The sequence below is a fragment of the Thunnus albacares genome, chromosome 7 (genome assembly GCF_914725855.1).
Source record: "Thunnus albacares chromosome 7, fThuAlb1.1, whole genome shotgun sequence".
In the NCBI taxonomy this organism is placed as follows: domain Eukaryota; kingdom Metazoa; phylum Chordata; class Actinopteri; order Scombriformes; family Scombridae; genus Thunnus; species Thunnus albacares.
In genome coordinates, this window is record NC_058112.1 from 22809039 (window position 1) to 22947500 (window position 138462).

The following is a 138462-nucleotide window of genomic DNA, read 5'->3' on the forward strand; positions in this document are numbered from 1 at the left end:
CTAACCTGTTGCAAATGATCCGTCACTTACCACACGATGGATGATTTCCTCCCTGGAGACGTTTTCACACTTGCTGCTCCGACTGAAAGCCGGTCCCGCCCCGTGCTGCACTGAAGTGTCCTGTCTTATACTGTACTGTTGGTGCTGTAGTCCTCAGGGTTGGCTTCACAGCGTATGTATGTGTCTGTATATGTGTGTGTGTGTGTGTGTGTGAGTGTGTGTGTGTGTGTGTGTGTGTATGATGAACACACTGAGCGACAGAGGAGTTATGAGATGGAGATGCCAGGGAGAGCACAGCCCCCTTGCCTCTCTCTCTGCTCTTTACAGTCAGTGTGAGCTGTTCATCCACTGCTCTGCCAGAGTCATTATTGAAACTGAGTCAACACGGCTTCCCACACATGCCCCCCCCCCCCTTTATAACGCACACACACACACACACACACACACACACGCACACACACACACGCAGATAGACTCCACTGTAATAATATCTATATTTACAGTTAGTTTTAAGGACGTAAACAGTAAAGATGTGAATGTTCTGACAAGATAAAGTCACAGAGCATATGAAATGTACAGCGGAATCTGCTTAAAGGGGACAAATCATGCACATTTACAGATTTATATTTTTAATCTGGGGCTCTACTGGACTATCTTCGTATGATTTACAGATTACAAAAACTCCTTATTTATCTCATACTGGCCCTTTATGCAGCCCCTCAGTTCAGCCTTTGTCTGAAACAGGCGGTTTTAGCTCCTGTCTCTTTAATGCCTCCATCCCCCTTAGAAGGTTCCTCTCGCCAGACTTCCGCCGGCTCTGGAGGAAACGTTTAGCAAACTATGCAACAAACCGCGACAAACCATCACAGTGGGATTTCACTACTTTTTCTCGTTCTTTACTCAAGACGTCAATGTCTCAAATACATCCGTACATGTTCGAGATGGAATCTGATCTGAAATTTGCGAGTGGACAACGACACACGGAAAATCTTTAACAACAACCTTAGCAACCAAGACTACAGAACGGCCGTTTACGGGCATGCGCGATGAGCCGACGTCAGCTCATCAGCAAAATTGAAACAAAGAGCAGACTGAAGCCGTGACTTTTGACTTGAAGGGAGCATTTCTATGTACGTTAACCTCAAGTTTTGGAATTTTTACTATGTTCATCCGCAATATCCGACATTATAACAGTATATAAATAACACAAAATTTAAAAAAAAAACATAATATGTGCCCTTTAAGTGCTCGCTCTCTCCCTCTCTCTTTCTCGCACAGACGGATAAACTGCACTGAATCAATATCTATATTTACAGAAACTTATAAGGATGAAAACATTGCAGATATGAATGTTTTAACAGTCTTAACAAACAAGTTCTCACAAGAGAAACTGTCATAAATCCTATAAAATTCACAGTATCAGCTTCTCAGTTGCTCACACACACACACACACACACACACACACACACACACACACACACACACACACACCCACACACACATAAACGTTACACACCCAGCATGACAAAGCATCTTTGGTCTCACCAATGCAAACAAGCAATTACTCCATTTACACACTTCATCCACAAAATCCCTCTGATTTATTTCCCTCCATTGCTCATATCTGAAAGTCTATAATGCTGTGAAAACACCACACAACAGTATTTTTCTTTGGTTTCCCTCATTTACGGCCAGATTAAATGAGCAAAACAAATTGTGCGCAGAGAAAACAGGACTGTAGTTTGGTGTAACTAGCCACAACTTGAAGTATCCCATTATAATCAGAACAACACGGCTTATACAAACTCTGTAACTTCCTCCATGCGTGCAACCGCACAAACTGGGAAATTCCCCCGGCTGTGGGGAAAGGCACGGATGAAACAGTATCCGTATGGTGATGGCAGGTGAGAGGGCACGACTCACAGAGCAGGAATCTCACCCTGCATTCCTCTGGTGTGACAGGAAATGGAATAATTGTGCCTCTGTCTAAGACCAAACACATAGTACACTACTCACAAACGCCCCGGCCCCAGCCCCCGCCAACCAGCACGTGCTTCCTTCCCAGTATCCGCTCCTATATGGTGAGTCAGCTGACCACACAATGAGTCGCTCTCTCTCTTACAGTCATGTCCATCCTGAAGATGCCAAAGAAAGTGGCTGCGAGGTGTCCCATCAACGTTTTCACCCCTCACCCTGATCTCCTCCTCATCATCACTACAACATTGTCCACACTTTGATCCAGTTGTCAATCATCTAACGTCTTCCTACAGCGGTGTGTGCACCTGCCACTCTTTCACTTTCCTCCCAGCTGTGTGTGAATCAGCAGCCGCAACATTGCAAGGAATGCCTCTCTGAATGTCTGCGGTGCCACAGGCATCCTCCACCCGCTTCCCAACATCCTGACCATCCTAATCCTCCCCAGCTGCCGAGGACAACTTGTGTATAAAGACTCTGAGAGTGAAAATATCTCTCCTCACTTCACTCTGATACGCTCTCTCTCTCTGCTTCTCCTCAGTCTTCTGTTTGTGTAACTCTGACAACCAGCTCACAGACATGTGCTATATCTAGACCGTTTGAGTGCAGATTTAGCTGCCATGACCCAGCCTGCTGAACTGTCAAGTGCTCAGTTGTACTTCACAGTCTGCTCCTGACAGAGAGCTACATCAAGATAGCGTGATTGGAGGCTGTTTTTGTTTGTATTTGTCTGGAGAACATGAAGCAGAAGTAAAAGACTCTAAGCATTAATGCAATATTTTGACATTTTGGGAAATACCCTTATTTATTTTCTTGGTGAGAGTTAGATGAGAAGGTTGATACCACTCTTATATCTGTCAGTTAAACATTAAGCTACAGCCAGCAGCTGATTAGCTTGGGTTAGCATAAAGACTGGAAACAGGGGTAAACAGCTAGCCTGGCTCTGTGTGAAGGTGATAAAATCTGAGACTGTCCTCCCAAGAAAAACAACACAATAGGTCGTAGAAACGACATGTAGTTATGTTTGAGTGACAGGTGTCATCTAGTAGCTGTAATAATTATGACTGGGAGCAGTGGTACAGTACAGATGACATCTATATATTTAGATAAATTTCTACATTCAGAGGAGGAGGTGGTGGATGGACGTTATAATGCAGCAGTGGACTGCTGTTTGTTTCCTGATTCCAATGACGAGTCCGGACATTTTTTTAAAAACCGTAGCTACAATCGTCCCCCAGTCTTAACCTTGTGGTTATTATTGTAGCTGTGACAAACAAAGGTCGCCTAACATTAGGGAAGTAGTAACTTTAACCCACACCACATGTTCCTCTAACCTTACAGGTTTTTCAAGTCCGTCTTAAAACAATGGTCAGGGGTCCAAGTGAACATTGAAATATTTTTCCTTGTTGTAATAACTCCTCCTGTTCATAATGACCATTAGAAGATTACTTCATACTGCAGTTACAGTGTAAGTGATGGAGGCCAAAACCCACAGGCCTCCTTCTGTGCAAATATTTAAAATGATCTTTATCTGAAGGTAATATGAAGCTTCAGCCGTCCAAATTAGTCAAATCAAGTAGATATCTTTCAACATTACAGTCTTTTCACTGCCAAAGTCCCTCTTTTTGTTACTTTACTTCCACCGCAGCTCAACAGGGAAACACTTTCTGAGGTAACTTCAGATAAACTTTTTAATGCATTTTTGCACAAAATGACTGTGTGGACACGCTGTGGATTTTGGCCTCCATCACTTTGAAAGGGATCTATTTAACGGCCAGTATGAACAGAAGGAATGATTACAGCAAGGAAAACCTCTTTCAATGTTCATATGGACACCTGACAGTTGTTTTAAGACAGACTTGAAAAAGTGTCAACCCACTCTTTAACAAAGTGATCATTTTTTTACAGTTTTGGAAAGCACAGATAAATTACGATGTCCTGTCGATTACTGCAGATAGAGGCGCCAGATTAAAAAACACTTCTATGAGATGTTCTGGTGTGCACATGTTCAAAAAATTTATTTGGTCGTTTAATCTAGCGGACTTGTTGGAAAATCTGCACGCCAGAACCTCTAAAGCTCACTAATCAATACATTATATCTCATTTTCTTAACTGGTATGAAAACTAAAGTATAAAAAGGACAAGTTGTGGTTTTATTGAGCGTTATGTGCTGGACTGTTTCTTGGCTGCATTGCTAAGCATCAAGTTGAGACTGCAGGAAGTCACTGCACCAGGCCAACAATGTCATAACACCACAGTGTTTTGTTTTTGTACTTGTTTTTACAGTTCACGCACACGTTTTTTCCCCTTGTTTCCTGTCTTAATGCTAAGCTAACCTAACCAGCTGCCGTCTGTAGCTTCATAATTAGCGTACACACATGAGAGTGGTATCAAGATTCTCATCTAACTCTCGGCAAGAAAGTGACTAATCAGTAACGAGTGGTTTTCAGCACATAAAACCCCCTGTAAAACCACAAATTGCTGTTTTTAAACTTTTTGAACAGACTAAGCAAAGGAGATATGATGCGTCATTAGCTTTAGAGGTGCTGGTGGGAAGATTTTGTTACTTTTGTACAGAGCCATGCTAGCTGTTTCTCCCTGTTCCCAATCTTTATGCTAAGCAAAGCCAACCAGCTGCTGGCTGTAGCTTCATGTTGAACTGACAGATATACGAGTGATATCAACCATTAACAGGATGATATTTTATTCAAATATTACTACTTTATGAATAGACTGGAGACACAGCAATTTATGGATGGGGGGCGTGGGGTGGTGGGAGGAACTTGGTTGGGGGGCAGGTGAGGACTGACAGGGTGGGTGAACAATGACTGGATGATTGAACAGGTGGAGATGAGTTGATGACAGAAAGGTGTAAGGAGAGAGAGTATGGGAGGCATCTTTATTCCTACTCCATATGTTTTGAAGAAAAATGGATGTGTTATCTATAATGTATGTTAAAAAAACAACTCAATAAGTAAGTAAGCTGTATGTAAATAAATATAAATATTATAAATATGAAAAATATATATAAATATTATAAATAAATATTAAGTTGCAAAATAAAAAGGTACTGTTGCAAGGTTGCAGCAGTATATTTCTGTATCTATCTGGTTGCATGACTTGGGCCATGTGGGACTGGTAAAGTAATATCCCATCAGACGTCATACTCTCCCTCGAGTTCAGCGGGCAAGGCGACAAGAGAAAACACAAAAAGACAAGCAGCGTTATGTAACAATCCTACTCGAGTAGTCTGCAGGCTTTAGACACGTCCTTGGTAACAATCACTATAGCACCACCAAAGAAAGGACAGGATTGCATAACAAGCAAACTCAATGCCTTTCAAAAGGAGCCAGAGATCTGAACCCTCATACAGTATAACCATAACCCACGTACAGTATATACAGGTGATACTGTGAAGATTTGGGTCTTTATAATGATATATATAACAAAACATTTCAGCAGCAACAGCTCTGATTAATTAAATATACATGAAAACTGTGCAGCTTCACAGTATTGTTTTGTTTGTTTCAGCAAAAAGCCGTATACACAAACCTCCCACGCCAACAGCTAAAGAGATGAATAGTTTCTCTTCAAATGAGCAATGTGTCCTTACATTTGTATGATGTGATTCTGGTGAAGACAATATGTAAACCAGTAGCTTTCATGTGAGCGTAATGTGAGTTATTTTGTGGTATTTCTGACTACTCTGAGTGGCTGCTGAGGTTACAGTCATGGTCTTCTCTCTGTGGGATGAAACTGAAACAAACACACACCCTCATCCTTTTCTGCTGTTTTTATTTTATTTTGCCCTAAAGACACTCTGTTGAACTTACATCTATTCACTCGCTGTACTAACCTTCCCAATCCAAGTACGTGTGTCCTTCAGAGAACTCTACGTATTATAAATGCTACAATTACTTTCTTTTTTTCCTGCTCAACAGGCTTAAACATCTTGCGGAAAGATGTGCACTGCTAACATTTCAAACATAGAAATATCTGAGTGTTTTCACCCCAGATGTACCTATTATGAAACAGCCACTATTTGAGAAAATGTTATTATTCCTCCTGTCCTGATGTGAGCCCTTCCTAACATGACTCCAACGGAAAAGATGGGGAGCAAAATCCAAAGTCCTCATTTTGTGTAAAAATGCATTCTGAAATCCAGACTTCAGAATAACGATATCTTAAATCTAAACAATATCTAATATCTAAAGCAGTTATATAAGAGGAAACAGGTGCACTTCTCCTGCAAATTCGGTCTGGTGGTCTGGTGGTTCGGCCTGCCTTTAAAGAAAGCAGTTTATGTTCTCCAGAACAAAGTCAGGAAAAAAGGCGGCACTGCACAGTAGAGAGAGAATCCCCTCATGTATCGGTCTTTTTGACGAATTTATTGCCAATCAATGGACTGACAAATCCACTGACGTGTTTTGGCATAAAGCCTTCCTCAGAGGTGTTTACTTTGTTTCCTTTTACCCTTTACCCTTCTACCCTTACCTTCATTCATTACTGAGTTTTACTTCCTATGAGGCATTAAAAGCTGCTCTAATCAACATTTCTATATTTACAATAGGTGAAATGACTGCAGGATGTGTAACGTAAAGGAAGTCACATCTAGAATATTATATATAGAGACGACCGACTCTGCAGCTCCCTTCACCTTTAGAAAGCTTTTGAGTGTTTTTCATCTCATTTTTTTGGTTTTACAACCCACAACTTTACTGTTTTGATTCACTCTCAAATCTCTCATAAGTGTTGTTTTCAGCAAAAGAGCCATGATAAACCCGCTGAGCGTTCCCTCTCCAGCAAGTTTGGCAGACAGAGCTTGTTTTACTACTTGTTATGTTGCCCTCAAGTACCTAAATAAATAAACAATTCAATTATTGCTGTTTTAATGTATTTCTTTCACTGGTGATATATTGTTTCTTCCTGGCATGAGGCACAATGTGACTAATATCACAGCTCGCTAGCTACCTGTTTCCACTGTTGCACACTTACTCTACACTACAGTTAGTGTATTTTTGGAGAAGTAGAGAAAAATAGAGCATACAAGGGACAATTTTACCATTTGCATTGTGTTGCAGGATATGTTCAGACGCCATTAGATCAGAAAAAAACAGATCAAACTCACACAAAACCATGTACATGCAGACCAGTGCTATTTTCAAAAGGGTGTTCTCAAATGCAATTACATAATGTTTAACACTCACCACTCTTGTGCATAAAGCCACAGATAAACACTGGTGAGCTGGCTGCTGCTTCCTCTGTGGATAATGAAAGAACTTGACGTCAGGTCTGGTCTGCAGACCACAGCTTCACTTCTGTTTTACACTCCTGGCTTTTCATGTGCAGTTGAGTGGATGAGGCTGTAATGGTAAAACAAACACTTTTAACGTCTGCCTCAATCCATCACTGTCTGTACAAGTCCTCCCTCAAGGCGTGGACATGAAACAAAGCTATTATAATATATGATAATGTAAATTGGATTTGTAAAATGGAGGCTTTGACAAACTACCAAATACAAGTGGTGCAAGGTCAAACTGAACTAGATGACTTCATGTAGGAAGGCTGAAAAAGAGAAGGTGAAATGTTCAGAACTTCCTCTAAAATGTCATATTTTCAGAAGCACAGTATTAAGATTTTCTGGCATTTTAAAATATGTTTCATAAAGTCTCATTGGACGTCTCTCAAACCAAATGATGAGCATATAACCCTTTAATTTAACATGTAAATTGGCAAAACTGAAGCTTTCACCCAGCTCTTTATAGTCTGCAACCACATACATGCAAACGCTCACTTCCTCTTCAAAATATGCAGGAAATGTTGTACCTAAACTCAGACAAACAGACATCACATGTCAACACTCAGCACGCAAGTCCTCCATTTAGCTGCATTGTGGTTTTCACCAAATTTAGGAGCAGAAAGACACTGAAATTGGATACCGTTGATTTTCTACAGACACACACAGACACACGCACAGAGCATCTCAGTAAACTAAACATTCACACCTTTGTGTTGCTGCTGTCAAGACTCCTTACAGGGAAAATGGAAAAAGATCAGCCACTGAACTCGAGGAAAGATGAACAAGGGGCTCTAACAGCAGGGAATCCCATCCTTCCTGTCTAGTGAATTACAGATGAAGTAAAGGTCATGAACAGCAGCCTGGAGCTGCAGGTAGAGGGCCCTCTACTGGTGAATCTCATCTTATCAGTGCTGTGTTTGATGTAGAGCTCCTGCTGTGGCTGGAAAACTGTGTGCTAGACAACGACGGTCAGGGCCCGACATCAAAGAATTACACTTAAAACTGCTCTAAAGGTTCAGCTTAGAGGTACTTGAAGCTGAGTGTGAAGAATAATAAATATTTATCAAATGACTTATGCTGCATTCACATCATATACTGTAGGATGGATGGGAGAGATGATAAAGATTTCCACATCAGTGACTTGTGAGGCAAGTGTTCACATTTTCAAGACAGCTGCATGGTTAGAGGGTTGGAGGATTAAAACACTGTGTATTGACATTGTAACAGCATATCTATTAAATTTGGTTTTAATGACACTGAGTGATGGTTTTTGGCTGATATGAGGCGTCTGTGTTTGTTTAGTTTTCAGGCACTTGCACAGTAAGTGTCCAGTTTGATATATCAAAGCTTCCCAGTCATAATTATTCCTTCGATGTTGATGTGAATGCTATTTACAAGTCGGAAATTTGCAATTACAATAACTCTGATATGACGTCAATGCAGCATCACTCCTACTTACAGCAACGTGTAAAAAGTAACCTTTAAGAATCACATGATTAATCCCATGTATGTTCAGAGGAGGAAGAGCCAACCAGATTTAAATAATCCTTCCATTTTACTGAGTGATGTTATTCTGCAAAAATATATGTGATTTTTTAAAAAAAACTTATCTTCCTGTTCTCTTTACATTCAACCTAATAGATTCATGATTTATAAATAGGGAATTAATATATGAGGATTAAATCAGATTGACAAGTGCAGACAGTAAAGATACAAGGAAAGTTTGTGAAAATAAAATCACAAAGGCAAAAAAAGAAGTTTTGCAACATTCTTGCAAATGTTTAAATGAAATCGAAATAGTAGGCGAAAAACTATTATTCCCCATGACCAATCAATTAAAAAACATAGCTATGAAGGTTTGTGCTCCTCTACTACTCTAAACTACTCCTAACTTACATTTAAGACAATTTTTAGGTCATGAGAAATCTCTGCTGCTACATCAGAAACACTGCTGAGAAATACAGCTTGTGCTTTGCCTGTGTTAACTTTTAAAGAGAGGATAATTTACCTCACTGTACGACGTCACGTTGGTTTTACAAGATGAAACAAATGTTCCAGAAAATCACTAGAATATCCTCTAATGTTCCTACATGTGGAGGCTTTCTGTAACTCATCATTTGCAGCATGACTTGAAAAATTGTGAACCCATCCTTTAATCTGAATCCACTAGAGGGCAGCATTTTTCTCAAATTAAAAAAAAAAAGCAATTATGTGGTTGCACAGCAAAATTTATTGAGTCCCATTTACATTTTTTTTTTTTACATGCACCAGACGTTGAGGAAGACAAGTTGAAAGATGAAAACTCCCTGAAATCATTTATATACAGAACAATAACCTAAAACACACCCGTGTTACTTCACACTCTGCTCATTTAATAGTCACTTCATGCAACTGCACTCTGATAATTAATTTCCATAACTACAAGGCACACATACAAGATCTCATTCACCTGAATTCACACCTAAAGTATGACAAACTTAAACCTTCTGATCTCTTGTTTACATTTCTAAAGACAAGAAAAAGATTTGATCCATCTGTTATTATTGTAGTATTGGCACAATTGGCTTTAACATGATCCCAAGAACCAGATATTGCAACCATGGAGTGTCGCTCTATTTAAAGCTAAAGTAGTTTTGTGACGCCACCATCACACCAGATTACTGGCCGAACACCTGACAGGTCAGTCTGGGGGTAGAAACGCTTCTTCCAGATACATGAAAAGGCTGAAGAAGATTCTATCGTGTCTCCGACTTCTGTAACTCGTCTGTTTGTTGAATTTGGCCATCATCTTCATCATAGCTGACAGATGTTGTCCTCATCAGTGTTATTAACCTCCCGTGATCAATTTATCCTGTAGATGGAGAGATAAAATATTATTATAATGAGTAAAAGTGAGAAATTTAGATTATAAATCATTCTAGATGTTCCAAAAGGAGAGAAAAAAAGAAACTGTTTTCTACGTTGAGTCGTACTTTCTTGGCGTTGTCCACACACTGCATGTAGGCGGAGGCGATACCCGAGCAGGACAGAGTCTTTCCTGTGTTGTCCTTGTAGCATTTTAAGATCTGACTCTGCAAGTCTCCGCACACTGGCTGGATATTGAAACGTCTGAGAGAGACGACATGGGACATACAAAGACAAAATTATGTTGGTTTAATAGTCAATAACTCTCTGAATGTAAAAGTTGTAAAAATGCTTGTACAACATTGAAACCAAAGTACATTTATAGATACAGTATTTATACAAAAAAAACGTGATTTTGACTCACGCAAAACGGTTGTGTGTCTCCTCTTTGCCCTTCTGGAAGCTGTCAGCAGTCACTTTGTAGAACTCAGTACACTGTCAAAGGATTAAAACATCACACATTACTGTCAAATAAAATATCACGGCTGCATCATCAGCACGAGATGTTTTTTGACTCGCAAGGCAATGGTGAGCTGTCTTTGATGTGGCTCACACATTACACAGAGAGAATATAAGAGGTGTGGCTGTACAGGAAATAAAGTGCAAATTTGTTGTACGTGTTAAGAGTACCGAGTCCTTAATACTGTCATTTATAAAGAAATATTGAGGTGAGTTACATGTACAGCAGCTTACTATGGAGAGAAGTTATCTCCAGTAATGCTGACAAATGTGTTTTACATGATCGACAAATAAAAACATTTACAAATGTGTTTAATCATTTGTGGGTAATTTATGTTGTTCACAAATGCATCATCCAGTACACAACCTGAAAATGCTAGCTATATATATTATGACAGCAGAATATTGCATGTAAAAATACTTAATTATTATCTTATCATAACGTGACAACCATGAAAGTGCTGAAAGACAGACGTCTGAGTTTTACACCAGCACTTAAATACAGCATGTTTGTAGATCAGAGAACGTGAAGGGTCTCAAAACTTAACACAAAAATGTAACTCAGTCCACATGTGTCAGGCGAAACATGTTTAACTATCTGTAAATAAATGCAAAAAGAACTTAAAATACTTTTAGATATTTTTATGCACAGGAATATTATAGCAAATTTTATCAGATCTATGAACCTGAATATATATAGTTGCAACGTTTTTATTTGTAAATTGTTTTACATTTGTTCAAATTATTTGGTCTGATCTGTTTGTGGATTGGATGATGCGTTTGTGAACCATAAATTGTCAGACGCATTTGTAAATCTTGTTTTTATTTGTAGATCATGTAACACTTTGAGATTAATTTCTCTCCATGAGTTTCAGTTAATTTAGATTTGTCTCTGTTGTCAAAGTAGACACACTTTTGCTAACTTGTATATCTGTGAGTCTATTTCCTCTTATTTCTGGGTCACAGTGAATGTTTTAGTAGCCAAAAATTGATCAATGCAGCTAAAAAAAAAAAAAAAAGTATCTTTCTTACCTTTGCTTCAAGTTTTGCAATGTGTTCCTTGTAGAGAGCATCTCGTTTCTTCAGCTCCTTCTCTTTCATTTCCAGTTGATGAGCCTGCGTGAGTCCAAAATGTTTATAATTATCAGCAAACCTCTAATAAAAACAGTATTTTTATGACAATACTACATTTTTTTTTAAATTTTTTTTTATTGGTGACACCAACTCCTCACATCCTCAAAGAAAAATGATGAGTAAAACACAGCTGTGCAGCAGCTGGTTAGAGCAGAGTGAAAGTGAAAGATTGAGTCATGCATATATGAATTCTCTCCCGTCTTACCTTCAGCTCCATCCACTGAAACAAGATGGCAGGATAAGAGAGAAAAAGAGTCACAATAAGAGACAGGAACAATTTACACATTTACAAGAGAGATCCTCACACACATTTACAGCTCAGGCATTTCTTCTTGTGCTTACATAAAGCTGCACCATCAGCTTCTCGTCTTCTGTCTTCATGCGCTCCTTCATGATGGAGTCCGTCAGACTCTCCATGTACGCCGCCTTCTCCGCCTCCAGCGTCTTCTTCACCCGCTCGTCCACCTGAGCCTGAGCTGCTGCTCTGGCCTCTTCTAGAGCCTGGGTCCTCATCTCCTCCAGACTTCACGAATGTAGAAACAGATCACATTTTATCCCATGATGCATCATTCATTAAGTTCATACAGTGTTTTCATTCCCCATTCATACTTTATACTTATATGCTTGTAATATTTATAAAACAAGCCGTTTTCAGCTGTGGAATAAGTAACATTGCTGACTTTATCAAACCGTGATGTGATGGCTTTTTGTAGGCGTCATCTACCGACATGTTACTTACAGCTTCATTCAGACATGACTCTCCGCCTTCTCACAATGAATCCTCTAATAAATTTTCAATCAATTTCATTATTTATTAGAGGTTTCTTCGCTGCCTGTTTTGTAATTTTCATCAGAAAACATAAAATGACAAAACATTAAGTTGGGAGTCTTGTTTTTCCGCTGCATGCTGGATATTCACAATTTCATCCGAGATGTCTGCATGAATGAAAATCAAAAGGGAAGAGAGTGCTGCTCTGATTATTAATGTGGTTGTACAAGTTTATTTTTACCTTGACTGAAATAGGGAAAATGTATTTAATAGACTGATCTGATATGTGAAGAATCTTCTCAACAACTTAACACTATGTGAAGTCTTACGGCAGGTCCAACCTGGTGAGACTACTGTTGTAACATAAAAAAGTGTTAATGAAGGTCTCAGTTTTGTTAAATGGTTGATGGACTGTGAAAACATCTGGGACAACAATGGAAATAAGTCCAGGACTTTATCTCTCTACACCTGACAGAGTCTGATATGTTGTATTTTATGATATATCGTAGAGTATCATCAATAAACCTAAAACCTTCACATAAAAGTGGCTCTGGAGCTTCTTCAGACATGAGACTAACATGTTAAATTGTATCACATTTACATTATGAAGTGCATGTCTGAAAGGGGCTTTTTAGCATCCAGTATCATCCACTTTCCTTCATGCATCGCACCATCATTTGTACTGCCCACCTCCCTTTTTTAGCTCCTCTGCTTTTTCTGTTTTCTGTTTGGAATATATTTGTTTTATATTGTTTAAAGAGCATTTTGGTTATAAATCTTTCGTTCGGGTTGATTTGAGTTCTAAAGCTCTTCTTATCAGACACAGACACGCAACAGAGTCAAACTCAGTGATCACAACTTTCACAGTTCTCCGTCCTTACTGTCGCTGCAGCTCCTGCCTCCTCTGGCTGATCTCCTCCTCCAGACTTCTCTGCATCTCCTCTTTGATCTTCTCCCTCAACTCCTCCTCAACCACTTCAGGAGAAACGGGCGAGGCTGTGTGTGAACACAAAACATTTGTGAAAAAGCAGATTTTGCTGAGTCATGAAACACACGTCTTGTTGACGAGGAAACAAAAAGCTCACCTGCTGCGGGTGGAGGCACTGGGGTGACGACAGGCACTTCGTCCTCAACAACAGGGGGCAGAGACGGGATCATGGTGGGCTCCTCAGCAGGTGGAGCTGGATCAGGTGGAGGGGGGGCAAGGGGCTCTACAGGGGGTTCACTTATAGGTGCATCAGCTGGTACGACAGCCAGAGACACAGACTGACAACACGGTATGGAGGGCTCCTCAAACATGGGCTCTGGTGGAGGAGAGGGTGGTGCTGCCACAGGCTCGGGAGGAGGTGGAGGTGGAGCCAGCTCACATGGAGGTGGTGAATCAACAGCTGGAACCACAAGTGGAGGAAGTTCTTCAACTGGAGCAGATGAGACTGCAGGCTCAACAGGAGTCGACTCCACTGGAGGAGGTAAAACTACAGCTTCAACAGGGCAGGGTGGAGTTATTGGGTCAACAGGGGGCGCAGGCTGAATCGTTTCCACAGGTGGAGTCAATTCAAGAGCTTCAACAGGGCAGGGTGGAGTTATTGGGTCAATAGCGGGCGCTGGCTGAACCGTTTCCACAGGTGGAGTCAATTCAAGAGCTTCAACAGGGCAGGGTGGGGTTATGGGGTCAACAGGGGGCGCAGGCTGAACCGTTTCCACAGGTGGGGTTGACAGCACGACAGATTCAAGAGGTTCAACAGATGGAGCAACAGCAGCAGCAGGTTCAATAGTAGTTGGAGGAGTTTGTGTCACGAGTTCAGACGGCAAAGCTGAAGCTAAAGGTTCAGATGGAGCTACAGCTGCTGCGACTGGCTCTACAGGTGGAGGTAGAACGACAGGATCGACGCTGTAGTCTGCTACCGGTGGTGTAGATGGAGTTTCTAGCTCTACATGAGGTGGTGCAAAGGATTCAACAGGAGGCAGGACTATTGGCTCCACAGCAGGAGGAGGAGGTGGAGGAAGAGTTTCAGGCTCCACAGGTGCCTCTAGTTTGGGTGGAGGTGGGGCTGAGACAACAGGCTCCATTAGAGGTGGGATTTTTGGTTCTGCAGGTGGAGGCAAGGCAGCAGACTCCACAGGTGCTTCTAGTTGGGATTGAGATGGAGGTGGAGGTGGAGCTGAGACAGCAGGATCGCTTAGAAGGGGAGTTGTTGGCTCTACAGGTGGAGGCGAAGCTACAGACTCCAAAGGGGCTTCCAGTTTGGGTGGAGGTGGGGCTGAGACAACAGGCTCACTGAGAGGTGGAGATATTGGCTCTACAGGTGGAGGCGAGGCTGCAGGCTCCACAGAGGGAGGAGGAAGGGAGTGAAACTTCACAGGAGGAGGAGGGACGAGTTTTACAGGAGGAGGATCCACTGATGGTGGTGTGGATGGGGCTTCATCAAGAGCAGGAGGTGGAGGTGTCAGGAGAGGTAAAAGGTGTTCAACAGAGGGGGCAGGAACCGGAGTTGGTGTTTCTGTTTCATGTGAGTGAAAGGGACATCCATTCTGAGAGGGACTGGCGACTTTTGAACCTTCTCTCATCCGGTTGATGACTCGGTCCGACAGCTGATCAACCGACAGAAATAAGAGAAACATTTATTGTTAGTTTCATTCTCCTGCTGCTGGAAACAATCAGCTGACTGTTAGTGTGTCTCTCGGGTGCAGCAAGTGCAGCCTCAAGTTGATTTAATTGTGGTTACTGATATGTTTTCAGGAGGTATTTGAACTGCCAGTCCTGTTTTTGCAGCCTCATTTGGTTTGATAGTTTATTGCACGTTTGGTGTCTTCTCTTCTTTTTGTTAAGTTTGTCGTGCCTGTCGTTCCTTCCTGTATTTCTTTTTATTTTGGGTCAATTTTGAATGGTTTATCTGCTCCTCTTTGACTCTGTTTGAATCATCTTATTGACTCCTAACGAATGATCCTTTCTAGATTGTAAACACTTATTAATAAGAAGTATAATACTGCTCTACATTATCATCCCTGAGGAGAATTTGTCTCATAATATTGAAGGTGTTGGCAAAACACAACAACTACAGTGTGATTTTTTTGCAAGACATGACATGAACACACATACAAAACAAAAAAAGTCTTTGACATCATTATGTAGAAGACGAGCTCTCGTTTGGATGAATTAACAGATGAAATAACAGCGTAATGGGTTCATTTTAAAGTGAATTATCTCATCTGAATATTTTAAAAAACAAGCAGTGAGTCTGATTTTTTTCTGCCACATAATCTTGACCAAGAGGCTAATCAGTACCAAAGGTTAATAATTACTTCGCTCTGTGTTGGGATTTCTGACTTTAAAGGCTCTTTCTGGCCCCTCTGACTCTACAAAGAAACAAAAACTACCAAACTGGGAATTTCAGTCTCTCCCACTCAAACATACAGACCATATCGTTTGCTTCCATTGTCTTCTTTCTACAGCTGAGAAAGAATATTTTGCTATTATATAATTTTTAACTTCAGTATTTTAAAGACAACTCACAGTTTAACAGTTCAACATTAGAACTCAAATTATTAATTATTAGTCAGATTTTCTTGGCACTGTGCCCATTTCTTGGACATCATTGTTTTCTACTGAGATCAAGTGTTTTCTCAACATCATTACATATATTTCATGACCTCACTGTGTTTTTGTAATTATACTGTTCATAATTAGTCCATAATCATAACAAATTGGCTTTAACAGTTTCACATGTTAAGATAAATTGATAATTTTGTGTATCAAAATCAAGAAACAACATGAAAGTCTTTTCATCATGTTGAGAATATTTTATCATTTTGTGATTTAATTTTTAGTTTAAAACTTATTGGTAAAAGGAAACGCTGATGTTTTTGGTTATTTGGGTTTTCTTGGTGTTGCATAAAATTGTTGATAAAGGTCATTATTGCCTATAATCACTACAAACTAGTTAATAGCTTTAATTAACAGAATTGTAATAATTAATTTGCTTTTTGCTGTTTGAGAAAAAACTAAACTGTAGTTATAATCATAATATTATTGATTTTTTTTTTCTATATGGTCCATGTGTCTGTGTGATCCCAACAGGCTCTATTTTTAGCTTTAACCCTACAGCTCACCAGGCCTGCAGGTTGAAGCAGGCAAAGAGTCACATACTTCATGCACAGCAACAACAAACATGAGGTCGACTCCATACAAAGTGAATTTAATGAAAAATCTGCCAGAGATGCAAATAAAAAATGAACATTTCTGCGTCGCAGATCTTAATGTTGAATCTCACAATGCATCTCTGCAGTAACAGTCTGCAGAAACATTTACTTTAAATAGTTTCTAGGACCCTTGAGTTCAAATGTTGCCTCTAAAGTTTCCCTGTGCTTTCACTCACCCGAATGCCCTTCACAAAAGTGACTCCTCCGCCTTCTCCATCCTCATGAGAGAAGTGACTCGGGCTGTTTCCCCCCATCTGCACCCGCTGCACAGGTTTCTATCAGGACTCTTACTGAAATTATTTAATCCACAGCGTGGATGTGTGCTCATTGAGATCAGCTCCACACAGCTGCAACAATCTGCCCTTCCCACAGCTGAGACAACAACAGCAGCTGCTATTGGACGAGCAGCAAACGTGGTTCAACAACTCTTCACTGGATTGGTCGGTTCGCCTTAAACACAGTGAGCTGTAAGAGAACATTGTGTCCCAACCTAAAGCACTGATAAAAACAAACTAAAAATCAATTCTACTACAAAAACATGCACTTTTTGTTATGATAAATTAATTAAGATGCATGACTTTGCAGCTATGAACTCTCAATCATCTCTATTTGTAACCATGTTGTCATAAATAAACAGAGCAGTGAGTGTAAAGATTTATTGTACTGAACAAAACACCTGAGACAATCTGACGAGGACACATGAATTTTTAAAAAAATACAACGATACTACATGATAAATTACCTCAGTCGGTATCTCAAAGATCCTGATTGCAGCTGCTCTTTAATCAATGTTTAATGTATGTTTGTCCATTTAACATCACAGTATTGTGTCGTGTGTAATGCTACTGATGTTAAAATGAGAGTTAATATGGAGAAAATCAGTTGTTCACTTCTAAAAAATAAATACTGAAAAGAACAAAAACAAACAAAAGAGAGTTGCACCATGATTCTGCATATATGAATCCTAATGAGGTACTAATGTTAGAGGACAAGGTTGGTGTATATTTATTTTTCTTATTAGAGACAAATCCCATGAAAGGACAAAAAAAACCCTAACGTGGGCTCTGTAGTTTATTTTGAGTCAATGCCACATTATGTCCTGCTGTTGTAAATACTCAGTAGTGCTTTAAATCCGCGGCTGAAAATAAAAAAAACACACACACATAATTTACGACTGTTTGAGTAACATTTGCTAAAAACTACAGTGCTCAGCTGTATTTGCTATTTTTAAGGATTTACATCACAGGCTGGTGAAGTCAGAAAGTCCTGAGAGACGGACTGAAGCACAGCTGTTTTGGTCTTTTCATGGGATTTGTTGATAATAAAAAAATATATCATATGCCAGCTTTATCTCTAACTTGTGTATGTGTGTGTGTTTGTGTGTGTGTGTGAGGGGTCTAATCTAATAATACTATATACGATCAAATATGAGAACTAAAAGACGTGTCAGTATAAAAATCGCTGCATGATAGTCGACCAAAAACAAATCTCTTAAGTCCATGACCGACACAGTGATCTTCTTCCATTCCTGCATCCTTCACTCTGCTTTCTTCTCCTTGTCGTCGGGTCGACGCAGAGCCGCCTGCACGCTGCTCCACACCTCCGTGTACAGCAGCGTGCCCAGGAAGACTACTGCCGTGCCCACCCAGTGCCACGCCGTGAAGGGGTTCCGGAAGTAAAGGATGGAGAAAATGAGGCTGAGGAACTTTCTCAGGGTCACCACCAGAGTGACCGTCAGCGAGGCGCACTCTGTGGTCAGGATGAACACGCCGCGGATGCACACGTACCTGAGGGAGCGGGTTAAAGTCAGCAACAAGACTATGAGAATCTGAAAAAAAAAAGCCCCCCCCAGTATTTTTCAATGAACTTTAACTCCTTGACTGCTGCCAGACGTTATGTTGCTTGGTCTGTTTGTTGATTTCGTCATGTGATGGTTTGTATTTGATGTTTTAAAGAGTAAAGAGATTTACTTTTTAGTGAGTAGTAGGATGTGGCTACATAGAAAATAAATAAATACAATATTGTTCACTTCACATCATAAACAAGTTGGCTCAAGTTGGGTACTGTGTGATATTTTTTCATACTGGTGTCAATATGATACCAGAGTTACATTTTCAATACTAATATATTAGTATGACAGATTATAGTTCCTTTGTTAGAGGTATATAAACATGTTTTTCTATTTGACCCACTTTTTCCTTTAGCTTAAACAAAATATAGGTACTATATTTAACTACATAAACAGTTTAAATGTATTTGTGTTTGAAATCATTTTAATTATTCCTCCTGTTCATGCTGACCATCAGAGGATCCCCTCAGAAAATGCTTATCATGTAAGTGATGAGGGACAAAATCCACAGTCTTTGTTTAAAAGTTTATCTGAAGCTTATATGAGGCTTCAGCCATCTGAGTTTGTCATATAAAGTGAATATCTGCCACGTTTTCATTATCTTTGTGTCTCGACAGTCAGTTTTGCTGCTCAGCTGCAGAGGAAGTACAGTAACAGAAAGAGGGAATTTGGCACAATAAAGACTGTAATGTTGAAACAGACAGCTGAAGCCTTAAATTAGCTTCAAGTAAACTTTTAAATACATTTTTGCACAGGAGGAGGACTGTGGATTTTGTCCCCCATCACTTACAGTCAAAGTGCATTATGAAGGGATCTCTTAATGTATGAACAGGAGGAATGATTACAGCACGAAAAACGTGTGTCAATGTTCGTTTGGCACCGGACTTTCTGTTTCAGGACAGGTTGTGAACCTAACCTTTCACACAAGCAGCTTTGCAAGGACTTTGCCCAAATAAAACACTCAATAAAATACTTAATAATCTTAAAGTATTAGGTCAGTGAATACAGCATCTGATCAAAGAACAAGTAAACAAGACTAACTGTGATTGATGTGAAGCCACTGATACGTGTCTTCAGAACCTGAGCAAGTATTCAATACTAACTTTTGATACTGGATCCTTCAGGCACACTTCAGTTGGTAGTGGTAGTGTAGTAGTGTGATAAAGTGTGTTACAACAAAGCCCTGGGCATAATTATGATGCCCAAACAGCTACAACTCATACTGTCTACTCATTAGAAAAAAGCAAAGATTAGAAAAAATAATGATGGTGTATGAAAAAATAGTTTTTTCTTCTTATTCTCTCAATGATCTTGTGACCCTTTAGATTACCGTATCTTGTGAACCACTGTAAAAAGTTAAAGTACATAGATAAATACAAGTCAGTGATTTGTTTTTTGACAGGATACTGTGTGATGACGTTGATCAGCAGGTAGAGCCACATTATCGGCATGGTCGCTCCGATCACGGGAATGACTACAGGGGCTGCAAAGAGAAGATATTTATTTATCTGTGATTAAAGACACAAAGTCACAAAACATCAACTTTCCAACCACTACCTTTCCTGAGGAGTGTTTATAAAGGAGCCCAAAAACAGAACCAAGATTTGATAAAACCAACTCAGAGCTGATGTGATCAGACAAGATCAGATGTGGTTTAAGACCACAGATCTTAGGTCAGATTTATTAAAAGCTTCTTTTTGACACTGAATCTCCTGAGAAGAAGTTTTTCTTTATGAAACAGCGCTCTGGATGGATGGTTCTGTAACGCTTTTTCACAGCGCACATTTTGACTGTTCATAGCAGGAAAAACACAGTTAAAGCTAATATTGTTTATGATGTTTTTGTTCCTTTTAAACCATCATTAGTGTTATTAATTACACCTGCACCTTTCCAAGTATGACAAAATATCTGCTGTGAATAAAAGTCGGTGGATGAAACTCACCGCTCTGACTGAAGTGGACACAGTGGTTGTAGATGTCTGTGGCGAGCAGCAGGAAGCCCGGCAGAGGCAGGCAGTGCTGTAAAAAACAAGTTATCTGTATTAATCAACTTACATTCGAGGGATATAAAACTTTTAATTGAACAGTTCCCTGAAAAAAAACACAACAGTAGCTGTACGAGCAATGAGTTATTCTCAAGTGAGAACCTTTCATGACTTAAATGAGGCTTGAATTTCCCCAGAAGAGAACTCACATTATAAAAAAGAGCCTCTTTGGAGTGTTTTCCATACTCCTTGTACAGCGTCTCCTGGAAAATACCCATCCTCGCAGACATCAGCAGAGCAAACGTCAACATGGCGATACCTGAACGAACAGAAAACCACATTAAAAAAAAAAAAAAATCAGTTACACAACAGCATGTTTATATTGATGATTGCTCACTTTATCAGGGTAAATCCTACACTGAAGACAGAGAAAAATACACAATAATACATTCTATTGGTAGCACTTTTCAATGTAGTCAAAACACACTTTACATGAGTTAAAATGATCCTAAGAAACAACAACAACAACAAAAAAAAACACGAAACACTAAAGGCAGCAGAATAAAATAAAAATGCTGAATCAAAATGACAACAAGTCATTGTAATTATATGCTATGTTGCTGCTGCAAGAACTAAGTATCTGCTTTTTCTACCATTTTCCTCTTTTTAATATCCGCCTGTCTGTAACTCACCTATAAGCCAGTGCATGAAGGCATAAAAGCCTTGTTCTTCTGATCCTTCGGTGGCCACATTCTGCAGAAACAAAACCACAAATGATTGCGTGACAAAAATATTACAACAACATACTGTTGTAATTGCCTGACAACCAAGAACAATGTGTACAAACTGAAACTCAATCTGCAGACGACTCACCACTTGTCTGGCAGACATGATGGTGCAGATGAAGATGCCGGCTGAAATTAGAGCTATAGACAGATATTTGCTTGCTGAATACCTGCAGGGAGAGAAGGTGAGATGCAAAAAAAACTGCAGTCAAACTGTGACGCTGCAGGCGGGAAAATGTTTGGAGTGACAGAAGGAGGCGTTGTGAGTTTGTGGATACCTTTTCTTCAGGATGATGATGCCCAGGATCATGTTAGCGATTAGTGATCCCTGCAGAGACACAAGAAAGCTGGTCAACCACTGAGGTCAGTGATTACGAGAAACATTCAACGGTGAAGATAAAAAGCATCAGTTCTCACAGATCTGAAGATCATGTGTAGTGGCATGGCGATGTTGAAATTGAGAGCATAGTTGTTGATCACGCTGACAGTGAAGAACATCGTCACCATGATCACATAGTTGCTGGAGAAGAAAAAAAAAAGAGAGATATAAGATGTTGGGTTCAGAATCAGTCCTACTTATCTACTGAAGCAAGAAGTTTTCTCTTTTTTTTACCTTACAGGGATTGCTGGTTTCTTCCTCCCGAAGTTTGTTTCAAAGATGAAGCCTTCCAGTGCGATGAACACAAACTGGGCGAAGGTGACGATGTTGCCACATCCTGGGAACTCTCTGTAGAACAAAACAACAGATGAGAGACATTTACCAGTGTAGATGTGAGCTGTACTGACAGCGAAACTGAAACAATGAAAGGCTTCTCCAGCGTCACCAGTTCATCTTTTCTTTCCTGTCAGAACTCGATCCATCTTGTACTTTATGTTGTTCTGCTTTCTGAGTAAATCTTTTTCAACCTGAATCTTTTCCTTATCATTTCCAAATAAATTTGATTCAGACTTTCAACAAAAAAAAACAGCTAAAAACACTTTTATGATATATTTTAACATATAGAATTAGTAGAATTGCTGATTTTAAAATGTATTAGAGTAAGACAGTTAAAAAGCTATTTAATAACAATAATATGAAATCTAATGGTTGCTTTCCACCAATAAAAACATGTTACAATACACAGTATCACTCAGGGATTAGTTTTAGTGCTACAGTCATAAAAACTAATGCAGGAGGGTCAATAAATCTAAAATAGGTCAGAGTTTAGGTAACTTTTGTGACCATTAACAATGTAAGTTTGTGACTGACCTTACAAGCAGCTCCAGAGACACCACATTACTGCAGCAGCCGACAAAAACCAGAACAATGGCAGCAAAAGGACCCATGTTGGTTTACTGCTGAAGAAAACCTGCTGGGAAACGTGTCACTCCGATAAACGCATTTTGGCAAAAAAAATAATTAGCAGTTTGTGTTCAGTCTGAGGTCTTCAGCTTCAACACAAACTCCTGTTTCAGTTGAACACGTCTGAATCTGAGATCGCACTCCTTCCTGATCACAGGGGCTCATGGGAGTTGTAGTTCACCTCTGACATCACGGAAAAAAGGTACGCAGTGAGGTTAATCTTCTCTATTTCTGTTTCAACATGTTACGTTAAATTCAGATATTGAGTTGTGAATAATACTGAGAATACATATTTGTGAAATACCTAAAAAATGATTATTAGAAAGCCTAAAATAATGAGTTAACGGCGCAATCTCTGCGCAGTAGTGACACGCAAATATATTTAGTTGCGCATGCGCATACATTAGCATCTGAATTTAAAAGTGAAGAGCTCTCACTCTGCCCGGATATCTGTACACCAGGAACTACGCTGAAACAGATAGAGCAGAAAACTGGACCTACACTGCTCACTATGGGCTATACCTCCCAAAAAATTTTGCTATTTTTGTTCCACATTAATAAATAATGCCATTAATAAATTTTTTGGCAACTGTCAAACTCAAATGTTCCATTAATTAATACTTACAATATAAAATAACACAGATATGGATATATACAGCATGTGGCTCCTTCTGAGCAGCAGAGGCCTGTCCTGAAAACTGTTTTAGTGGTTAACAAGTTTTTTATTTTATTTTATTTTTTTTTACATCAGTCCATGTTGCAAATTTGATGGCATTTTACTGTGGTTTTACCAGTTTTCCGGACAACTCAGTGAACTAGCTTCTTCAATAAGGCCCCAGATATTTTAATTACACATGGGAAATTATATACACTGATCACCCTGGGACCTTGAATGACAGAAGTAGGCCAAAAAATAGATGGAGGTTATTTAATGGCATCCAATAACAATGTTTTTAAAGCCATACAGTGTTATTAAATGTATCCATTTACCTTTGACTAGGGCTGCAACCAATGATTATTTTCATTATGGATTAATTGTTTGGTCTATAAAATGTTAGAAAATTGTGAAAAATGACTGTTACAATTTCCAAGAGTCAAAGGTGATGTCTCCAGATGTTTTGTTCTGTCTGACCTACAGTCCAAAACCCAAAGAAATTGAATTTACAATCAAGTAAGACAGAGAAAAGCATTAAATCCTCTCAGCGGTTTCTCTACTACTTTTATCTGACAGCTACAGTTGCTTATTACTTTTCTTGATTAAGGTTTTACATAAGATACAAAACATAAGGTAAGCACATATAAATAAAATACTGCCTGTACTCTAACACATTAGTAATCAATACACAATACTCATAACTTAGAACTAATTATTATTCTAATTATCAATTAATCTGTCTGTTAGTGTCTGTACTGTCCTACATTTACAGATTTGATTTTAAGGAGCAGAAACATCATCACTGGTTGTACCAAAACTGCAAACATAGACGATCTTCGTCAGAGAACGTGTGTGCGTGGCTGCGGAAGACGTGACGTAGCAAACCGCTAGCTTCGTCTTCACCGCTGCGTCTGTTAGTATCAACAGTTTAGTTCAAATCTGTGTGTTTGACTCGTCGGGAGCTTCGTGAGAGAAGATTCCTCCTCCTGCTGCCGCCACAATGATTTCACTCACGGACTCACAAAGTAAGACGCATCCGTGTTTCTCCGCTGTTCTTTTGTCTTTGTGGCGTTTTTGCTGTGAAACCCGGTTTAGCTGAATGTATGAGGTTAGCAGCTCAAACGCCATTGGCTGAGAGCGCCGTGACGTCACGCAGCAGGAGAAAGTGCAAAATTAACGTTAATTTTTTAATATTTTCACATAACGCGTCCTGTCATTAATATATATTTTAAAGCTGCAACTAATTATTATTTTTTATTACAATTGATTTGCTACGGTATCATTTTGTTTTAATTAATGTAATAGTTAATTTAACTTGTATATAAAATGCAGAAAATGCAATCCAAAAATGATGATGCCGCTCACAAGTTATCATGATTATTTTAAACTGTTTTATATAATTAATACCCACTATGTAAGTAAGTGTCAGTATTAGCATTTTTACTAAATGATTGAAACCAGTAATTGATTGAATAAATAAATTATAGCTAATTAAATTGTTTAGTATGGTGGCCCAGAGGTGCAAAACACCACATTTCACTAAACACTGTAATTTAAGGCTGCACCTGATAATTAGTTTTATTATCGATTAAACAATATAATGATTGGTGTATAAACTGTCAAAAGAGAGAGAGAGAAACTGAAAATGAAAGTTTCCAGAGTCCAATATTCAGATTGCCTATTTTGTCCGATCAACAGTCCAAAACCCAAAGATATTTGATTTAACACTTAGTTAAAAGAGAAAAGCATCAAATTCTCACATTTGAGAAGTTGAAAACTTCTAATAGCTTGATTCAGCTATTAATGGATTACCAAAATTGTTAATGATTAGTTTTCTGTCAATCCATTAATTGTACTTGTTTCAGTTTTAAATTTGGTTATTGAGTATTTGACTCATTAACCAGTGAGTCTTTTGTGCTCATATGTTGCACATATACTGAATATTGAAGGTATTTTTCCTCATGTTTTCCTGCTCTTATTTCTTTTTTTTCCCTCATGAAATTGTGAGGAAACTATAATTTTGCCATCCCTTTTTAACACCTTTATCCTGGAACTTTTCTTATTAATATTCTGCAGTGTAAAACTCATTTTTGGGTATATAGATGACCCCAGTATTTTAATCTGTGCTTTCTGTCGTACACTATCAGGGTCTGTAGCTGCCCAGTTTCTTCATGGAAATTAAAGTTTCATCTTAATAATAGTGATGTAGCCACATGGCCAACAATAACATCTCCATTGTTTCCTTAAAATTGACAGAAATCGGCATGGGGCTGACAGGCTTCGGCGTCTTCTTCCTCTTCTTCGGGATGATGCTGTTTTTTGATAAAGCTCTCCTCGCCATTGGAAACGTGAGTTGATCAGTAACGCCGCCACACTGTGTGCCAGTCAAACATTTCTCTCATCCAGTCTCATCACAAAGATGGCAGACTTGTGATTGTTTTTTGTGCGTCTGTGCTTTTTATACAGATTCTGTTCGTCTCGGGTTTGTCCTTCGTCATCGGCTTGGAGCGGACGTTCAGATTCTTCTTCCAGAGACATAAAGCAAAAGCCACCAGCTTCTTCCTGGGAGGAGTGTTTGTGGTTCTGATTGGCTGGCCGATCATAGGAGTTGTTCTGGAGATCTACGGTTTCTTCCTCTTATTCAGGTCAGCTCAAACAGAAAATTATCCCTGTTATTGACATATTGTCACATCTGTTATTATCCTGGATTCATGTAAATTTTTTGGGTCTCACGTCTCGCTCTCTCATCAACAGAGGATTCTTCCCGGTGGCTGTAGGCTTCATCAGACGAGTACCTGTGCTCGGGTCTTTACTCAGCTTACCGGGGATCAGTACCGTAAGTATCATGGCTGCAACTAACGGTTATTCTCATTATCGATTAATCTGTTGATTATTTTCATGATTAATCGCTTAGTTGTTGGAGCTTTAAAATGTCAGAAAATGGTGAAAAATGTTGATCATTGTTTCTCAAAGCCCAAGATGCAACTTCAAATGTCTTGTTCTGTCCCGACCAACAGTCCACAACCCAAAGATATTCAGTTTACTGTCATAGAAAACTAAAGAAACCAGAAAATATTCACATTTAAGAAGCTGGAACCAGATGTTGGAATTGGTTTCTTAAAAAATGATTGACATATTGTTCGACTAATCGTTGCAGCTCTAGATCAATGAACCACAAACTGAACGTCCCTTTAAACTATTGGAGACTTAAACTTGTTTAAGCTTTATTTTTTTCTGTCAACATTTTTATGTTGTGGTAACACACACACACACAGTTTGATACCAACAAGCACTGAATTCCCGAGCTGTTGTCAGAAAGTGAGTGAGCTCTGTTAAGATGGACGTAAGCGAAAGAAAAATGTGGATTGTGACTTGACATTAGCTTTGTACTCCTATAACACTATCGGACTCATGATGGAAAGTTTTAAAAAGGTAAATGCAGATAAACCAGAGATATCATTGTTTTTTACTCCATGCATTCTTCTTCCTTTGTCAAAACCTGGCGCATACATTACCCACAATGCAACTTGACAACCAACAGTTAAGTCAGAGATTTCGGGAGCATTTGTTGCATTCACGTGCTCCTCAGATGGTCCCATTTCCCGAGTTGGGAAGTCAGTGTGACTTCAGTGTGTTTGTGAGCTTTTAAGTCGTAATGTGGAAACAACATGGATGCTACAGAGATGCACCAATACATTCCCTAAAACCAGTAAAATATAGCTTTACCTGACCTATTATCAGGGTTAATGCTAATAAATAACTTCTAACTAATTGACGTCACTCTACGTGGACAGCAACTAACGGACAACCTAATACCATGTTACAAACTACATGTGAGCAAAAAATTGATAAGCAATACGTGGATTAGTGAAAAGTTTCTTTCGTCCGCTCTGTTTCTGTGTATATGACATCAACTTTTGGCAAGTCGTGCACCAAAATTTTCCCCAACTTTCACTTCTGTCTAACTCCAGAGTGCCAGTTGTTTTCATTTTCAAACTCAGTCTTCAGCCTGAACCGCTGTGACATCACTTGAGGCAGTTTATCGGACTTTGTGCGCAGCTCCCTCTGGAGCGACAAAATGCTTTATACACCTTTTTTTCCACACATGCAGGAGTAAACAGATTTTGATGTGTAAAACTGATGTTCAAGCACTTGAAAGCACCAAAAACAGCGATAGAAGGAATACTGTGATAGATTACTGATCGCAAGCAACTTTCAAGTCACTACAAGTTGATCTTGACAAGGTTCTGCTTAGAAAGTAGAAAATAATAATAAAAAAAATATTAATGAGCTTCTGAAAATGGTGGACTGTACTGCAAATAATACAATTTTTGGCTGAATGGCTAAAAAAACCCCACAAATACCTGTGTGGTTCTTGTCCTCGGAAATAGTATTTTGACAAAATAATCAGGGAACTCAACTGTCTTTTTCCAGAGCTTAGAGCGAATCCAGATGGAGATTGCAGCAAACTTGATCTAGTGATAATGCTGCTGAAACTGTGTGTTTAGATAATTTTGTCAAATCAATATGGTCTATTTGGAAAAATAGTCTACAAAAGATGATGAAAACGCTTTTGCTAAAATGTGAAAGCTGACAGTCTTATTGTGCAATGTCTGCACTTTGTCTCGACTAAACACAGAGCCTCTGTTCTACTGAACAAGACCTTGTGGGATTTTGTGCTTGTGTGTCGTCTGTAAAGTCTTTGTCAGTTTCTGAAGACTGTCAGTGTCCGAGATCAGATATCTGAGAGGATTTCCTCCAGTGTAGCACTCTGGTCTTTGTGGTGTACTGTATTAAAGTTATTCAGCACAGTTATAATGAAGTTAAATGATGTTAAATGCATTTAAATGTAATAAATGCGTGTTTTCATCTGATTCATTACAAAATATCAAAGCTGTTCTGTATGAATAACTCTGGATTGTTCTTGTTCTCTTTCAGCTGGTGGATAAAATTGGCGAGAGCAACAACATGGTATAACAGCCGGCTGTTTTTGTATGAGAGGAGGATTTCAGTATTTATCAAAGCTTCTTAATACTGACTGTATCTTTTGGTCATTGCCACTCCAGAACTGTGAATACAAACTTTTTTTTTTCTTTTCTGCACATAAGACACAATCTGTGGACATCAGTTTTGTGTCTGACTGCCACTGGACAACGTCACCACAGAACTTTTTATTTTAAAGGCTTGAGTCTCCCTTTTCGTATCATTCCCGTCTGATATTTATGGACTAATAATAACTTGGGACCACTGGATCAACTCAGCCAAGCAGCAGGAGCCCTTTATACAGCATCCAGTCCTCCAGATTGTGTGCCTGAACAGTCACTGAGAGCTTTTTTTTTTTTTTTTTTTTTCTTTTTTTGGGTTCCTCTATGAAGTGTTACTGGGGTTTTGTACATGGAAAATAAATAAGGTTGAGCTAAATGTTACGTGGGCAAAGAAACCTGAACTGTTGTGGGAAAACGAGGCTTACTGAGCTCGTGATGGAAATACGTTACTGTAACTTTTGTAAGTACATACTTGAAATAAAGTGTGTCTTTTATAAATTTGTTTCATATTTTTTACTGCAGCTAAAACAGTTTTATGTTTGACTGTGGTTCAGGAGTTAGAGTCGGTCGTCCAGTAATTAAAGCCAGTGGTGGGAAGTAACTAAGTACATTTACTCAGATACTATACCTAAAGTACAACTTTGAGGTACTTGTACTTTACTTGAGTATTTCTATTTCATGCTACTTTATACTTCCACTCCACTACATTTCAGATGGAAATATTGTATTTTCTACTCCACTACATTTATTTGACAGCTTTAGTTACTTTTCAGATGAAGATTTGACACAATTGATAATATAACAAGCTGTTAAAAATACAACACATTTTTAAGATGAAACCAGTGGTTTCCAACCTTTTTGCCTTTTGACGTTTTACAAAAAGCAGTGTGTAGTCGGGGTCACATTTCAGATGTCAATGAGTTGTTAACAGCTCCACCAAATAGTGATTTTTCCCTCAAAACTTCTCACATGGTTTCATTTCAATAAATGTTCAAATGATCCAATATTTCACCAAAAATCAAAGATCAGAGAAAAAGTCCAAAAAACTGAAAACAGATTTGTGTCTCAGAACTTTGTTTTTTCTTCTTTCCTCTCCCATTAATCATCTCACGACCCCTCAGATTTATCTGGTGACCCTTTGGAGGGGCCCGACCCCTAGGTTGGGAACCACTGGACTAAACTAGCTAACTGTATATAAAGTAGTTGAAACTATCTCCACCTCCAGCAGCTACAACTGTAACATGCTGCTCTAACACTGATGCTCCAGTACTAATGATCTAATGATGTCATATATAATAAGGGATCAGCCAAAGGGATGAAATTAGTACTTTTATTTCAATACTTTAAGTACATTTTACTGCTAATACTTGTATACTTTTACTTAGGTTGGATTTTTCATGCAAGAGCTTTACTTTTAATGGAGTATTTTTACATTGGTGTACTGGTACTCCACATCGAAGTCTTTGTGGACAAGACACCGATCCCCAAACGTATCCTGATGGTTAGGCCAGGTGTGTGTCTGTGTTTGAATGGGTGAATGAGAGAAACGTTGTAAAGCACTTTGGTCAGAAGAGATATATAATACGCCACCCAAACATGTACAAACACCCATTGCTTTAGGGTATTAGTGACCTATTTATCAAAGGGCGTCTGATTGTCTCAGTTCTTGCCTGGAAATGTCTGAGATGACTGAACGTAACACCTTATTTATACTTGTGTGTTTAGTATGTAGGCTATGCATGTGAATATGTATGTGCATAGGCGTCTGGTTATGTTTTAAAATGCGGGAGCAAACTTGGAAAGACAGAGATACTGTCCTCCGTTGGAAAAAAAAAATTGCAATTTAAAACAAATTTCCGACATTTGTAGACCATCTAACGTCCTGGATTAAGTCAAGAAACCACCTGCATGTCCCAACGTGTTAGTTGGCAGCTCTGGTAATGTGAAGAAATATAACTAGGCCTACTCCATTTAAATATAACTAATTCATAAATCTTATTAATAATTCATTATTCTTATTAATTTCAACTTTATCACTGTCACCACCCATGTGTTAAATGAGGTTACAGCTAGTTAGCTTAGCTTAGCATAAAGAAGGAGAAGGGAACAGTTAGCTTGACTCCAAAGCTTATTAATTAACAAGTTAAACCACATTTGTTTAATTATTACAAGAACTGAAGTGTGAAAATTGTTGTTTGTGATTTTACGTGTCATCATCATGGTGACGTTGCCAGGCAACCATCGAACGCTGAGCAAGAAAGACAATTAGCTTTATTTCACAAAATGTCGAGCAAAAAATAACAACTGACAACAAGTTCACAGTTTGTGTTTTCAATGAACACAAATAAACACCTCCTAGTGTACCGAAAAAGAGGAAAACATATCGTTTATGTAGCTAACTCAGTTTTATAGTCAGGTGCAGCTTTTAATGGAAACTCGTTCACCAACATTGAACTTTACTCAATCACCTGCACAATCTCTGACATGTTGTCGCACCTTCACGTCTTTTTTTTTTTTTTTTTTTTTTTAAACTTTATTGATAACAGTCAAATTCAATCAACAGTAACAAACAAGTTTACAGAACAAAAAGAGGAAACAGTGCCAGGGAATTCAGTTATGACATTAAAAACCATTTGGAAAAGGGATTGTGCAAGAAGCCTTTATATTCACTAAAAGCAAAATAATACATAGGGAAGTAAACAAATAAATCAAGGGGCACAGGTTAATAATTAAGTGATACAGTCAATAATTTTATATGTTTCAAATATTGTTTGGGTCTTTGCTGCTTTTCTATTTGTCATCTTGACTATAGAGTTATAATAGAGGCTAATATCAATTAGAAATAAGGTAAAGCTTGGTTTTCTATTGGTCCATTTCATTTTATGTATGTGGAATTTGCCAAAAATCATAAACAGTTGGATTAAAAAGCTAACATTTTTGTCCATTGAGTTATTTTTAAAATAAATGAAGATATCACTGCCAGAAAGCATTACCATTTGACCTGTTTTTCTAGATAGAAAATTTGGATATCATTCCAAAATATTTTGAAATACATACAATGGAAAAATAAGTGAAAAATTGTTTCTTTGTTTAGACCACAGAAATCACAAGAATAATTAATATTCAGCTTAAACCTTTCCAGAACATGCTTTACAGGATATATTCTATGTAAAATTTTAAATGACACCTCTTTCATTTTATTGGTAATAAAACATTTGTCTGATATTCACCATAAATAGAAGACCAGAACATTTGCATAGGGGGAATATTGTTCTCTACAAGGATATTTGGGATTTCTTTATTACTACATTTTTTCTTAAGGACATCTAAATCCCCAGTGAATATATTCGTTTTCCAGTCTGATGACTGAGTTGTATCATCATGAGAATTTTTCAAAACCTGTAAAGCACCTTTTGGAATAGTGTCAAATACCAATGCATATTCTTTTGGTGTAACAGGTAATTCTTCAGAAATTCACCATAAGACAATAATAACCCATCTTTATTTAAAAGTTGCTGAACTTGAATAATATTGTTCTGAAACCATTTCTGGATAAACAGAGTTTTATGTTTAAACTGAATATCTATGTTGTTCCATATGTAATATCTGTGTGGAGAGAAATTGTGCTTATAGGCCAAGGTCCATGCTAAAAGTGCCTGTTTGTGGAAATTAGCTAGTTTAATAGGTAATGTGTCTACAGAATAGTTACATTTAATCCCTCCAACATCACTGAATAACGCACCTTCACGTCTCATTCATGAAAAACATCACCAGTGACGTCATGTGATGAACCTGTGAAGAGACTCTGCTGCTAATGAGACTCTTCAAAGTTTGATCGTCTCCCTCGTGTGTGTGACTAACGAGCAGTGACGGTTTTAACATCACCTGCCACTCCTGTCAATTGAAACATTACGCGTGACGTAAGTAAATTACCCATCATCCTCCCTGATCACCGAGGCTGTTTAATGATGTGATTATCTTTGAGTTTTTAATATAATGTGACAGCAGTGACAGAGGAGAGCACAAAGCAAACACTGAAACACAAAGCTGCAGACAGCAGGACAACACAAGTACTGGTAAGATATTATTATTGTTATTATTATTATTAATAGTAGTAGTAGTAGTAGTAGTAGTAGTAGTTGTAGTAGTTGTATCTGCATCATTTAACTTTTCTGAAAATATCTGGGGAATCAGAGTTTAATTACATTCTTAATTCCTTTTGAGATTGTATTTGGGTCTGCTATAATTAAAGATTTGATGTATTCAATAAAACTCAATGTATTAAATGTTGGTATATATGCACATGTTTTGAAAACAAATACTTTGGAGAAATGAAGCGGCCACCTTGATTCAGTGGTGGAAGAAGTATTCAGATCCTTTACTAAAGTACAAGTAGGAATATTGTAGTCTAAAAATACTCCAATACAAGTAAAAGTCCTGAAGTCTTGAGTACAGAAGTATAATCAGCAATTTGTACTTAAAGTATCAAAAGTAAAAGTACTCATTATGCAGACTGGCTTCTTTTTGAGTGTTATATTATTACAGCATATTATGTTGTTTGTTTTTATCAGCCACAAATACATATAGGAGTATTTTAATGTTCATCAATGTGGAGCCAAATTTAGATACTTTGGGTAGATTAATAGTAATAGTACTGCATCATATTATATAAGTGTATCATGTTTTTTTTTTAAAATAACAATAATACACTTTATTTATACAGCAATTTAAACACCAGTTAGAATATTAAAATAAATTATTTTATGTAAAACCTTCATCTGAAAAGTAACTAAAGCTGTCAAATACATATAGTGGAAGTATAAAGTTTAAAGTAGAATAAAATGGAAATACTCAAGTAAAGTCCTCAAATCTGTACTTAATTAAACTACTTGAGTAAATATACTTAGTAACATTCCACCACTGCCTTGATTAGACATGACCTCCTCCACCTCTTCACTGTATATTAGCAGATAAAAAGAATAAAATCATGATGATAGACTCTTTTAAAAAAAGGCCTAAAACGTTTATATTCAGGCTTTTTCATCTTAACTTGTATTAGTTTCTTTATTTTGTGTATTTTTAATGCTGTAGCACTGTGAGTTTCACTACAAATGAAGAGCAAGGTACAAATTAAATGTGTTATAATTTCATTGTTTAAAACTAACTGTTAATATTATTATATATACAATATATAGCAAGAAAGACAAGCCCTTTTAGTGTTTATTTATATTTTAATTGTTAATACCCACATCCTCAATACAAAATATGGGAACAAAATCTACTCTGTTTATTAGTAACACTATTAATTCTGGTTGTAATTAAATGTCTTTTCAGAGTTAAAGGACAATGGCTCTGATAGTCATGATGTTTGCTGTGACGCTGGTTTCTCACTGCTGGAGCGCTCCACAGGTGGGTGAAATCCAAACAAAATCACTGCATGTTGAAGTTCACTTTAATTATAGTATTTAGAAATGTAATTGGTGTCTTTGTCGCCACCTTTCAGCGGAGAAACTGGACTCCACAAGCCATCTTATACCTAAAAGGCGCACGTAAGAATCTGCAGAACAAACGTAAACTGTTGAATTCTGAGCTGCTTCGTCAGATTTATAAATAAATGATGTGTAAATGTTGATGTTTTACAGAGAAACATCATTCAGTGCTGGAGCGCAACACCAGAGAAGAAGGAGACACTTTACATATAGGTGAGTGTAACATATGTGATACAGTGCAGACTAATATATAACTATATAATTATAAAATTAATATAAATTCAATGTCTGTCTCACCGTAAGGCAAAAAGTCACTAATTCAAAGACAAATAGTTATGTAGGTAGTGGTGTTGTATTATATTTAGCTCCTAAAAGCAATATATATAAGTTGTAACTAATAACTTTATTATAAATAAACCATTAACTGATGCTTTAAAGATCAATTATAAACCATTATAAGAACAACTTCTGTCTTTTCTGTCTTATTTTTATTCATAATTGCAGATGATTTATTCACTTTTGCTCATGATTTATTGGAAAGTGAAAAACTCATAATTGATTTAACGTGTAATATGTTGCAAATTTGATGGTTTATTACCATATTTAAGGACATTTATAAATGCAGAATTGACTTGATAACTTTTCTTTAATTTGACTTTCAATCCTGTTGTTCGGGTTTCAACTTGAATTTATTAATGACTTCACTATTAATGGCACACCAGCAAGACAGATTTATCACAACATGGTTATTTATGGTTTATAACAGATCTATAAAGTATTTGCACATTATTTGATCATTATTAAAGCCATTAATTACAACTTATATAACCTTTATTTAATCAGGTAATCTAGGAGATCAAGGTCTCTTTTGTGAGAGAAACCAAAACAAGCAAAGAACAAGTGTAACAAAAGTACACACAGCATTAGAAACAATCACATATTAAATACACTCAAGGTTTGAAGTTTAAAATACAAAAATACTGTAATTAATTATATTTATCAGGTGCAAAGTAGTAAAAAAACTCTCTTACAGTTAAAACCTCTTTATAAAACGAGCCTGAGAGCCGTTATGACTCGTAATTTGTCACAAAATGAATGCTTGTAGAGGTGAGTTAGTTTATTCCACCTATAGAGGATCTAATGACTTCCATCTTAGTCCAAAACTAGATAAAAAAGAGAGAAGCATAATTATATGTACATATCTCGTCATGATGCTTCATGTTTGTATTTTGTTTCTTTCTAGTCTTAGTTGTGCAGTTTTGTGTTTTCAAATGTCTTTTCTCTGCTTCTCCGCAGTGACTCACAACCAGAGCAGCGATGGACCCGTAATGTCTTTGGCTTCATCTTTTCTTCTGGAGCTTCTCCAGCGAGCTGTGGAAGAAGGTAAAAAAACCCTGCAACACTCCAGCTGACCAGCATCTGAGCACCTTTAGGATTAATTTTCTGTTTCTGATTCATTTTTGGTTATTTTCTTCCTCAGATAGAGATGATCCAGGTTTTTATCCAGACGAACAAGAGGTGAATTTGACTTATTTGTGATTGTGAACCTGTTTATCAGTCATTTTAATTGTTGTTATTGCATTTTATTATGTTCTTCTATACGTGTTGCTTGTTTATATTTTCATGTAAAGCACACTGAGTTGTGATGCAATGTGCTACAGCTGTGATTGTTTAAATAAACTCTGAGCCATGTGTTCAACTTATTGCTCCAACAGCTGTAAAACTTGTTAAGCGATTAAAAACACAATCTGCTCCAGGCAACAATTTAGTCGTTCACACCACACAGTGATTAACACCATGCTAAACACCATTCAATCATACATCATCACTCTGTCTACACCGGGGTCACTGAGAGGCGGCCCACTGACTCTGATTTGAAATGGCAGCTTGAACCAGTCACGTCTGGGTCGAACAGAGGTCACCAGCAGAGATGTAGAAGAGTCCAGACCTTGATCTGACTCACTTTAGGTGGTGCGGTTTAGTTTCACCCACATTAAAACATGCAGAGCAGGTTTAATCCTGTTTTCTAGACTGACATTTATGATATGGATTACACAATAAATACTACTAAATGCTCCTAAAGTAAGAATTTTCTGTAAAAACAGTTGTATTTCATTGACTAGAGATCACAGATTCATAGTTATGTTGGTTCACTGACCATCAGAAAAGAAACATTAATGTTAATTTCAGCTCATCTGCTACAAATCTGATCGAACATTAAAGGAAAATCCATTGTTACAAAGAATTTACATTATGTCATTTAAATGATCAAATACAGAAAAGACAAGAGCTGGAAATCAGAGCATCAAGACTTGAACTGAGGCTTTCATCAGGAATCTTAACTCAAGATCCACTTACTAGCTTTTTCTGGGGATTTCAACCACTTCTCACAGTCCTCACTTTATCTGCTGGTGTAAATTAATAATTCTCAGAGCTTCTGTTTGAGAAAAATGTTGCGAATCAGAAAATTAAGCTTTTATTGTCTTTGAATTTGTTAAGTTTTCATGATCAGAAACCTGAATAATGTCAGAAACATGTAAACATGATTATGAATGAATGTTTTTTCTATGTTTCATGTAAACATCATAATCTGAATATGATCAAAACCAGAATTAGACTCATCACACTAATGTTCACTTATGTCACTATGAATTATGTTTAGATTAAATCTCTGGTACATTTGTGTCTCTGCTGCTCATCTTGAGCAAAAACTGATGTAAGTTCACATATTTACTATAGTTTTGAAGTGTGTAGATTTTCTTCTTTACCACTGAATAACTGAGCACACAAACTGCCTGTTAAAGCACAAACAAACTTGCTTTATTGCACGCCAAAGCAACACGAGTGACACGGTGAACACAGACTGAACACAGTCGAGGACAAATGAGTCAGTGCAGCATTTCACTCAGCTGATGTCACATTTTGTCTCCAGCAAGCAGAAAAGTACAAACTGACACCTACAGCTACATCTGATGGGATCAACCCTGCCCCCCCCCCCCCAGTATCTACAGAGGGTGGTGGGTTGACGGTGTGGAAGGTGGGAGCTGTCTGGTATTTACTGACTGCAGTGTGATTTTTACTGGAGGCGATGAGCAGCCAGGACGGTGCAGCTACGTTGCCCCCTGCTGGTCATTTAGACATCCTGCAGGTCCTTCTGGATGTCCCACAGTGTGTTGGCACTGGCCTGCAACTGGGCCACCTCTTCATCTGTCAGGGTCATGTTGACGACGCTGGCCACGCCCCCGCTGTTGAGCACACAGGGCAGACTCAGGTAGACCTCGTCACTGATCCCGTACATGCCCTGTGGATCAAACACACCTGTACGGTCAGTATAAGAACATGTAGGTTGAACACGTGCACATCGGTGAAAGAGATTAGTGTCTGCAAAGAGCGAGGATGTAAACTGCAAACATTTTTAAGCTCATATTTGGAAATGAATAATGAAAAAATATTTATTTGCAAGCCAAAATTAGAAATTGAACGCACAGGCTTGAAATTAAATCTGATTATAATTTACTTTAGTTGTCACCTCATGTTTTGTATGTATCACCCAGTGATCACAAGATCCTTGATCCTGACTTTATGTGATATGTTATAGAGCTGCAACGATTAGTAAATTAATTGATCGACAGAGAGTTAATCGGCAATTATTTTGATAATCAAATAATTGCAGAAATGCCAAATATTTGCTGGTTGCAGCTCCTCAAATGTGAGGATTTGATGCTTTTCTGTGTCATACATGATGTCAAACTGAATATCTTGGTTTGAAAATGTCACCATGGAAATAAAATGAGCATATTTCAATATTTCTGACATTCTATAGACAAAACGATTCATCAATTAATTGAAAAAATATTTGGCATATTAATTCATGAAGAAAATAAACATTAGTAATGTTATGTTGATGTCTGTGTAGCTGCAACGCTGCTGCACTGAAAACAAATTCCATCGACTGGTCATGTGGTCATTAAAGTGAAGGTTTGCCAATGAGAGCTCAGTCGGATTTCAGAAAAGGGGGACTGTATAAGTAAAACTACAAGTGGAATTTATATGTAAAATTAAAAAAGTAAGTAAACACATTCACAATTATAGTTAAATCTGATTCAATCATGATCAGTTTCAGATTTTGCCTTACAAATTCAAATGTTGACTTCGACAGCTCAATGAGCATAAAAACTTCTAATTTATGCTTCTTATAAAACATCCTTTCTGGTACTTCTTGCAGTAATTTAAAAAAATAATATCTGTGCTAAAAAGTCATATTAAAGTACTTAAGTTCGCTGTATTAAACTTTTATAGATGATGTTACATGACAACAGATTTCACAGCAAAGTTATCATTTGTTTTATGTATAAACTGGACATGTAGAATGTTTCAGTCTCTGTTTGTGTGTGAAATGGAAATAAAAATGAATCTTTGTGTGTGTAAAGTTCACCTCCACCATGGTGGAAACAGGATGGATCCTGTTCATATTCCTCATGAGGCTCTCTGTCAGATCAGCTACACTCAGACCGATGGCCCAGTTGGTGTAACCCTTCAGTCTGATCACCTCATAGGCACTAAGAGACACAGATACACAACTTATGACAACAACAACAACAACAAAACAAGTTTGATCTGTGGCACCAGCTGTTAGACTGCTTCATGTTTTGAAGTATTCATTTTAATTGATTCGGATGGTTATACAGCAAAGATGTCAGGCGCTAAAAATACACTTATAAAACACAAAAGCACTCTTAGAAGCATATTTTCCCTCATGACTGCTGCTTTTGTTGTCTGCACTGATGAGAGAGACGATAGAAAGAGGGGAGTGACAGTTGAGACGGTCTGAAAGTCAGACGGAGAGAAACAGCGTTGAATGCATAATGACGTTTATGTCTCGTCCTTGAAAATAAGATGACTTCACTTTTTACAGCGTAATTTACATGAAAACATTGTCCTACACAAAACTAGTTTGTGCAGGAGACGACAACATAAATTAAATGAATATGGATGTAATTATTACATTGTCTCAATATTCATATGTGACAATAATTAATCAAAATTACAAATTATTTGTATGTTTTACTGGAGTACAATCCTATAATCTCCACAAAAAAAGATACTGAAAATTATACACATTGAAAATTATAATGTGACAGATTATCGACAAAATTTGACATGAGAATAGTGAAACACAATATCTACTATGTCAGTATTTTGTCGTAATTATTATTGGAGCAGAAAACATCACACCTCAAAACATTTTACTAGTCAGTCAAATTAAAGTTGAGCAAATTTGCAGCAGATCAAGTGAACTCTGACCCACCTGTTAACCACCATCTTGTGAGTCTCCTTCCAGTTCTCATCGTCAGAGTCTGTGCCGATGTCCGGGTTTAATGTCTGCAGGTTGACTCCAGCCACGTTGGTTCCGCTCCACACAGGCACTAAAAACCACACAGTCATCTTCTTGCTCATAAACTTTACATATCACAAACTAACTAGCACATGCCAATAACAGATTGTTGATATTGTCTTTTTCCTCACCGCTGGTGTCTCCGTGTTCTCCCAGGATCCAACCGTTGAAGCTGCTGGGGTGGATCCCCAGTTTGTCGGCCATCAGGAAGCGGAAGCGTGCAGAGTCCAAGTTGGTGCCGCTGCCGATGACGCGGTGCTTGGGAAGGCCGCTCAGTTTCCAGGTTACATAAGTCAGCACATCAACTATTGAAGAGTTTTGTTGGCGTTACTAAAAGATGAAAACTGTGTGTGTGTGACAGAAAAGACAGATCAAAGCCTAGTCAGAGTACCTGGGTTGGACACCACGATGATGATGCAGTCGGGGCTGTATCTGACGATCTGGGGGACGATGTGCTTAAAGATGTTGACGTTTCTCTGGACCAGGTTCAGCCTGCTCTCTCCCTCCTGCTGACGGACTCCAGCGGTCACCACCACAATGCGGGAGTTAGCCGTAATAGAGTAGTCTGAGAGAGACGAGGGAATTATTGTTATAATGGTTGCACAGGCAGAAGCTCTGTCCTCACTTTTTCAGACTCCCATTCAACATGTATCTTAAGATAATCAGTGAATAAAAGCTGAGCTGAGCTGGAAAGAATACAGTTTATGTTTTAATGCTCCAAAAGATTTAAAGTGTTTGTCACTTAGCTGCAGCCTGCAAATACCTGAACTGTGTTTATCAAAACTAAAATTGATTTCTGCTGTTTTCTTGGCACGTCTGGGATACTTGCCTTTGTCTGCAACTATTTTGGGAGTTTTGAGGAAGAGGCTTCCGTGCTGCAGGTCCATCATCTCTCCTTTCAGCTTGTCCTCCATCACGTCCACCAGGGCCAGCTCATCAGCCAGCTCCTGCACACATCGGGGAGGTCAGACCATCCCAACAACACACTGCTTCATCTCACGGTGCACAAAGCACACAAGTTGTTTTTTGCAATCGTGTTAACACTGAAATAACTTAATTAGAGAGACTCTGGCGGTTGTTTGTTCTCAGGAAATTTACCTGACCCACTGTTGCAATATGGCCTCTTACTAGCACTTTAACTGATCATTTTCACTGTTACCACTGATTGAAATAATCGTATTTAACTACTCAAACTCAACTCTGATTAACAAGAAATAATTACACTTGATTACAACCTAACTGCTACACTTACCCACTGTCCAAGCATTGCTCTGCTCTGACAGCATATTGATTACAATGATGTTAATTCACTCATAAAGGGATTTAGTCATTGTCACTCTGTGATATTACTACTATTACTACTGTATGTACTGCTGCCCAGTTTCAGTTAAATGATAGAAACCAGGCTGAACTGCTAGAGTATAAAATGGCAGCAGACAATTAACATTTTCCTGCCATTGTCACAGCACTTTAACAAGGACAGTCGACAGGATAACACCCAGATCAGACACCAAGAGATCAGTAATCCGGTGTCAGTCCTGCACAGAGGTATTACCCCATCCTGAGACACCAGCAGGTGGGATGGTAATCTAAATCGCAGTAAAAAAAAACCCCAGTGGGGCTCTTACCCTGAGCAAGATGCTGACAGCACAGGCCATGCCAACCTGTCCCACACCCACCACTGTCACTTTATTCCTGGGGGGCTCAGGAGGACCGCTGAACAGTGGGGTGATCAGCTTCTGCAGGATTGAGGCCATTTTCAGTGCTGAAGAGTGTAAATGGGAGAAAGAAGGGAAGAAAAGAAAAGAAGAGAAAAGTGGTTCTTGTCAGGAAAATGTTGACAAGTAATAAACATTTTTACAGATTTGAGGGAAACAGTTCTGAATCCAGCGTTCTTCATAAATACTGCATTCAGGACATAGTATGTTATATTCTGAGTGTAGAGGGATTACAAATTAAGCCTGACGTTTATCTCAGCAGCACTAATGGAAGCATGACTTCTTTGACATCTAGATCCATTACAAGAAAAAAAAAAAAAAAAAAAGAAACCACCCTGACTGAGCTGAGTCCCAAACATTTTCCCCTCTGCAGAGTTCACCTTGAAAAAGACACGCAGCCACACACAAAAACAGCAGCAATACTTGCATTGTTTGGCGATGCTCCGAGCTGCGAGGTATAAATACCACCATGTAATCAGCATGGCAAACTGAAGTGATACCTAAGGTGTGTTTCTACAGAGCTACGTGCGCCCTGCATCCACAACACCTCCCACAGTCACTGGTTTATGCAATCCAGTCGAGGCAGGGATCCGGTCAGCTGCAGCGGTAGCACAGAGCACATGTGACTCAGGGCCAGACTGGGGAGCCGTGAGCCGCGCAGAGCTGCTCTCCTCTCCTCTCCTCTCCCTCCACCCTCCTCTCTCCCTTATGGAGGACGGAGCGGTATAATCGGATGCCAAACTTGACTGACTGACTGCAGACTGTTAAAGGAGTTAGTGTAATCCTTTAACGCTGCCTCCATCTGCTGCACCTGCACTACAGATGAACGTTAACCTTGTGTCTAATAGGATGTGTCTAAAGAACAATAACAAATTAACTCTTATTCGCTCTAAGGAATATTTAATAAATGTTAAATAAATTATCTCTGTGACATAAGCACAATATAATTAATTAACCTACAAATTACAGCCATAACATTACCATTGTTAAATAATGATAAGCAGAATTAGAATCTGGATTATTTAGGCTTTAGTAGCCACTGAAGGTTAGGTACATTAAACATTTAGAAATGATTTATATTATATGCTGCACATTGTCAGTACTGTAACACATCAGACACTGAGGCTTATACAAGATTGCAAACATAATAACAGTAAAGCAAGTTACTGTGATCCAAGACATCTGCATAAACTACAGGTCTCTCCCAGACTGTCTAATCTCTAAAGGAGGTATGAGGCACTGAGAATAAATTCCCATTGAAAGTGGTTTAAACTGTCCATTCATTAATCCTGAGTGAAACTGGATTACCAAGAGAAAGCGATGCGCACTTCACACATGTAAACGCAAGCGGTTCATGAGGTATCTTAGTCTGCAAGGTAGTAGTTTTCATGACACTTAATTACACTCAATAAATGCACAGTTTGTACTGGTGTGATCGAGCAACAAAAACATCTTCAGATTATCTCCTTTTTATGCAAACAGCTGTGTAATGACCTGCCAAATGTTTGTAGGTGACTGAGAAAGGTCGAACTTGAACACAGACCATCGTAGTGGACAAATAAAGACATTGAACTGAATGAAATACAGTTTACAGGTAATTATATAAGTGAGGGTAGTATTGCTGGTGTATTTGCTGATGAAGCCGCACATTAAACATTTTAAAACTGTACACATTAAAAAAATATGAAAAGTTGATGTCAGTATGACTGCTATACTACGGGGACAATGTACTTCCTAAAAATGAGAACTTTTGATGGTCATGTATTGAAAACGTAATATCATTTAACTTTTTCTTGTTAATTGTTTGATGAAACACAAAGCTTGCTGCCCCCTCCAGAAAAAAAACAACCTACACATGCTCTATCTGAATAACTATACTATTAATGAATTAATCTTTAATAAACACATTGTTGTTCTTTTAAAAAGGGAAAAAAAAACAATGTGACTTGTCCTGCCAGTGATCCAGATGGTGTTTCTGTCAGTGAACATCCAGTGATGAAAACACTGTAACAGTTGGACAGCATAACTTTCCCTGCAGTTAGACATGTGCACCATAAAGCAGAGAAATCCACATGAGTCTAAACCTGAGAGCCTCCAGCAGATATCTCAAATCTACACAATGTGAAAACAATGGCTGTTCACCTGTTGTCTTGCGGGTCCAACTGCGTTGAGAGTAACTCCTTGTCCTTTCTCCAACTCTACAGTAAGACTCACCCTTGGTTTGCTGTGCTGTGTACCTGCTACTCTTCCTGCTGTGCTGTCAGCCTGCAGCCTTCTGGATTTAATTGACTAAGCCTCTCCATCATCCCCTACAAAGTCTCAGTTTGGCCCTCCAACGGTCACCTCGGTCAGCTGGTACAATGTTCACAACAACACAGATCTCCTGTTCAATAAAAAAAGAACAGAAAGATGCTCCAAAGGACCCACCGACGGCATTAAAATGGTTGAGATACATTGTTCATATTAGGAATATAAATCAAAGTATGAAATTATCTATAATTTATTTAATGTAGTCTAAAAAGCCTCACACTTCATCTAGATCTGCATGTAAATGTAAGCTTCACTGCAGTGGTTGAACTGTCAAATGAAGAGTTTTGAACAGGCTTGTTAAAAGTAGTGAACTGAGCAGTGGTGGAAAGTAACTAAGCACATTTACTCAAGTACTGCACGTAAGTACAATTTTAAGGTGCTTGTACATTACTTCATGCTACTTCATTCTTCCATTCCACTACATTTCAGAGGGAATATTGTACTTTCTACTCCACTACATTTATCTGACAGCTTTAGTTACTTTTCAGATGAAGATTTGACACAATGGATAATAAAACAAGCTGTTAAAAATACAACACATTATTAGAAATGACGCCAGTGGTTTCCAACCTTTTTGGGTTTTGTCGTCTTACAAAAAGCAGTGTGCAGTCGGGGCCACATTTCATTTGTCTATGAGTTGTGAACAGCTCCACTAAATAGTGATTTTTCCCTCAAGACAACATGTCTGGCTGACTAATAGCCAATTATATGTTCAAATACAAGACTGACATCGGTCTTAAATGTGGCTGCCTTGTCCAGGTGAAGGTGCCTGAATCTTGTCTGGTGTCTCCCTGCAGCTGGTTTGTTCTGTGACACTCTGACTTTTTCTCTAATCTTTGATTTTTGGTGAAATATTGGATCATTTGAACATTTATTGAAATGAAACCATGTGAGAAGTTTAGAGGGAAAAATCACTATTTAGTGGAGCTCTTAACAACTCATAGACATCTGAAATGTGACCCTGACTACACACAAAAGCCTTTTGGCTTTTAGGTTGGAATTTTGGTTTTATCTTTAACGTGTTGTATTTTAAAGGACCAGTGTGCAGGATTTAATGGCATCTAGCAATGAGGTTGCAGATTGCAACCAAAGGAAGACACCTCCCCTTCCAAGCGTGTAGGAGAACCACCGGTGCAAGAGCCAGTGTTTGGTTTGTCCAGTCTGGGCATGATATTTGGAGGTAAAGTAGCTTGGTGGGAAAATGTTAATTTAAAACTCTTTTTAAGCATCTTCAACAACTCAAGTAACACTAGCATCAGCTTTCTTCAACGACTGGCCAGCTACCGTTAACGTAACGTTAGCATTTATAACGGTTATATTATTAGCTATCTGCTGGTAACGTTACCAACATTCGTTTTAATGTCTTCTCTTGTAACGTAGAGTTGCATTCAATTAACTTTGATATTGCCAATTTTCGCTTAAGTCATGCTACCAATTTGTTGGCTTTTTACGTCCCAACTGAAAGTGATCCAGTTTGAGAGCCCCACCCTCCAGGACTGTTATGGTAAGTATCTTTACATAAACTACGTTATGGTTTCTTCTTTAATATTTTGTGTCCAGTTATGGTTCACAATTAGCCTTTTGCTACATTTTACCACATTCAAATGTTTTTCCTTCCTGTTGTTGTTTTCTATTCAGTTTATGGTGTTAAAAGAATCAACTTTTTTTGCATGAGACGGGTACGTAATGTCTCACAGTTAACGCTAACATCATGTCCACTTTAATATGTTTCTACAGGATTGCTGCATAAAGATGATTGAACTGATACAAGATGTTCACTATGACAACTACCTGTAAAGCAGGTTATATGTCTTATCATCCTGTTAGTTCATGTAAATCTTTTTGAAAAGTTGGTTAAAGTATGGATCATTGCAAATTGGTAAAAATATGCAGAACCACTGGTGTGGTCCTTTAAAGATACTCAGTCAATGTTAACAGAAGACAAAGAAAAAAATTCTGGTATCAACCAGGTTTATTTTATGATACACTGCCTACATATCATAAATAAACAGATTAAAAATCCTTACCCACATAACCCTTATTGTTTCTGTCCATTGTGGGAGAGCTGCCTGATGATGAATCACTTATGTTAAAATCAGTAAGATTCAGATTAAGATACAGTATCACTTGCATGTATTACATATTGCTTTCAAATGTTACCTTTAAATTTGCTATAAAACACATCACTTTAGAAAAATATCAAAATTGAAACAAAGAAATTTTCCCACCCCCAACATCACCTGCAGTGAAAGCATACTTGCTCCCAGCGGGTAAAGAAACCCCTTTTAGAGAAACCTACAGTGTCTTCAATGTGGTAATTTGCACAGGCAGAAGTTCTGAGGAGAGTAGCTCAAATGGATTAACTGTCCCATTAGGATTTACTTTCTCCGTGCGTCTTCTATGCGGATCTGCCATGTGTGGACACATGCAGTCAATGAGGTGGGCTATGTGGGTGCACTGCAAAAGCCAGTCCTGCACAGAGGACTGAAGGATCAGAAATCTAATAAAAACATAAGACAAAAAAAAAAAAAAAAAAAAAGCACAATAGAGCACTAAAATCCAAAGAATGTAAACTCAAATGGACACACCGGCAGAGCTGGAAAATCAATAATCTATGATCATACGCTGCAATTTTAGCTTCCTCAATGAGTACTTGTCAGATAAATGGTAGATCATCGATACTAAAACAAGCTTTTTCATTTAGAATTTTCTTTGTAAACGATGAAGATATTGATACAAGATGCCAAAAATACAGTAAATTTTTCTTCATCAATCCATGAACAGCGAAAATCATGATTTACAATACTGAGCAAGAGTGACCAGAATCATCATTTTAGCCATAATCAAGCAGCGATCAGCCACTAAAAAAAAAAAGAAAAAGTTTTGTCTTTTTTTTAAACCTAAACATGAATGTTGGCTGGTTTTCTTCATGCAGTGACGTGACCTGATTACACCGAGTGTCTTCCTCCCAGCACAGACCACATTAAAAAAGTTTGAGCTGAATCGACCTGAGCACCATAGAAATTAGGAAATCACTCTACCTACCCTATAGCTACGGAGCAAATTGTGAAAATGATACAGAAACACATGTAGACATTCTGGTATTAATGGTAGTGCTGCTTTGTGCTTTAAAAACGGGAGGGCACTAATCACTAACAGTGTCCAGGCACTTCACCATCAGAAAAACACCTGGCACACGGCGTTAGAAACTACAGTATGACTTTCAAAAACTACAACCATGCTTGGATAAACTGGCCTCTCCATTCTGCACTCGTTTCTACATACGAGGGTTAAATACACACAAAGACAACAAACAAGTCACAGATTAAAATCAACGTTAAAATGAGTCTCTTCTGACTGCCACATTAACAGTATTATCCAGAAGCTACTGTTTGATTATACCTCCCTCTTGTGGCGGGAGGTATAGCTGGAACCTGGAGAGGAGCAAGTTTATCGTTCCTAATTAAATCTGTGTCCTTTGTCCGACCATGTAAGAAAAAAGAAGAGGCGAGCCAAGTTTACTGCTTGAGTTGTGGAGTGCTGTGGCGGCAGGGAGGTGGCTTGGGCATGGCGAGGGACTGCTGAGCGTCTTTACTTGGCGGCGCCCTCGGTAGCACTGCTGCTACTGATGCCCAGGTAGTTGGCTGCGTTGTTCACAACGCCCTGAAGAGGGACGACGACGGTGTCTACGAGGCCTTTAAGGTTGTCGATGTGATTGGCGTCCAGGTTCTGGTAGGCGTAGTAGAGCGAGCCGCACACCACAACAAGGAGCAGGAGCTTGAGCAACACGGACAGGAAGCCTCGTCGGGCCGGCGCTTTGCTCAGAGAGACTGCGCTGCCGCCTCTGGACAAAGACTCGGAGTAAGAACGGTTCTCGGTGTGGATGCTCGGCTGCACGAGGGACTCATCCAGCCAGTATTCACTTGGTTTCACAGGTCGACCAGCCGCCCCTCGGATTGGACGTCTGCAGGTTGCGCTGATCAGAGAAACAACAAAATCTAACTTTTAGGCAAACTTCACAAAAACAATTAAAAAAACCCTTTAAGTCCAATTACTACCTTTTTATAGAGCTTTCTACTGCATCTTATGACCTTCCTCAGTGGATAAAGTTTGCTCAGTTGTCATGGTGAGTCACATCCAACACCAAAGTCCAACCCAGATACTTCACATAGTGGGGAGCGGTGTTGTACTGACACCGATCTTTGGTCTCAGATGTGACAACTGAGCAAACTACATCCACGTGAATTGTGAAGAATGTGAATTGTGGTTGAAAGCTAGTAAATGTACCTTGAGTTAAGATAAGATAAAATAATAAATAAATAAGTGTTGAATTAATATGTCCAAAGTCAAGAACTATTCTGTGTGTGAACATCAACACAATGATAAATATAAGTTCGCAAACTCATGACCAGTCGTTACCTGATGCCTGTCGGTGTGCTGATTTCATTGGCAAGGATATCTTCAACCACACTCTCGCTGGCCTTCTTCGGGGTCTCTTCGGTAACGATTTCCTCGACCACCTGTCAGTGTAATTAAAAAAAAAAAAGAAAGACGTTCATGCAAACGATTTATGTAATACTATCGCTGGGCTTGGAAATGTCAAAAGTACGCCTCACCTTGGTTTGTCGTCTGCTGCTGGTCCTCACGGTGACTGGAGTTTTCCCTCTGCTCCGCACAGGCTTCTCTACCACAGGAACTGGTTCTGGTTCAGGGGCAGCGATCTCCTCTGAAGCAAACAGAAAACACAGGCAGCGTTGAGGTGATATCATTTGAGTTATCAGTGTTTTTCCAATATGACTAGTTTTATGACATACTGATTATTAATTACACTGTTATTTGTCTAAGGCAAGTTGAGTTCAATTTCAAAAGAGCTCACCATCTTCCTTGTCACTGTACTGGTCAGAGTTTGTGTTTCCATTCTGGTTGCTGTCTGCTTTGGGGAGAGTTGTGACGTCTGTAGGAGCTTCAGGTTCAGCAGCAGGCTGATCCAAAAGCTTCTGCAGCTTCTTCTCATACAACTTTCGAGTTGAGGCTAAATAGAGGAGAGAAAGGAGTGAAAAGGTTAAATGACATAAAAAACCAGGTGGTTTCACTTCAGCAGGACTCATACGTTTTACTTGAATATATACAGTTTGATAAAATCTTATTTTAAACAAGACTACTCTGATACATGTGCTGCTGCTTCAGCAAATATTTGCAAATATGTTCTTTTTGTTGTTTTTTTAAATCTAAAAGCTAGTTTGAAGACCCAAACTAGGACCTGACCAGTGTTTACCACATCAAGCACATATGGTGGTCACAACGATTTAAAATTTTTTTAGGGATTATTTTGAAAGATGTGTATTTATGTTATGTATCTATTTAATAATAATCAACATATAAATAAAACTATTTTTTTTATCTATGTCGCTCTCAAAAATACAGTCAGTCGTACTGTAGTTCAAACCACTTTAGAAGCAAAGAAATTGCCAAATATATTACTTCAGTTACAACTGGTTCAAATATGACCAGATATTAGCAGCTTAATTTGATAAACTGGTTGAAATATATGATTTTTTAAATGTGAATTACTTTTTTCTTTGCTTTTGTAAGGTGTACGTGATTTAATAAAGCCAATAAACAATATATTTCTGAACTAATTTTGTATAGCTTTGAATAATTTCATACTTCACTTTGTTGGAAAGCTACGTGACGATATTTTTATCATGGATGTCTGAGACATCAGACTCCAGGAACTTACCCACAATGGGTCCAGAGTCCACACCGTGCTTTGCCAGCTGTTGTTTTAAATCATCATCAGTGAGATCTGTCACCTCTACTTCTTCTGTGCGAGGCTTGTCTGTCTTTTTGGTAGCTTTCTGCAGAAACAATACAATTAAAGATTTTATTTAGTGAGATGAATGAGTCACGGTCATTACACACAAGAAAAACAAGTAATTACATCATACCACACAGTAGCCGCAAGTGAAAACCGATTAAGACTTGTTTCAAGTCCGCCTTAAAACAATAGTCAGGTGCCCAAATGTACATTGAAACATGCATATTAACCATTAGAAGATTTCCTCATAATGCACTTATGATGTAAGTGATGGGGGACAAAATCCACAGTCCTCCTTCTGAGCAAAACTGTATTTAAAAGTTTATCTGAAGCTAATTGGGCTTCAGCCCTCCAAATTAGTCAGATTAAGTAGATAACTTTTAATGTTATGGTCTTTTTGGTGCCAAAGTTCTCCTTTTTATTACGTTACAGCTCAACAGGTAAACATTCTCTGGAAACATTAAGAGTGCATTTTATGATATGACGGTAAATGTGGCAGATATCCACATGTTATGACTAATTCAGACTGCTGAAACCTCACATAAGCTTCAGATAAGCTTTTAAAGAACTGTGGACGCCCTATGGATTTTGCCCCCCATCACTTAAATCGAAAGCACATTTTAAGGGGATATTTTAATAACACATATGAACAGAATGAATGATTACAGTGAGGAAAACCTCTTTATAGTGTTCATATAGACACCTGACTGTTGTTTTAAGACACATTAAAAAAAATTGTGAACCTATTCTTTTAAAGAAGAAAACAAAAACTTACCCTTCCAGATCGACTTTTGTTGGAAACAACGGGAGCAGGTAACTCTTCATCGCTGGAGAAGGTGTCTGTAGGTGGACTCCTCTTGTTGTTCAGTATGGTTAAATTCTTCAGATACAGCTGCACATAAACTTCTTTTTTATGCTCTCCGCTCGGAAGCTGCACATTGTTCGCCGTGAGCTCATTCTTCAGCTTATCTTTCGTGAGAACCGACGGATCTTCGAGAAATTCTGCCATCCTTAACTTTTTTTTCTTCTTCTTCTTTTATTTCACCGTTTCCAGTTAACGGAAACCAGCTCGTTCGCTCAGCAGCTACGAAATAACAACAACACCGGGAAACGTGAGCGAATCGCGCTGTTGTCAGACGGGACTGGCGCCTAACCCGCTGCCGACTGAGCTAGCAGGAGAGAAGCGGTTTACCTGAATAAATGTCCGGTTCTGCCTTTTAGCCTCACCGCCAAAATATTTACACGTAGCTGCGATTTTTCGCCAACAGATAAACGCGTTCGCTGCAAACGTAACCAGAGTAAAAATCTAAATTAACTAGATGTAAATTGACTGAATTAGCTTAGCTTCAAACCGGTCCACTTGCTTCTGTCTGTCCGCGGTCGCGACAGGGACAAAACAATAAGCTGCCTCGTGATGGGACGGAACGCCTCAGTAAGCTGCGCTCTGATTGGCTGGCTATGAATGGCACACTCGCAGGCCGCTGCCACAAAGAAACCGCAGGCTGTGTGTTTTAGATAACGGCTTTACATCCATCCTGCCGACGATATTTACACAATTGTTTCAATTCACAGACGTTATTCGCCGCATTGTTTCATTAAGTAGACAAATGCGAGTTTAAAGGGTTAATTCGAGTCGCGTTAAGTGATCAGAGAACAATTTTAATGGCGATTTAATGGCACTGATTGTCTACCAGCGTTTATAGGCCTCAGTTGCGGTTTCAGCCTCATAAACGTGTTTATCGCATTCATTCAATCTGATGGTTAACAGTTAGCAGTCAGTAGTAATAAACAGTGTCACTGAGGGTTTTCACATTACATAATATCGTAAAGAGACGATTAGATGAAATCTGCCTTGGTAACAGAAGAGGGCAGCATGAGCCACATTATTCAAAATAACCACAGATTAGGATTATTTGAGGTTTCATTTTGTTCAATATCAAGCCAGCAAGCAAACTTAATTTAATGTTGTAAAACAGAGAAGAATCAAAAGTGCTTTACAGGAAGAGGAAAATGGGAAAGAGGAAGGATAAAAGAGACAATGAGGGCAACAGATAAAACAAAGAGAAGTGTAAAAACCCCACATTAAATCAAGAGAAAGACAAAGAAAACAAACGTGTCTTAAAGGATAGGTTCACAATTTTTCAAGTCTGTCTTAAAACAACAGTCAGGTGCCCATATGAACAATGAAAGAGGTTTTCCTTGCTGTAATTATTCCTCCTTTTCATACTGGCTATTTAATGATCCCCTTCAAATATGCTTTCAATGTAAGTGATGGGGGCCAAAATCCACAGTGTGTCCACAGTCATTTAAATGTTTATCTGAAGCTTATATGAGGCTTCAACAGTCTGAGTTAGTCATATCAAGTGGATATCTGCCACATTTACAGTCTTATCATAAAACTCCCTCCTAATGTTTCCTCACACAGTGTTTCCTTGTTGAGCTGTAGTGGAAGTATAGTAACAAAAAAGAGGGACTCTGGCACTAAAAAGACTGTAAGGTTGAAAGATATCTACTTGATTTTGACTAATTTGAAGCTTCATCTCAGCTTCAGATAAACTTTTAAATACATGTTTGCACAGAAGGTGGACTGTGGATTTTGGCGCCCATCACTTACATTTTAAGTGTATTATTAAGGGATCCTCTAATAGCCAGTACAAACAGGAGGAATGATTATGGCAAGAAAAGCTTATTTCAGTGTTCATTTGGCCATCTGACTATTGTTTTAAGACAGCTGAAAAATTGTGAATCCGTCCTTTAACGTTATAAAGCACAGACGTTTCAAAGACTTATAATGCTAATTTTTTTCATTATAAATGATAATAGCAGCTTAACAATTTGAGTGAAAAGTTGAATCTTTGAAAAATGGACATGATTTTCAGAATATCTCAGTATTTGGTATGTCCTCCTTTTGCTTTAATGACAGCCTGCACTCGAGCTGCCATGGACTCCACAAGTTTGTGCAAAACCTGATGACCCCTGTTATCCCAGCATGATCTCACTGTTCCAAAGAACTTCTTGTGATGCCACTAAATAAATGATTGGCTTTCTCAGCCTTCAAGTGTCCCTATAAATGTTCAATGGGGTTGAGGTCAGGTGACCGTGGAGGGAAGTCCTTGACAGTCAGGACTCCTTGGTCTTCTTTGGTCTTCAAGTAGTTCTTGCAAAGCTTTGAGATGTGTTTGGGGTCATTATCCTGCTGCAGTATGAATCCTTCTCCACAAAGATTAAAACCAGAGGGTACAAAATGTCTCTGAAGAATGGAGAAGTACTTCTCCAGAGAAGCCAAAACACCCCCAGACTTGAATATTCCCACCATCATGTTTCACTGTCAGTTTGATACCCTGTGGTATCATCTCTTTCCTGTTCGTCCCCTACATAGACACTTCTGTTACTGCCATACATCTCAAACATGGATTCATTGGTAAATAGGACTTTTTTTTCCAGTCATCCACTATGAAATGCTGGTATCTCTTGGCCTTGCTTCCCCTCTCGAGAAGTGGTTTAGAAAGTGCTACTCCTGCTACAGGCCTTCTTTTGATAGTACTTTTGCTAATTGGAGTCTTGTGTTATTTAGCAAACTCTGTATCTGTGATGAAGTTGATTTTCTATCTCTCAGGGAACTAAGCTTCATATATTGATCTTCTGATGGTGTGGTCATTTTTGGTTTGCCTGATCGTGCTTTAGATGCAACTGATCCAGTTTCTGCAAAGTGTTTTAGAGTTCCATGCACTGCCCTCTTAGAAACCTTTAGTCTAGCCATGATTTGATACTGAAAAAGCCAATCTTTTTTTAGAATAATACTTTGAGATCTGACACTTTCAGATCAGTTCTGATGCCATGTTTTCCACTATCACAATGCTACTAAGTAATCAATGATCTGCTGGAATCTTGAGGCACAGCCATATTTATAACAGGTGAACACTGGCTGCAGGTTGAGTTACTTAACGAGCCTCTGATGAGTAGTTCAAATCCACCTGAGTGTCATTTGAACACTTCAATGGAAGGGACACAACTTGAAGAAATCTGACCTTTTCTACAAAGGAGTTAAGTTGGTTTAGACCACAAATTTGCTTAAATTTGATTGGTGACCTAAGAGTGTAGAATCTTTTCTATTTCTTCTTCATTTTACATGTCATTATGTCTTATGTTTTTACATGTTTCTGAATCCACAAACTTTTTGATTATTTCCAGGTTTATGAGAAAATATGAGAGATTTTCAATGTGGTCTCAAACTTTTGATGGGGATCTAAATAAACAAACAGGAAAGCATAAAAGAAAAATGACAAAAGGTGACACAGTAATCACTTTCTCTCAGTTCCCCATAACACACACACACAGCTGGTTCAGCTTCTCCAATTTGAGGGTTTGCTGCCTTTGATTTTCATTATTATAGTATTATTGGGTTTCGGACTATTGGGCGGACGAAAGAAGACATTTAAAGATGTCAACTTGGGCTGTGGGAAACTGTGATGGATATTTTTCAGTAGCTTGATGATCAGACTAAATTACCAATTCATTTCACCTTAAAGAATTGCTGACCAAATATGAAATATGGGCAGCAATTCAGAGGTCTGGAACCAGGTTAATTTTTCAGTATTTTCCAACATTTTGTAGACTAAACAATTAATTTAAAAAACATTAAACAGATTCATCAGTAATACAGCTCTACACACTCGCACTACACCCTCATACACAGACATGGCAGTGTCTCACCACTGCCTACCTGTCTTGGGTATCTGGGCATGCTGGTTTCTAACTCTGTGGTGAAGGCCTCCCCCTCCTACTGCGGGGACAGTGGTTTGAGGTGGCAGTGTGGCTCCCCACCTGTCCTTCAGACCCGCCCCACGGGGGCTTTCTGGGATGCTGCTGCAGAAACCAAGCAATTGATCCCCACCTCAGCTCCAAACCACACTAAACATGGCACTTGAAGTATAGTTCAGCTTTTCCATAGTGGATTTGCCAATGTAGTGTAAGTGTAAAAAATGTTGAGCCCTTGAGAAACACCTCTTAAGCTTTCTTTGTATGTAATTTATACAGAAAATAAGGCATGGGCCAAGAATCATAGAGTGCGCCTCTTTAAGCATAACAGTCATGGCCTCTGAAAAATGATCAAAGCTCACTCTTTAATCGTCAACATTCACATTTTCAGAACGAGTTCATTTAAAATGGAATCGCTCCGCCTGATGCCTACTAGTCAGTATAATCGACGACACTTCTTGACAGATGATTTGCAAAACAAAACGCAAGAACAAATGAAACATCTGGCAGAAACAATATAAAATATATAAAGTCATGTGTGCAATTACATCAAAAAAGCTGTGTTGATAATTTAATTATTAAAGAGAAAAGAGGGAAAATCTCAAAAGAATACAAACTAAAACAACCATGTGCTAAAAGTGGATTTCTGATCACTTAGAAAAATGTTGAACACAGACTCTTTGGTTCAGTTTATCTTGGATTTTAAGCATTTCTAAATCCCAATTGAGCCAACCACAGGAGTAGCTTAGGAAAAGTCAACCTTTACCACCCAGAGAACGTCTGATCCAATTCCACTGACACAACAAAAGACATACTTGTGAAATTAATCAAAGTTATGAAAATTTCAGCGTATCATCACAGCCCAGTCACCTCATTGGCACACATCTGTTGCTTGGTCCAGGTTTACATAAAAAGCAAAAAGTTTGATGTAAATTCTGTTTCTTTCTGTAAATTACATTCTTTTAAACAAAATGCACATTTAAGAATTTTATCAGAGCCTTTTATATGCGATACAATGCAACACTTTAAAAAAATTAGTACACTTTCCTGCACTAATCTATCACAACAATCTCTAATCCTCCAAGGATGTTATAGCTCACTGCCAAACTAATTAAGATCAAATCCTGTGCAGTTTCCTGTGCAAAAAGGAGGGTAGGATGCGGGCAGTGGGAGCCGTGTATTTCACAGGAGTTGAGATTTGTGTGTCCTGGCCTAGGAACAGCCATCTAGTAGTGCTCACACAGTATATTTTCATCTGTTGACAATCCAAACTCTACTTAAAGGACACACACTTAGTTGTAGACATTTCTGTCAGAAGGAAAAATGAGACTCCCTCTCTGGCCCTTGTTGATGCCCATTTGGCCTTCTGCCTGTTTGTATCATAAGTACTCCTCCATATATTTGCAATACTATTATGATTTGGGCCTTTCCCGTTTTATTTGGCCATTGAATACAGACACACACTTGCTCATGTCCTCACTGAACTTAAAGCAAACATTACTGTGTGTGAACTTTCATGTAGTGAATGAAGAATTCCTATTAAGGCTCCACTGAGGCACCCATGGGACGCCATGTTGGATCATTTGGGGGGAAAACTTAATGTTGGCCATCCATCTCCTCAACATGTAATGCATTGACATGAAAGGATCAACACAAATTTGATCTGTTAGAGCAACTGAAAGTACCTCTTCTGCAGTAGCTGTTAGTGACCACTCCAGATGCCCTGTGAATGAGCTTCACTGCCATTTAGCATTTATAAGCATTATATAAACAGTTTATAAATGGTTTATAATGTTTACACTATAATGTAGCTGTTAGCAGTTATAAGTGTTTATTAATGCATTTGACAGCAACTATAAGTTATCCTGTGGACACCTGAGTGCTTGTATATAAGCAGATAACTGAAAATAAACAGTTATAAATAAACACAGTTGTAATAATAAAATAAAATATGTCTTCACAGGAGAAGTTATGATTGTTGACAAATAGTGTACATTAGTTTTAGTTTTTAACTATATTAGTGTGTTATAAACCATGTATTAAATATTTATATACTGCATACAAATGGGAAATAGTGTCACCTACTTATATGGTTTCTGCTAAAGAGTTAGATCATCTTTATCTGTTAAATATGAGACTAAAGCCAGCAGCCGGTTAGCTTAGCTTAGCATAAAGACTGGAAATGGGGAAACAGTTACCCTTTCCTCTGTCCAGGGGTACCAAAATCCGCCTACCAGCACCTCTAAAGATCACTAATTAACACATTAAACCTTGTATGTTCAATCCATATAAAAGCCAAAATATAAAAATGACAATTTGCTGTTCTAAGGGGTGGTATGTGCCAGGTTTTTTTCTTGGCTATGAGCAACTGACAGTCAACCAGCAGAGACTCCAGGAAATTTTAAAAAAAAGCTCAGTTTCTTGTTATAATAACATACTTTTCCTTGTTATTACTTAATTACTCTGTTTTAACAAGAATCTTTTCTTGTAGTAACAACATACTACTTTATCTTTTTATATTGCAAACATTTCCCATTATCTCACAAAATTAACATATCTCATTAAAACAAACATTTCTCATTATAACATGATAAGTTGGTAAGTTGTTATATCAAGAAACTTCTATACAATATGTTGTTAAAACAAGAAAAAGATCCAGTTAGTACCTAAAAGATGACTTTATATTAGTGAGATACGTTCATTATGTTGCTGTACTAATGCACAGTACTTGAGTAAATTTACTTTGGCTACTGTGCACCAAACACAATCACCAACTCTGCCCAAACAGAAATATATCTGCTGTCCCCAAACACAGACCTGGCTCCCCCATGACAGGGCCTTCAGGAACTCACTGTAACTCTAAACTTCAACAATTACGGGAACTTCTTTCAGCCCACGCAACCAGCAAAGTGACATTTTTCATAGTTTACAGACAATGATGCTATTAAAACATCTTATTTGTGAGATTTCAGACCGCACATTTGACTTTATTCATGGTTCATCACCAGGTAAGACTCTTTTTACATGCCTCTCACAGCTGAAGTGAATGGTCGGTGGCTCGCGACGGACAGAGAGGGCAACCTCACACAGGTGACTGCCAGACTCTTGAGTTAACAGGAAAGAAATATTTCCGTGCTTAACTTGGCCGAAGCTCTCAACAGACCTGCCTCTGCTTAGTCTTTCTGTCCGCATGGCTGAACACTGGTACCGGACCAGTATGGGAAGAGCCAAAGACTTCTCAAAAGCCTCCTGTGATGTGTCGGTTGTGACACCGCCATGCCCCTTAACTGTTTCCTCTCTTCCCCGGATACCTGGGCTCTGAGCTCACAGACCCTTCACTCAAGCAAGTCACCGATTCGGGAGCGTCAGCATTAACTGGACCTAATGAATGAGGAATAGACAATCAACAGAGACTCAGCAGCACTCGTAGGTGCAAGTGCCAGATCAGGGAACATGCCAACAGCTCAGTGCATTCAGCATTTTATTGCAATCGTTGGCAGGACTCAAGCTCAATTTTCAGTTAGGTACCAAAAAAGAAAAGGGAGTGGATTTTATCAAAGCTGACAACAAGAGACCTCTTGGGGGACCTTTGTGTGAGGTGCCTCTGTAGACTGACATGACTGTGTTTGTAATTTCCTTACCGGTCGTTTTGGGGTCTTTCTAGTGTCAAGTTATTTCAAGTAATAGCTCTCAGCTCTGTGCCTACTGCAGCCAGGACACATTCCTAAAAACCTGGTACTTCAGCTGATATGATCTTATTTTTGCACTCCTGGAAATTGAAACTTTTTGGCCTTGTGCTGCCTGAATGGACTTCTCTTGACCTAAATCAGAACTATTTGGTCAGAGGACTAGGAGGTGCACCATGTGGAAAAAGCACTTGTCGTTATGTTTACTGTCCTTCCAGGAGGTAGTCTTGATGGTTCGGCTCTTGTAACAGCTCATAGTTTTGGGTAGTAAAACACCGGGGGCCTATCGATGTTCTGAAGCCTCACAGCGTGGCTCATCCGTGCCAGCGGTAAAGGACAAATGTGCCAAAGTCTGCTGGGTTTGGCTCTTTTCTCACCCCCTGGCTTCCAACACCGATGTATCCAGCTGAGGTACAATAATTTGACACCTCTTAAGCAGCTGGACCCTTTAGCGTGACAACCACTGCTTTGTTTTATATTCCTGCGTATTTTGAACGCAATAAAAAATTACAGTCAGCAACATCTAAACTGTGTTTTTATCCACTTTGGACTTTTGCCCCTCCCAACCCCGTTCAATCTCCTTTATCCCTCCCTTTCCTATGTGGGATTTAACGTACACTTTGTGGTAACCTTGCTAAGTTATCAATTTTTTCTATGTTCTCTCACACTGAATAAAGGCTTGTTTCTCTGCGCCTGCTTGTTAAGACTTCAAGGACAGCTCCCTCCATCTGGCATTAAGTATTCCTGGTGCCAGTGTCGGGTTAACTGACACTCCTGCACTTAAACTAATGGCAGCGAACAGTCATCTCCCATGAGGTGCTCACCTTGGAAAAAATCACCCAGCTCCCTCATCCCCAATCATAGTGGTGCTCTCGCCACCCACTGAATGAAACCATGGGCATGAAAAGAGGGATTGTTTCACTATTCAGGCATATATAAGGGCAAATGAAAACATGTAACACGCATGTCCTGTCTTGGATTTGCCCTCCTCTCGAGTTCAGTGAGACGTTGAGAAGTGGGAAGAGAAGAACAGCATACAAACAGAAAAATACAGAGTCAGCAAAACGCCATTAGGACAGAAACATGCAACCCAGTTTCTAGAGCAAATGAAGCAAAACGCCTTGATTTTAGTAAAATACTTCACCAGATGCTTTAAGAATATGTCTGAGAAACATAGATCTAATATGCTGATAACTAGATACAGCTGGATAAAATTCTGTCTATCTCATTATTAGCTTTTTATTTCTGAATCACTGGTTTCCTTCAACATGAAAGAAGTATTAACTATTCAACATGGGTTGGGGCTGAACTTTTAAAGGGTGTTTGTAAATTCAGTTTGTGGGTTATTTTTCCTCACTCATTCACTGCGAATTGATGATTTTACACAAAAAAGTGCAATTTTTTTCTACCCTTTTCATTATTTTTTTGTGGTTGTTGGTCTGGATTGAGAGTCTTTATGCATGTCGGTCATCGTATTAGGCTTCACATCTTTTTCAGACGACAGAATTAATAGCCAATTTCCATATTAATTAGAAAGGATCTCTAAAGATCAAAAGTTAATTTAAAATTAAAACAAGGTAAAGATTTATGTGCATTGATAAACATGTTAATGTTTTCAAGGGATTTTTCACATACTGTTCATATCACTTGGCAATTGGGTTTCCAAGGAACTGTCTTCTTATTTTAATACATCACCTGGCTGTCCTTTGGAGATAGACTGTTTCCATCCAAGGTAAGCTGTTAACATAAATGTCTGGTACATTACAGGTGAGTCCAGGCCAAAAAGAAGCACCCCTCAGACTACAGGAGTGCAGCATCACCACCCGTCCTCCTCTGAACCCCCTTCTCAATGGAAACCTAAACAGCTTTTTAAGAATGAAGAGGTTTTTCAGTTTGTTGCTAAATATAGGCCAGCCCGGTGGGAGGTGGCAGGTTCCAGAGCCATTTTCAACAAAGATGAGCCCCAGGTCCTGCCCAGGGCCCGGCGGGTGGTGACTGCCGGTGGTCCGCCTTTCTCTTATGCACCGGCTCTTAAGTAAACACTGCAATCCTGCGGTCAGCTACAGCATGGCAACGAGCGAAAGGACTCACTGTGCAGTTGCACACAGCTATGGTGTGTTGTCTCCTCCGGCCCACTCAATCTTCGCCCCTCCCCGTCACAGAGGCCTGGGCAGGGGTCGAGGGCCAGCGACAGACCTTGATGTGTGATCCCAGAACCCTGCTGGGAACTCCTGGTGGGGGCAGTGTTGGACTTCATGCCTAGACCCCTCTGACCAACTATTTTCCACCTGGAAAATATGTCTAAATTAAGAACATTATCATCCTTACAGACGTTATGCTAATTCATTGTTTTTACACCTAATGGATTCTCAAGGTGGGTGAAATCAGGATGGAGGATCTCTTACAATAATCCACGACCCACTTGAAGATCATTTGACCATTATCAGTGAATTGTTTAAAAGATGAAAAGTTAAAATTTTATTAATTAAGGTAAAAAAAGTAAATAAATAATCATTACACTTAAACTACTCTAAAGAGTGAGCATCTTCCATGTTAAAATAACACATTTGTTTGTGCTCATGTATGTATCTGAGTGTATTTCTTTGCAAGGCAAAATGTATCATCTGTATAATTGACATAGGTCAGATTAAAGTGACAACATCGAATATAATGTTTCAATGGTTTGCTCTGCCTAAATGGTTAATCAAACAGAAGAAATCATGTATTTATCACATTCAAAAGTTTAGCATGTTAAGGACTAACAGCCAGAAATATCAAGTTGAGCCTGGAAATATCAGAAACCTGAATGTTTTATCAGAGGGCCAACCTTTCCAGGATAATATGCCATTAATCATCAGGATCATATCCAATAAAGTGCCAGATTAATCAACACAGAGGAAACTGACAGCCGCAGTCCTTATCCACTGAGGAAAATAAGGGGCAACAGGTAGGCCTTTATCCATTGAGCTCTGTTCTTGTGTTGCTCCCCTATACATTGAAATCATAATTTGGGGAGTCTCAGTGGCTACCTGTAAGGACCACAGGGGTGGCAAATAGCAGGGCTGTGGCTTTCTGAGCTTCTTAGTGGTGCGAGCAGAAGGATTTACGGTAACTCTCAGACAAGCGTTCACAGCTTGGACTCTTGGCATGGATTCGATATTGTCCCTGGCCGAGCATCAAACCCACTGAACCTGAGGTCCAAAAGTACCTACACAAAACCCTAGGATGTTTGAATGATAAATCACCGACATTTAGTGGCAGAACAAAAAATACTGGCCTTGCTGGGGATATCAATTTTAATTTTAATTCACAGTGAGAGCGCCTACTGGGTGGCTTGATTGAGCGGGGATCTGCTTCTAGTTTAATTGACATGCTCTTCTCTTTAGGGTGAGGATATGAGTTTTCCTGCTAATTCAGCACAGGTGCAACAGTGGAAAGCAACCCTGCCGTGTAGGAGGTGCAACAATTGCCAGTAGGGGTGATATTGAATATCAACTATGATTTGAAGTGCATTGACCGAGTTATCTTTAAGTTCATGTCCAATTCCTTTTGGGACATGTCATTTATTTCTCTGTGTAACTGGACCTTTCTCAGTGTGTGCTTTAGCCCGCCATCATCAGCACCTCTGGTTTTGATAAAAGAGAAACCGGTTCCATGAGACTTCCTGAGCGGAGTTCAATGATAAAAACATATGGCGAAAAAAAAAAAGCTCAAGAAGTTAATACATTTGACACGCTGCGAAGAATAATGGATCAATTCAGTAATCTTTTCTGTTTTTAAGAAGGATTAGTATTGTAATTGAGGATGTTTTTTTTTAAATCATTGGTATCATTATCTTCTGTGTAACATTCAGGTAAATATCATATATGAGGTAAAAGCAGCATTTTATTAATTTGCTGACTGCTGATGATGCCAAGAGGTGCTTTATAAAGCCACAGGACTGAATTTAAGGTCAAAGAGGATGCACTGAGCCAAACACACCAACCGCCACCCTGGAGAAAAAAGCCATGGTGCTAATATTAGGGGGAAGACTGATTACAGTGCTACTATTAGGTTTTTGGCGTCGATTTTGGTCTAAAGTAGGAACGCCCTCAGCACTTCTCTTTGGTGTTCATGCCCTCGGTGCTCAATGGCACACTACATGATATTATGAAGAGCCAGACCAAACATGCCGAAGCAGACCACAGGGTTACTCACAGCCCCTGCACATTCTTTTGAGGCTGAAATGTGACCCAGTCCTATTTTTCAGCAGCTTGTCAGACTCAGTGTGGTGCAGGGAGGTAAACTAGGAGGGAAAACTGTTGTCACCTTTCTATAGCTCTTACTTTTTCTGACTTACAAGATGGCAACCTCAGGTGTCAAAATGAGACCAGCTGGGTGGGTTGGATGCATGCTGGCAGTCGCCACGGTATTGGAAAGCTAAGATGTACTTATAACATCAGCGGCAGACAGTAAATGGAAATTAGTTTATTGGTGAAGCTTTGCAAGTTGATGGACACTCTGGTAAAGCAATAAGTAGCAGTAACCACATGCATTAAGACATATAATGCCATATGTGAGACTAAAACTGAAGTGACAACATAATGATTTGGGGTGTTCAGTGAAAATCTTTGTAGCAGCCTGAGGAAGCCGTGTATGTCCAGCTGTGTGTAAGATGCTAAAAACATTGCTTTCCTGAATGATGTCTTCTCCATCTTCCAAAAACATTCTTTTTCTGTTTCCTCCCTCTACACATTTACAGAGCAAAGTCTTTGTTGGACAGCAACATCAGAGACTTGGAATGGAAAACACTGTCGGGCATTCAATATGTCCCAGCTTGTCATCAGATGAAGCTCATTTTGAAAAATGCTTGTTATGACTGCTGCTAACCATATCCACCCACTCTGTGCCCGGTGAGAGGGGACAGAGAGGAGGAAGTCTTTCAGTCAGTCAGGTCATACTTCATCTCAGCAGGCTATCGAGCCGCTGGACCATGGACAGAGCTTTAAGTGAAACTTTGCACACTTATAACCCGACGGTGACACATCACATAGGAGAAAAGCACCAGAATACCAGAGGAAGTCACCACTATGAGACAACGCATTTCCTTTTGATAGGTCATATTTTGTGACCTTTCAAACCCTGAATTGAGATTTTTCCAGCAATTCAAACAGGTCTGATTGTGCTTATCGGCTCATTCCCCTGTTGGAAAACAATGAAGTAGAGCTGCAACGATTAGTCAATTAGTTACCAACTATTCAATTAATTGCCAACTATTTTGATAACAATTAATAGTTTTGAGTCATTTTTTAAGAAAACTTGTCCAAATTCTCTGATTACAGCTTCTAAAATGTGAATATTTTCTATATATTTTATGGACTGTTGGTCAGGACAAAACAAGACATTTGAGGACATCACCTTTGGGCTTTGGGACACATTTTTCACCATTTTTTGGACCAATCAACTAATTGAAAAAATAATATACAGATTTATTAATAATGAAAATAATCATTAGTTGCAGCCCTACAACAAAGCCAATCAAAGCTTTGCAGGTGGAATTAAGGATGGTGATGTCATCTTCTTTCACCAGAGAAAAGTTGGCAACAAGCCTGAATGAAATCGACGTAGCTGTACAGGTTGTTTTAAGTCAACTTGAAGAAATAATAACTCAAAATCTCAAAATTTATATATTTGTTTGATGAAAAACAATTAAGTTAACTCTTGCTGGCGACCACTCCTGTAGCTTTTGTGTTGACTTCAGTGGGATGGATACAACACTTGCTACTCATTGGTTACGGCAGATGATAGTATACTATGAACACAATGTAAGTCTGAGTCCGTCATCAGTAAAAATTCAGGCTCTTATGGATTAAAAGCACTATGTGTAGAGTTTCAACATTACAATCTTTGGTGCTCTCCAGTGGTAGTTTTAAAAATGCTGAAAGCAACACATAGACAGCAGCATTTTTTTTTTTAACCAGGATTTTTTTTTTACATTTCTGCAAGCAAATAACTTCAAACAACAGTTAGAGGAGCATCCATCCATTTATCCATCTATGTTCCAGAAAGCTTTCCAGGAGTTGTTTTGTAAACTTTTGTGATTTACAGCATTTTTCTAGTGTAATGATCAACATGCCTGTATATGTAGCTTTTAAAATCAGATATAACCCAGTATTTCTCTCTTGAGTGAAGAGTTGAATTTATGAGCAATTAAACGTAACAATTAAACAAACTCACTATGTGGTTCTTCTGCCACAGTCTTAATTGGTGTGGTATGACCAGTAGCTTATGGTGGCTTATGTTAGCAACCTGTAGATAGATATTTCTGTGCAATGGACATTACTGAGTCAGTTTATTTATTTTTTTTTAACTTTTCTTAACTTGTGCTACTGTTACACAACCTTTTAGCATATATCATTAGTATTTACCGTTAGTCACAGTGGCCACTGCTCAGCACAACATACGCTTGTTTTAAACTTCGCTTTCTGAATTCTACTTCCTTCAGTCCGTCTTTTACTTCCAAGATTTTGCTGTTGGTTTTATTTGGAAAAATAGGAATAGTCATAGTGATAAGATAGTAAAACCAAGAGACAAAGTACATTTTTCCAGTTGAAAGACCATAGATGTTGCATCATTTTACTACAACCTGTATTGTAGCTTCAGGCCCTTATGGACTATCGATGTGGCTCTTAGTGAAGAAATTGGTACTTTTTCCTCATTTACAATGGATTTCTCCCTGTAAGATTCTTGAATGTCGATGCAAAATGTTTAATATAAAGTTAAGACTTCATTCTTTGATCCTAAAGTACCAACATCAAAACCAGATATGTATCACTGATGCTTTTGATTGACACTTTTTTATAGTGTCATACTCAATTATGTACTTAAATTGGCAGTCAACGTGATGCTCAGTTATCCACTTTTTGGCCGCACACCTGCAGGAATGAGAATCACAATGTTTTCATTTCAAACATGAAAGTCTGCTGATCGTTCTATACCATGTTTCCAGCGTGCCATTACAACCAGTTCCTCTATAGCTGCAGGTTTCTACTGGCCACAAACCTACACATTCCTCCCTCCAAGCACAGCCATAAAAGCAGTTCACCTCCTCATTGACCAAAACTCACTGTGCGAGTTTAAAAACGGGCTTGACTCTCCAAGAAATACAGCCAACTTTACCACTGAAATAGATTTCAATAAATTTTAATTTCCGCAGCCACTTTCCCAGGTCTCGAGAACGTAATGAATTAGCAAACAAAAGCCTCAAAAGAATTCTCTCCCATTTTACTTTACTCAATGAATTACCGTCAACCACACAAAGAAAACAAAAGATGGCAAGTTTATTTTTCTGTGGTGGAGCCGTTTCAACAGAGCGATTATTCACTGACACCCCCTTCAAAGGTTACTCAATCAAGGTTTCAAGCACCACTGATAGTGCTTAGCCAAAGTGGGAACATTACAGTACTGTGTAATACATTGTCACTTTATAATTAGTTAAGAACTGGAATGGTATATTTTGTATATTTTGCCATAGAAAGAAAAGCAACATCTGTAACGTATTTGTCCCAGAAAGGCTTCAGTGCTGCAAAGTTGACTGACATGCTGTTTATATGTGTGATTTCAAGCTACTGATGTGTTTATTATTGTTGTTTTTTAATCGGGTTAACACAAAGAAGCATTGTGTGATCATAGATAAGATTAGATTACTATAACAACAAACACCAAGGCTGGTTCCACATCTCTGAATCACTGCTCAGATCTCAGATTTTTTTCAGTGATTAAATGAAAATGAATGAACAGCACTGCAGTCTGATTACAGACATCACACAGCAAGGAAACATAAAAAACAGGAAAAGCAAGTAGGTAAGTGAGCAAAACAAACATTTAAATCAAAGATGAAGGAGAATAAGGAAAAGCACCATCGATAAAATGTATTTCAGAGGGCTTGAGATGAGATTTAAAACACTTCATAGTTTACTGATCTGACCATAAGAGGGAGACTGTTGTATAACCTGGGAGGATGGCAAAAAGTAGAGTTGATCAAACAAATTTTGATTATAGAGACAAAACAAAAAGATATAATTTAGAATATTTAAAATATGAAAATAGACCAAAAAAGTGATGCATGACAAATAAAACAAGTGCAAACTGTACATAAAAAATATATTTACACATTGAAGATTTAGTTTTATGGCCTTTTTTGACAAATTTCAATGAATACTGAATCTATTTTAAACATATCGGTGACATTTTATTCACCAAAAGTTGGTTAGATTTCTCTAAACCCATCTTTCCTTACAGCCCAGATTCCCCTCTGTCCTCCAGCAGGCTATTTTGGAAGCTTTTTACATAAAATTGGCATTAGTGATTACCTACTCCGATTGGCTGGAGGTGTGGCCCCCACTTTTATCCCCATCCAATGGGAATACTGTGAATAGGAATAACGCAAGTTCCGTTCTTCACCTAGAGTAATGGCTGCTTTCGTCCAGCTGCAGTGCAAACTCTGATGTACGAACGCACTCAGCGTAGCGCCGGGCAGCGGTGGGCTCATGCTACAGCTTCCTAGCATTGATTTGACTGTCTGGTGTAACATAGTATCAGATTCAGCCTCAACACCGCTAGCTCTTGAGCCACAAATTTCAAAATTTGAAATAACTTAAAAACACCGAGGTGATAGAATCGAGTAATTTAACAGCACAGGAGGGCTGCCATCATCATCCTAATCAATCCCAAAGCTCTTTTTTGTTTTCCACAGTACCAGCCCTTTAAATAATGATGATTAAAGAATCTGGACATATGGGGAAAGCAGAGATGTATGAAAATATGTTTGGGTTTGTTGCATTTTGTTGCTCTGACAAACACAGGCTGATTGCAGAAAATGCTTGTATGTTTGTTTGTGTGTGCTTGTGTAACTGTGTGTGGGTGTATATATATATATATATATATATATGTGTGTGTGTGTGTGTGTGTGTGTGTGTGTAAGTGGCCTGCGTGTGGCCAGACTCGCTGGGCTGATCTTGGCCCCTGGCTGTTGCTGGCGTTCAGCATGTCTGTAAAGAAACAGTTGGAGGCAAAGCCAACACCAGTCCCGCTCAGGAGCTCGGCCTGCCAGCAGCGACAGATTCCAGAACTTTCCATGGTCCCGCGTCGCCATGCCAACAGGTCTTGGCACGCCACAGCTGTCCTGATCTGCACACCTGGCCCACCAAGAGTCCAGAATCACCTCTGCTGTCACTGTGTGATGAACAGGTCATTTACAACCCAAGTGTTTGTGTGTTTTTAAGAGTTATGGGCCCAGGTAAAGAAAACACCGTGGCAGTGGACCTCCTGTGTGTTGCCCTAATCAAACAGAGCTGAGAACCTTAGCACTGTAGAATAGCTGGGGCTTGAATTTGTTCAGACTTGTACTGTGGAAAACCGGCACAGAGGGATATTGAAAAAGAACCTGCATTATGGAAATGGAGTTCGATAAAGATTTGTTTTGTTTGTGTTTGATAATGTGTTTGTTTCAGCTCAAACACAGAGGAGCAGGAACCAAACCTGGGACAAATATGATTATCTAAGGCAGCCAAAGGGAATAATTTTAAATTCAGACCTCACAAATCATGTGACATTCTTATAGTCTGTGATGCTTTCTGAAGTGATGAGATGGACAAAAGATGTAATGTAATGTTGGTGAGCCTAGGTTTCTGTGGACAGAGAGGTCACTCACTGGAGAAAGTTAGGAAAGTTTGTTTAGCTGTAATGTTTGATTTATCCTTGCTTGTATACGGAGAAGAGCACACACCAGTCTGTTTAAAGGTACTCAGTGTTTCCCCCAGGATTTTTTTCAGTTCCTGAAACTACTAGTGTTGTTGCGGGGCAGGCGTGTCATGGATACAGAAACGTGGTGTCGACAGTGTCGTCACAGATGTGCGCAGTAAGGTGGTTGTTCATATCGGTGTATTTCTCTACACTGAACTGAAATGAAATGAGTGCACATAAATTTGGTAAATAAATATTAATGTTAGGTTTTGGTGCAAGCCTGTCACCTGTGAGCCTATCGTTCTCCCGCTATCCTGCTAGTATAAAATACATTTGTTATTTGCAGGGGGGGGCTGCCCCTCCAAAGCAATGGTCGGGGAAACTCTGGTACTGAATGCTTTTTCTAAACACAACTCCATTTTCAGATTTAAGATAATTACATTGCATTAATTTTGCAGATGCTTTTTTTTAAGGTGACATTTTGTTCTCTACACAGTTTAGCCTTAAGTGTCTTGCTTACAGACACTTTGACATGTACATAAAGAGGAGCAGGGGATCGAACCACCAACCCTAAAACTCAATTATTTATGCTTCAAATGCCCTGATGGTTGCCCCATGATAAAAAAATGTTTTACGTCAAAATTAAGCCTAATATGGCTTTAAAACTCTACTCCATGACATTTTGATATGATAATGTGTTCACCAAATTTAGAAAAGTCTTTGATAGGAAACAGAAAGTATGTTTTTTTGCGCTACTGCGCTACATAAACAACAGATACTCAGATGTCATTAACACAATATTCACAGCAAACAACCACTCAGCACCACTAAATAAAATGACAAAAAACAAACACAACAATCTCTGAATTAAGAGCTGATAGAGAGGTAATTATTTGCCTCGAGTGTGCTAATTCCACATTCAAATATGATCATTATGTAACGTATACTCCTTGTGATTTTTGCTTTACAGGATGTTAAGTGATTTTTTTTTTCTATACATTTAAGAGATCGTAAACAACCAATGCCCCACAACTGAGGCAACCATCACTGCATCAACTGAGCTGTAAGCAAAAGCTAAATGAAGGCTTGAGGCTTCTGCAGTATGTCACCAAATTAACCATAGATAAGGTGCCACTTTGCAAAAAAAAAGGAAATACTCAAGTTAAGTAGTTTGTGACCTCAAATTAACACCACCCTTTTGTTTTGTGGAGAAAGGCAAGTTAACATTGGAAACACTGATGTATTGGTGATTATAGCAGGATATTAGGAAGCCAAAGTATCTTAAATTTGATATGTCCAGTGGTAACCAAAACAAACTATTCTATCACAGCCGGTCTGTTTTTCAGCAGAAGAACATAATTATCACAGTAACTGTGAGTACTGCAACTACTGATATGATTTTGTTGCGTACAGAACTCAAAGACCAGATGATACTGGATGTTAAAACAATTTAACAAAGTCTGTAAAAACATTTTTGAATCATAAACTTATGCTGAGCTTTACTGTGATAAACTCTGCGGTTGAGGGAATAAAGAGCAGCAGGTTTCAATTAAGTTGAAGGCTATTTTATTCCCTGCTAAACATTTTTAGTAAAATCTGACTGGCTGAAACATCGTGTTCCTGGGAGGTACAGTATGCTGACAGAATATGAACCATGTAACACTAATCTGAACACAGCCAGATTCATGACAGCCAACATATGCAGCCCATTCAGTTCAGATATCACATACCCCTAATTTCATATCAAGTGATAATTTGATTAGGATATCTCAGGAAAGACCTCATAAGTCAGTAATCAAGAGCATCTTCTGTTCAGCATCTTGTCCATTGTGTTGGCCAAGTGTTTTTTTTTGACAGCATCTTGGCTGAAAACTCTGTCGATGTGTTATTGAGTCAGTTGTGACTAGTTACTCTAATTCAATTACATAAAAACCATTTCAAAAACCTGATATTTAAAGAGGAAAAATAAGAGGTTATGCACATCATAAAAATGCACATTTCACCTAGTGTATCTTGGCTCCACATTTTTAAAGAAGCCAAACTTTATTGCCATTGGAGAAAAAGTTGTAATTTTTGAAGTGGTGTGTGTATGAGGGGGATTATTTCGTGCTCTGTCTCCCTGGATATGGTCGCCACCCATGATATCTAACTCTAAACTTACACACAAACACGCTCTCACACATAAGGGGTGGAGTACGGAGAGAAAACATGATTTGTGTATGGATGTCCGGCATGTGAACATTTTGATTGATGGGCAGCTAAAGAACACAGGCCGATCCTTATTAGAGCCTGCGAGCTGCCAGCTCTGAGGGATGCGTGGGCATGTCCTCCTTGGTAAGTGATCAGGTGTTTGACTCTGTCTGGTAGGAAGGAAGTCCTTATTAATGTTGAGGAGAAGGCCGAGGCTCAGCAACCTCAGGCATGCCCGCCCACACACACACACACACACATACACACACACACACACACACACACACACACACACACACACACGCTCCCATCCAAACAGCACAGGCCTGCTCTCGCTGTGGTTCATTACTGTAGAGGAGGTGGTGTGCTCTTACACGAAAAGTACTGATTGGGAACAGATATCTACAGCTGTGGAGGTGTTACAATAAATCTATCGACATCTTTTACTGTTTTTAACCCCCTCCCCCTCTGTGATTTTTTTCTTTTCTGGCCTTTGTTTCATAAAAATACTTAAACTAATTGATTCTTTTGGCCACTTGGGGGCAGAGCAACGAGCTGGCATACTATCATTATATAAAGTTGATATAGCAAACCTGTTAGCAAACACTTGCCTATTTACACATTAAGAAAATAGTGAGACACATTAGCATTCATGTTTTTGGCCTCCTGGTGAATTTAAGTCCAAATTCCACTCTTCTTTTAGCTCTATTTTAGTCTCCCCAAACTCCTTAATTTGGGGAAATATACTTTTTTTGCCCAGAGTTGGATAATAAGATTGATACCACTTTCATATCTATCTGTTAAATATTAAACTACAGCCGGTTATCTTAGCTTAGCACAAAGACTGGAAACATGGGTACACAACTAGCCTGGCTCTGTCCAACTGTAACAAAATCCTCCTACCAGCACATCTGCAGCTCTCTAATGAACTAATAATTAACATGGTCCATATCATTGATTTAACCCGTACAAAAAAATCTAAGTGTAAAAACAAGACGTTGTGGTTTCACGGGTATTTATATGCCGGACTATTGTACATTAAACAAACAAGATGTTTTATTGCTGATTATGTGATGATTTTAGTAAAATGTCCTTAATTTCTGATAAGTTTCTCTGTATGAATGTATAAGCTGCTGGATGCTTCGTTGTGTTCACCAGCTGGTCACTAACTTTGCTGGTCTGCTGTTTGATGCTGGGCAGGTGATGTACAGAGAGTTTATCAGAACTCCTTTGCCTTCTGTGGTTGAAAACAGGTCAATGAGAGTGATGAGACTGAACCAAAACAGTAAAGAAACGAGCCAGAAAACCAAAACAATGAGCTGAAAGATGCTAAAATGTTCAGAAGAACTGACGGAAATTGCAGGGTTGGTGATAGTTCTCTATCGGTTCATCACTTTGAGCAATCCCTTTCACATACAAGTAGTCATGCTTTAAAGTCTGTATATCTAAATCTATCAAGAACACCATTATTTTTGGCTGATGTGGGAATTCCCCTTCCCCTTCATGGACGTGGACAGAAACGCCAGCGACCTGTGAAATGAACACATCACACCTACACAGCCACTTCACTCCCACCATTAACACTGAACTTTAAAGGTCTACAACAGCTCTTTCCCCCCTCTGTAATCCATCCTGCACCACAAAGCTCAACTCTCCTTGGGGACAGTGTAACATAAACATATTCAGCATGCCTCAGTATTTCCAAAGCCACCCACACAAGTCATACCCCATCTGAGAGAAAGGGGATCTGGGGTCTGAATCAGAGCCGCTTTATTTACAACTCTTACAAAACAAACTTTTAAAAGCTAATTCCCTTTTGCAGTGGAGAGGCAATGAAAGCCCGGCCTTATGTTATGGGGTTGTGAGACCGAGTGCAGCACTAAACAAACACTTGTGAGCTCTGCCTTCCTTCCTTTGCTTTACAAGGGGATGCAGATTGGAGAAATATGTTGGCTGTTGTGAGCAAATCCGCTTCATGGATTTAGACTGTTGGAAAACCACAGTCGGACAGAAAACAAGCCGCCTGGCCAGAGCCCATGTTTGAATTACAGTCAGTGTTGATTTATCTCCTGCCCAGAGTATGTAATCGAATGTCTAATGGACTCACTGTTCATTAGTGAATTAACACATTTGAACGTTTACATCATCAAGGCTGAGCACGTGTTTTCACTTTATGAAAGAAAAAGTTATTTTAGAGTTTTTGCTCATTGGGTGGGGATATTTTTCCCAGTACAAACCATTCTGAAAAATATAGAATTACAGAGCAAGTTTCATCAACCAAAGGTCAAGATCAGAGCACCTCTGAAAACAAAGGGAACATTGCTTTCAAATTTATAGGAATGATCCTTAAATTAAATGTTGTAGCCTGTGTTGAAATACATACCAAACTGATCATAATGGTGTCACAGGCTCAGTGTAGTTTTCTCAGCTCCATGGTCAAAACATTTGACCTACAGCATTGTGGAAAAGTTTTAGGCACTTTAGATGTTTAGATTCAAATCCATTATGCAACAACATCATGGAGGCGTCTGATCAGCCCCAAATTCATTCTGCAGCATCACGACCCCAAACATACAGCCAGAGTCATAAAGAATTATCTTCAGCGAAAACAAGAACAAGGAAAAGATGCAAAAGATGATATGGCCCCCACAGAGTCCTGATCTCAACATCATTAAGTCAGTCTGTGATTACATGAAGAGACAAACAACTGAGATGCTTAAATCCACAGAAGAACTGTGGCAAGTTCTCCAAGATGCTTCGAACAACCGACCTGCCAAGTACCTTTAAAAACTGTGTGCAGGTGGACTGAGGAAAACTGCTGCTATTGTTACATCAAACATTGATTTGATTTAGGTTTCTTCTGTTTACTGAACTTTGTATGAAGTTAATTGACAAACTAAAACCATTCATGTCATCATTTTTGAAAGCGTTCTCACTTTACTTTTAGTGCCTAAAACTTTTGCTCATCACTGTACATGCATGTTGTCTACATTCACATGTTCTTGAACAGGCTGCCAGATGATTCAAACTGTGGTCTGCTGGATCTCTTTTTTACGGTTTTACAAGTGTAAATAAAGCTTCAATAAGCTACAATTATATGTGAAACTCAACTATTTATGCATCACTTTACTGTCAGACTTTCATCCACAAAAGAGACTAGAGAGAATAATAAATTTAAAGAAAACATCATTTTATTTTTGGTTTTATATTTTTGGTTTTGCCTGATTTTGATTAGTTACAGTGTTTTTTTTGTTTTCCTTCCATGTCTGTTCATCAGTGAGACATTTCAGTGTATTTATTTTCAGATTCAGCTATATCAGTGAGCAAAAGAAATCCAAAAACATCTGTTTATAGAGAAGAGTCCAAGGCTATCTGAGACATTAATTATTATTCAGAAATAGGGGACATGGCCCCTGTTCATTACTGGAAAAGGTGGTTAACTAGTTGATCTGTAGGTGAGTGAGTTTTGAAGAGAAATAAACATTGTATCCAGTGTCCTCTCTCATATTTTTTCTTTTAGTGCTGGTCTCATTTAATGTGTTTCACCATACAAGCTCACACAAAGAAACACTTGGATGACTAATCTTATGTAATTTTAAATGTCTGTCTGTATTTGGAGACACACATTTGGAGTACATGACGTTACTGTTCACCACATTTGACAATTTTAACTTTATAATCCTACTGGAAAGTGTCTTCAACAAACCAACAAATCCCATCTTTAAATATTGCAGATTTAATAGTTCCTTTTATGAAGAGAGTCCTACTAAACAAGACCACATACTTCAATAAAACCTGTGTTTTTTTACCCTGTGTTTTCCTTTGTATACCCTAAATTGCTCCTGCTCTGACCCAGTTTCATGTCATATGATGTCTTATCTTGTCTTTAGAATTGTCTTGTATGAGGATTTATTCAAAGTGTGCAACAACAAACTTTCTTTCCTATAAATCTTGAGTGTGACAATTATTTTTGTTATCAATTAATCTAGCAATGATTATTTTCTCAATTAACTGATTAATTGTTTGGTCTATAAAATGTCAGAAAATGTTTTTTTAAAAAACCCCTCACTATTTCCTTAATCCAAAAATAATGTCTTCAAATTGCTTGTTTTGTCCGTCCAACAGTCCAAAACACATAAGACAAAGAAAAGCAGCCAATCTTCAATAGTGAGAAGCTGGAGCCATCACATGATCAAATGTTTGACATTTTTGTTTGAAAAAATGACTTAGGGTAGGAAACCATGTGAGATGGCTGCTGGCTAGACTGAGAGCTCCCAACAATCGGACAAATACCCGCCCCCTCCCCCAATTTAAAATAAACGAGTGTTGAAGTTTTAACTGACTAAAGTATGAATTGGGGAGCCAAAGCAAAGACAGCAAGAAAAGCAGGAAAAAGAAGGACTGACTCAAAGCAACATGAACGAAGACAAAAAGAAAAATGATGGCGGAGACGAGACAACAGAGGCCTTTCAAATGGGACTGAAAAGCCTAAGTACACAAATCAGCAACCTGAGAACAGAATTAAAAGCAGAGTTCACATCATTCAAAGAGGAATTCAAGCGGGATATGAAAGAGCTGGCTGAATTTAAACAAGAAATGAATTAACAGTTAACGGCGAACACACAAGCAATACAAAACCAAAATTAAAAATTCGAAGAAGCCGCCATTCGAATTGAGAAGCTGGAAAACATGGAGTGCAGCTGCAAACAACGCACTCCAACAAACACTGAAAGAACAGAAGACATTTGTCGACAAACTGAACGATCTGGAGTCCAGATCCAGAAGAAATAACCTGCGGATATATGGAGTACCGGAGGGTGCAGAAGGCAGCTCAGTACCTGGAGAAACTGCCCAGAAGTGAAATGTTATTCCTTGAAATGACAGATCTACAGATTCAACAAGCCCACAGAGCCCTGGCGCACAAACCAAGCCCCAGCTCACCTCCGAGATCCGTCGTTGTCAACTTTTTCCAGTATAATGTTAAAGAGATGGTTCTCAAAAAGGCAAAACATTCAACTTGGACAACGAATGCTGTCTTTTGACCATGACTATTCTACAGCTGTAGTACAATAACATAAGGCATACAAAAACGTTAAAAACATTCTATAAGAGGAAGGTATCCACTTCTAAAGGCCATTCACCAAGATGTGTATTCACTGGGACAGCTGACCCCAAACCTACAACAATGCAAGGAAAGCTATGCAAGAGCTACAACGGAGAGACTCATTTCCGCCACCAGGAAAATTAGCTATAAGTGGGTGGGCGACAGATGGGTGCCGCCACACGTAAGTCGGTACCACAGTGAAAACATTGGTTACGTAAAGTGACCATGGCGTAAGCCTAGATTCACAGAGCATAGGCGTAGGCACAGCCGTCGCTATTTCAGTATGTTTTCAGTTCATGAAAGTTAATTGTAACATTTTGGTTGCCTAAAAAAAGTCTTGTTCAGTGTTTGACTGTACTAAAAGACCCTCTAAAGTGTCAGATATTCAGTTTTTCCTGGTAAGCTCATTTTGTTTTAATGGTTTTAAGCCTGTGTTTTGCTTGCAAAAAATAGCATTAGCATTATCACAGTTAACCATAGACTGTAAATGCACTGTGCTAACCAAGCTAGCAGCTAGGGTCAGCTTCACCCTCTCATCCAAATATGGTCACTTCTGGCTCCAAAAGTCCAAGATGGCGACAGTCAAAATGCAAACTTGAGGCTTCCACAAACCAATGGGTGATGTCATGGTGGCTATGTCCTTTATTTTTTACAGTCTATGGTTATTCCTCATATCTAGGACAGGGCCCTTTCTTAGTGTTACCCCCCCCCCCAAACTTATAAAGGGATTCCTGATCTAAGGTGGAGAGAGAGTGCCCTTTTTGGGGAGTTCATCTATCTTTTTTTGGTTTTACCAGGCAAAACATTTTTGTTTGTTAACATGTTTTGGTTCACTGTTCAGAATTGTTCTGGTGTTGAATTGAGAGGATACAGTGAAATCAATCACATCAAGTATAATGATGCAATATCAAGGACTTAAGCTGATGTCTTTAAATGTTATTGGTTTGGGGTAATTGATTAAAAGGGCCAGAGTAATGACAAAATTGAAAAAAGAAAAGATGCACATTGCTTTTCTACAAGAAAGCCTTTTATCACAGCGACAGCATAAGAAACTGAAAAGATTTCTTTACAAAAATACATATTATAGCTCACATACTTGTAGAAATACAAGAGGGGTAGTAGTCTTGATATTGATCTCAGTTAAATTTTAAGACATAAAAAACAAAGGGAGATATATCATAGTAAAAGGCAAAGTGGAAAATAATGTCCTGACACTGGTGAATATCTACGCACCCCGCAAGAGTGATAAACATTTTTTCAAATCCCTATTTGATAATATTGAAATGAAAGCAGAAGGAATTTCTATCTGTGGAGGAGATCTGAATGTGGTATTGAATCACAATCTAGATACAAGCAAAAAGAAGAAAACGAACCAGATAACAAAACAACTTAACATTACCTGTGACGGAATTGGTTTTGTTGATGTCTGGAGGAATTTTCATCCTCTAGAATGAGACTATACACACTACTCAATACCACACTTAGTTTACTCTAGAATAGACTATTTTTAATGCAGAAAGGAGACTGTTATATGGTAACAGATTGCAGACTTGCATGGCCGATGTACTTAACAATTCAAATAGACAGTAGAAGGAAGGACACAGTAGGGCTGTAGTCAACCAAAGAAAATTTTGGTCGACTAAAATCGTACATGATCTTCAACTAATCGATTAGTCTTGCTCACGCACGGGGGGTGTAACGGGACAGAGTGCACAGAACTCGGCAGCCACACATTTCTCTGTTCTGTATTTCTCTGTTTTGTGTCTTCAGGTTAGCTAGCCCATTGTTGCTAACTTTGGAGCTAACCCCCTTTACTTTTCCAGCATTTGGGGCAACAACAGACGTGACTTTTTAGCATTTATTAATTGACACACTGTAGTCTGTACTGTACATTTACTGCCAGACTGACAACTTACTACTGACCTTTTCCTCTGCTCCGCTCGCATCCAGCGTCACTTCTCTGCCCCTCGCTCTTTCCCACTCGCTATGCAAACATACACCTTAACGGAGCCACGCTACCAATAGTTTCCCAGGCAACGACACAGAGGTTGACTCACGTACCGGAACAGCGCTGCTCAGAGACTCCCAAACGCTGTTGGATATCAAATATATATATATATTTTTTTGGCCTGGTGGGGGTTCTCGTTGTGTCATTATGGAGAAACACAGATTCAGTAAACATTCAGCACGTTCAGTAAACGTTCAGTACAGTTAGACCCTGCAGTCTCCATTAGGTTGGGCGAGTTCAAAGTTGTGTAAACAATGGAGATGTTTTGAATACACCCGTTTTCACAGGTAATTTGTTAGTCTGTCCCTCCCGCCGCAGGAAATAATGGATTACTCCTGGAAAGCTGTTGATGTAGCACTTTTCTCCTTATGAAAATAACACAGAGATTATTTGACCAATGAGAATTTAATCGGACGAGAGCATATCGACCAACTAATCGACCAGTCGACCAGGAGTCTACAGCCCTAGGACACAGAGTGGCGATTATATGTTGGGATGCTGAACAATAAAACAACTGGTAATGACGTTAAATTGGAAATCAAAAGATATCTTGAGGAAAATGACAAAGGTGAGGTATATCCATCCATACTATGGAACTCACTGAGGGCTGTAATACGAGGTAGGTTAATAGCTAGGACAACACATATCAAGAAGACCAGAATGGAAATATGTAATAAGTTGATATTAGATCTGAAGGATTTAGAACAAAAGTACAAAAATATCAAGGACCAGAAGATTCATAAACAAATACAAGATTTGAGGGGACAAATGGATGAGATATTGGGTCAAGAGGTAGAGAAAAAACCAAGAGTTATAAAACAGGCGTATTACGAGCTGGGCCCTAAATCCACTAAATTACTTGCCCGAAGGCTACGTACACAACAGACTCACAACACCGTTCATAAAATTAAAGACCCCTGTACACACAAATTGAAGAGTGAGCCAAAAGAAATAGAATATATCTTCCAGGAGTATTATAAAGAATTATATACACAAACCTCTACAGTAAATGTGGAATCAATGAGGATTTTTTTGAGGACACTAGATCTACCATGTATTGGAAAGAGACAAACTAAGACAATCACTGGGGGAGATGGAGAAGGCAACTGGCAGGTTAAAGACAAACAAGGCCCAAGGCAGTGGTTTCCCTTGAGAATGGTACAAACTATTTCTTAAGAGTATGGTCTTGACCTGCTCTGTATGAAAGGTGTTATTGTTTTGGCGCTATATAAATAAAATTGACTTGACTATTTCAGAGTGAACTCAACCCACTTCTTCTAAGAACCTTTAACTGGATTATAAAAGAAGGCAACCCCCGTCATGGAAAAAGGCGATCATAACAGTAATCCCCAAAGAGAACAAAGACAAGGAAAATTGTAATAACTACAGAGCGATATCAATTCTAAACATGGACTATAAATAACATACTTCAGTTATTTCCAAACGATTTGAAACATTCATGCCAGATTTATTTGATGAAGACCAGACTGGGTTAACAATAGGCTGACAAACAAAAGACAATAACCCCTTTGAAACAGCCTGTTCAAGGCGGGAATGCAGTGTCTTTATACCGCCTCGCTGTTCTGTATAAAAGGTATGGACACGGATTGGGGGGGCAGAGTTCCTCCGCCAATAGCTCGGCTACAGAGGTAGTCACAGAGCTGGATTGATGACTGTGTAAAAAGGACAGCTGGCATGGTGGAACGGGGGCTGACAGGATCTGAATCCGCCTCTAAATCTGGAACGCCGGCATGCTATGTAAAAGCACATGCAGGGGTGGCATTAAGCCGACTTTGTTTGGTTCAGTGTAAAAAATCAATGATGGATCTTCTTTATGGCTACAATGCAGGATTTCTAGAGCCTAATATTAGAAGAACTCTACATATAATATACAAGATTCAAAAGGAAAGTACATGTGCAGCCTTGATAAGAAAGACCTTTAACAGGGTTAATTGGGAATTTTTATATCAAAATACTAGAAAGATTTGGCTTTATTGAAGTTTCAATTCAGTGTATCAAAACAATTTACCACCAACCAACTGCAAGGCTAAAGGTGAACTGTTCCTTATCTGAGAGATTTGTGTTAGGAAGAGATGTTGTCTTGCTATTTATATTGAACCATTAGCCCAAGTGATCCGGAAAGATAGGGAACTTAGGGGAGTAGCTATAGGGGACAGGGAACAAAGAATTGGCCTTTTCGCGGATGACGTGATGATATATCTCATGGAGGTCGACGCCTCTTTTTCAAAGTTGATGGGGATCATAGAGAAATTTAATTACTATGCAAGATATAAATTGAGTATTTCAAAAATTTGAATTATCCTATTCAATTATACGCCTTCAGAAGAGATCAATCAAAAGTATAATATTAAATGGGATTCAAAATTAATCAAATACCTGGGAGTGTATATAACAAGACCTTTATCAATGTTGTACATACCCAATGGATTTCAGCAGTGAGATAAATGTGGTGAAAATGAACATTTTGCCAAGGCTATTGTTTTTATTTTAATCCCTGCCAATAGAGGCACTGTACAACCAAAACAATTCACAGAGTGGGATAAATTAATATCTATATTTTTTTGGGGAGGGACAAAAGTCAGAGAACTATACACTACACTCCAGTTGCCAAAGGATAAAGGTGGAATGGCACTTCCAAATTTTAAGATATATTTCTATGCAGGCCAACTTCGACCACTAATTAATTGATGTGATGATAGTTTTATAGCTAGATGGAAAGAGACTGAGACGTATATCCCTGGCTACCACATCTAAACACTCTTGGGAGAAAAAGCACTCCCTGGACATATGAGTATGATCAATCCAATAACAATATTTACATTAGAAACCTGGTTCACTCTTACCAGACAACTTAAATTTTAAAAAAGGACAGAAAGTGTTAACATGGATAGCTTTGAATAGTGAATTTAAACCAGGGATGTATAATTCAACATTTAAAGAGTGGATGAAAACAGGAATGACTGCATTTTGTTCTGTTACTGAAAACCGAAGACCTAAGAAGTTTTCAAGATATGAAGGACAGATTTACACTTAAGAATCAAGACTTGTTTAGATATCTTCAATTGAGAGAATAGTTCAACAAAAAAGTAAAAAGGGAGGCACCAGAAGCAAACAATCCAGTGGTAGAAATGATGGTCAATGCATATCATTAAAAAACATTGAGGATTATTTCTAAACTTCATCATAGTCTAATAGAATGTCAAGCTAAAACTACATTTTATGTAAAATTTAAGTAGGAAAAGGAATTGAACATCACGATTTCAGAAGAAGAATGGCACCATATTCATGAAACACTACAGATGTCCACAAATTCACATAAATGGAGAGTATTTAATTGGAAAAATATAAGTTGTCTGTTTATTACACCAAATATAAAAAGCAAACAACTTCTAAGGCAACAAACATGCTGGAGTCAGTGTGGCCATACAGATGCATCTTCTGAAGTTACCCAAAAAATAGAGCCATTTTGTGACAGGGTGAATTCAGTATTGAATGAGGTATTAGGACATAAAACTCCAAGAATGTTCCATTTTATACCTGGGCAATATAACTAAAGTCATGCTGAAGGAAGATAATTTTTTGGTTAAGATTCTACTCACAGCTGGCAGGAAGGCCATTATAAGAAACTGGCTTGAAATGGACCCACCCAGACATAGACAGTGGTTAGAAATAGGACAGGAAATATTTGTGATGGAAAAAATGACTCATTCTCTAAGAGTTTAAGAAGATGAGTTTAACAGAAAACGGGAAAATGGATTAGGTATTGAAATAAAGACATCCGCACTGTATGATTTTGTTGACAATAATGTCAATTATTGTATAAAGTTTTAATCAGCAAATAGTCCTGTAAACTGCATTACTAATTGTAAACTGTTACCTCATCTTTTCAGATGTATGTTTAAACAATTAATTGATTATCAAAATAGTTGCTGATTAATCTAATTGACTAATTGTTTCAGCTTCAATCTTAAATGAATCATATTTAATCATTAATCAGGTCAAGTCAGTTTATATTTAGCCCAGTATCACAAACCACAAGGGGCTATAAAATTTGTACAGCAATACATCATCCTCTGTCCTAAGACCCTCAATTTGAATAAGGAAAAACTCCCCCCCCCCAAAAAAAAATCCCCTTTAATGGAGGGAAAAATGGAAGAAACCTCAGGAAGAGCAACAGAGAAGGATCACTCTCCCAGGACCGACAGACATGCAGATGTGTGTACAGAATTAATAAATATAATTTTATCAATAATAAGAAAATTTTTTCAGTCTATCAATCAAATTACACACCACTCAGATTTAATGTATATAATTCACTTAATTATTCCCTCATTATAGTGTTTTTTTTTTTTTTTTTTTTAAAGCTATACATGCTTATTTTCAGTCTTCATATTCTCTGGTTGGCCTTGATATCCTTTCACGGTCACAGAACTTTAGAAAGTGTACAGTGTTCTCCAGTTCTCTCGGAGAAGCAGAAAATTGAGAGGTGAAAACTGAGGTCGAAGAGCGCCGTGCCAGTCACTGTGCCCTGGTGAGCACGAAGCGGGTGGCCTCGCTCGACGCAGGATAAAGCTGTCCAGAGGCTGCCTTCAGCATCCGCGTCTGTCTGCCAAGCACTGCTAGCATGTCCCAGAGAAGGCTGGGAGGACAAGACCGCTCAACAAGGCCTCTGCATTGAGTGCAGTCCATTTAAAATAACCTATGGATAAATAAATACAGGACCTAAGTTCACTGTACAGTAATTGGTCAGGAAACCAACAGAGACAAGCTCATTTACAGTAAATGGATCAGCTTTGAGTCGGTGAAGTGCACTTGGCTCACGCCGTGCATTATAACGATTTGGAAATTTCAAGTGAAGCCTTTTTTTCAGTGTTTAAATATTCACTGAAATGTCTCACAGATATTTTTTTTCACTGTGAAAACAAAACTGTATCTGTGTGTCAGTGCACAAGTAAATATAGATTGCTGTTAAATATAGAAACATTACAGAGTGGGCTTATAGATGATGTAAGAGCAAATTAAGACACGCAAAGGAAAACAAGGGAAGTCTGACAAATTCTGATAATATCACTTCAGTTTCTGCATGTTAACTTTCTTTATTTTTCAAGGACATGCAGAAACATGTACACACAGCCCCTCACTCTCCCTCTCTCTCTCTTTCTCTGACACATACACACACACACACACACACACACACACACACACACACACAGTGGTTAGTCTGGCCAACCTTGTTGACCCACTGGCTTAGCTGTGGTTACACGCTGGACGCAAAGCACTCATTAACGATTTGAGCCTGCTCTTCACTTATGCAAACAAACAGACTCAACCCGTCATTACCGTAACACCATGTGTGTGTGGTCTTCTCAATCAGACCTCTATTGATTCTTCAATTTTCGCCGAGGCTGAGGCAATGCGAAAACGGCACGATTTGTCAGGCGAGTAAAAGACGTGGAGCACGCAGACTTGTGGCATGTTTCAAACGGTTTCCCACTGACGGACACATTTTTCATCAGCCTCAAATACTGCACAGTAGTTGTTGCAGCGGGCAGAAAGTCTGTTCCACAGGCAATGCCACGGCATCACCACAAACCACAAAACATAAAACACCACAGTAGGTTTTATGTCGCGTGTAAAATGCCATCATAACCAAACGCTTACCCCTCTCCTCCAGCTCAGACAGAGCTATCTTTACATGGACAAACACTGCAGAGTCGGACTGTAAGCTCTGCTGTGTGTGTTGCTTGGCAGCCGGGCAGAAGTTTATGGTAATGTTTTGGGTGATAGGTCAGGGGCAGAAAGGTGGCGGCCATTGGTGGTGGCTATGTGGTGACTGTGTGGGGTTTCAGGCTGCGTCCAGCTGGCCTGGGGTCTGCCTCCGAGGTCAGCAGAGTGAGAGGGGGGCATCAGACATCGGGCAGCTTGTGGTTTGGGTTTGGGGGGGGCGAATAAGGAGCCCCCTCCCCCTTCCCTAGAGCCTGCAGCACAGGGCCACTGCAGAGAGGCCAGCCACAGTCACACACCCCACCATCCACATCTGCCAAGAGAGAAATGCTAATGTGGTGGGCACCTCATAAGGCCAGGTCAAAGACTCTTGGACTTGGACTTGTTTTTCTGCTTTTTGAATCACTCTGAATCACATCTAGGACATGATCAAATACACGGTTTAATCATAAGACGGACAACATTTAAGGTTTTCACTAGAAACAAGCTCTCACAGTGAATAGATCAGTGTTAATACACTCCAGCTAAGATGAGAGTAAAGCTCTGCCAAGCAGGAATCATTTCATCTTAGAAATACATTTTACGGGCAAAATGTCCAATGGCAGATATTTCCTGTCTGAAAAATAATGATTTAATGTACCTGTGCTCTAGACTGAGTCTGGACAACATGCTTTTGTCCTGGTAGGACCTCCCCGACTCACTGTCTCCAGGAGCTTGACATTTATGGTTAACATAAAAAAAAAAAATCTAGTTGTAAATAAGGAATCAGCCCCAAAGCGCTACCTGAGGAGGATGATCATATATCATGCAGTAGAAACAGAAACAGACAAATCTTGCAGCTACTTTCAGATCAAATAAATGCGTGACAGAGGAGGCCATGTTTTGTTAACCCTGAGCAGGAATTAGGTAATGTTCAGGATGTACGCCTCTTAAAGTGTGGAGCAGTGACCCTTTTCTGACATCCTGACTAAACTGTCCACTATGCATTTTAGCTCAGAATCTAAAAGTCTGCATTTGTTATTAGAAGCATAAACTTAAAACCTGTAAATTTACATGTATTCAATGTAATATATTGCATCTGAAGATGTGAAATATTATATTAAACATAGATTTGTGAGAGATATTTTCTCTCAATAGATATGAGCTTCATCACTTCAACATCTTTACTGGTAGCCTTTTCCGAAAATTTGATCATTTAATTTTCAAGCTCTGGATGCTGTAGCTGCTACACTTATGACATAGATTGATTTTGGTATGATTTTTTTTTGGAATGATACGCTCATATAAACCAATAAAAAACAGATTTTTGATAATTGTTACCAAGATATGTACTGTTGTTTTACTGCTGAAAAATAAAATTTTCAGCGCTCTCTGGAGGACAAACTATGTAATGGAGACACATCTAAACCACCTAAACTGTACTGCAATTTCTTACTTTTACTATTACTTTTTGTACGACATATATGCAGATACCGATTTATCTGCCGTAGGCTCATAGCGGCCAATATACAGCATCATCCTGGCAAATTTGTCAGTCAAGCTCTAATGGATGCTATATTTCTTTTGAGTCAGTGTCACCCATAGCATTACAAGTGCAAAGTTTATACATTTAATCCAAGTCACTATAAAAAAAGTTAAACATGGAATCACAACTATATTTAACAATTCAAATAATTTCATATATTTTCCATTAATTTAATTGTTTTATTATTAAATGGACAATATGTTGTTGTCCATTTAATAATAAAAAAATCTTGAATCATGGTCGGCTTACTACCTTTTTTTCTTACTCAGCAGATGGAGTTAGATCAGCTGTCGAAAGCACAGAAGTTTGGTCACACGATGCCTGAAAATGCCAGGAATATATATTTTCAACAAGTTGCAATAGCAAACACAGGTCTGCTTCACCCCACAGAGAAAAAACAATACACTAAACAACTCTTTTTCAGACTCAGCACATACAAAACTGTGGCTTTGCTCTCACATACTGGCAGAAATTTCATGGAAAGATTAGACAATACATTTCAGAGTTTTCCATGTAACCAAATAAATCACGATTTAAACAAAGTCAGCACTCACAGCATTTCAACTGCAATATAATTAAAGCTAAATGTTCTGCACATCTCTACTGTATGCCAAAGTAATTTTTATTCCCAGAAAGCTGATTTCATGTCATTGAATGTCTTGAATTAATGTAACCACATATGTGACACATTTTAAGCACCAATAAACCACCAACCGAAAAGGAAACAGAGTGCATCAATTTTAAATTGCATCTCCTGAGCTTTCATGAGCAAAACGCTGCCTCAGTAGCAGAGCTGTTGAAAATAGCTGAACCAGAAGAAGGTAGAGAGGAATAAAGAGCATTCCAGGGACGACAGTTATGATTGGTAGGTGTGAATGATTAACAGAAAACTCCTCCAACTGCCCACAATACGACATTATAAAGCATGCCTCAGATAAACTAACTGAAGCGCCCCATAACTCACCGTTAAAAAACCATAAAGAAGGAAAAGTAACTCTGCAAAAGTCATTTTTCAAGTGAGGTTTTCCAGGATAACAAACCTGAAGTTCCCATGTGAACAAACGGCCAAGTGATCAAAGCTCTGACTGCATCATAAAGGGACCATTATCAAATACACTGTAAAACCTTTGATTCTGTTCTTTGCAGCTGAATATATGGTTACAGATGACATTTCAGTTATTGTATAAGTTTGTCCAACAGAAACTGTGCTGAATTTATTTTTCTAAAAACAGGTATTGCATGTTTTCAGTGTACATGTCTTCACTTTTCACTTTGCTGTAATGTTCAAATTTCACTTAAAGCATGAACAGAGGATGCTGACAAAGTCAGTGTGTGAGTTGTATGGGAATTACCACTGACTTCCTGGCACGGACAGAATCGTAATGTACATGCCAAGTACATACTGAGTCTGAATGTAACTCCACAACAAAAGCAGGAACTGTTGCTGGAAGCAAGGCCAGGATTTATGACATAATAGGGTGGGCCAATTCAGGGAATGGGTACAACACATCCAAAAATAGATGCTGACCTCTGAATTTATACATGAAATGAGGGTGTTTCTCTGTGCAGAGTGTGTATGAGCTAGCTGCTTGGAACAGGAGGGTACAAATTCTTTGAAACTGTGGTGGGTGTGTATACCTTCTGTATGTGTGAATGTGAAGTAGGTGCAGTGTGAAAAGGATGAAAAACGGACAGGAATACTGTTCTGTGTTGAGAGTGCAATTTAGCATGAATCAAAAGCAGCTTTCCTGGCTCCCGTTCCACATGCTGCCGTCTGCCAGGAAATGGGATTTTTTTCATATTTTTTTGCAGGTAAAGTCTTTGCAGAATGGAATCAAATGAGGTATTTTTTCCCTACCAAATGTTAAAGTGTTGGAAGTTTGGGGCAGACTCGTTGGAAACAGAAGAAAGCTGAGTTTTGGAGACAGCAGGGGGGTCTGCCATATATTTGTCCCAGCCCCAAACCCCTTCTGGACCCCTTGCTGAATTGAATCATTACTGCTTGTAAAATACTGAGCCCTCTATTAAGTAATTTACCACCAACTGGTCTACAGTCTAGCCTGAAGTGATTCTACTAATACCAATGTTCACAAAAATAATTTATGGGTCTTATTCATGAGGAGAAATGCAAGTTATTCCGTCCCACTAAAACAGTGCATGTAGGTACGGTACCCAAATAAATGACTCATGATTTTGAATGGACCTTATTCATCATAATCACGCAAACAATTTAAACAATTACTCCCTGAGAACAGGCAGAGTATGACACAGTGTTCTGTATTTAGCTACGTTATAATGGACGTAACCTCCATTTATCTGTTTTAATGATTACTCCGGTTGTTAGTCATTGCTAAAACAATGATTATCACAACACAGTGAGAACACACACAACCTGATGAATCACAATGCTCAAAACAAGTGAGTTTAATGTGAAAATGTGCTGGTTCATAATGTTTATAATGATATAATCTAGAATAGTTTGCAGGCAAATAGCAGACATGCTTCTGAGCCGCATAATGAAATACTGGATTTAGCTTTTACTCCATTTTGTTCCACTGGGATGAAAGTTCCCAATGAATAAAACTTAGAAATAGTGCTAATTCAGAAGATTCAAAAGTCTCAAGACCTTGAAAAACTGAAATTTAACAACCAGCAAACAAGGTCTGATGGATCAGAAGAGATGAAGGTGATGGTAAAGATAATAAAGAGGAGTTTTGGACAAAGAAAACATTTCCACACAAATGCACCAGCTATCTGCACACCCTGTACTGAGGGGTCATGACCCTGAAATCAATCACAGGAACATTTAACTGGGTTGAGAACAATCTGCTGTCAGACCTACACGGACTTCAACCACAACTGAGGGACTCACATGAACCCTGATTACACATAGTATCCATTTTCATAATAATTGGTATCTTTAATTTGAGTCCATGTTCATAATGTAACAGGAATGTTGTGGACAGAATTTGCCAACTGTATGATTCAGGATCCTAAAGTTTCACAGGAAGAGGATCATGCAGAGTTAAGGGTCTTCAGTTCATGCAACATGTATAAGATCAAACATTGTCAGACTGCAGTTAATTTTGCAAAGGACACACGTTTTTATGGATGGCAATGTCAGTCTGTCTCTCTGGTTATTTTCAGACCTGTGCTGTTTAGTCCGGTTGAATCGGACTCTGGTTCGTTTTCCTCCTTGGTGCGATTCGTTTGGAGGATGTGGTCTCAGTCTGGTCCCAAACAAACTCTGGAGTGGTTTGTTTGTGGTGGGAACGTGATCTGACCTCGATCCGACCCAACTACCAGGCGTACTCTGCAAGTTTGAGCTAAACAGCTCCCGCAGCCGGGTGTGCTTTGCATACTGGGATGCAGATGAGCAAAATAAATAGCTGCTAGAAGCTAGCTGGAGGATTAATTGAGGTCCGACCTGGACTAGTGCAATGAAGAACATTGCATTTGGCCAGAAGACCTTCTTAAGGACCTTCTTCCTCTGGTTATTTTCTTGTTCCCTCCCCAGATACATCTGACAATGAGTGGAATGAACGTTCTCGTGCAGCTTGTAGTGACACATTTTGGTTCGCTTTCATTTTTCTCAGTGTGAAAACAAACTGAACCAAAGGGAAAACACACCAAGTTAACAACTCATCCACTGATTTGGACCAGAGCAAACGAACTATAGGTTTGAAAACGCCCTCAGTCTGACTGTTGGTCGAGCAGTATTAGATGGATTGCCATGAAATTCTGTACAGAGATTCATGGTCCCCAGAGGATGAATCCAACTGACTTTGGTAATCCTTCATCTGGCGCCACCAGCAGGCCAAAGTTTCCCCTTATACAAGTTAAATATCTCCACATTCACTTGATGGACCTTTTTTTTTTAAACAGATATTCACAGTCTTGAAATCTGGCTGAGACAATCATGTTCCCCTCAGGATGAACTGTAAGGACTTGAAAAACCTCTTGTAATCCATCGCCACCATCAGGTCAAATATGCAATTGCTCCAATACTTTGGTTTATGAACAAATATCTGCATGAAACAAAGCATGCTAACACGCTAAACTAAGATGTCGGACATGGTGAACATGACACCTGTTAAACATCAGCATGTTAGCATTTAGCGTAAAGCAACACCTAAATACAGCTTCACAGGGCTGCTAGCATGCTGTGGACTTGGCCGTGTTTAAACTATTTACAGATTTATTTTATTTTCACATCTTCATTTAAAAATGACTGATCAGTTAATTATCAATCTTTGGTGATTTCCAGCCCACTGGTGAATGAATGATCACAACAATGTTACTAGTATTTAGTTCTTATCGTGTACACTCTTGTATGCTGAAGTGCTACTAAGAACTCATTAGAAGTTTTATTAAAATCACTGAATCCTGTGTTTGTTTAAATGTCATCACAACCAAAATCCTAATAAAGAAAAAGTGCCCAATTGCCAGTATTACTACTTTTTTATTCATAAACTAATCATAAACAATATGGATTCATTCAACTACAAATTAAAAAAGCCTTCTACAGCCACATTAAAATCATATGTTCGATATATCAACCTTATCACAATGTCATGATATGGAAACAGAATGCAAATTCTATTTAAAATGATAAAACTAAAGTTCAAAGCAATGAATCGTGTATGCACTGCATGAAACCAAACATGTCAGTAAAACATGTAAGTTTTAAATCATATCTTAAAACATTAACTTGGACGACAAACATTCATAGAACAATAACATGGTGTGATCACATCATCTCGATATTGTTCTGCTAAAAGTCAAAAAGCCATAATATTGAATTATCACACAGCCCTAGTGGCATATACTACTACACTTGGGCATACAGAGCTCTGTCAATCATTGTGACTCCAAAAATACATGCAGTTTTAGCTACATAGCTCCTTCTTACATCAGACTGCTGTACCTTAATGTATTCATTACATTTCTGTAAAAGTGCAAATGTGACCAAATGCTTTAGATTGGGTTTCATGCTCCACACACATCCTAGGATTGTATACAGCTGCCTCAATACAAAGCTCTCCACTTTCCTTATTAGCTGGATTTCAGAGATACCTCAGAGCCCACTGTAACCATTCGGTGGTGAGCTGGTTTGCTGAGGCAGAGTGGAGGTGAATTGAATGGTCTGCAGTGAGAGGCTGTGGGTTGGGTTTCTCTGAGGTTATGGTCATTCTCCCCTGGGAAAGTGGTTAGGCCTAGCTGTTTACTTTGGAGTAAACCTGCCCCTCCCCTTATACGCTCTCCGCTTGGTAACACATGATTACCTCCATTGGTGGACACCTGTCATTTCTGACCTCTTTATGATGGAATTAGTGGTGGACTTAAAGTACAGTTAATGGAATTTAAAATTGGTTAAAAACATAGTTCTTCCTAAGCTTGTCCTCAGTATCCTCTTTGTTGTGTGGTGGTCTGGATGTTGCATGGGCGCCACCTCCTTATCACAGCAGGTGTGTGTGAAGGGTGGGGGGAGGTAGGGAGAGGGAGAGGAGGGGAGGGTGCTAGGACTGGACTTAATGGGTAGGGGCTAAGGTAGCGCCTGCATCTTCACCCAAAGAGGAGTTTGAGTTTCTCTCTGTGCCTCTCTCAGACTGACTCACACAGGCTCACTCACAGTGCTGGACTGAAAACCCCTCTCAGCTCTCCTCTCCGACTCCGGCCACCAGAGATGATGCTTCAGCGTTACTCTCCATGAGATCACTGCAGGCTGGAGTGGAGTGGCAGCTCTGCAGCTGATGGGCTGCTGCTGCTGCTCTTTCTATCTTTATCTCTCTTTTAATTGGGACACTGGGGAGAAATAAATAGCTCAACACACACTGTTGGGAGGCAAATGAATGGAGCAGACTCGCAGGGGATTTCCCCAGGCTGCCTTCACACCAATGGATCTGGACAAAAGTTTGTAACTGGCCAAACTGTATTTGGCAGAGTAATTTTTTAAATAATTTTTGCAACAGGATCATCTCTTAAGAGCTTCCAGACTGACCTTTTTGTGGATTTTCACTGTAAAAATTCATAACATGTAAGTCTCTGCTTCTTCTTTATTTTTGATGAACTGTTTATGCCGGCTGAGAGATCTCACGTTCACAGGAAATGTGTCATTTTTCAACTGCACTGCTAGTGTCATAAACTGTTGAACAGCAAATGAAGAGTTTAGCATTAATTTGTAGATCAAAATCTTAATTCAGTAACTGCAGTGACTAATACAATAATATTTCTTGTGTTCTTCAGATCTTAGGCTCAAGGATGTGCTCTATAGCCATGCTTCACCAGTGGAGTCTGGCTGTGTTTTTGCTGTGCTCCCCAGTGACTCTTTATGGGAGGCCAGTTGATGCACTTAGTAGCAGAATGTGAGTTATTTTTTATATTAATTATAAGAAATGGATCCTGAAGTTGTGCAATTTTTAACTTAAAAAAGGAGAGACTAGAAAATAGTTAAACATGAGAAAGAAAAATAGTTGAAATACTGGACTTATTTATATCTAGAAAAGACAACCAGAGTTTACCTGCACAGATAAAATTAAGGTACAGGAGGTTTTCCCACTTTGTGGGTTTTTGAGGACTTGAGCTCAGATCAGTGATGACTCTCAGAAACTTGTTTATGCTGCCACCTACTGCACTGAGGTTTCCTGGAGCCTGAACTTCAATTTCAGCTGCCAACACGTCTGTAACTGTTTCACACATAAACTTGACACTGTGGTATAACATGAAATTACAAAAATAGTCAAACAAAAAAGAAACATTTGAAGTTTTGTTGGTGCTAAGTCATAAAATATTAAGTTGTTTAACTATCCAGGAGAAATCTGACTGTATAAAATAAATTAAACGGATTTCTGACAGACAAAGAGAAAAGTGAATTTGGTTCTCTGACTGCTCTCCTCATGCATAATGCAGTTGTAAGATGCTAGTATCTAATCACAAAATTAATCTTTTATACCACTTTCTGTCTGTTTCTACAACACGTTTATTTGACTTCACTCTCCTGCTTTTAGGAGGAGGTCAGTGAGCCACGCCCAGCTGATGCACGACAAGGGCCGCTCCTTGCAGGAGTTCAAGCGTCGCTTGTGGCTGCAGGAGCTGCTGGACGAGGTGCACACAGCTGATGAGCGAGCTCCACCTCCGCAAAGCAGAACCCCAAGCTTCAGTGGGAATGCTCTACACCAGAAGCCCCCAGGGGCCACTAAGAACCTCCCTGACAGGTTCAGGATGGACAGAGAGGGCCCTAACCTGCCGCAGGAGACCAACAAGGCTCTGGCTTATAAGGACCAGCCACTAAAGGTGGCCACCAAGAGGAAAAAAAAGGTGAGGCTAGGCCGGCGTAGAGAGAGCGACAAGAAACGGAGGCGGGCACGGTCGATCACAACAAAAGGAGCTACGAAAGACGCAGTACCATGGCTGAGATAATAACCAGCGAGGTGCTGTGCTAAGACACTGACACAGGCTCAACTAGACTGAGGTCTGAGGGACTCAAAACATGGCTGACTCAGTCACCTCATATTACGGCCACGGGGCTGTGCTTGTATGATAATTTTGCTTTGTTTGTATTTTTGTGTTTTATGACAATCTCATAATTCCTGGAGTTTCATGAACTATCATCATAACATCCCCTTAGGTCCATATTTATTTGGAAAATCTGTACGCCTCTGTAACCCTGATTTACTTCAAAACAGTGCCATATGGTGTCATCTTTAACAGGCTGTGTGCACACATACAGCTTAGGAGGAAATATTTATTGTCTGAATATAATAACTTCACAAAAATTGGGGCTGTGTGGTCAACTTTTGTTTGGCTCTTTATGCGTTGACCTTTTACAGACTTACAGTCATGACAAACTGTTCAATGAATACATCTGCTCGAACTGTTCTGCCATAATTTATTTCATTTTGAAAGTGTATATTTATTTTGTGAATGTATCGTGGTGCTGCTGACTAAATTCCATAATGCACTTTAGTTATATCCTGTACATGTTCTTTTGTGGTTGAGTTTTAAATTGATGTTTCTTTTTGATGGTCCTGCTTTCTCTTCCCACCTTAGATCCCTCATGGACTTGTAACTTATTGGATGCTTCATCAAACCCACTCTCATCATCTTACATTATAGTTTATTTTTATAGAACAAGCCCGAGTCGGGGGCTGTCAGATTCATTTAATGTTCTTCACTTGCACTGAGAGCATACTGTACATGTTTCCAGTTAATCAAACATTAAAAATGTAGCCATTAGAAACATTTTTGATTCATGGTGTCTTTGTTCTCAAACATGCCAAACTTACTTACTTCAAGTTTCTCAAATAAGAGCATTTGCTGCTCTTTTTTGTCTTATATGATATTAAATTGAATATCTTTGGATTTTGGACTGTGGGTCAGACAAAACAGAACATTTGAATACATCACCACAGGCTTTAGAAAACTGTGGTGGCCTTTTTAAAACTTTTTTCCTGACATTTTTTAGACCAAACAATCAATCAATTGAAATAAAAACGAAAAAATAATTGTTTGTTGGAGCCCTAATGACAAGTCCGAAACTTGTCACTGTCCCATGAGAGCATACATGTGTATTTCAAGTGTTGATGGTTTCAGGTGGAGCTAAATGGAACCCCTCAGCCCTCCTTGATCCAAAACAGGTATGTTGGTAACACACTGAATGCTGGTTTTATTTCTTGCATCACAACAGAGTGATTACAAATGAGATTATTCTGCAACATAATCAGATACCTATTGTATCTATATGGAGTAGACTATAGGGCTGCAACTAACTATTGTTTTCATCATCAATTACTTTCACGATTAGGCGATTAATTGTTAGTCAATAAAATGCCAGAGATTGGTGAAAAATTTCCAACAGCCCAAAGTCACATCTTCAAATTTACTTGTTTTGTAGTTCTGTCATACAAGACAAAGAAAATCACCAAATTCTCACATTTGAAAAGCTGGAAACAGGAAAATGTTTGGTTGAAAATGGATTCAATCAGTCAATCGATTATACAAATTGTTGACAATTAATTTTCTGTCGATCGACTAATCGATTAATCAACTACTTCTACAAAGTCTTTGAATCTCTTTTTGTTTCAGGGCTGTTTATTTGTATAGCATTTAATTGCGACCTTTGACCTTGCTGTATCTGTGGAGGATGGCTTTTCTGCTTAATTAAGTGTAATATTTGGGTCTAAACAAGTTTGGTATGGGTTTGGAAAAACAAAAAACATCAATGTTTTTGTTGACTTTTCAGCACGGACAGACACACAGTGAAGCTGTTAATGTCCCACTTGAGAACATGTGGCATTTTTAACAGCCGCTGACTGAACGGCACAAACACTGGTAATGGAGGGGATAGCAAATGCATCAGCGTCAGCTATATCCTGTGCTAAGAGCAGCAGTGTACACTGTAGGCCATTAGCTGACACAGAGTCATAAATGCTGTGGAAAGCCTGATAAAGCCGTCGTCAGGAGCCTGCAGCTCACACAGAAGAAATCAATCAAACAATGGAGAGAGACATTAATATCTCCAGAGAAGGGGAGGAACAGAGAACGTAATCAATGGACTGGTCTTTTGAAAAGTGTACAGTAGTTAAGGTGCTGATTTTTAAACAGAACTCACACAGTATGAACAGTGGGGGCTAAAATCATTATATTGTGATTAATTGATTACTTGTTTGGCGGAGTAAAGAGCCAAAAATACACGTCAGTTTTCAAGATCTCTTCATGTCTTGTTTTGTCCGACCAACAGTCCAAAACCCAAAGAAATTAAATTTACTGCAATGTTAGACGATGAAAGCCACTTATCCAATTTTATAGGCTGGGACCATGATTAATTGTTTGATTCATTAATTATCAAAATAGTTTGTTATCTGTTTATCAACTAATTGATTAATCAACTAATGGTTGGAGCTGTAAAAGGTCAGGAAAGGTCAGTACAAGCTTTTAAAAACAGCAATGAAGCTTTAGCCCATTAGTTATTTCGATTTATTCAAATCGCTAATATAGAAAACACACAGATCACATCAGAAAGTTCAAGAATTGTTGAAGTCAGGTGCTGCTGTTACTAAAAATGGAAGTAACCAAAAAATAAACAAAAAATACACACATCCTATAAAAATAATAATAATAACAAAACAAGCAGTGGATCACTGTTCTCTCAGCAGCTGGTCTGAGGCCGTTTCTCTTTAAACCTAGTCATCCAGAATCAATTTGACCCAGGTGATGTTTGCTTTTCTTCCGTCCACATTCAGCAATCACACTTTGTAATGAGTCCTGAGAGGTTGCCATCTCTCCCGTCTTCAGTCCAGTTTAATAGGATGGACACCGTTAAAAGAGAATACTCCAGTTTATATTATGAGGATAGTTCACTCATAGACATGAGCTACAAGATTCTGCTTTGAGGAATGACAATGGTGAGTATGTCAAAATTATGGATAGTTGTTGCATCTGTCACAATTTTAAAATGTTATGCATCTGTCACAATTTTAAAATGTTATAAACTGTGATAAAACAAACACCTGTTCCTGTTAACTACACTATCAGTAGAAATTAAGTTAAGATCAGCTGTCTGTTATGTCTCAAAATATTTTGTTTGTAAGTGGAAAGCCATTTTGCTGCTGCATGTAAAAACTCTGTGCCTCTCATTATGGCAATATAACATTATATACATATGTTTTGGGGGAAGTTATATATTTTATATCTCTGTGGGTTTACAAAAGCCTTTGAAGTTTGATTAACATTTTGATTAACTCAAAATGTATTTTGGTCAAGCTTGTAACAAAACATTTAGGGACATGATTTGTAACTTTCCGCTTCCATTAAAAAATCATAAATGATGAAAAAAATTATATACATTTTATTTGAAAGGTGATGCCAAGTCGATGATAATATGGCTGTTCCCAACACCTATGGGCTGATCTTTGCCTGCACCTGTGGGGTGATCCTGGGCATTGGACTCTGTGCCAACCTTCTGGTCTTCTCTTTGTTCGCAAAGTACAATACGTTGCGTAAGAACCGCCTCGACATCCTCCTACTCAGTATGACTCTGGCCGACTTCCTCACCCTCCTGCTCATCCCCTTCACCCTGCACTCCGCTGTCAGCCACTCCTGGCCTCTGGGTAACACCTCCTGCAAGGTCTATCAGTTCCTGTTAGCCTTCAGCTTGGCAGCCAGCACCTACTCACTGTGTGCTGTGTCTGTGACCCGCGCCATGATCATCACCAACCCATACCAGCCGCCCACAATGGACCTGGTCATCCTCATGTTTGTCCTGGTCTGGGCCCTCAGCTTCTTCATCAGCCTGCCGCTGCGAATTTTTGCCACCAAAGAGAGCTTGGGCCCAAGCCTGGTAAACTTCAGCTTCTGCCTTCCAACCATTCATGAGCATCATTACCAAGTGATCCTAAGCCAGTTTGTACTTTACTATTTTGTTCCAATGCTGGTCATCGCCTTCAACTATGTCCGCCTCGCTCTTTTTCTCCACAAGAGCCCTGTAATGTCCGTTTCTAGTGCCAGGAACACCCGCCGAGCCTCTGTCATGGTATTCTTGGCTGCTGCTACCTTCTCAGTGTGTTGGCTGCCTGGTTACGTGCTGGAGCTGTGTGTGTACCTGGGACTGTACCAACACGGACAGGCTTGGGAGATGTTCTACTTTATTTGCACTGTGCTCCAGTACCTGCACCCCTGTGTCAACCCGGTGCTCTATGTGCTGCTGTCCAAGCGCTATCGCCACAGGAGGGCAGCCTGGCTCTTCAGCTGCAACAGGAACAGAGTGCAGCCGCAGGTCATCAGCGTCACCACAGACAGCTTTTAGATTCAGTTGATTTGTTTGAGCAGTTGGTGAAATTAAGGGGGACTTTTTTTTTACATTTACTGTTTATACAAATCAACTTATTTTGTGAACAATATGTGGATATTTGTTTTTTGTGATTAATTTCAATTACTTTTAAACTTCTCTTACATATTTGAGGTATAAATGTACAGATAAGAATACATGAAAATTACAGTTTAGGATTTTGTTTCCAGGCTCAACTACAGTAAGTTTTTTTCAAGTCATTCACTATTCAATACATAAAGCAGAAGTAATCCTAAAAATTGTAGCATCTGAATGATTTTTTTTAAGGAAACATAACAGGGTAACAGTCACATCTTTATTTATATTCGGACTATGTAAACCTATTGCAATTATCCTGTTACTGTACATTGTTATGGTCTCCTTAATAATGTCATTTTGTCGTTTTTTACAGTAATTTACAAAGAGCTTGATGTAATTCTAGGGCAGCTGCTTATCAGTGATTTTTTCTTTTTTGTTCCAGATGAAAACTGAAAAAAGGTAGGCCTACTTGAAAAAAGGTAACTTTTTTGTACGTGACATGAAAGGAGAATAACAAGTCTGATAAAAAGTTATGGAACATTTTTAGTAGTATTTGTGTGTCTTTTGCACACTGGTTGAACACCATCTTTGCAAGCCACAAAAGAAATGTCCTACTGAGTCTCCTCAGACAGTTGTAACTTAATATACTGCATATGCTGTTTAGTAAGAAAAAAGATATATTGAATCGCAATAATTTAACATGAAAGAAAGCAAGTTTTAAAAAAATCTCTCACGATGCAGTAGTCCCATGCCAAATATTTGCTCTGTAGTTGGTTAGTGGTGCATACAATCTAAGGTGTGTCTTGTATCCTTTTGTGAATGGTCAATCAGTCTCTTCCCCCAGAGTCACCACTTCCTGGACATTTCCTGTACAGGACATGTAGACTAATCTTGGGACACAATGACAGGAACATATATGTAGTTATTTAATTATTTTGTGATTATACATCTTTGCTACAGGATAGAAGGCCTATATGATGTAGTCCTAATTTACTGTAATAAAGACATGGGTGTAATTACATATTTCGCTAGAGTTCACAGTTGGTCTCTATTTGTTTTATTGTGATTTCATGCCAAGATTTAATAACACTGATGCACTATTAAGGAACTTAATGGAGCTGTGTTGCCATGGTCAATCATCTTGGAAAATCTTAGCACAAACACAACACAGAAAACGCACAAAACAAACCCCCCTTCTCATATGACTTCACAGGGCATCTATTCTTCCAAACAGCAACAAATCACTCTGGGAGCTTGTTAGGCGTTGGCAAAGGATGGCCATTAAATGTGGACTATATGATCCACCAGTAATGAAAAACCATGGGGTAAGTTGCAGCCTTTCATCTTTACCCAGTTTAATTGAGACATCAAAAGTGACGTCTCAACAACTCTGAGGCAAAACATGGCTCTGGACAGAATGATACAGTTCTGATGTCCAACAGTGTGGTTACAATAAAGTGCAAGTTTAAGTTTATTATTGTAAGTTTTATATATGATAAACATTGTTATCTTAAAAAGTAGACAATAAACTGATCAGCTGTATTGCATGATTGTAATTCTGCCTGAGCCTGACATCATCCAGCAACAATTTGCATGTATGCAAAGTAAAGAAATGGTGAAAGATCACCAGAAACATTAATAATTGTACTGCATGAGCTGTAACTGTAATGTGTGAATTTTAACTGTAATTCAGGACCATGAGTTTGTACAGATATATTTCTTTTAAATACACTTGTGCTGTCTTTGGGCTATGCATAATTTCTTGTAAATACAGGCGTTGTTGCTTTCTTTTACTTGTATCTTTTACTTATATTTTGCAAGTGCAGTTTAAGATCTTTACAGCAAAATTTAGCTCAATAATTTTTCAGCTATAAAAGGATATTTTGGCTGTACTGGAAGTGTCAGGTCTGCTATTAACTGGGGGGTTAATCACATATTTATAACTAAGTCAAACATTAAAAAAAAGCCCACTGAAACACAACTTCATGCTACTTTTTGCTCACCAGCACCAAACACACCACATTAAAACAAACACCTGAGTTCCTAGTTTTTCCTCACACAGCTACAGACCTCAAGTTTGGAGTGGTGAGGAGTGCGCACAGGGCTGTGTAGCAGGTGTCATGGTTATATAGAAAGCAGAGGGATTGGGAAAGGGAATAACAAGGCTGCCTGAGTTCTGGCGGCCCATGCAGTAATAGGAGACAACCTGCCCCTCCCTCTGTCAGCTCACCCCCTGACTTTTGGCCTTCTCTTTAGCGTACAGCAAGGGCAGCTGGCCTGACTCGTACAGATCGGTCATCTGTAGCCCATCAGCATTTTGGATATGGTGGAGCAATAAAGAACACGTGCTCAGGCACTTCTACCCATCCAGATTACAGTGCTGTGATTTTCCGCCTCTATTAGATCACAGCTCATTTATTTTGACCCTTGCTCTCTGTGCTACCTTTCTCTCATTGTCTGTGATCCTGTTGAAAATTAGATTGTTAGAAATGAGAGGCGGGGCTCCACCAGCTTGATTTTTTTCCTATCCTTGGGCTTTAAAAGAAGTTTGTTTTGGTGTATGTTTGCCTGATAGAAAGGCATCTCAGCCTATCAGCTACAGTCCACCACTGTTGTTGGTGCCTTCAAAATATTCAGAAACCTGTGACATTACAGAGTCCACATCCATGCTTTTTCCTAAATGTCATTTCCTCAGGCATTAAACAACATGCTACCTCTTTCTGAAAGAAATTCCTGAATCCTTTAACCAGTTGAATGAAAGAATATTCTGTCTGCTGCGGAGAGATATCATCTCCAGCTATTTGGATAGGAAATGGGTAACGGGTTAAAAATAGTTTTTATTGTTCAGTGGCCAGTATTCTTTCATCTAGATGGTTAGAACATAAGTACCTTCAGAACAGCTGTAAGAGTTGTGTGAAAACCTTCTGGGTTTTTCAAAGATCGCTGGATATCTAACTTTGAGAAAAACAGGTGCTTAGTTTTATGACCAAACGACAGGCCCAAACTGGCTTCTTTTATAACAGTGACAATAAAACAATCAACATCTGAGTCTTCATTCTATCAAATCTTGTCTATCGACTGACTTTCAATTTTGCACAACACTTGTTCTGATTCATGTGGAGGGAATTTGAGGGTGGTGGTAATTTCTTATCATCTCTGATGCCATCTGCTGAACTGCAAATACAAATATTCTGTTTTTTGGGGGGCTTGCACTTCCTCAAAGTTTGTCGAGTCAGATGTTCCCTGGGAGAGTTTTATTAAATTGACACAGCTTCAGTGTGTGCCAGCAATACCTCTGAGTCATGAAAACCCGGCAAAGAACACAATTAAACAATTTCTAGAATGACTGGACGGCCTATTTCCAGAACATCTTCTCTGGAACTGCTGCCAATGTAATTCAATTTCTCTGTCACTTAAAACTCCCTGACCTGGTCACTATGCATCTACTACATGAAGCAGCCTTTCCAGAACAGATCTAAATTTATAAAGACGGCAGCCACCACACTCTCTTATTCATCATTATCATGTAATATTAGATAAGTCAGAGTGTCTGATCTAGAGTGTGTTTAAAGAATACTCGTACATCTTAATGACGCACTTACTCAACGAAAAGACTAAATATATGAGTTTTACAGACTTATGTTGGCTCTAGCTGAAAGTGCTATCAAGTGTGTTTTTTGTTTCTTAAATCCAATTTATCATTAAAGATAAGCATTATCCATTTACATACATTTGTAGTACAACTAGCCTACATCCCTCTGTTATGATCTTTGTAGTTACTATTTCATTCTCCCACAATGTCTGAGATAACAGTGGAAATGTGTGTAATATAGTGAATTAGCAAAACTTAAAGCTCCATCAAACAAGTGTCCCATCTGGATACAAACAAGAGCTTGTTGTGGTTATTATGGTGAGAGTCTCATCCCTTTGCAATGGCAACTCTGAGCACAACAGCATAATGATGACAGTCTATCTACTTGTAACTTACAACTAATAGTTATTTTATTATCAATTAATCTGACAATTATTTTCACAATTGATCATTTGGTCAATTAAACATCAGAAAATGGTAAAAAAAAAAAAAAAAAAAAAAAAGGCACATCCTAACATCCTGGAGTCTAAGGTGACGTCCTCAAATCTGTTATTTTGTCCAACCAAGTAGTACAAAACCCCCAAATATAAAATGTACAGTAATGTAAGACCAAGAAAAACAGCAAATTCTCAAACTAAGAGCCCTGAACCGTGAATGTTTGGCATTTTTTTGTTTGAAAATTACTTATAATTGTTGCAGATTAATCTCCTGTCAAATGACAAATTGACTAATTGTTGCAGCTCTAACTATGTAGGCCTATATGTGTTTATATTTGTCGATGTACATGGATGTTTCTATGTGGGTGTATGAATCTATGTTCTTGACCAATGGACAATGTCTGTCTAACACTATAACATACTGTAAAGTATGGCCATATATACAATATGAAGCTAATGAAGGGGTAAAGGGACAGTAAGTAGAACTACTTATTATTATTCAGACCACTGATCAGCAGTGGTGTTGCATGGGAAAAAATGTGAGAAATGTCCTCTAAAAAGGTTAAAAAACTATGTACAACATTTTTACATTTGAAGTTTGTGTCATACACAAACCACATATTAGATTTTTTCAGCTGCGTGATGACATTTAGAAATAAGATTTATGTTTAAATCAAAATGCACATATCATAAAGATACATGACTTACATAATGTTGCTTATCCAGCTTCTTATGCTGTTGGATATGAAGTACAGGTAGCAGAATGTAATATACTGACCCACATAACCGCCATTCACAGATTACATTTAAAGATCAAAACCATCAATGCATGTATCAAACACATGACTTACAGACCCCTCAATCCACGGGATATAAAATAGCCTACATGCAATATTTCTTATAAAGTTACTTACTGAAGCTAATTACATCGCACAACACAACTTCCAACAACTACCAGACCTCTGCACAGACTACAGACAATCACACTGAGAGTGCAACTAATGATTATTTTCATTATTGATTATTTTCTAGATTTGTTATGTCTATAAAATGTTAGAAAATAGTGGAAAATGCTGCCTATAATTTTCCACAGTCCAATATGAAGTATTCAAATTCCTTGTTGTGTCAAACCAACAGTCCGAAGCCAAAAGATGTTCAATTTATTATACAGTATGTATAACAAAGAAAATCATCAAATCACCACATTTGAGAAGCTAATTTTAAACACAAATGCTTGGCATTTTAGGGCAGCAGCTAACAATTATTTCCATTAACAATAAATCTGCTAATTACTTTCTTGATTTATCATTTTGTCTGTAAAAAGTTTTTTTTTAAGTAGTGAAAAATGCCCCTTATACTTTCATGGTGATGTCTTCAAATGTCATATTTTGCCTGATCCAAAAATCCAAAGATATTTAGTTTACTAACACGTATGACAAAGGAAAGACTAAAACAATCATTCCATTTTCAAAATAGTTCATTCATTTTCTGTTGATCAACTAATTGATTAAAAAACTAATCATTGAATCTCTAAAGCACACACTACCAGGTAGGCAACTTCACAACTAAACAATGTGAAATTGGGAAATTCCATATTATGTCCAAAACCCTGGCAGGCCCTGTCCATGGTGCTGAGTGTCTCTGTGTGTGAACAACACACAATAACAAAGTCTGTTGCAGCAAGTGCAATATTCTTTGCTGCTATTTGCTGTTGGCAGCAGCATCAGAGCCAGGGACACTAATAAACTGAACAAACTGATCAGGAAGGCTGGCTCTGTACTGGGGACACCTCTGGATACACCGGAGCTGGTTGTGGAAAGGAGGATGCTGCACAAACTGGTAAGCATCATGGAGAACATCTCGCATCCACTCCATGGCAACGGTGGAGCACTTTCAGTAAGAGACGTCTTCAAAGTGACAAAGAACGCTACAGAGAGTCATTCCTGCCAACTGCCATCAGTCTGTACAATGACTCTCCTCTGTGTCCGGAGAGGAGACTCCTCTTCTAGCAGTGAAGACAGACTGCTCACCTGGACTTTTATGAATTACATTATCCATTACATATGTTATATTTCAGATTCATCTGTATATTATCTTTCAATTACTGTCAGTATATACTGTTACATATGTATATACTTTTTGTAATTGTTCATGTTTCAGTGCATACTTAATTCTAACATCCATGGAGAATCATGCACCTTACTACCACAGCAATATCCACCTGACTTAAACAAATGTACAGTGTATAAGAGCATATTAATATCACTGAACAGTGTATATTCATCAAATACTATATTATAGGTATGATTATATCGCTAGTCTCTACTCTATTTTTATTTATTATATTTATTTATTATATATATTTTTGAATGAGTCAGTCAATTTTGTTATTTTATATATTTTAGCCTTTAGTTATATGTTTGTTTTACCTACCTCATTGTTTTGTTGTTGTAGTTTTTAAATCTCAAGCAGCTGTTGCAACACTTTAATTTCCCTTTGGGATTAATACATTACTATCCATCCATCCCTGAATGTATTATGACTAAAACACAAATATTCTAACACAAACAGCTACATTCAGGCAAACAAGGTAACTACATTGCATTTTACCCATTAGTCACCATAAGCACATCAGCAACTGCACAGTAATGTTAACTAGAGCAAGCAGACAGAGAGAGAGAAGAGTGTTGTCTCACCTGGTGTTTGAAGTAGTTTAGCGACCGTTAGACCGACGATCATGGCGGAAAAGGTGTCCACTAAACCTGACGTCTTCCAATTAATACAGACGACACCACTGATATTTTCACTCCGTCCAACTGCTCTGTCCACCAAAGTTTTTCGCAGGTCCAGTTTGGAAGTAGCCAGGTCTCCTTTCTATTCTCAATCAGTTACTGTCTGCGGCGATTTCTCCCCAAAATCCAGAAATTCACACATCATCGCAATTAGCTTAACTGTTAGCAACCGTTAATCTTACAAAAACAAGCCATAACGTTAGCTGTTAGCTGATGGAAAAACTTGCTAACTCTCCCGGTTGTTTCATCTTGATTAAGCTGCCACCTCTGCTAAACCTTCTGGTTTCATTAGTTGACAGTTTGACAATTTTGACCAATCTTCCCCCCAGAGGTGACTATAGTTTCACAGTAGCATGAAGTGCTACTCAAAGGATGCCAACTTCGCCTACAGACTAACTTCCCCGCGCAACCACCACATATTGCAATCCAGACAGAGGGGCGCTGTTTTTTTTTCAAGGAAAATTGGGAAAGAAATGGCGTGGTCACGCAATACAAATACAGGAGATGTTAGGTTATATGAGGAAGAAAATGGTTTAATTTTCAATAGGAGGACAGTAACTTACGAGTTTGAATAACGGGGCGGGTGTAGCTTACCTTCTGGTCTCTCCTCTCTCCTTTCCTCCTGTTGATTCAGGTCGAGCTCGCCGCAGTCGTTATCTGCTGGATTTGAAGGGGCCAACGATTAACCGTTAGTGTCATGGACCGTTACAATGGACGTTGACACACGGTTCAGATTGCACCTCTGTTGGCCTCTTTTAGCATGTTTTAGCCACCTTTAGCTCCTCGTTGTGGTTGGCCAACCCACAGAGTGCAAGGTTTAGTTTTATTATAATGTTCCATTAATATCAAATAAATTCACATAATCTGAGTGTAAACCACATTCCCTGTCCTGTTGATTCAGGTCGAGCTCGCCGCAGTCGTTATCTGCTGGATTTGAAGGGGCCAACGATTAACCGTTAGTGTCATGGACCGTTACAATGGACGTTGACACACGGTTCAGATTGCACCTCTGTTGGCCTCTTTTAGCATGTTTTAGCCACCTTTAGCTCCTCGTTGTGGTTGGCCAACCCACAGAGTGCAAGGTTTAGTTTTATTATAATGTTCCATTAATATCAAATAAATTCACATAATCTGAGTGTAAACCACATTCCCTGTACAAAACAGCCGGAGACGAAGTGTCTGTTGAAGAAAATCAAGCATCTACACGATCAATTTTTTTTTCTCAGTAAAAACCCAGAGCTAGAAGATGAGTGAATACTGGATTTACATTCATCAGGTGTAAATATGAATCCAATGGGATGCTCCTGTTGCTCTATCCACTGTTTGCTAATGGTTAGCCATAGCAACTTTACAAGCTAATGGTCCCATACTAGCTAACTATATCTGGGCTTTGTTTCTGTGATTATTTGAGTCTTTGAACCTTTCCCAAGTAGTCAAATGTTGCTCATTGCATCTAAACTAAATGGGTAGTTTTAGGAGTTAATCCAAAGAATTGGCATGGCAATGTTGTCAAATATTATAACAAAATACATCCAAATGTTAGCGTAAGCCGCACAAATGAAACCTCATTCAACCAGGCAGCAACATTCATTAACAAATTTGTCAAGTCAATTTGTTAAATAGAGCACATTTAAAAACAACAAAAATTGACCAAAGTCCTTTACAGAGACTGAGAAATACAATCAAATGAAAAGTGAGACAGAGTTATGAGGATCAAGTGGACAATTAACAAAAGTGTAGAATAAAATAAAGAAAAATGGGATATAAATCATAAAATACAACTGTATTGCACAAAATAATTAATAGAGGGAAAATAAATAAATTAAATAAAAACAGAGTGTGACATCCATGTCATCATGATGACTATTTTAAGGCTGAAGAAATGAAATTGGTCTTAAGACGGGTTTTTAAAATATCAATTGAGAGATCTAATAATGAGAGGCAAATGGAAAATGCCTGATCATGTGTAAAGCCAATGTACAGTACAATATAGGCTAACTAAATTTTGTGAATTCCTGAGAGACCACATTCCTGACACACTCCACAAGTTAAGCTATAGACGTAGCTGACAGAAAATAGTTGTGGCTACACGCTGTAAGATCAGAGAGCTCTTGCCATGAGCTAATCATTCCATGTGCCATATAGGCGAGTGTTGAAGGAGTGTTGCCTGTTTATTTATAGGAGTCTCTAAGGTTCCACGGCAGACGGTGGCTCTTTGAGCTGGATTCAATTACAGCTCTGGTGAAAGCTGAAAATACAGCATCTATATAGACATACACATATAAACAAGAGTATAAATCCTGAATTTGGACACAACATAGAGTCCTAGTTCAGTATGTACAATAGCTGAAATAAGATTCACATTATCTCTAGGGAAAAACATGGAGCGCATGCAATATTAAGCACATTAGGTATATGTATATAATGTATATAAAATTCATATATGTTTCTTATGTAAACTGACCCAGGTGGATGATTGGGAAAACTACCATACTGAATCAGCCAAAGAACAGAAAAGAAATCTACCTGCTGTTTATTTACCTGAAAAATACAGCTGGCTCATTAGAAGTCACCATACATATGGATGATAACTGTTGCATGAAAATAGTTTGTGGATGGAGAAAGTTGATGTATGGATGCTGTGACAACTATGATAACAGCGGCCTCCACAATCAGATCAACTCAGCATGAGCTGTCATCAGCCAATTCACCAGTGGCTGCGTGAGGTGCTCAAAAACATAACTGTCAAAGTTAGATACACAATGGCAACACAGCAAAATGAAGAGGTCCCTGGCAGCAGCAGCAATTAATTTATTCTAAATACAGGGAGGAACCCACATGCTTTTGATTGGCCTTGCTTGTAAACATGAGCAAGTAATGAAAGATTTATTAATGAGCAAGCACAAGTCAGAGGATTTCAAGGAAGCTATGGATTGAGAAATGCTATCAGACACATGGCAACAACTTGCAGTCCAGATGGCCGGCGCTGGCCCCGGCCTGACCTAAAATAACAGTTCAGTGGTCTGTTTACGTTGTAGAGCTCACTGTAACATGTAGGGACATGGCAGATGAAAAATACTCTGAGTAAACCTCTGAGCACCTGAACAAGTGGGGCCTTGTGAGTGAAAGTGTAAATATGGTTCTACCTACAGTATAAAGAAAATAATCTGAAAAAGGAAAACCTGCACTTACTTTAGATGATTCTTAAAATTATTTGTACAGGCGGAATATTTTTGATGATTTGATTGTCATGTCCTCAACAGCTTGTAAAGAAAAGAAACCAGTCAGGATGAAAGGTAGAGCATGGAAATCTGTCTAATCCATTTCTAGAACAGAAGGTAATTTATATGATAATAAAGCCAGAAGTGTCAGTGGAAATTGGTACTTTACAGCACTTCTTAGCTTAGCTGGGATGTTTAAAAGCAACATCACCATCCAGGAGGGCCAGCCATCTGATTAACCCACTGTTATTGTGACCACTTGAGGACATAATTGCATGCAAATATAGTCTTATTAAAGGGTGGTGTGAACGAAATTAGAGCTGCAACGCTTAGTTGATTGATTGATAAGTTGGTCTTCATAAAAATTAATTGACAACTGTTTTGATATCAATTAATTGTTTCAGTCATTTTCAAGCAGAAATGCTCAATATTTGATGGTTCCAGCTTCACAGATGAGACGATTTGCTGATTTCCCATTTCATATATGACAGTTAGTTGAGTAACTTAACATATTAGACCATTAGTCGGACAAATCAAGAAATTTAAAGACATCACTGTCTTATAAACTGAAATATATAACATTTCATAGTTATATATTTCATAGTGTTTGAAATGGTTGATTAATTAAACGAGAAAATAATCAGAAGAGTATTTAATAATGAAAATAATCATTAGTTGCAGCCCTTGGTAACAACTCAGTTGCCTGGTGGTGCCTGTGAAACCAAATGCCAGTGTTACCAATAAAAGTTAAACTTTGAGCCCTTTGAAGTCATCCTTGATTAATAACCCAAGTGTGGTTCTCTTGTGAACTGATCCCCCTGCAGTCGCACCCAGCCTGGATTTTGGACAACACCGTCTACTAAAAAAGGGAAAGGCCTGATCAAGGAGTGAAATGATAATCCGAGGTAGGTGTGGGATGGGACATGCAGAGGTAATTCCAAGGAACCCTGCCCCTCCGGATCTGAGGTATCCGGTTTCATGTCTAGCTGCATGCCGTGTTACCTATCAGCAAAAACATGAACATCAACTTCAGATGACAGCGGGCTAAAATTGGTGGCTATCAAAACCCATGAACTGGCAAGGAGCTTGGCCGGGGTATCCGCTTTCTAGAGTGGAAACCCTGGGTCCAGACACCTCAGGGTGAGGAGACTGTGTGCTCTGCTCAATTGCAGAGTCGGTAACAGGAAAGGCGTAAACACAGCATAGGCTCTATTAGGCAAAAAACTTTCACACTGTTAATTAGATGCAGCTGCACTCGCTCCTCACATCTCAGACATATACATGGCTGATGAGTGAAGGCTGAAATGTATGCTGTAATCTATACAAGGTTCATCCTATATGTTTAATACTGATGCCTTATTGTCAGTGTGTTATTGACTTAGCACAGCCATTGTCACATTCCCATACAGGGACAGCAAGAAGCATGCCGTTGATCATTTGCAGGTCAAAAGACTCAAGTGTCTAGTGGAGCTATACCTATGTATTGGCAAGGGCTGATGTATCAGCTAAAACTAGCTTATTGCAGGTATATTGCATAAAAAAAATGATGGCCAATAAGTAACAAGAAATTGAAGTACAAAAATGCCACAAAATTTTTTTAATTAATTTAGAGATAGTATCAGTTTGTTGATCAGAGGGCACTGCCAAGTTTATTTTCCAACTGCAAAATGTCTCACTCACAGTATTCATCAGTGTTAGTTCTTTAAAACATATGTATGAACTCCTTATCAAAATGGTTTGTTTAGGATATGCATTTATAAACAAAATTACTGTGGGCTGATATCAATATCTTTTTTTTAAACTGTCAAATCTAGATATTGATCAATTTAAAACCAGCCTGGCTATAGTGTCTGGATTAAAACCGTGCTAAATTAATTTAAAAGTGAATGATTTTTTTTAGTTGTCTGTGGTACCCTTGATATCTAAAAACTTATTTTTTATCAACCAAATTTACCACAGGTTTAAAGGGGACCTATTATGCTTTTCCTTATTTTCAGTCATATATGTGATGTTACAATGTTGGCTGTTCATATTAAATGTGGCCAAAGTGTGAAATAATTAAACATAACAACAAACATATGTAGAAGTAATCCCTGTGAGAAAAAAGCACCGGCTTCAGACTACTCTGAACATTCGGTTTTCAACATTTTTTTCTAGTTTAAGTCTGAGCTGACATCAGCTCATGATAGACTTCTTTATATGGTCAATGCACAGTGCGAGAGTTCACTGCTCCACTCCACTAACATTGTAGTGTTTTTCCACTGTCTTGGGGGTAGTCACAGAGAGCCATGACTCAAGTTGAGCTGGCGCACTGTGAGTCTTTTTCCATTACACAGTAGGAAACTACTAAAGTAAGTAGTTTGCCTGTTGGAGGTGTGCTGGTCGTCTGCAGCTCTTCATCAAACATCATCATTACTGTGGCTGTTTCTGCTTGTACTGTTCCTCCCTGCAATATTTATTGCTAATCCACTGATAGCTCCAAATATGTCCATATGTTGTTGTTTCAACTGTTTTTTAACGCTAACAAAGCTTTGCTAATTCAATGAGGAACACATTTCATTTGCTGTAAATTCTTCACAATAAAAGTGTCCTGTTATTTAGTCATTTAAAAGCTTTTAATTTGATGCAGTAAAGCATGAAATGTTAGGTTTGCATCAACGGTAACTTAACATGACTCTGATACGGCTCTGATAAGGCTTCGGGAAAGCTGGCCAATCAGAACAGAGTGAGCTCATTGGGAGGGGGGCCTTAAAGAGACAGGAGCTTAGACTGCCTGTTAAGAGACAGAGGCTGAACTGAGTGGCTGCATAAAGGTGCAGAGTGAGGGTCTCTGGCACAACTTCACCTGCTTCCAAGGTGCATGGAGAAGGGAAAGAAGTCTAGAAAGATGAGAACTCCAGCAACACTTGTAGTATGAAAATTGTTCTTCATACTACAAGTGGCTGCATAAAGGGCCAGTATAAGATATATAAGGAGTTTTTCTAATTGTGAATCATGCAGAGCTATTCTAGTTGAATCCCAGAATAAAAATATAGAGCTGGAAATGAGCACAATTGGTCCCCATCAACTAAGGGTAAGCAATATTGTTAGAAACCTCTGTAAGGGTAAATGTAATTTTGCAATATCAGTCATGATTTTGTACATTTTCCTGACAGAAACTTTATTATATTGATTCAATATCATGTAAACATTGTCATACAGTAAAACAGTGATTTGCAACATTTCCCAGGGTTCTGACACACCCAGAGATATTAAAGTGACAGTTACCGCAACTTAGATCTATATTGTCTCATGGTATATAATGTCACATTGTGCAACCCTACTTTAACCTTACTGTATAGACATATTTTGACCCGCAAATCACTAAATCGCTGCTTATACTGAGAAACTTTCCATCTCTGTCCTTAGTTTTGCTTTTGTTAAAAAGTTATAGGAATAATTACTAGTGATCCTTAATAAGAATTTTCAGTCTTTAGACTTGAATCAGAGGTCTCCCACATATAGCTCTACCTCTATAGACTCATTCCAGTGTCTGAGACGCTGTCATCACATACGTCAGACTGGGTCAAATGCCCCCTATTTCATTTCGAGCAGAGTAGTTGGCACTAGAACGATGTAATCTGAAGGAGCTGTTGACTAGCGAGGCTGACCTTCTAAAAACTCTTCTTTCAATTTATAACACACACTCACACACACAAACATGATACGCACATGCGTTCATTCACCAATCGCACTAATAGCCTCGCCGGATACACACTTACAGAAATACACACACACACTTTGTAAATACTTGGCCGGGGGTTCGGGAGGAGGTGAAAGCCAAGGGGAGTCACTGACAAGTTGCTACTGTGATTACCTAATGTCTACTGGGTTAGGGAGAAACCTCATGCTGTCTATATTTAGACAAAGAGGAGCTTCAGAAGATGCAGTGCAACTAATCAAAAAGGTTAATAAATATCAGCTCCTTTTAAGAAATAAAGTTTGTGTTTGAAAAGGATATCTGCTAAAAAGCTGAGTTAAGAATTATTTTCATATTATAATCAACTTTGATTTTGATATCATGGTTATCAGTCATGAAGTTATCTCATTGTTAAGTCATTTTCACTTTGCTTTTGTGACAATTAGAGATGAGTTGTTTTTACTGATCATCATTATATTATCACAATTACTAAATCATGATGTCAGTCGAGAATGAGATCAGATGATTTTCACGTTTAGAGAATTTCTTTTTTTTTAAAGAATGACAAGAAAGCACAAGTTTTTCCTTGGTGTGAGTGCATCCACAATATCTTGTTACCATGGGGGTCTCCTGCATTCATAGGTCGAGCCATTAATAACGATGGGAGGTTCCTCGCTGTCAGCATTCATGCACCCTGCAGGCTTTATGGCATGTGTCTCCCAGGCTGCGTCTCATTACATGCAGTCACTGTTGAGTAGGCTATGCAAGTACATGCATATGTACATATCTAAATGTAGGCCTATGGATTTTTATAGAAGGCACAACTGCAAGATAAACACACACATGGCAACCGAGTACACAGTATCTGTTATTATACTGTCCATTAAAGGTGCAGTGTATAGAATTTAGTGGCATCTAGGCGAACGGTCTTGGCAGAAATGGAATATAATATTCATAAGTATGTTTTAATTAGTGTATAATCACCTGAAAATAAGAATCATTGTGTTTTTGTTACCTCAGAATGAGCCCTTTATATCTACATAGGGAGTGGGTACTCTTCCATGGAGGCCGCCATGTTGCACCGCCATGTTTCTACAGTAGCAACAGACAAACCAAACATTGGCTCTAGAGAGATCCTTTCACGTTATTCACGAGTTTTGCAGCCACCGTAGGTTCTCCTACACACTTCTAAGTGGCGTGGGTGGTATTCAGTTGGTTGCAATCTGCAACCTCAACACTAGATGCCACTAAATCCTAAACACTGGTCCTTTAAAACATCTAAAGCGATAATGTGAACGATGTGCTCAGATAAGATTATTGTACCTACAAAGGTGGGAGGAAAATATGAATGAATAAAGGTGACAGATGGAGGCTACTGTAGATCCTGACGATGCATCTTAGATTCTTTGACACTTTTCTTTGAGTCCGATTTATGAGTCACGTGTACATTCCTCAGCTTGTTTGTTATTGTTTGTTTCCTTGGATACATTCAAGGCCTGACACCGTGGCTTGACCCAGACAGTCATTTGGTGAACACTCAATGCTAACACATTAGCAGCAGGCGGCACCGTGTCCTGACACTGACATTTGACTCTGAAATCCAATCCTTTGTTCAGTAATGGAAAGGCCAAAAAATGTTGCTCCCCTGGGACCCCGTGCTTGTTAACCTGTCGGACATAAGAGTTTGGGATGGCATGCTATACCTGCTAAAGCTTGCCCACATCTATGTTATAATGCCAACCGTCCAGGTTGGTTTTGGCAACACTGATTAGCACCTTTGTGCTATTATTGTTATGATCCTGTGTGTACAACTGCAGTGACTGAGATAACTGATACAGCTTTATGAAGGCAATGAAAGTGGAGAAAAACTGAGCTATAAATAGACCACAATGCTGCGGTGTACATATAACTTCACTCTGTACACCCAGGCCACATCTTTTTTTCTTTCTGTTTTCAAGAGTTTAAGAAGAAGAAGAAAGTTTATCGCTAATGTTTTAGAAGAAAGCAGCCCTTGAATTTGTTGCACAAAACACTTTCAGTTTTATCCTGACTGCAGAGGATTTGTAGGATCTGATAAGGAGGTAATTAGAGCCACTACACGACTGCAAGTACTTGCAGCTGTTTTTTTTTACACCACAGTATCTCAGTGACCCCAAGGCGAGGTCACATGTCTTCTGGGGGTCCCCATGTTCCAAGTTGTACAATTGAGCCCTTTAAGTGGTATGAACGGTGAATGTTATTTTGGCTGTGGCTTCCTGAAGACGCTATCCTCTCTGGCTACTCAAGTGTCAGTCAAGCCAGCAGTTTCCATTGGCTGGGTCTAGGAGGGCCCCTGGTTATACGAAGCTGCATGCTTCAAAGCATTCGGGTTATTTCATTTTATTTATTTCAAGACACCTTTAATATGTAGCCTCAGAAAAACCTGACCGTGCTTAATAAGTTAGATCTATTTGTCAATTTCACCTGTACTCCTGAATGGGACCCAAAGTAGACGGGCCGGGTCCTGGAGGATCCCCTTGTGACAAGAATAGCCCTATGATTTCATGAATGAGGGACCTGCAGGGTGAGAAACTAAATTTCAATGTGGACTCTGGATCTGAAAAACTTTGCTGAAAGACTTTGCTCTGAACAAAACAAGACTGAGGGCTTTGTTGTTGGATATTTTAAAAAAATATTAAAATAAATTTGCATGCCTAAATGTTTACTTGGTAATCACTGCGCTGCTGCGGTGAAGTGAGTGAATGTGAGAGGGACAGCAGCAGCAGCAGCAGCAAGTGTCATCTGGTCTTCCAACTTGGGGAGGGCTTTGGAGTTTAAAATGGTGTGAATATGATATCCATCTCTAGCCATCGGTATAGCTTATGCAAGTGGAGATCTGTCTGCACCATTGAAAGTTGACAGTTGAGAGGCACTAATCTGACAAAAGGACCGTGTAAATCAACAACAGCACAACGATTTTGGATTGCAAACACTTGTAAACTTTGGGACTTGGGGCGCAAAAATAAAGGGACTCTGCCTGAATCTCGGGCGGCTGCATGAGAAATAGAGTTGAGAGGACGCACAGGCAAAGGGCGAGAGGAAGACACCGAGGAGGTGAGTGACGGATTTACCCTCGGAGGGGTAAAAGATGACTGTTGTGTCCCAGGAGAACCACGACGAGACGGTGGTCGTTACTCCTTTGTTGGAAGATGCTGGTGAATTGGAGCCGGCGGAGCAGGAGTGCAGCGAGAGGGTGGTCATCAACATCTCAGGTCTGCGTTTTGAGACACAATTAAAGACCCTCTCTCGCTTCCCGACCACGCTTTTGGGAGATCCACGTAAAAGGATGCGCTTCTTTGACCCGCTGAGAAATGAATACTTCTTTGACAGGAACAGGCCGAGCTTTGATGCCATCCTTTATTACTACCAGTCAGGAGGGAGGCTTCGGAGGCCCGTAAGTGTACCTGTGGATATTTTCCTGGAAGAAATAAAGTTCTATGAAATTGATGAAGAGGCCGTAGAGCTTTTCCGAGACGACGAGGGGTTGACAAGGGAAGAGGAGCGCCCGATGCCTACTAATGAGTATCAACGCCAGTTATGGCTCCTGTTTGAGTATCCAGAGAGTTCAGGACCTGCACGAATGATTGCCATTGTGTCAGTTGTGGTTATTCTAATATCCATTGTTATATTCTGCTTGGAGACATTACCCGAGTTCAGAGAAGTCAGTGAAGGGTACGGCGATCACCACAATGGAAGTTCTGACGCCTTAGAGCTTAGTCCGTTCACGGATCCGTTTTTTATGGTGGAGACACTTTGCGTCGTGTGGTTCTCTTTTGAATTCACCATGAGGTTTCTGTCGTGTCCCAGCAAACCAGCTTTCTTTAAAAACCTCATGAACCTGATCGATGTTGTGGCAATTGCTCCTTATTTCATAACTCTGAGTCTCGATCTCGCAGAGCATCAGGGCAGCAGTCAACAAGCTGCGTCTCTGGCCATACTGAGGGTCATCCGTCTGGTGCGTGTTTTCAGGATTTTTAAACTCTCCAGACACTCCAAGGGTCTTCAGATTCTCGGCCAAACGCTTCATGCAAGCCTCAGGGAGCTTGGATTGCTGATTTTCTTCCTAATCATTGGAGTGGTTTTATTCTCCAGTTCAGTCTATTTTGCAGAAGCAGACGACCCCGATTCTGGATTTTCTAGCATACCTGATGCGTTTTGGTGGGCTGTGGTGACAATGACAACAGTTGGATATGGAGACATGTGTCCCTCCACCATTGGGGGTAAATTCGTCGGCTCTTTGTGCGCCATCGCTGGAGTACTGACCATAGCTTTGCCTGTCCCTGTTATCGTTTCCAATTTCAATTATTTCTACCACAGAGAGAACGAGGAGGAGGAAAATGTTCAGTACGTACACGTGACTTGCGGACAGCAACCGCAGCCCTCCATTGGTGAATGTGACTCAACCAGAAGTAACCTGTCACTCTCCAAAACTGAGTCCTATCAGGATAACGACGATTTGGAAACCTTGACACATTCAAACATGAACCCACAGGAGACATACACAGGGAAACTGACAGATGTATAAAAACGCACCGATGGAAGAACTGTTTTATGTCTGGTGAGTTATGTTCCAGTGGATGTACAGTTCAGGCTTCTTCCTGTTGGTTGCTGCTGGTGTTTTACGCACGCTGTCTACAGCTGTTCCCAAACCTGGACCCGCAGAGATTCAGGCTGGAGCTTTTAGTGGGTTCCATGTGTTCCCCACCAAAATTGGCTTAATTTCACTGTAATTAAATTCGCTGGATGACAGGAGACAATCATTCCTCCCACTGCTGCAACCTCTCAGGTCTTCTCATACAGGGGCTGCTGACAAGATTCAGTAAAGTGTAATACTTGAGCTCTTACATGAAAACATTTGGGAACCTCTGGGCACGCAATAAAACGCATGGGATATTAGTTATATGATTAAAACATGTCTATCTAGAAGGGAATTTTGCAACAACCTGGGAAAAATAACTTTGGGGATGTTTTCTTGTCTTCAATTTCTCAGTTAAGGCAAATATATTTTGTAAGAAAAAACAAAAAAACACGAAGGGGTGGTGTGTTTACGCACACGGAAATGATCAGCTCAAAATACACCATGCCTTTCTATTCATGAGAAAATCACGTTGCCAGTTCTCACAGAACCAAAGCTTTGAATAAAGTAGGAGAGGAGAGCTCGGTCGTGCGTCAGAGTGCCCATGACGCACAAGGCGACCACCTCCCCACAGCGGAGCGCACGGACGCAGGCACGTAAACAAGAAGATAATCTCTCTGTCACGTTAGAGTTAAGTCAGACACTTGTTCATATATCAGCCTAATGTGTGTCTGCGTGTGTGTGCCAGGCGTGCACTGCACTGTGGAGAGCTACCGGACTCTGTTATCATACTGTGTTCAAGCATTTGAGATTTTTGTTTCCTTGTGCGTAAACACCACAACATTTTGCAAGTGTAGAGTCCCGACGCCCGGAGCTCTCTGCTGCCTTTTCCAATAGTAACACTCGTATAGTGGTTTGTTTGGCTCTGTATGAACTGGCAGATTGTAGTCTCTACTGAGGAACTAACCCTCAGGATACTATGGTCAAGAGTTTACATGTTTAATAACAACGAGATCAGTAAAAGATAATTATCTCGTCATCACTGGATATTTTTCTCATTATTATTAGATTTTTTTTTTTCTAACAATAACGAAGCTGTTATCTCACAATTATGGAAATGTTAAGTTGATGAATGATAATGAACAACAGGAGAACACATCTCTGACTTTATTTTTCTTTGGAGTTTATAATGTGCTTCCATGTGAATCTGGTCAGAATAAGGGAGCTCTGAGCGCCACTCTGTGGATGATAGATATTCCTGCAGATATCACTTGTGCCCAGGACCTCCAGTGTGCCATATTAACACTTAAGCTTGAGTATCTTTGCACTGTTGCAGCTGACCTTGACTGATTTAGACATAAGCCTCTGAGATCATGCTATTTGACTCAGTATGTATCCGGATGCTTGTGGTGGTTTACTAAGCTCTCCAGATGCCTGACTGCTTTCTCTCACCTCCTAATGTTAACATAGTGAGTTTTGTTTTCTGCTTACTTGCAGGAGGCAGACGATTAAGTGAAGCTTGTTGTTCCCTCAGAGTCTCAACAAAAATACAAGTGTGGCATTCTCTTCTTCTCTCCAAATTATTGGACACTTTTTTGTCGTGGATTATTCTTGTACTGCCAGTGTTGTAGCCTACAGAGACCTCATGATGGAAACGTCTGGAAAAGATTCAGTCTGCCTGAATGAACATTGTGTGTATCATCAGTAGAAGAAAACAACATTCTTTTGTGTAGGCTTTGTAAATGACCACGCTTTCTTTGTATAAAAAGCCTTGTGTACATATTGCGTTTTTGTAAATCTGAATTTGACCTTTTCTCGTGCAGCCTATAATGAAAACTTGTAATCGCAATTTACCTCTGTGTTGTTATAAACACTCAGATTGCCTTTCAGCTCGCTGTAAACAATAACAACATAGCCCAGAACATTTACTTATGTAATGTCTGCATGACAAGAGCTCATTGTGAATTTTAAATGTAATAAAATATTTATTTTTCTAATTTAAACATGTATGTGAACTTAACTTAATCCCTTTTTTAATAAATAAATTATGAATCAGAAAACATATCACTCGTTATTTTTCATTCTTTCAACATAGATATCAGACTCACAGAAGGCCAAATAGCGAGTAATTTCTATTGAAAAAAAAAATCAAATCCATTCCCATTAATTAGTTCAATACATTTTATTACTGTCCATAAATTACATTACAAACTTTTTGTGCTGAATGATGGGGAAAAGGCGCAGAACCAGACATCGGCTGTCTTGCCACAAAAGCAATTAACTTAATAAAATACCACAGAGATAAATCCAGGCGTATTTATTTTACTTATTTTTAGTTGAATGTATTTTTAGAAACTCAGTAGACAACAGTTGTTTTGAGTCAGTTTAGCTGAAATCCCTCACTGTGTTTAGGCCCCCAAACCGTCTACATATACAGGCCCTCAAATGCCCAAAAATACGACTGATTATGTGTTTATTTGTTATGATATTATTCTCTGATAACAACTTGAGTGTGTTCTCGTGTTTATTTTTGGGATTTGTAGTTTTCTGAGGTGAATTAATCATCTGCGCTGTCCGTGGTGCTGAAACTGATCCACCGTCCTCTGCAGAGCGTCAGTCAAACACAAAGTTACGCAAAATTCACTGCATCTTTCTCACATCTGCTTTGCTTCTGCTGCCAAACGGAGCCATGAGCGGAGACTGAGGAGGTGTTCTAACTTAGTCGGTGTCATAAAGTATCAGATTTTGGGCGTGAGACCTGCACAGCCAGGATGCGAACGCCCCTGATGTGATGTTTCACAGCCAAGGGCTGCAAACACAATGCTGATGATTTTTTTTACCCTCCCATTTCTCACAAGTAAAATGCTAGACAATCGAATTCAGTCTCATATAAACTCAGATATGGAGCGTGTCAATCCTTTATACATCCATCGCCGTGTAATCCTTCAATCCTTGAGTGCCTGACACACAATAAAAAGGTGATGGTTTTAATCTCTCCCCTGCTAATGATAGCTTTCTAAATGATAAATTAGGAGCCATGTTACACGGTGTTTTACAGGTTTTGTTACCGACTGTCCTTCTTTGCAGTCTGATTGCACCAGTGCTGGCACACAAGCGCTCTTGTTTTTGTGGTGTATGGAGAACTTCTGGCGGCGTGCTTTAGTAGAGCCGGTCTGCATTGCGTCGAAACCCTCCAACTCCTCCTCCTGCTGCTGCTGCTGCCCTCCCTCCCCTCTCCTCCCCTCCCCTCTCCTTTCCTTCACCTCCCCTGCACTTGCATGTGAAATGCACAGCAAAACATGCTTGACATTGTTGAGAAAACACTGGGACCTCGCCGCTGCACCTGACTGTCTCTCAACTGTCCATTCTTTAAAAAAAATATTTCTTCCCTCTGTCCTCCGAGCCGCGCTGAAACATTTCTGCCCGTCATCCTGTCTACTCGCAAAAAGCAGCAGATTTCTGCTGATGCAGTGATGTCTGGAAATGTCAAGGGCTCGCTTATTGCCCCTTAATGTATCTCCCCCCCTGAATTGCAGCGCAAGATTTTCTCCTGCGGTATACTGTAAGCTCTTCACACCACCGTGCCGCCGCGCAAGCAAATACCGACGCCGCAGCTTTGCAATTCTCTCTATTCGCTCCTTTTCCATCCCAGGCTTTCCTCATTAGAGTCACCTGATTTTCATCTTGTTTTACCTCATCTTGCCTCACCGTCTGAAGACGTTTCAACCTATTTGAGGGGCACTTTGACTGTGTGGACACAGTTTGGACGGTGGAGAGCCCACCAAGGTTCTAGGCTCTTTTTTTTTTGGAAGGTGCAATGTAAAGTTGCCACATGACACCCACTGGTGCCCTGCTGTTGGATGATTTTACTCGAGGATAAGACGCATTCAAGACCTTTCAAGATCAACCCACGGTAAGCCTCGAAACTGCTGACTTATACAATAGATATCGGTCATGATATATATTTTTGTATCGACAGCTGCTGTTAATGTAAAGATAAACGACTAGTACTGTATTGTGTTCTTATTGCTCAGATGTATAATGCATCTTTGCCCGCATCAGGCCCATAAGCTGTATGCATGTAAAGACAGTTGGTATAATATGACCATCATATGTTATGCGTCACATCATAATTCAGGCTGGTGAGAGTGGCGTTGGATAAATCACGCCATGGTCCTTTAAGACATAGACAAAGCAATTCTATAATAAATTCAAGTAAACATCTGTATAAAAATATTATAGGAGTGTAACAAAGAAATGGAAGATTAAATACCTCAATACCTTGCAAATGGACAAAATGATCTTTAAGGGAATGTAGAAAATACAATCAGGTACAAGAAAATCACCTTAAACTCACTAATGTGTACTACATGGAGATTTTAAATGCCTATATCATAGAAATATATGGAAATTCCTCCTTTAGGATAATTTTACCTTTACTACTGGATAGTTGCACTAATTGCAGGCTGAGAGAAGTAAATAAATAAATAAACTGCAGAAAATGCTGAGCCAGCAAATATCTCGGCTGTTTGATCACATTATTTTCTCTCTCTCTCTTTCTCTCTCTCTCTCTCTCTCTCTCTCTCTCTCCCTCTGTCTCTCTCGCTATCTCTCTCACTCTCTCTCACTGGGTGACAGAGGCAGCAGTAACAGCAGCAGATGCACTGGAGAGCAGCAATGGTCAAGTCAGCGAGAACTGCAGTGGAGCCGCACTGAGGCAAAGCAGCCAACCAGCCCCTCAGTATCTGGGGACGTTTCCAACAATTTAAGGGGTGTGGGAAGCTGAGGAGTGGAACATTTACCCCGAACCTGAATGCCTGCACAGTCAGACTAACCGACATCCCAACACAACTCCTCCTCCTCTTCCTCTGCGACCTCCTCCTCCTCCTCCTCCCAAAATGACCGTAGTAGCAGGAGATAACATGGACGAGACCTCGGCTGTACCTGGCCACCCTCAGGACACCTACCCCCCAGACCACAACGATCACGAATGCTGTGAGCGGGTTGTCATCAACATAGCCGGTCTACGGTTTGAGACGCAGTTAAAAACCCTCTCCCAGTTTCCAGAGACATTGCTTGGCAACCCCAAAAAGCGGATGCGGTACTTTGACCCTCTAAGAAATGAGTATTTCTTCGACAGAAATCGCCCCAGCTTCGATGCCATCCTCTATTACTACCAGTCTGGGGGTCGGCTGAGAAGACCGGTGAATGTCCCTTTGGATATGTTCTCGGAAGAAATTAAATTTTACGAGCTGGGAGTGGATGCCATGGAGAAGTTCCGTGAGGATGAGGGTTTCATCAGGGAGGAAGAGCGCCCCTTACCTGAGAAGGAGTTCCAGCGTCAGATTTGGCTCCTCTTTGAGCACCCAGAAAGCTCAGGCACCGCCAGAGGGATTGCCATAGTGTCTGTGATGGTGATCCTGATTTCAATAGTCATATTTTGTTTAGAGACTTTACCACAGCTGAAAGAGGACCCAGCGGGTCGAATGGTGACAGTGGGGAACACTACTATTTATTACAAGCCAAATATCCTCACAGACCCCTTCTTCGTCATTGAGACACTCTGTATAATTTGGTTCTCCTTTGAGTTGATAGTGCGCTTTCTGGCGTGCCCAAGCAAACCGGCCTTCTTCAAGAACATGATGAACACGATTGACATAGTGGCTATCATCCCCTACTTCATTACACTTGGCACAGAGCTGGCTGAAGACCCGGAAAATGAGGGAGTTGGGGAGCAGGCAACATCTCTGGCCATACTCAGGGTGATCCGTCTGGTCAGGGTGTTTAGGATCTTCAAGCTGTCACGACACTCCAAAGGACTGCAGATTTTGGGGCAGACCCTCAAGGCCAGCATGCGAGAGCTCGGATTGCTGATCTTCTTTCTGTTCATTGGAGTCATCTTGTTCTCAAGCGCTGTCTACTTTGCTGAGGCAGAGGAGCAAGGATCCTACTTTGGCAGCATCCCAGATGCATTTTGGTGGGCTGTTGTGTCTATGACAACTGTGGGCTATGGGGACATGGTGCCGGTCACTATAGGAGGCAAGATTGTAGGATCTCTGTGTGCCATTGCTGGAGTGTTGACAATTGCACTCCCAGTGCCTGTCATTGTGTCCAACTTCAACTACTTCTACCACAGGGAGACCGAAGGTGAAGAGCAGGCCCAGCTGCTCAATGTCAGCAATCCCAACATCCCCTCTGAAACCAACTCCAGCCGCCGTAGTTCATCGAGCGTCAGCAAGTCAGAGTACATGGAGATTGATGGAGACATAAACAATAGCATCGACAACTTTAGGGAGGCAAACCTCAGAACTGGCAATTGCACTATAGCCAACCAAAACTGTGTAAATAAAAGCAAGCTGCTTACAGATGTTTAGACACCAGTTAGGAACTTTGGGATCTCTATGGGACTGTCATATGTGGAGTAGACCATCAGTTAGGAATGCTTCATTTACTTCCCCAAAGCGCTCTACGGCATTAGGCCTACAACTATGCTCAACTATATAGAAAGGAAACAGAAAAAACAACGCTGTTAGAGTACATGACAGGTAGATAGAATAATTAATTCTTCTGATCCTACAAATATATAGGTATATCAAAAAGAAAACATCCATTATTACGCATATACATGGCTCCCTGGAGGACGCAGAGCACACACTGTCTTATCAGGTGACGGCGTGATAATTAAAATCTTATGCATGGAGTACAGATAACATTTCAGCAAGTTGCACAGTGCACCGGAAAAGTCTGCAGAGACATGCAAGCATCTGCAGCCGAGTGGTAAGCGCCAAGAAGTTAGGTGACCCCCCCCCCTCCCCCCCGCCCTTCCCTCCACTCTCCCCCCCTCCTCCCTACAAAGGATCTACTATTCAGCAAAGCACCTTATAGGAGGAAGACTGATCTCTCTTGTTTGGATGTAAACAGATGGTGATCTACTCACTTCACGGACATCCGCAATGCTGCTGTTTTCCCAGCAGATGCTGTAATTGTGATATCACCAAGTGATTCAATGCCATGCCCTTTAGATGCAACACAGCACAATGATAAAGTGAGCTTCACATGAGCATGATTAGAGACTTTCCATTTTGATATCGGCATGCATGAGACATATCTCCCATAATGGAAAGGATGTTCTTTTGGATACCTGCCTCCATCCCCCCTCCCTTCTCATCTGTTTTCATACAGAGTGCACTGGATGAGTTTTTAATTTGAAATGCTAATCATTTAGAAGTATAGAAATTGAATGTTAAATCTTAAGGGAACATTACATAAATGAGATCATAGCATGAAAAAAAGTAACCTGCATTATGGTCTATCAACTAAGGTACTTTTGTATCCTGGTATATTTAATGCATGACGTGAGTAATACAGCTTGTTGCAATTCAGGCACTCTGCAGTGCCCTATTGTCAGGGAAACTAAGGAAATCAAATTCTGGATGTTTCTGAATTGCGATCAAATATATCCAAACCCACCTTGAGGATGCAGAGTTTCTAATTTAAAAGTAGTCAAAGAAACTGTGTAATTATTATCAAAAATGCATATAATCATAATAAGCACCGATTACAATATTACGTCAATAGTGCAGTGCATGGACCTTCTTTGAACAAGAAAAGTTAACATATTATTAGTCATGCTTCCATTTCCACCTCAAATTTTTAGTACCTATTGATTTGGAATCCACTGAAAAGGATCTATACCAAATTTCACTTCACATTACAGAGAATTATTCCGACATTAGTTGCTAGTGCCTTTATCCCTTTCACCAACAGGAGTAGTGAAAGTGCCTCTGAGTAGGATGGGATTTGTGAGGTGGAGCAGAGCTGGTTTACCTTCTGTTTTAGTATTGATACACTGTTGGTTATGATGTTAATGATGACGATAAGCCAGATGAGCAAGGTTGAAACAGCAGGTGATTGTGGTCGACAAAAAAAGAAAAAAAAAGAAAAAGATGATCCATGGCTTTCATGCACAACCCAGTTTTCATGCTGTCACGCACTTAATTATGCCCTTAAGCAGCAACGTAATGTACTTTGCATGTTTACCAATCCGAATCAAAAGGGAATATTTATAGGTTTTCAACATATTTTATTTATGTCTGGTTTTGTTTGTGCACCATGCATCCTTTCAGGGTCTCTACCTCAGTGAGGTCATTGCAAACTTGCTGCAGAGCTGCAAGCTTCAATGCAGGGCTTCCTATACCATAATGCAAAATGGAACCTTAAGTGTAAACTGCAGTCATGCAATATTGAATGTGAGAGTCCCAAAGCATAGCCTTTACACAAGCACTTAGGACAAATAGTGTACCACAATCCCGCTCCTTTTTTTTTTTTTTTTCACTTAAAGCTACGCACAATCAGAACATTCATTTGTAGAGAGTTTGTCAAGATTGCTTGACTCTCCTAATTGGATGAGAGTGACTGTTTTGTATGTTAGTTTCTCTGAAACAACAGTATCTAACTGTTGTGTCGCAGAAACACACCTGAATGTGTTTAAACACACATGTGTAGAAGACTGAAGAATCTGTCATACTGCAATCCTTGGGCATTACGATGCACAGCAAAGTGCAGCCCGTCTTTTTGCACAATCATTTTGTTCTGTTGCTTGAACCATTTCTTGCCTGTTAGATGTTTTTTTCACTGTGCTTGCTCATAAGTAGTGCATATTGTTCCAGACAGGCTAATTGCAGATAGGTTGGGACAAATTGTAACGACTACTTGAAAATCTCCAGCTACTGTACATCAATTTACACTCAGTATTGAGATGAATTAATCCAAATGATAGTAAGATTTTGTACTGTAATGTACGCTCTTTTATTGTTTAGCATTCCCCTTACAAGGTCCTGTAAAAAAAAAAAAAAAAAAAAAAGCTCCACTGCAGTGCTACTTGAATGTCATAGTTGTTTCTGTTGGTGCAATGGCTATCCTTTGTGGTGCTAGTACAGGACTACCATTGTTGTCGTGACACCATCACACGTTATCTGAAAGCAAGCCTTTGTTAATAGTTTGTTTTGGACAAGACATTTTGGATTCTAACAGTTTTGTTATTGGTGGCTGGTTGGTTAGTTTAGGGCAGTGTTTGTCATTTTGTTTGGAACTGATCTTTGTACTGTATCGCTGAAGAGTGTCTGTCTCAGGCGAGGTAAATATCCAAGAGCCTTGCTGGATGTCAGTAAATTATTATGAGAGCAAAAAAGATGCACATTTGTGTCAGGGATCTTCAACTTGTATAAGGTTTCTCGTACAGAAAGACACCAATAACACCCAATAACATATATTATAATACTATGTAAATTAAATTATAGTAGTCTTATTAATGCAGCTATCAGGAAATTGTTCGCTTCGGTCACGAGTTTCTCGTCTACTTTCTGATGCTTGAAAGTAGTGATGTGTGTAACATGTCCTGCATGAAACAATTCAACGTGAGGTGAAGAAAATACAAATGATACCCCTCACATTAGCAGCGCTGTTGCTACTCTTGCTGTGAGGGCATGTATGGATGGTGCTACTATGCATTCACTTACCCGACAAAAACATGCATTCTTAACAGCAATAGAATAACAGATAAATTGTTTCTTAGATGCTTTTTGTAAAAAAAAAAAAAAAAAAGGAAAACAAATCTATTTTGAATGTCAGAAAAACTGCGATCACTTGACAGATGTTCACAACAGGGCTGTTTATGTACCAACCTCTTACCCTCTGTTCTGTGATTTTGTAAGTCCAGTGGGGTCAAAAGATAGAGGCCGACATCTGTCTTCACTTTTTGTTGAGAGAAATGCGTGAAAAATCCAGATATAGGCTTTGTTATAGTGGCAGTCCCCATTAGGCAACCAGGTCTGACTGGAGTTGTTTTCCAGTCAGAACAAAGGCTGCCGAAGGTTCAGGAGAACCTATAACACAGTCCCAAAGGAACAGCCCATAATGCACTTAGAGAGGATCTATGATCAGTTCACTGGACTGATCAGCCGCGTGAGAGAAAGTCGGAGAAGGTGCCTAAATTGTTTCACATATTCATTTGTTCAGCTTCCTGTCAGATGTTATGCTTCAGCAAACAAACACGTGTGAGAAGATCTAAAAAAAAAAAAACAACAAACAAACACATTAACCTAATTAAACTATAAGAAAAAACACGAAATGTCACGAGAACAAAATGCAATTTAGCTACAATAAGATAGAGAAAACTAACCACTATATATTGCAATTACATACTGTATGAGAAACAATTTTAATGTGTGTTTTTTATTTTCCTTTATTCTTTGGTGGCACTGTAACATGAATGATTTAGGAAGAACATGCCATATACTGGAATATCAAAGACAATATGTTCCTCTGGCAAGCCATGATAATGAAACTACTGTATTATGATCAATTGCTATACACTAAATGATATGGACAAGAAGTGTACTATTATAAAAAAAAAAACATAAGGTTTGTCTTTTTTGGTTTCAAGAAGAAAAATATAACAGGATTCATTCAAACACCATGTTCACATTTTTCCACTGCTGAACCTACTGCTATAATGTATCTCTACAGAAACCTACTGATCGCAAAAAACTGCATGGTCGATGGAAGACTGCATGAGCTTTGCCTTTCAAACTGTGGATCAGCTATAATACAGTTGCATCATTTTAAAAAGAAACCCTTGCTTTCATCTGCACCAAGGCTTCCTGTAAGGCCCTGTTCAGAAGTCAAACGTGTCCTCTGCTGGATTTCTTAAAAGCACCTTAGCGCTGACCTCATCACTAAAGACGACGTTGGGTATCTGAGCCGTATCCGGCGTCTGTGCGTGATGTTCAGGTTCTGCTTGCTATAGGCTCTGAATGTGAGCAAGGACATTAAGGGCTAGTTTCTCAAACTTTATCTCTATTCTAGGACTGAAACGCTCTTTCAAATGACACTTTGCCCATTCTTATCTCAGTCTAGACTGTAGTGATACTGTGTTGTGGGAAACATGCCTGTCATGTCTAAACAGGGCCTCCCTCCTCTGTACTACATTGGTTTTAAGGCGTTCTTGTTTGCTAAAGGTCTTGATTACGGACTGCTTTCTGCCTGCTGAGGAGGAACAGGAAACAAACAGGATCACATGTTGGGATATTGTGTACCTCACTCGCCAAAGGTGACTATCGATGAGAAGATCTTGCTTGTGTTAGAAGTGTGATATGGATATGAGTTTGTCTTTTCTGTCAAGAATGCACATTGAAACGCAAGTAGGGGAAGCTGGGCCGGTTTGGAGCAAAACGCAAAAGGACTGTTGAACTCTTCTGCTCTTCTTTTCATCCACAAAGCGAACCAAACTCTGATTGTGTTTTCGAATCCAGCCGTCATTGTCATGTTGTGTTTACCAAGGATTATGCTACAATGTGTTCAGTTTGTCAGATGATGACAAAGGCATGGTCTGTGATCTATGCAAGGGTATTTATTTTCTTTCTTATATCACTTATGATTTCATCTTACATTAACTTCAATAAATTTTTAAGGATCTGCTGGTGTTTGCTCGTTTTTAAGGCAGAACACGAACACATCTGCATGAAAATCCTACGTAAATCGAAGCATCTCGCACACTAAATTGTCACAGACCTTTTTCTACAGTAGTAACAGGAGAAATATGCTGCAGTGTGCGGTGATACAGAACTCAAGGTCTCAATCCTACTACCCTCTCACTGAAGCCATTAGCAGTGATTCACGGGGCTAAGGTAATGGTTCCACACTAATCCTCCGGTCCCAGGAGAGACACGCTCACCTCTGTCATTCCCTGCGAGTTGTTACACACCTCGGAGGCCTGAGTAGCTTCCCGTCACTTTCTGCTTCCTCCTGTTTTCACACACGCACACATGCATAAAACATGTGACACTAAGGTGCTCTGCCTTTATTCATTGGACAATTATGAAGTTGTAAAGTCTGCAGCTAATGATTATTTTAAGTATCGACTATTTGCTTGATTAATCATGAATGGCTTGATCACAGTTTTCTAAAGCCCCATTTAACAAATAACTTGTTTTGTCCTCAAACAGTCAAAGATATTCAGCTTGCTGTCACATAAGACAAAGAAAAGCTTCAAATCCTGACACTGGAGAGGCTGGAATTTGTTTTTTATTGCTTGTAAAATTACTAAAACGAATAAATGGTTATTCATTTTCTGTTGCTCGACTAATCGACAGATCGTTTCAGATGTAGGAGTCAGAGTAAGTTTGACATTTTGCCATCTATTTACCTAAATTGTATCCTGTTTCAACCTACTGGAGCACATCATGTTTGCAAGAGTATGATTTTGATGTGTCAAGTGAAACCTCATAATGAAAAAGGTCTTTTTTTAATTAAATAGCTGTTGCGGGCAGAAACCCTAAAACAGCCAACAAACAAACGCATCCAATCGTGGAAAAGTCAAAAGGATAATCCAGCTATGAAATCAGAACAAGTAGGCACAGTTTTTGGGGTGTGAAAATGATTCATTGCTACTTCTGTCCTGTGATGGCGTGAAGCTGAATATTCGTGGAGAGAACATTGGACAGCAGAGGCATCCTGGTGAGTCTATCTGTCCATCTGGTCTCTCTCTCTCGGTGTCTCTGTCCCCCCTCAAGTCTGTCCGCCGCAGGCTCTGAGTGTCTGCAGTCCTGCTCTGTGTTTGCTGTGTTGGGTGACCTTAACAGAAGTGAGCCTCCTCTTCCTTGTCCTCTGCATTGCCCTCAGGAAATGCAGCACTCCTCACTCTGCAGGCAACAGTAAGGGTGGGGTGAGCTGGCGCCGGTCCCACTCCTCTCGCACACACACACACACACACTCTCATACACTCTCTCTCGCTCTGTGTCTGTCTGCTGTTTTTGTCTCTCGCTCTCTCTCTCTCTCCTGAGTGCTGTGAAGCTCCACTGGACCGTAATAGCACACGGCATCGTACAGAAGAAGAGGAGGAGGAGGAGGAGGAGGAGGAGGAGGGGGAGGAGGAGGAGAGGGATATCACACCTGCTTCTATTAGTTTTCTCTCTCTTTTGTTGTTTCATGTCTCTTATACACCTACATGCACACACACACAGAGCTATTCATAGATCCAATCATGACTCAGGTAGCGGTTTACATGCTTGTGTTTACTTTCTCCTCGTCCTCCATTAGCATTCGGAGTGAGCATGTATTTTTAATCCCTTAACATCCATTTTCATCCTTTTATGTCCCCTTAAGAGGCTTTAAGGTCAGAAAAATTATCTTCTTTTCCCTCACAAAGGAACACTTGGGTGTCCAACCCAAGTATATTTTGGGGCATCCTGTTAGCTGAATATATAACTGCCATGTCCCAGGCCAGGACTCATTGTTGCATGGGAGGCGACACTGCAGGAGACAATTTGAACTCAATGTGGTTCAGGTAAGGCTTGCTTATGTGTCGGCAACCAATGGCGCAAACTGGTGGCCTGTTAGTAGCTGGCATAACTGCAAGACTTAGTGTTAAATATTCTACTAGATGCAACACCAAATCGTCATACCCCATTTTCTTTTTCTTCCCTTGTTTCCTCCCTGTCTCACCTTAAACTGTCTGCTAAAAACAACAAAACAAGTGTATTTTGACTGATATTGACAATGGCAGATGATCATAAATACAGTTCATGTTATGTGGGGATGGACCAGATGAACCCAAGTGCAGACACACAGAGGCGAGGAGACAGGGACACGGTAGGAGAAGGTAAGGGAGGGGGGAAGATGAGATGCAGGCCTGGGGAGGCTCAGGTTGGTAGCAGAGAACATGGGGCTGAGGCTGAGGTAAGGGGAGCTTGGGACAGAGGCACGCAAGTCTGAAGCAGGATCTGTGGGAGCAGGGCTGACAAGACGAAGGACAGGAGACAGGAACTGGAGACAGAACGGACAGGACTACAGGGAACAGGGGCATGCCAGGGAAAACAGCACTTATAAATGCAGGAGAAATGTCTGAAAGTGTAGACTGACTGAGCAGAGGCTACGATCTGGCAGTGTGGGTCTGGCAGGGCAGAGGATAAATAGAGGTCTTGATCATGGAACGGGTTGCAGCTGGTGGTGCTCTGCTCTGCACATCTGTCTCCTCTCACACAATCACACACACACAGGGAGGGAGAGAGAGAGAGAGAACCACTGGGGAGGTGGCAACAGGTAAGGAGACAAAGGAATCGTGACAATTCAGTTTGTTCCAAATCCTCAGATCCATCCCAAGGAGCAGCGCTTGTATATGTCAGCGTTTGCTTTGTTTCAAACAGAACGGCAGTGCAGGTGTTTCTTCAGAAGACTCACATTAACAGCTGATGGTCACGGACACTGAAGAGGTGGTTGTGCTGTCAACCGTCCAAGACTGTTTCTTACCAAACCACAGCTTTTTCAAGTATTGGGTGCTATTACTCAGCTGACATTGGATTTATCATTATTTAGGCCTGTTATCCGTCAAGCTGCAGTTCTTCAGCTCGCTCTGCGTTGCGTCGTAGAGACGGAGAAGGATTGGCAGAGTGTGTTTTTCATATGATGGAAACATTGTTCTGTATTGGCTTGTTGCAACTCTTCATTGAAGCTATGATGTTAACACTGAGTGAAATATCCAAACCGAAGACTACAATTTGTTATTGATACACACTTCCTTCAAATAAAAATATCATACATCTCTTGTGAAACTTTGGGATCTCCACTAAACTTTAAATTAAAGCTCTGAGGGTTTGAACAATGTTAGACTGCACAGGAAGTGTTTATCATGACCGGTGAGGCTCAGTGAGGTTTAAAGGATGAGGCTGGCAATATTCTGTGTCTTTGATAATGTCAACAAATCCCATGAAAACACCAGATTGAACAATGTGTTCCATCTCTCAATACTTTCTAACTTCCCCACCATGTGTTTCACTCAGCACCAAGCCCATTCAGTCCTACTGAAGACGTAAATCTTCCTTCCTCCATCCTGAATATATATTATCTTAAAAAAAAGAAGCAGCTGGGCACTGTAGTTTTTGGCAAACGTCACTCAAACAGGACTAAATAATGCATTTGTTGGGGACTATTTTCAGCTGCGGATTTGCTCTGCTAGTGAGAGTTTACAGCAGCGGGACGGTGCGTGCGGGATTGACTAAAAATAAACTACAGTGCCATGTTCCTTGATATGAAGGCACATGTCTCCCAAACAAGAGTGCAGCTCACTGATGTGTTTTTAATGGTTTTTGGGCAACAATGGAGCTCACAAAGGATCAAGCTTTGGCTACACAGATAATTCTTGTTAGTAGCATCAGTTCATTGTTGGTGTTTCATGGGATTTGTTGAAAATAAGAAAAATAAAGAATATTACCAGACTAATTCTCACTGACTCACTCTCACTAATTAATGATTTTTGAATACTTATCTTTTTAATGTTATCTTGAAAAAAACAAACTGGAAAAAACAGTCTTTGTCAATATGAAGAAGAGTGTTATGACAAACACAAGTATTTAGATAAGAAAAAAGAATCAAAACACATAATATATCCAATATATATACAGTATATAAACAGTCCAATACAGCAACATACAAAAAAATAACAATAATAATGAATAAATAATAACAACAAACTTTTGGTGATGCCAAAACTCCAAAACACATTAATTTCTAATGTGATATATGGAGTTATTAGTTCAGGTTTTTCATAATGAAACTACTTCTTCCATCTTCTTTCATGTAAATCTAAGTTTCCTCTTAACTTAAATGTAATTGGCCTCATGGTTTGAATTTCCCCGTATCGTTCCTTTCCAGTCATAATTCCAGTAATTGATGTTTACTTGAACGCTCAGGTCAACGCTTGCACCCAGGTGACAGACTCCGCATGCAAACGAGAAACATGTAATTGAAACTGTGGTTTAAGCCACTGCCCTGGTAATCCCTGATCAGCGTGTTGGACTAATTGAGGTGCTGTCGGTCAGCAGTGCAGGAGGCCTCCATCGAGCTTAACGCCTCGCTCTTCTGTCTATCTTACAACTGCCTGCATACATCTCTTTGAATGAGGAGTTGTCTGGCAGCAAATGTGTTTTTATCAGGCAGTTCAGCGCTTGTGGCCATGTCTGCGTGCAAATGTACTGTGGCTGCGTGCGCTTCCCTCTCTGTCTTTCAATTTGTTTCTCACACACGCTCAAAGGATGGTTGATTTGCCTGAGTCAGGCCTCTGGCTCACTTGATATTCCCCTGATTGATTTCTTTAAAGACAGACACTCATCCCATATCCCTTGTACAAAAACTCCATGCCATTCCTGTTGACGTCATCCAAAAAGTTTCTCAAGGGCCTTTTCATTGTGGCTCAATCAGCTGTGCATGCACAGTATCGTATGATATGCTCTATATCAAATCACAAGTGTCCTCTGGTGTCGGTTTTTACCGCTGTGTAAAACCAAATCAGTGAGATGCCTGCGCAGTAGTCCACCTCTAACGGCCTCACGTAGGTTCTGAATGTTAACAATGTGCAAAATAGCTTTGACAGCATTATTGGATCTTCCATGATTGAGCCAAAGCCCTTGGGCCTCACACCACCCCGCCCCCCAGGTCCAAGCCCACCAGCCTCTCTTAACCCCCCCAATCCCCGAGGCCCTCTCTCTGGCCCACTTCCTCTTTGCATTACCTCCATCAGGCCGGGCTGCTGACACACTTGTTTAATAATTAAGGGCACGTCCATAATTTCCTCATCCTTGTGGAAGTCCACAAATGGTCTCTGTGAAACTCAGGCCAGTTAAATGTACCTCTTTACCTCGGGCCACTGACAGCCCTACATCACTGTAGTGATACAGCTGACACGATACAATCCAAAGAAGGAAGTGGCATTCAGGATTAGAGGGAATCGGTTCATCGTGAATCACCCACTGATCTTTTTATGTATTAGTTTATCCAATTTCTATCGACGTAGACACGTTTGCTCATCATGTAGTGTAGTATCTGCCATCACAGTGTGCTAAGAATAACGTATGATGCTGTACACGGACTGTATAGACACGCTCCAATATGTCTGTTTGTCAGTGGTAGAAAGTAATGAAGTACATTTACTCTTTACAGTGGTGGAAAAATATGAAGCATATTACTCCACTATAAGAAGGTCCTGCGTTCTAAATCAGAAGTATTAGCAAAATGAATTTTAAGTATCAAAAGTGGAAGTAGAAGGACTGCAGAGTGTCATTCAGTGTGATATTATATTATTGGATTATTATTACAGATGTATTACTGTGTGTGCAGCATTTTATGTTGTGGCTGTAAAGTAAAGCCAATTTTAAGTGGATTATATATTATTGGGTAGTTAAATCTAATATAACGCATTATATTTTATAAGATGATCACTTATTCTGTATATAAAACCTCAATCTTCAAAATAACCAGCAACTGTAGTGGTCAAATAAATGTAGTGGAGTAAAAACTACAATATTACCCTCTGAAATATAGATAAGTAGAAGTATAAAAGAGCATAAAATGGGAATACTTGAGTAAAATACAAAACTATTTATGCTACTTTATACTTCTGCTCCACTACATTTCAGACTAGTTGCTGGTTACTTTGATTTTACATATGATCAACTTATAAAAAATGATGCAACATTATAGATTAAAGGCTCTGCGCACCAACACAGACACTGATTAGACCTCCGCTTAGTATGTACTAATACAAATGATAAAGTTTTTAATTGTCCTGCAACAAAACTAACAATAAAGTGAGAAAGATATCAATCAAGCTGACTTGTGTACGCCTACATATACCGCGAGTGTGCAGGGTCTTTAAATTACCCAACTGTTCATACAGTAGTTAAAATGATCTTCACCTCAATCAACTCTGTTAAAATGCTGCTTACATTTGAACATGTCAGTGATAATAATGCACTAATAAAACATATTTAACACTCTGAAAAAGCCATTCTGCATTATGACTACTTGAGGTACTTTTTGCTGATAATACTTCTGTACTTCACTGAAGTAGAATTTTGAATGAATACATTTAAAGAGTATTTTTACATTGTTTTATCTAAGTACTTCTTCCACCACCGTCATCTGTAAACTGGTCAATCCATCCATACGTCCACTTATCCATGATCTCCCTCTGTTGGTAGATATTTTTAAAGTCTCCCTCGACTAAAAACCGTATTTTGTTTATTGTTACTTCACTTGAAAGTTGAGCGTCACTGTGCACAGTGATGTTAATGCAGTTTGACACCAGAAGACTATTTTCATATTCATCTGTTGGAGGAGGAAAGTTTCTCTGTGCTCACCTTAAATATCGAGTTTAAGACGTGGATCTACAAGCATGACTTGTGCCATCACAACTAGTTTGGAAGCCAATCCTGGTCCAGTATTCAACTTACACAAGTGTGATTTGGAAACTTGAAGCCTCCAGTGCACAAACACTGAGAATAGACTTGACAGTGAAGTAGGAGACATCTTGAGTCCAGCAGTTAAACTTTTGAAATGAACAATATTTGCATTATTTACATTTATAGATTCTGGATTTTTAATGAGGCAGAAGGAGTCATTTCAATGACCTCTAACTAATTAATTGATTTTTTTATGGAAAAAACACATCAGACACAAATGATAATTCACAGCAGAGTATTTGTATGTCTTAAAACATGTCTGGAGGGGATGTTTCACTTATTTTAAGACTGCATTTTGAGATTACTTAAACCTTTCCTTTCTATCTGTTCACCCACAAGGTAAGGATCTGTATCAGTGCCGTAGTCTGCATATGTCCTTGTGGTATCAGGCAATGTGGATCTCAGTTTACAAGCTCCTCCTGGCCGGTGTGCAGTGTCAGCGTGCTTGTCTGGGGAGAAAATTCAAAACATCAACGAAACCGGCGCTGTGACCTTCCCGCTTCAATTACATCACAGCACGGTGATCGAGGAGTCTAGAAAATACAGAACCACAAAAGCATATCACCTTGTGCACCGGGGGGGCTGCTGAGATACACATGAACAGAAGAACGTTGTTTGTGAAAGGCTGGCTGGAGTCTGACCCACCACCAAAGGTCATGCTAATGACGGAAAGGGTGTTTAGTTCCTTCAGGTTCACTGGTGGGAAAGCAGAGACTGTCCTCCCAAGCCCGTAAAAATGATGAAACTTGGCTGTTGTTCGTTTCACATTTCTTACTGACAGTCAACTTTAGTTTTTGTTAACCATGACAGTGATTATCCCCTAACCATAACCAAGTTGTATTATTGTATCCATGACGATGATGGTCTCCAAACCTTAACAAAGTAGTATTTTTAACCCAAACCACAATGTTCTCCTAACCCTAACAACACCTCAACCTTTGTTTTTCAATCATTTCAATCAGTCCTGCTGATAGGGGCGATCAACATCACCCTCATGTCTGTCCGTTATACTTCAAGCAGCCAGTTGGTTTAGTTTAGCATAAAGACTGGAAACAGGGGGAAACAGCTAGCCTGGCTCTGTCCAATGGTAACAAATTCTGCCTACCAGCACCTCCAAAGTTCACTATTGGGGGTTTATGTGCCAAGAGCAGTGACTTCCTGGAGTCTCTTCTGGTTGTCTGCAACCTCACAGTGACTCCAGGAAATCACAGCAACCCCCAAAGCCAAGAAATAGTCCCGCACAAATTTCTGGTAAAACCACAAATTTACATTTTTACATTTCTGTTTTTATATGAATTAAACAAACAAGATATAACTTGTTAATTAGCAAACTTTAGAAATGCTGGTAGATGGATTTTGTTACCTTCAGACAGAGCAGACAAACTATTTTCCCTCGTTTATGGTTGTCATGCTAAGCTAACCCACAGCTTCATATTTAAAGGGACATATTAGGCTTTTTGTGATTTTCTGTTATTTACATACTGTTATGATGTCAGATATCTATGCTAAACATGGCCCAGGCTTCATCCTCCTCTGAACACTTTGCAATGTTTTTTTCTGGTGTCAGATCGTCATGCAGGCCCATAAACGGCCGGTTTCAGACAAGAGGCTGAACTGAGGGGCTCCATGTTGGGCCCAGAATATAAATATGGACCAGGAAATGTGCATATGTGTGCATATAGAGTGGTATCAATCTTTTCCTCCAACTCTCTCAAGTGTAAGAATGTGTATTTTGCAAAAGTTTTGCAAATTATAATCCAGCGACAAAGACCCGTCTACCGCCATCTTTATAGTTCAGTCTCATTTGTTTATCAGGACATCATTTATATTTATTTATTATTTATTTGTTGACAAACCTCAGCATCAGGGTGCTTTTGGAAAGAGATCTCAAGCTATCATGTCACGTTGCACGCAGTGTTTCGATCTCACTTTCACTTTGATGTTCAGGTTAAATATTGATAACTATTGAGAGCAGTCAGGTCTCCTCGACAAACAGCCAGAAATAGAAAAATGTAATAAAACATGAATTCGATGTATTTTCTCCGAGGTTAGAGGAGAGGACAGAGACACTGTGTTGGACATAAATGTGTCCATGTTGCTCTACATATCAAGCTCACACAGCAGAGCCATTACATATTGTACGATGATGGAGGAGCATGTCAGTTTTCCTGGCCAGGACACATTAACTGGACTGCTGGTGGAATTTACAGTAAAGGCTCGTGTGGGTCAGTTGAGAGTTGTACACACTGCAAAAAATATCCAATCTAGTATTGAGTATCTTTTAAATATTAATATCTTGAGAGCAAGGAAAAGTAATATGTGCCAATAAGGTGAAATAAGTTCATGTAAATTAAGTGTTGTGTTTTTTTTTTCTTACATCATAAAATTGCCAAAATTGTCTCAAGAAAATGTAAAAGCTCAGGAGAAAGGTGGAATTATCGAGTCCTACTGGCATTTTACAATCATGGTTTTCATCGCTTTAACTAGGACTGGAACTAACTTAACTAACATATTTTCATTATTGATTAGAGTGCTGATTATTTTTTTGATTAATCAGAAAACATCAGAAAACTTTAAAAAGCCTCTTGTTATTTCCCAGAGCTCAAGGTGATGTCTTCAAATGTCTTGCTTGGTCAAAACAACAGTGCAAAACATTTAATTTACAACATAAAATAGTGAAAGGTGGCAAATTCTCACATTGTAGAAACTGGAAACAGAATGATTTCATTTTTTCTTCAAAAACGACTTTAACGACAACCAAAGTAGTTTTACATAAATTTTACGTCAGCTGACTAATTAACTAAATAACTGATCGTTTAGTTCTCGTTTTAATAGCTTAATATCAGACTGAATAACTTCTTAAATGGTAATTTTTTGCAGTGGATGCAGCGCTGCAGGCAGGGCCAGCGTCTCCACTGGTGAGAGAGCCTGTCAAAGGCTGACAAATGGAGAGAGTGCTTTCTGCTGAGAGCGGTCCCTGCAGGTTTCCCATGCAGGCAGCCAGACCAGGGCCAGGAAACTATATATCTATATATATGTGTGTGTGTGTGTGTGTGTGTGTGTGTGTGTGTGTGTATCATCAACCATCATAACGTTGTCATATGAAAACCACATAACCTCAAAATGTAAGTTCAGGTTGTCGTCCTTACTGAAACATGTAGGCTTGAAGTTAAACTGCTGGGTTTCTGATATGACTTAAAAACTTATTTTCTGTTTAGGTAAGATAAATTACATTGGCTGTAGAGATGATGTCAGTCCTCTCAACATAGATGGATTGCTGAGCAGGTACAGGTGCTGGGGGCTGGAGGGGGTCAGGGGCCCCTACAGAGCCTCTGTGTGGACTGACTGTTATAGAGCTCTGGTTTAAGTAGCAATGTGATGTTATTCTGTGAATTATTTCTGCATCTACTTGACTTTTGTACAAACATTCATGTTCCCCTCAGGATGAACTGTAGTAATTCTGGTGATCCCTTAACGGTCCAAATTCAAATTTGTTCAATACTTGATGACATAACAATTCAATTCAATTCAATTTTACAGCAACAGCAACAACAACAATAGATACATGACTAGCAGCAACAAACAGCAACAGCTGGAGAAGGACAGAAGAAGGACGCCAACACGTCAGCATGGTCCATGGGGTTTCCTGCGGATGAGAGAGCACAAAGAGCTCCGGGGAAGAAGTCAAGTTAAGTTAGTAACATGTATTAATGGTAAAAGAATGGAAGTCCCCTGGCAGTCTAGGCCTGTAGCAGCATAACTAAGGGCTGGTCCAAGGTGAGTCGTTTTAAGCCTACTCTTAAACGTAGAGAGGGGGTCTGCCCCCCAGACCGAATCTGGAGGATGGTTCCACAAGAGAGGAGCCTGATAGCTGAAGGCTCTGCTTCCCATTCTACTTTTGGCGACTGTAGGAACCACCAGTAAGCCTGCATTTTGGGAGCGCAGTGCTCTAGTGGGGAAATAACATACAGAAAACTAATGACATCCTCATCAGCCTCTGTTGTACTTTGTGTTTATTGCTAATTAGCAAATGTTAGCATGCTAACATGCTAACTAAGATGCTAAACATTAGCATCAGCATGTCAGCGTGCTAACATTAACATAGTTTCTTTTAATATTGAGTAGCCTCCAACCAAATCCACTGTGAGGCTACAGTAACATTTCATTAAAATAACAGTAAAGCAATTTAAATGATTTTTAAGCAGTCTGACAGCAGAAAAGGTCTGTTTTAAGAAAATATAATCTCCATCTCAGGCTTTCCTTGATGGTTTCCTGTAATATTTTAAAAGTGTGCTGTATTATTTAGAATAAATCTGTACAGATCGGTGTCGGTGTGGATGTGTTGTGGCAGGAAGGTTTGGCCAGGAGTCACACAGTCGCTCTTCATCTACAATGTAAACTAAATACTGAAGTTCAGCGGTTTTTGAACCAACAGCAGCACCTGAGAGTTCACCTGCAGAACCACTGAACCAGTCTCTTTCATTCTGGGGGTCTGGCTCCTATGTAAGAGGAGCGGAGGCCTTTTACACGTCTCATAACCCATCCGTGCCTCTCAGTACAGACATCTGCAGCTACCGTGCCCTCTCCACATGCCTTCAAATCTGCAGTCCTGAAGGAAAAATGAGATTTCAGCAGTTTAACAGGCTGCTCCTGAACCTCCTGCAGAGGCCGGCTCGGTGGAGGAGTGAAAAATCAGGGCTTTTTCTGCTTGTGCTGTTGTAACACCTGACCATCGTTAAATGCTGTTTGTACGTTCACAAAAACTCAGCTGACTTTAATGCAAAATTGGTGAGTTTTCCCAGGAGTTCAGGCTAATCGCACTAACCTGCGACGATGCTATAAATCTCAAACCTTGTTATTAATCATTAAAAAACAATAATTTTCTTTTATTATTTGATCAAAGTCCTTAACACTAAAAAGTGATTCATCTATATGAATTACCTCTAACCTCTTTTGCTTCATCATTCATCCTCAGCCTCCAGTCCTCCCCGTCCCCTTATGATAATGAGCATGAATATGCAGTTTCAGCAAAGCCAGCAAATCAATAAACTAATCATTCGTTTTAGCAACACTGTCTGTCACAGAGCACTTAATAATTAAATCCGGCATGCTTTTAGGCAAATTCTGTGCCAGTCTTTTCCCACAGTGATTCACTCTAACAGAAAATAAAAACCCAAACACTGGTTATTTACTGTAGCTGTGGAAAATAAACAGGGAGCTATTCTTAAATATGTCAGGCACACAGAGATGCCTCCATTATGTTTCAGTGCAGCGTCTGCCTGCCTGTGTGTGTGTTGGTCCAGGAACACTCAGCAGAGCTTTTCCCCCCCTCTGTGTTGCTGCTGACTCATTGTCACAGCCCCTGAATCTGCTGCCTGCCTGCATTATTCACACACTCACCTTCCTCTCTGCTGGTGCCTCCTCAGCACCTGGAGCACTGAAACCAGAGGGGCAGCTTCGACCCACAACGTCCAGCTTACACCACGACTAACTTTTTGGCTTTCACTTCCAATTTATGGCTTATTCACCGCCCAGACAGAGCATAAAAGGAACCATATCTGCTGTCAGTCACACATAAATCAGCAAGGGGGGAAAATATATTAGGAGGCAACCTGATTAAGTGTGGATATAATGAAGCTGCTGAATGAGTATCGACTGTGCTCCTCCTCCCTGTGTCTGCCAGAAGTCGTACAGGACAAAAAAAAAAAAAAACAGTCTGCTGCAGGTATCTACTGCTGCATTGGCCAGGGGAAAGTGCAGAGCTGCAAGCTGAGCAGTGCTACCCTGAAAAGACAAACAAGAGTACTTAAAAAAAAATGTGTTAACACCTCACTCATTTCTGCAACAACTTTGCATTAAATACACAAACCTGCCGAATAAATACTTGTGTTGAGATTATTGTTAAGAGGTAAAAACATGAAGGTGCATCAGATAGGTGTAGTAGCAGAGTGTTATTCTTGTAACCTTGTGTGTGCTTGACTGAAGTTTGACTGCAGAGCTTCATCACTGACAGAAAGTGATCCGCCCCCTAGTGGGAGACTTTGGAATAACAAACAAAGACTGATTTATAGCGACCTTCCTCAGATTGGAGTTATATTCAGT

At 39.4% G+C, this 138462-nt stretch overlaps 10 protein-coding genes and 1 long non-coding RNA gene across 19 annotated transcripts; 6 read left to right on the top strand and 5 right to left on the bottom strand.

Annotated features, from left to right (window-relative positions):
• Positions 1-9483: 9483 nt before the first annotated feature.
• Positions 9484-17127, bottom strand: LOC122985666 (proline-rich extensin-like protein EPR1). Of its 2 annotated transcripts, XM_044356507.1 has the most exons (9): positions 16916-17126; positions 13625-15131; positions 13421-13535; positions 12113-12293; positions 11976-11990; positions 11669-11752; positions 10542-10612; positions 10246-10381; positions 9484-10124 (listed from the first exon to the last, which is right to left on the bottom strand). In XM_044356507.1, the coding sequence occupies exons 1-9, from the start codon at positions 16991-16993 to the stop codon at positions 10101-10103; spliced, it is 2211 nt and encodes a 736-aa protein (XP_044212442.1). In that variant the 5' UTR covers positions 16994-17126; the 3' UTR covers positions 9484-10100. The 2 variants fall into 2 exon arrangements, with proteins under 2 accessions (XP_044212442.1, XP_044212443.1); XM_044356508.1 differs by lacking the exon at positions 11976-11990 and having other exon boundaries at positions 16916-17127.
• A 254-nt stretch (positions 17128-17381) lies between these two features.
• On the bottom strand, positions 17382-22977 carry slc35b4 (solute carrier family 35 member B4). 2 transcript variants are annotated; one of them, XM_044356509.1, is made up of 10 exons: positions 22607-22977; positions 21971-22084; positions 21775-21877; positions 21636-21685; positions 21446-21527; positions 21265-21325; positions 20782-20891; positions 20531-20606; positions 19996-20071; positions 17382-18526 (listed from the first exon to the last, which is right to left on the bottom strand). In XM_044356509.1, exons 1-10 carry the CDS (start codon positions 22681-22683, stop codon positions 18277-18279), a joined length of 999 nt encoding a protein of 332 aa, XP_044212444.1. In that variant the 5' UTR covers positions 22684-22977; the 3' UTR covers positions 17382-18276. The 2 variants fall into 2 exon arrangements, with proteins under 2 accessions (XP_044212444.1, XP_044212445.1); XM_044356510.1 differs by lacking the exon at positions 22607-22977 and having other exon boundaries at positions 21976-22061.
• Positions 22978-24135: 1158 nt separating this feature from the next.
• golt1bb (golgi transport 1Bb) lies at positions 24136-28897 on the top strand. Its single transcript, XM_044356511.1, has 5 exons — positions 24136-24379; positions 25611-25702; positions 25821-25999; positions 26109-26190; positions 28293-28897. Exons 1-5 carry the CDS (start codon positions 24355-24357, stop codon positions 28329-28331), a joined length of 417 nt encoding a protein of 138 aa, XP_044212446.1. The 5' UTR covers positions 24136-24354; the 3' UTR covers positions 28332-28897.
• Positions 28898-30028: 1131 nt separating this feature from the next.
• Positions 30029-36561, top strand: LOC122986272 (spexin prohormone 1-like). Of its 4 annotated transcripts, none has more exons than XM_044357442.1 (8): positions 30029-30336; positions 32174-32319; positions 32405-32475; positions 33734-33808; positions 33903-33948; positions 34042-34101; positions 35185-35271; positions 35369-36561. In XM_044357442.1, exons 4-8 carry the CDS (start codon positions 33746-33748, stop codon positions 35425-35427), a joined length of 315 nt encoding a protein of 104 aa, XP_044213377.1. In that variant the 5' UTR covers positions 30029-30336; positions 32174-32319; positions 32405-32475; positions 33734-33745; the 3' UTR covers positions 35428-36561. The 4 variants fall into 4 exon arrangements, with proteins under 4 accessions (XP_044213377.1, XP_044213378.1, XP_044213379.1 ...); XM_044357443.1 differs by having other exon boundaries at positions 32408-32475; XM_044357445.1 differs by lacking the exon at positions 30029-30336 and adding an exon at positions 31632-31857.
• Positions 36562-36686: 125 nt separating this feature from the next.
• Positions 36687-103386, bottom strand: ldhbb (lactate dehydrogenase Bb). Of its 4 annotated transcripts, XM_044357438.1 has the most exons (9): positions 103147-103386; positions 102457-102667; positions 40912-41048; positions 40113-40230; positions 39675-39848; positions 39415-39588; positions 39197-39314; positions 38324-38447; positions 36687-37189 (listed from the first exon to the last, which is right to left on the bottom strand). In XM_044357438.1, exons 2-9 carry the CDS (start codon positions 102497-102499, stop codon positions 37022-37024), a joined length of 1056 nt encoding a protein of 351 aa, XP_044213373.1. In that variant the 5' UTR covers positions 102500-102667; positions 103147-103386; the 3' UTR covers positions 36687-37021. The 4 variants fall into 4 exon arrangements, with proteins under 4 accessions (XP_044213373.1, XP_044213372.1, XP_044213374.1 ...); XM_044357437.1 differs by lacking the exon at positions 103147-103386 and having other exon boundaries at positions 102457-103140; XM_044357439.1 differs by lacking the exons at positions 102457-102667; positions 103147-103386 and adding an exon at positions 43144-43590.
• tmpob (thymopoietin b) lies at positions 45266-51287 on the bottom strand. The gene is made up of 6 exons (XM_044357435.1): positions 49905-51287; positions 49052-49169; positions 48188-48343; positions 47928-48037; positions 47731-47831; positions 45266-47287 (listed from the first exon to the last, which is right to left on the bottom strand). Exons 1-6 carry the CDS (start codon positions 50136-50138, stop codon positions 46903-46905), a joined length of 1104 nt encoding a protein of 367 aa, XP_044213370.1. The 5' UTR covers positions 50139-51287; the 3' UTR covers positions 45266-46902.
• Positions 72462-76308, bottom strand: LOC122986273. The gene is made up of 3 exons (XR_006404277.1): positions 76191-76308; positions 73421-73423; positions 72462-72472 (listed from the first exon to the last, which is right to left on the bottom strand). It is a non-coding gene; the product is annotated as an uncharacterized LOC122986273 (long non-coding RNA).
• LOC122986271 (parathyroid hormone-related protein-like) lies at positions 84116-94322 on the top strand. Its single transcript, XM_044357441.1, has 3 exons — positions 84116-89905; positions 90115-90233; positions 90876-94322. Exons 2-3 carry the CDS (start codon positions 90130-90132, stop codon positions 91285-91287), a joined length of 516 nt encoding a protein of 171 aa, XP_044213376.1. The 5' UTR covers positions 84116-89905; positions 90115-90129; the 3' UTR covers positions 91288-94322.
• On the top strand, positions 94334-99736 carry LOC122986270 (galanin receptor 2b). Its single transcript, XM_044357440.1, has one exon. It carries the CDS (start codon positions 94748-94750, stop codon positions 95669-95671), a length of 924 nt encoding a protein of 307 aa, XP_044213375.1. The 5' UTR covers positions 94334-94747; the 3' UTR covers positions 95672-99736.
• Positions 103387-110502: 7116 nt separating the features above from the next.
• On the top strand, positions 110503-116122 carry LOC122986520 (shaker-related potassium channel tsha2-like). Its single transcript, XM_044357835.1, has 2 exons — positions 110503-114049; positions 115565-116122. The coding sequence occupies exon 1, from the start codon at positions 112580-112582 to the stop codon at positions 114014-114016; it is 1437 nt and encodes a 478-aa protein (XP_044213770.1). The 5' UTR covers positions 110503-112579; the 3' UTR covers positions 114017-114049; positions 115565-116122.
• A 1300-nt stretch (positions 116123-117422) lies between these two features.
• On the top strand, positions 117423-120796 carry LOC122985875 (potassium voltage-gated channel subfamily A member 1-like). The gene is made up of 2 exons (XM_044356863.1): positions 117423-117980; positions 118706-120796. Exon 2 carries the CDS (start codon positions 118966-118968, stop codon positions 120439-120441), a length of 1476 nt encoding a protein of 491 aa, XP_044212798.1. The 5' UTR covers positions 117423-117980; positions 118706-118965; the 3' UTR covers positions 120442-120796.
• The last annotated feature ends 17666 nt before the right edge of the window (positions 120797-138462 follow it).

Coding starts and splice junctions, on each gene's coding strand:
- LOC122985666 (XM_044356507.1), bottom strand. CDS start 16,993: ATGGGGGGAAACAGCCCGAGTCACTTCTCTCATGAGGATGGAGAAGGC. Junction 10,613..11,668: donor TTGCAAAACTTGAAGCAAAG/GTAAGAAAGATA, acceptor ATCCTTTGACAG/TGTACTGAGTTCTACAAAGT. Junction 10,382..10,541: donor GAGACACACAACCGTTTTGC/GTGAGTCAAAAT, acceptor CGTCTCTCTCAG/ACGTTTCAATATCCAGCCAG.
- slc35b4 (XM_044356509.1), bottom strand. CDS start 22,683: ATGGGTCCTTTTGCTGCCATTGTTCTGGTTTTTGTCGGCTGCTGCAGT. Junction 21,326..21,445: donor TCATGTCTGCCAGACAAGTG/GTGAGTCGTCTG, acceptor TTGTTTCTGCAG/AATGTGGCCACCGAAGGATC. Junction 20,892..21,264: donor CTTCATGCACTGGCTTATAG/GTGAGTTACAGA, acceptor CTGTTCGTTCAG/GTATCGCCATGTTGACGTTT.
- golt1bb (XM_044356511.1), top strand. CDS start 24,355: ATGATTTCACTCACGGACTCACAAA. Junction 24,380..25,610: donor TTCACTCACGGACTCACAAA/GTAAGACGCATC, acceptor TAAAATTGACAG/AAATCGGCATGGGGCTGACA. Junction 26,000..26,108: donor GGTTTCTTCCTCTTATTCAG/GTCAGCTCAAAC, acceptor TCTCATCAACAG/AGGATTCTTCCCGGTGGCTG.
- LOC122986272 (XM_044357444.1), top strand. CDS start 33,746: ATGGCTCTGATAGTCATGATGTTTGCTGTGACGCTGGTTTCTCACTGC. Junction 33,949..34,041: donor CTTATACCTAAAAGGCGCAC/GTAAGAATCTGC, acceptor GATGTTTTACAG/AGAAACATCATTCAGTGCTG. Junction 35,272..35,368: donor CCAGCGAGCTGTGGAAGAAG/GTAAAAAAACCC, acceptor TTTCTTCCTCAG/ATAGAGATGATCCAGGTTTT.
- ldhbb (XM_044357436.1), bottom strand. CDS start 41,483: ATGCTGATTACATGGTGGTATTTATACCTCGCAGCTCGGAGCATCGCC. Junction 39,849..40,112: donor CAAAATAGTTGCAGACAAAG/GCAAGTATCCCA, acceptor CGTCTCTCTCAG/ACTACTCTATTACGGCTAAC. Junction 37,190..38,323: donor CTGTTTCCACCATGGTGGAG/GTGAACTTTACA, acceptor TTTGATCCACAG/GGCATGTACGGGATCAGTGA.
- tmpob (XM_044357435.1), bottom strand. CDS start 50,138: ATGGCAGAATTTCTCGAAGATCCGTCGGTTCTCACGAAAGATAAGCTG. Junction 47,832..47,927: donor GCAGCAGACGACAAACCAAG/GTGAGGCGTACT, acceptor TTACACTGACAG/GTGGTCGAGGAAATCGTTAC. Junction 47,288..47,730: donor AGCACACCGACAGGCATCAG/GTAACGACTGGT, acceptor TTCTCTGATCAG/CGCAACCTGCAGACGTCCAA.
- LOC122986271 (XM_044357441.1), top strand. CDS start 90,130: ATGTGCTCTATAGCCATGCTTCACCAGTGGAGTCTGGCTGTGTTTTTG. Junction 90,234..90,875: donor GATGCACTTAGTAGCAGAAT/GTGAGTTATTTT, acceptor TCCTGCTTTTAG/GAGGAGGTCAGTGAGCCACG.
- LOC122986270 (XM_044357440.1), top strand. CDS start 94,748: ATGGCTGTTCCCAACACCTATGGGCTGATCTTTGCCTGCACCTGTGGG.
- LOC122986520 (XM_044357835.1), top strand. CDS start 112,580: ATGACTGTTGTGTCCCAGGAGAACCACGACGAGACGGTGGTCGTTACT.
- LOC122985875 (XM_044356863.1), top strand. CDS start 118,966: ATGACCGTAGTAGCAGGAGATAACATGGACGAGACCTCGGCTGTACCT.